Here is a 130,903-nt window from a genome sequence, read left to right on the forward strand (position 1 = left end):
TCCTAAAACATGATCATGCAGTGATCAAAACTACAGAGGGTAATTAAAAATGCTAAAATTGTCCTGGCCAGTTGGCTCAGTTGGTTGGAGCGTGTCCCATGCACCAAAAGGTTGAAGGTTCAATTTCTAGTCAGGACACATACCTAGGTTGCCAGTTTGATCCCAGGTAAGGACGTGTACAGAAGGCAACCAATTGATGTTTCTCTCTCTCCCTCTTCCCCTCTCTCTCTAAAATCAATAAGACATATCCTCCAGTGAGGATGGGAGAAAAAAAAAGATGCTAAAATTATCGTTGACATTTGGGAGACACCTTACATATTGCTCTGGTTTGAAAGTTTTAAGGTCAATCATAGACTCTTTCATTTTCTATGGAAAACATAAGATTAGGACACATGGATGGACCAAGGTGTAAATGTTGAAGGATCATCTCTGGGAATCTGAAAAAAGATCAAAAGAAGAAAAATAGCTATTAATACAATGTTATATTGAACAAACAAAACAGAAACAGACTAATAGATACAGAGAACAAACTGATGACTGTCAGATAGGAAGAGGCTTGAGCGCTGGGTGAAAAAGGTAAAGGGATTAAGAAGTCCAAATTGGCAGTTACAAAGTAGTCATGAGGATGTAAAGTACAGCATAGGGAATAGAGTCAATAATATTGTAATAATGATGTATGGTGTCAGGTGGGAACTAGACTTATGGGGATCACTTTGCAAGATATATAAATGTCTAACTACTATACTATGCACCTGAAACTAATATTATTGAATGTCAACAGCAATTAAATAAAACAAAAAACATCAAATAGGTCAAAGAAGAAAATCTGTTTAATTACTGCAATAAAATGAAAGCTGAGATTCAGAGCCACTAAAATAAAAAGAAGTCTGAATTCTGCTGGTGTGTCCATCTAGCTTTTTGTCTCTGTCCCTCTGTCTTGTCTGAAACAGTCATGACATCCGAGGTGCAGCCACATCCTGCAACCACGAGACTGAAAGCCACACACCCAGGAAATGGGAGCTGGAACACGGAAGCAGCCTGGGTCCTGATGGCATCATTGGACTGCCCTGGGCTCCATAACTTCTTTTTTGTTTCAGAAAACTAAGTTTCTTTTTTGTTTAAAAAAATGTTGTTATATGAAAACGTTGTAATTTAGAAGAAAAATTGTTTTGTTTTGTTTTTATCCTCACCTGAGTACATTTGTTTTTGTTTTTTTTTGCAATTATCTTCAGATAGAGCAGGAGGGAGAGAGAGGGAGGAAGAGAGAGAGAGAAACATGGATGTGAGAAAGACACATTGAGTGGTTGCCACCCACATGACCCCAACCGGGGCCAGGGACAAACTGCAACCGAGGTATGTGCCCTTAGTGGGAACTGAACCTGGGCCTCTCTGGCCCATGGGCTGATGCTCTAACCGCTGAGCCAAACCAGCCAGGGCAAAATTGTTTTCTTTTTTAAAGAACAAGTCAATGTCCATTTTATTCTTACCAAAATTTTATAATTTTCACATTTCTTTCAAACCTTGAGTCATAAATTTCCTCATTCTTGTAAGTTTATGTCTGGGATAAAATCCACCTTATTTGGAAGTCCTATAATTTCAAAGGCATAAAGTGCAATCTAATTTTATACCTGATTCATTTAGGCCTGCAACAAGCAGTGGAATATAGTAGTGGTCTCTGATTCTCTGATGACAGGGAGAAATGTTTTGGAAGTTAATGACAATTTCTGTGAGGAATCCTTTGGTAGTCCTTTTTTTTGTGTTTTTTTTTTGTTAATCCTCACCTGAGGATATTTTCCCCTTGATATTTATTTTTTTATTTTTATTTATTTTTATCCTCACCCGAGGATATTTTTCCATTTTTTGTACAGATAGAGTGGGAGGGAGAGAGAGGAAGGGGGAGAGAGAGAGAAACATCGTCTTGAAGGGACACATCGAGTGGTTGCCACCCGCACGACCAACCAGAGCCGGGGACAAACTGCAACCGAAGTACGTGCCCTTAGCGGGAACCGAACCCGGGTCTCTCTGGACCGCAGGCTGACGCTCTAACCGCTGAGCCAAACTGGCCAGGGCTTCCCCTTGATTTTTAGATAGAGTGGAACAGAAGGAGGAAGGAAGAGAGAGAGAAACATCGATGTGAGAGAGACACATCAATTGGTTGCTTTCCACACTATCCTGACTGGGGCCAGGGTTTGAACCTGCAATTCAGGTACATGTTCCCTTGACTAGGAATCAAACCCAAGACCCTTTGGCCCAAGGGCTGACGCTTTAACCTTTGAGTCAAACCAGCCAGGGCTAAAACTATATTCTTTTAATGTGTGCCCAGTGACATAATATTTTCATTTAAATTATTTGTATTAGTTTGCTTAACAGATATTTTCTGAATAATTGACCAGATCAGGCATCTATTTAATCTCATCAGTATAAAAGAATTACAGTAGAAGCCTCTCCACACCACCCTTACCATGTCAGAGAACTGGTCCATACAATTCATCCTGATCACCTCCGCAGTTGCTGGGCTGTTTAGGGTGAAGGTCTTGGTCAATCCCCTCTCAATTCGGGCTGCAGTCACTGCATCACGTATGGCAGAAAACACGGAGGATCCCAAGACCATTCCAACCTCACCCAACCCCTGAGAAGAAGGACAAAAGTTCATTAGAAATGCATGGTTCATTTAGGGCTACTAATTTGTGTTCACACACAAACATGCACTCACACACTCTCATGCACACACTCACTTCTTCTGGGTTTATGACCCTCAGAGTGGAGTGCATCTGAACTGCCAGAACCTACTCTCCCCATGCTGATCTGTGTGTGGGCTTCTCCTCACAGAAGCCAGTGAAAATGCCTAGGACACCAGGATAGCAGGCAGCTAAAAACTCCTGTTCCCCTGCCCAGATCAAGAAGACCAAAGCCCTTGGTGCCCTCGAGGGTACTCCAACTTGACCTGTAGATTAGCGATTTTCATCTGGTATGCCACATGGAAAATCGCTGCTCTGGACCATTTGTGTTTAACTCAAACCCACAACAAAAGAATCACAATCATTGTAGCTGAGCTTGAAAGAAGAGTGGACAGCTGAAGTTTTCATATGTGCGGACTTCCCTGGCATGTGATGGAAGCTTTTGAATGAACAGTGTGAGGGCATTCGATTTTGAATAATTCACCAATGCTCTTGGACTGATTTTTCTTCTTTTTTCCTTCAGAGTAGTCTGGTCCTTGGTCTGTGTCCAGGACTTTAGAAGAGAGATGAAACAAAGGGCCCAAAGCAGATAAAGACTGTGCCAGGCTGTGGTTTTTAATCTGAAGCAAATGTGGAGGAAAAGGTGCAGCTGGCAAAAGAAGGGGTTTCCTCTGATGTTGGGGGGATAAAGCAGAGGGGTCTTGTGCCCTATTTGGAGCAGAACTGGGAGGGGGCTAGATCCCAAGAGGCAGGGTTGTGTCAAGACAGCCTTTAGAAATATCTCTGGCAAAGCTGGGTGCAGAAGTGGAGACAGAGGCTATTCATACAAAAAGTCTCACCTTCCTCTCAACTTTGACCTACTCCTAAGAAACATAGGTAATTTCCTGAAAATCCAAGGTTAAAGTTGCCATGTGTCTGCCCAGATGTGGGCTCAGAATAGCACTTATGTTGGAGAAGTGATTTTGTACACTTGTGCTTGAGAATCTTTATCATAAGTCTATATGGGCCATTAGACCCCATGGCCAGGGAGCGTGGGTCAATATTTCTTACATCAGTGGCTATTAACACCTCAGAGCAAATCGTCCTCAGGGAGAGACTTGTTTGAAAGTTCATTCTGACTTGGGAAGGTGTGGGGAGAGGCAGTGTCAGCAAGAAAGAATTGAGTTTGGAGGAAATGTGAGAAAGGTACAGAAAAGAAGGCTCTGGGCTGGTGAAATTTGCCTACAACTTCAGTTTTATCTCACGGTGGCACGTAGCCTCATGAACCAAGATGTTTGACTTCGTGTTTTATTTACATATGTTTCATGATGTCTCTCAAGAGTAAAGATTGCTTGAGAGCACTACTCTGCCATGAGTTTGCCTCCACAACCCCATTTCCCTTTGGGATGTGCAATTCCAAGGAGTAAGCAAATTCAGGAGACTTCTTATTCTCTTTCTTTCTGTGCATGGGATAACCTGTTTCATTATTTCTTTTTTTTTTTCAATCCTCACCTGAGGACATTTTTCCATTTTTTTTGTTCAGGTAGAGCGGGAGGGAGAGGAACAGAGAGAGAGAGAGAAACATCGACGTGAAAGGGACACATCGAGTGGCTGCCACCCGCACGACCAACCAGGGCCGGGGACAAACTGCAACGGAGGCACGCGCCCTTAGCGGGAACCGAACCCGGGTCTCTCAGGACCGCAGGCCGACGCTCTAACCGCTGAGCCAAACCAGCCAGGGCTGTTTCATTATTTCTTAAAGGGGTAGGTTGTTGTGGGTTGAACTGTGCTCCTCTCCAATTCATTTGTTGAAGTCCTAACCCTAGTACCTCAGTATGTGACTGTATTTGAAGGCAAGGTCTTTAGAGAGGTAATATAGTTCAAATGAGGTCTTTAGGGTGTGCTTATAAGAAAAGGAAATTAGGACAGAGAGGGGGAGAGAGAGAGACACCTGACAGGTACATGCACAGGATGATTATGTGAGGATACAGCGAGAATGGCCATCTGCAATCCAGAGAGCAGCCTCTGAAGAAATCAGACCTTGATCTCACACTTCCAGCCTCCAGAACTGTGAGCAAATATATCTCTGTTGTTTAAGCCACCCCATCTGGTATTTTGTCATGGTCGCTCTAACAGACGAATAGAGAAGTGTTGAGTTCTTACCTTGGATGAGTAGATGGCTATGGGATTTCGGGAACGCACCAAAGTGATATAGAACTCTTCTGGTATTTCAGTGACAGTGGGGATTTTGTAGTCTTCTGGACTCCGAGAATAAAGTACGCCTTCTGGGGAGTATTTCAATTCTTCCCTGGTATATAATCCTACGCCTTGGGCAAATGCTCCTTCAACCTATAGGCAAAAATTTCACAGTTTATAAGCTTATGATGGTTGAAAAAAAATTTCAATGTGATTGAAAGTGGTGCTCTGAACTATAGTAAGCCATTCTTGAAAACACTGTGGTGAACAAAGGTTATTTCAGGATTTGGTGCTTGCCATCCTGCCTGACCCCATCCTTAGCTCTTCTTGCCCAGGTACGCCACATTTCCAAGGATTCAACACTTGTCAAGTTCTGGGTAATGCTCCAAGCCCACCAGATTCATTCAGAACTGCTTCTTTGTAAAGGCAGATTCTCCTGACTCTTCACTGCTCCTCACCTCAGCTTGTCCACTTGGCAAACTCCCATTCATCCTCCAAGTTCCAGCTGAAGAATAACTAAATCTCCATCATCCCCCTGGGTGGATTTAGGAACTATTTCCTCCAGACTCACTGCATTTGAATCCCCATCAGGGTGGCACTCAGAAGGTATTTTCCTTGTTCACCTCTCTGTCTCTGTGTCTCTCTCACTTCACTTGGTCTCTCACTGGTTTATAAGCATGCTGGGGTCTGGCCTTCTTGTATTCTGTTCTTAGCATGGTGCCTGGTACATAAATTCTCAATAAATGTCTGTTGAGTTATATGAAAAAGAAGCTAATGTTAGAAGAATGTGAACTAGAGTAAGTGGAACTGGGACACTATGTTTATTATAGTATCTGGATTTTTTTTTTAACTTCCTTTTATAAATTATTCTGGAGAGTAGATCAATCTTAAACAAGGTGGGTTGGAAGATATTTTTTATTAAAAGCCATGTTGAGTTCTATGTTCAAACCATTATGCTTTTAGTACAAAAGGTTTAAAGTTCTATTTAAAGGGAGTATCTGTCTCAAGGTTAAAAAATTGAAGGTGAGTTACATGTCGCATTTTATTGCATTGTAAAATTATAGAATAAAGTAAACAAATTTAAATGCTAAATTTGGATATTTCTAAATGTCCCTAAAGGGAAAGATTAAAGCCCAAGAGTTCCAGTCTGACACACTTCTGATTTTTTCTTTCCTTTCCTAATGGGACAAGTATAGGGTTTTCCTGATTATAACATTTCCCTTTTTGTTTTTGCTTAAGCAGTTAAGAGGCAAGACCCAGATGGTAGGAGCAGGTAGGAAGGGGAAGGGGAGATGGGGCCTAAGGAGAGCTGTGGTGGTCAAACTTTACAGACTTAAGATGATTTTCAGGTGCAGGTTAAATGTGCAGATTACATGTCCCAGCCGAGCCTAGAAATCTGGGCCTGAGTGGGCACAGGAACCCACATTTCCAATAAACACTGTAGGTGCTTTTGTTGCAGATTCTGAGGACCACACTTTGAGAAACACCGAGGGACCAATTAAATCGTTCCTTAGAAAGCCCATTGGTCAATCTAGGTAAACCAGTTCCTTAGGATTTAGGAAGGCAGGAAGCTGTTGGCAGATGAAACCAAATGTCTGTAGGGTTTCATGCCAAGCTGCTCAATCTGTCCAGCTACTCAGGTCTAGACTGTGGACCAGCTGCCTCACCTCACTGGGGAACCGGTTGGCAGGACCGGGTGAGCTGATGTGGTTGGCCCATTGGCCTCACTTTGAGTAATAAGGCTATGAAAAAAAGGCAAAGCTACACCAACAGCTGGAAAGGTTTAACTTAAAGTTTAAAAAGATTTTGGGTGCTTTAATTTATTTACTTGTGAGATAAAAATCAGAAATTCAGCAAGAGGAAAACAATTGTTTTTAAGCATTTTTTCCCCTTATATTTCTTTAAATTGTTCAGTCTATTTAAATTCAACATTAATATGAATACTAATGGAGCTTTATTGTTATGCATTTATATAATATTCCTAATTATAAACATTAATTAATTGTCATTGAAGAAAAATGAGAAGGCACGGAGAATTGTAAAACAGGATAAATCACATGTATTTCTGCCACATAAAGACAACAATTGATAACTTTTTCTTGAATTTTATTTCAATTTTTAATCTATTTTGTGTGTGTAATATATGATATATATTGCAGACTACTTGCACCAGCCATAAACATCTGGAGAACTCTGGGAAATAATATTCTGAATGGAATTGATCAAAAGTCCCCGTGGGGTGGTCTGGTACCACGTACCTGCCCAACGTCCAGGGCTGGATTTATGCTGAAAGCAATATCCAGGAAGATGTCAGTCCTAAGGAGCTGTGCCAAGATAAAACATAATGGAAAATATTATTTTAAAAATAGATCTTTACTACAATTATATACCTGACCCTGGTTCTCCCGCTGAGAGGGTCAGGTTGATCATTATTTACAGCATAGAAAATTCATCCATGTTCCTGTTCATTGTATGAAGATGGGGAACACCAGTGTCCCTCTTTACCTTGTAAGCCCCAGTCAGACAGTCGATTTCAACCTCAGAACAGGATGCTCCAAAAACACAGTATGCTTGAGGTTCACCTTCCTCCTTCTCCCAGTCCATGTACGTGTGGTAGCCTCTGAGAAGAGAAATCAGGAGTGAAAGAAAAGACACCTTCCCCCCTAGTGGTCCGATCACCTGTGGTGGTCTGGGTCCTGGAGATGTCCAGAGCGCTCACCCCAAGGCTGGAGGCCCCTCTTACCTTCTCCTACAAGGGGGGTCTTGGCGATCAGATTTGCAGGAATAGCAGTGCAGACACGGGGCGGGGGGTGTCTGTTACTGTCTGAGCCCTACCCTCTAGCACGCAGTTATTGGGATGGATGAGAGTGTGTCCCTCCTACGGCCCCAAGGAGTCCCTGGCCCTCCCCCAGATCTCCTTCCGCACCCCCTGCCCATGACTGAAAGGTTAACACTGGGCAAAGCAGAGCTCCCGTGCTCCGCAGATATCTGTTCAGATTGATGACCATATGCCAATCCCCAGCAAGTATAATCTAAACCAATGTAAAAACGTCCTTTACCTGAAATATCCCGTAGTTGACAGGCTGATGGATTCTCTGTAGGCTTTTGCAACCTGAAAGAAATGATCAGTACAGAGAAACGTGAGTGTAGGGAAAGTGGTGAAAAATTCCATGCGCGGCTTGCCTCCTTTTGTTCGCACCAGCCTCTGCAATTTCACCTCCAGTGAGATGGACGCTTTGTACAAGCCCCAGGTGATGCTTTTCAAGGGAGGTGCTTAAAGGCAGCTGCTAGCTGTGCTTTGGGACCCTCTAGTTATTGGAGTTGCATAGTGTAAAGTTGATTATGTTTTCACCCTTTTTGGCTTTTTAAATTAGGACGAGGCTAGGTCATATTCATGTACTTATGTACCTGGGCACGTACACAGGTATGTGTGTGTGTGTGTGTGTGTGTACACAGATATACATGTATATATGTGTATGTGTGTGTGTACATATGTATTTTTACCCTGCTTTTTTTTTTTTTCAAAGTATTTGATTGGCTGCCTCAGCATATTATGTCAGCTTCTCTGCTGGAGTAAACTTGGTAGAGCTGGGAATAATAATATTAATGATCATTGTAATCATTATCATTTAAAACAGAGCAATCTTTTGCTGTTAGGACTATTACCTCCATTGCTCTGGTGAGAAAACCAAGGCCCTGAGGCCAGAGGGACCTGTCTTGCAGGTGCAGTGACCAAGCAGGGGCTGTGCGCCAAGTGTTTCACTTGGAGCCTATGCTGTTACCATGCTGTGAGAAATTAGGCTCTTAAATAAGGCCAGGTAATGAACCCAGACCTCTCTTTCACTCTTTTGGAAAAGCAGAAGTAAATGCTAATAAATGCTTTGTTTCTTGAATGGGCACTACCAACCAGCCTGCGCACTCAGGACTTGTAGCTACCTGGATGTATCGCCTTCTGGCAGGGTAATAAGGAGAACACTCACCCAGTCCTCCCATCTTCCCTTTGGGTTCTTCCTGATGATTGGCTGAAGACGGGCCATAAGAATTTGGCAAGCGTTCTAAAAATAAATATTTGAAATGACATCAGAAATAAAAGGCACAGGGAATAGCAAAATGTTCAATATTGAAATCAATTCAAATGTAGACCGTCAGTTTGTGAACCTGCTTCCTAGTCCTCTAGGCAGAGCTTCTTAAACTTGAGCAATGTATGGAACCCCTTTGAATGAAACAAATATTCCTGTGGATCCTGCCTACAGCGTTAAAATTATTTTTATTATAATGTTGTTTAAATACATTCTAACATAAAGTTAGGTAGAGCCTTCTTAGAGTTATAGCTCTTTGATGACTATGAAGCAAATACCAAAATGACATAGTGTGGCAGACCAATCTATATACCAATAAAACTTAAAATAACAGCATTAATTTAGTTGATTGATAATGATGTTTTCCTGAAGCTAAATTGCTGCTTGGAACGTGGAAAAAGTCACAGCTGTTATGGCACACATGGTTCGGAGTTCAGAACGCCTACTGCGTGCCAGTTAAAGGATCCGTTTCTCTTCACTCTTGTTGCCATTAGGTTTTCATATGCACCTTATACCTTGTCATCATCTGCTCTTCAAGAAAACATCATTTACATATGAAATTCTGCTCTTATTGCCTCAACACGAAGTATACTTCTTGGTTGCAAAGGCAGGCACAGAGATTTCATGGCAGTACTTCACTTATAGTCAGTCTGAGGATGCAAATGTGCTTGTTTTTATTGAAATAAAATGAAAATCAAAACTATCAAGTAAAATCTTGACCCCTTGAGATGATATCTGCAGACCTCTGTGTGTTAGTGGGCCCCAGTGTGGCTTCCTCTCTTAATTCAAATACAGATCTGTTTACATGTGTGCCGTTAACCTCAGCCTCAGAATACTTCTCATGCCCTTTCTTGGTTTCTGTTCCTTCTGTTCTGTCTTCCCCTCCTTGGGAAATGGTCTCTGGCTTCTCATGCATTAGGGAGAACCCTGCATTCATAAATCTATTTTTACTAGTTCCTTCAGTGTTCAGTCACTGACCTTATTACAAATGGATGCCCTTCCAAAAGAGTAACACATTCAAGACAAACCCAAGTTGCACAGTTCCTGCCTGCCCAAATATCAGATGTTCTTCCTCTTATTATGACCTGACATATACTCTTGTGCATAACTTTATGCTCAACGGTCTAATGTTCTCCTAAGATAAGTTTTCCCTTTAAGAGTGTGAGGTATAGCAGAGAACATTTGTCATTCTTTCGTGACATCTGAACTCCTTTTTATATGTGGAGAATTTTTTCACCTTATATTTCTTAAAGTTGCCTCCCACTTTTGGAGTTCCAAGTTCCAGTTACCAATTTTTCTGGCTTCCTTTGCATTAGAGAAAATTTCAAAATGCACAAAAATAGAGAAAATAGTATAATATTCCCCCATATACCCTTTACCTAGCTTCAACAATGAGCATACATAGCCCAACCTCACTTCCAGCTACCTGTCTAACCTCTTCTTCCTCCTCACTCCCCTGTGTTCTCTCTGCTCCAGCCACTCTGACCCCTTGCAGCTCTCTAATCTCTAGTTTTATAAAGGATCCTATCTACAAGGGCTGCTTGCAAGGGATGAGGTGACTCAGCAGAAAGAGGCTGGAGGTGGCCTGGGGCTTAGGGTGGGGTTGGGGCAAGTCACACGTGATTAAAGCCACAGGGAAGCATTGCCCACATTAAAGTCATCAGAAGGGACCCTGTAAGGAGCTCACAATGGCATCCACAAGGGAAGGAGTCAGATATAACAAGGCCAGGTCACACCAATGGTAGCCAAGAAAGTTCTGCCTCTTTCTTCTGTGCTATCTCTTTCTTGGACTTTATCAGGGTCTGACATGTAGGCTAGGAAGCGTGCAGAGGTGGGGAATGCAGGGAGGGAAAAGGAGAGAAACCACCCCATCCTATTTCTACTGTTGGCCCAAGCTGTGAAGTAGTAGAGACACTGGACTTTGAAGTCCCTTTTGGAATTTTGGACTGGACATTTTAATTATTGAATGAGAAGGTTTATGTAAATAAAAGTGATCAATGGGCTTTTACTTATCTTAGGGTGATTAGAAAAATTACATACCTAAAACCAGCCACTTGACCTTTCTTGGCCTCAGTTTCAGTTCCCATAAAAGAAGGGCGGGACAAGGTTATTTCCAGCACTGTCATTGGGTAACTGAGAAATGAAAGAAAAGTCACCTGCACTGCCTTCCCATTGACGTCCGTTCCCAAGGACCCTGCCGTGAAGTAACTATTGGGCACCGTGACTGTGCTTGTTTCAGACAGGTGTATATACGATGGGGGGATGTTCAGCTCTCGACTAGCCACCTGCCAGAAACAGAAGAAAAACACTATTGATTCCATTGACTCTAAACCTCCCTCCCCACAAACTAAAAACGTTTAAATTCTATTTTGAGTTGAGTATAAAACCTAGCTGTCCTTTAGGGACAAACATTTAAGATAGCATCTTGGGTCTTATATGTACATTATGAGTTTGAAGGTTTTAAGTGTTGCTGTGAAAGATACATCACTTTTCTGAGACATATGGCCAACCACGTACTTTCTTTTATGCCAGTTCCATAGAAGACATGCGGCGGTATGGTCACTCTGAGACATTAGTTTAGTTCCACTCTTCAGTCTTATTGTTTTATCTTCATCTTCTTCTCATGGTTTATAGACATGTAGCAGATTATGCTTTTTTCATGGGACATTTTGTAGGCATATGGGTTTTCTTTAAAGAAGAAAGATCTATTGTCTTGGCTGGTTTGGCTCAGCAGTAGAGCATTGGCCCTTGGACCAGTGAGTCCCGGGTTTGATTCTGGCCCAGGGCATGGACCTTGGTTACAGTTGGTCCCCAGCCCTGGTTGGTGTCATGCGAGAGGCAACCAGTTGATGTGTCCCTCTCACGTCGATGTTTCTCTTTCTCCCTTTCTCTCCCTCCTACTCTATCTGAAGATAAATAGAAAAATATCCTCAGGTGAGGATTAAAAAAAAAAAAAGAAGCAGCAAGATTTATACAAAGAAGTTTCTGTGGATTTTTGTGACACTATTACGTAATATTATTTCCTTAAAGAAAATATCTTCTATTTCTCATTGAGAGAAAAGCATTGCCCCCACATACATTGTTTATTCAAATTTCATCTTCAAATTTCATCATCAACAAATTCTTATTTTGTGTTTAAAAAAGGGAAATTTTTCTACTGCAAATAATCTCTCGCTTTTTCAACAGTACTAAAAAGACTTGTTTGAATTAGCATACATAATAGCCCATCATGTGATGTTCCTAAGTATACTGTGAATTCTAAGAACATAATTTCTCATCCTATTAAATACATTCATTTCTAATGAAACTTTGCATTAACACAGTATAGATCTGAGCAGTTGCCATTAAGCCAAAAAATACTTTATCTTTGAAAACTGGAATCACATTTTTTAGACCTATGGACTTGGTTCTTTAGTATGCAGGAAGAATAATATAACATATTTTCTGAATTCTAATACCCACTTCCATCAGGCCCCTGCATTCTCGTGTTTCTGATATCAAAGTGAGACTTATAATTGACCTGTGCATTTAGTGTGATGGTATTTCTCCTGCTTAACAAGAAAAAAGTTGTTAAACTGACTGAACAGTGTTACAGTCTTCCATAGTGGAGAAAAGGGATACTTATCTCACCTGGATCATTTTGGTGTAGAGGCCTTGTCCAAATTCACAGCCACCATGAGTCACCAAGACAGAGCCATCCAAATAGATATGGACTAGAGCGGCGGCCTGTTAGGGAATAATTATAATACCAGTTTGGAAAACCTTTTGGCCAAATGTTGCCAGTGAGTTTAGCTGAGGTTGCCATGAACGGTTTGCTTCATTGAGTCAATCTCTCATTGTTGATACTGGTGAAGAAAGCTGCTATTGGTGGCTATAGACAACCCTGTTCAACAACCCCTAGACTTGAAAACCACCACGTAGATCAATGAATGGTGGCTCATCTCCGCTCCCACTATCTACTGCCTACTGGAGGCCTTGTGTGGTTGCCTTGGAAGCTACCTCTCCAAAGCACCACCTGTATAATATTTTATTATTCTTTCCCCTTGAACATAAAAATTAATTTTAAAGAAAATAAAACCTGTATAAGTAAATTTCCAGGCAAAGCTTCCACTGGATACTAGGGGAGCTGGAATAACCTTGAAATGTTTTAATAGTTTCCAAATGCAGCTGACCTTAAAAATCATGGTGGGGGAAGGTTAAGGTCCATTTCAATTTCAATTCAGTTGAAGGTTGGAGGTAAAACTCAAATACTTACTATTTTTTTTTTAAAGCTTCCAGGTGATTTTGATGATTGGTAAGGTTTGGGATCCATAGGTTTAGTCCAAATTTTTTACTTTTTATGTGAAGGAACAGAAGCCTAAGAAGAAGAGGTTCGGCCAAATCTGGTGCCTAGTCTGTGGTCAAGTCAGGAATGGAACCCACAACTCCTAAATTGGGCCCATCGTCCTCCACACCCATGTTGTGCTGCCTTCTTCAAACTAAACGCTGTTGTGCTTCTCTGGGCTTCAGCACGTGGCTCCAGGAACCGGACAGAGAATGGAGGGAAGGAGGAGGCTGGACTATGTTGGGTGGACTTTTTCTTTAGCAATCCCCATCATGTGCTCATGCGCATGGCCTAGAGCCCTGCCCCCCCCCCCCCCGGAACCTTGATCCTCATGTTGATCCTTATGCCCCTATCACTACCAATTCAAAATATCAACTAATTCAATTAATTTCGACCTGGCCAGGTGGCTCAGTTTGTTGTAGTGTTATCCTGTACACTAAAACAAGTTGCAGGTTCAATTCCTGGTCAGGGCAAATACTTAGGTTGTGGGTTCAATCCCTGGCTGGGCCTCGTATGGGAGGGAACTGATCAATGTTTCTCTCTCTTTCTCAAATCAGTAAAAAGAAAAAAGAAAAACATATAAACTAATTTAGTTATGCCAGTCTCCTGGATTGGAGACTGTAGTCTCAGGACCATCAACGTCTCTATAGAAACTTTTAAACTTAGTATTTTCATCTAATGACCATCTAACAAGAGTAATGGATGACCATGTTCAGTGGGTATTGCCACATGCTTTCAGAGCCTATCTTAGATTTTATGTTGATGATTGCATAAGCACCAAGAAGGATTCCTTTAATTGATGGGCATATTAGAGACAAGAGGTGAGACAATGACTCATTACACCCTACATAGACATTTAGGATTAAGACTTCAAAATGACTCGAAACACAGCAGCAGCCAACACCACTATTCTTTTGTGAGTGAGGATTTAGTTTTGGAAAAGCAACATCACCCACCACATTAAGTTCATGTTACTATTTTGAATATTACTGGTATTTATAGTACTATTTTTATTTAATTTCCAAATTCATTTGTGTTTTATAAAGGCATAAGAGCTATAAGAAGCTTCTTCTTTGTTTGTGGTCATACACAGTTAAATAACATTAAAATAACAATTCAAGCAACTGTTGAGAGTCCATAGACTTTTTCCCTTCAAAAAGGGTCTGCATGTTACTCTGGCTTCAGAAATATTTCGTAGGGGGAAGGACTGATCATCAGCTCCAAGTGTGCAGTGCTCCTGGCCTTCCCCTCCCTTCTTATTTTGCTTTCTATCCTGTTAGTGGACTGTGTGGAAGGGAGTGAACAGAAAGTAATTTTGGTAAGAGACAGATCGGACATCCATCATCCATACCATGAGGAGATCTGTTTTCTCTTTGCAAGGGTTTGATTATGGGATATTTCAGAGATTGATGGGGGATAGAAACAAATAAATAAGTAAATAAATAAATGTCAGAATCAGAAACAGAACTTCACAAAAAATTGTTTAAAGTGAAACTAAAAATAAGGCACAGTAGTCATTGAGGTTTCTGTGTGAATGGAGAAGCTCTGTCTGTTCTCATGTGTTTTCGAAAACTCTGTCTTCAAGTGACTCTACTGCTGTCACTAAGAAATCAGGAAAGAGAGAAAGGGATTCTCTTGTTCCCTCCAATTATTCATGGACTTGAAATTTGACCCCATACCTGAATACTCATTTGTGGGGCCCTGCGCAAAGCCAGACCCTTGTGCGCTGGACTTTAACGGTTGACTGCTTTCTGAGGTCCCGGTACTGTGTCGCACCAAGTCTTCCCTGATACTGTGGTCTCCAATGCTTGCCTAAACCCATTTTGCTTCCTCTATAGAAAACTGTCCCAGTTTCTTCCATGTCTGGTAGTGGCTCATTACTGTCTTTTTCAGACAGCTAGTCATGTGGAAAAGGACTTTTGTTGAAAAGACATCTCTCCCAACCTCACCTGATTTAGGTAGGTCTCGGGGGACCCAATGGTAAATTTCATGGGGACCACAGCAAGCCCCCTCTTCTTCCAGTAATTATTTTTGTTAAATTCCTCAGCATTCATTTTCCTAGCATAGAATGAAGATTTCTCCAAACACTCCTTCCAGCATTTTCGCAAGGGCTCTGGATTAAATGTCTGCTTATAGGCTGTTTTGATAATTCTCTTATACATGTTTATTTCTTTTACCTGAAAGAAAAGAAAAAAAGCATTTTAAGGATACATGCTATTCCATATGTGAAACGTGTTTTTGCTATATACCTGACGAGAAGAAAGTCTTTCTAAAAAAAGAAACAACTATTTAAATGGCTATAAATATGCACATGTAAATGTAAATATATAAACATAATAACAATAATGATACTAACAGTGATACTAACAATAGGAACTACTAAATGAACACTTTATATGTTCCAGGCTGCAGGCTAAGTGTATGATCTCGATTAACTTTACAATAACTTAGAAATAGTAGGCATATTATGAGTCCTGTGACAAGTTTTGTTGGTGGTGAGACAAATTTCTCTTGACTCAAAATACTTTTACTTCTGCACAATATTTATTCTTAACTGTTCTCAGATTAGCTCCTCAAAATCTGGACTATTGTAGAATGTTTGCACAAATGGCTGTAATAATGCCAATCTCTTCATTCATGCCCTTGGGTGATTTCACACAGATTCTGGGATTGGCCATGTGACTAACTTTGGACAATGGAAAAACACATAAGTAATGCAGGCAGAAACTTGAAAAGTGCTTGTGCATTAGGGCTTACCATGTTCTTACTACTCCTGAAAAATCTATGGAGCACTATGAGAACTAATCTGGGCTAGCCTACTGGAGGATGAGAGACCCCGTGGAGCAGAGATGAGCCTTCCCAGCTGAGACATCGCTTAGACTAATCAATCAATGACCATTAGATTTGGAAGTGAATCTGTCTTAGACCATAAAACTCCAGTAAAGCTGACCCAGACCAGAAGAGCTATCTAGCAGTTGACCCACAGAATCAGAAGAAATGCTATTTGTTGTTTTAATCCACTGTTTTAATAGACTTGCTACACAGTAAAAGCTTACTGATACGTAGACAATGTACTTTCTTTGAATCTTAAAAGCTAACATAATGCTATATGTAGGTGCTCAAGATATATTTGAACCAATGATGTTAGAGTTTTGTTAGGAGATTCCGACTGATTACCTACCTCTTCAGCGAGTAAGTTACATTGAGATGCCACAGCAGTTATGTAATTTTCAACTACCACTGCAATCTGGACAAAGCTAAATCCTCGAAAGGCAGTGTTGGATGGCAGATATGTTTTGCAAGCCCTACTCCGGCACCGAAAGTTAGGAATATCATATGTACTTTCAGAGTTCAGCACAATCATCTCTACCACCTGAATTAAAACAAAACAAAACTTTACATTTATCAAATATTCAAAACCACTTATCCAAATTTTATCTCTAACACAAACACTTTACAGAACTTATCTAATTTGTAAGACAAATATTCATGCAAATAAAGTGTGGCACATGCAGCTCAACTGGTAACCTAAGGTAATGGCATGTTTGTTACTTACCGTAGCAGACAGATCAAGAGTGCACCCGCCATTCAAGTAATATTCAACATCAGCAGCTTTGATCACACCATTGTTCATGAATCCAATCTGCAAAGTGATATAAGAGAACCATTGTCTCAGTAGTTCTTTACAACCAGACCATGCCGGACATAAACACATATGATCACAGTTGTCAATCCAGATCCAGCTTGTGATCATGATTTGATATGACCGTCATCAGAGGAAAACTGAGGATGGTGCCCAGGTTGACCAAATAATCCCAACAGAAAGTTCTGATTAGTTTTGGGGATCATCCAAATACCCCTTTCAATTGGTATGGAATTTAGTAGTTATCTTTACTATTGATTGTTTGTCACTGGACAATGTTTTAGGTAGTTTCCTAAAATATTTGCTCTCACTCACTTTGTATTTTCCGAGGATTGGATGACGACCAGCAGTTATCAGCATGTCATCACCACGCTCTAGAATAAACCGAATTGGGCGGCCAGTCCTGTAGAAAGAGACGCTGTTAGTATGCTGGATGCTTCATAGAGTTGTAGAAACATGGAGATGGCAAAAGGGACTGGAAATAATCTGGTTTAGTGGCTTTCAATAAGGGTAGTAACATACCTTAAACAACATTTTGGAAGTTTGTGGGGACATTAAGATGTAAAACAAAACCAAAACCTATTACTATTATCATTCTGATTTAGTCATGCTTAAGAATTTTGATGTTGAAATGATATATTATTTAGTTATGTTACTTTTATTTCTTTTTTATATTATATTAAGGGATTGTATGAATGTTTTGCAGTTATGTGTATAGTAGGTTCTAGTATTATGATTTTCACTTTGGGTATTAAAGGGGGCATTGAAATGATTGCCATAAGGGGAATGTTGATGCTGAAAGGATTGAGAACCAATATCCTGTTGAGCTCTATCCCCCTTTCATGCAGACTCCCCTTTCATAAAGTGCTCACAAACTCTTCTGGCCTCGGGGAGGGTGCTCACAGTGCCTGCACACCTGTGCTTATTGGACCATCTTTGCTATTGTTGCCAATGAATGAAGACGTTCGCAGTTTTTCTTTTTGTAGCTATAGCCTGGTATAAGTTAAGTTTTTCCTAAACATATTTAATGAACTTTGGTAGGTAAAAGGTTCACAAAAGTCATGGTTATTCCTATGTCTGGTTATTCTATCCTGATGATGTAGAGGCTAAGTGAACATTCCCAAGCAATAGTAGACCCTGCTGTATTTCATGATAAAATGTGCCCTTTGTAAGGTTGGGGCTTTGACCCTCCCTCCATTCAGCCACCTCAGCTTGATTTATTTTAACAATTTAAAACAAACATTTTAAAGAGTGAAAGTCAATGCCGTTCATGAAGAAGTAATACATAGTTATGTCTGTGCAACCTGTCAAAATGTATGGCGATTACATTTACTCCACACTATCTTGTGAGACAGGTTGGTATTACATTCTCCACTGAGGAAACTGAGACTATTTACCTAAGGTGACCTTGTTGGTGAGTGGGCAGAGTAGGGCTTGAACACAGGTCCTCTGGCTCCAGGTCTAGAGTTCTTTCACCCACATGCTAATCTCACCTTTTGGAAATGAAAGGCTGTGACCAGTGGAATAAGACTGGGGGTGGAGGGCGGGAAGGATGTGGGTGGCATTTGTCCTGCCAGAACTTTTGACATTAATAGCTGTCACTGCAACTCTTACTTGTTGGCGGCCACAGCACTGACAGCTCCTAGCAGACTGGGCTTGGTCAATTTCCCCCCAAATGCTCCTCCAGCTCTTTTCATGTGACAGCCAATTCTATTCCTTGGGACATTTAATGCTGCAGCCACAAATTCCTGCAAGAGATAAGTCCCCAAAGCCACATAAGAGCAATTTAATAGTTTATTTCCTCATCCACGTACTTCCTTTCTGCCCAGTAAAAGAAATTTAGTAATTTCACACATGCAGCATTTATAGAACTATGCAACCATCATTACAATCTAATTTTTCAACATTTTATTGTCTGTCTTTTTGAGTAAAGCTGCTCTAGGGGGTGTGAAGTGGTATTATTGTAGTTTTGATTTAAATTTCCTACTAATGATGCTGAATATCTTTTCATACACTTATTAGTCGTTCATAGACATTCTTTGGAGAAATGCCCATTCAAATCTTATGCTGAGCCTACTTTTGATACTGTCCCAAGTTCTGGGCTGTGAGCTATGAGCTGTGAATACTGGTGCCCCTGGGAAATGCCTGCTGTTATGGAGCTGACTGACTGTGCCGTAGGGGATGTTGATGGTAGATACTACTGGTGATCTTAAGACATACACTTTATCCATTCAGAGCCCAGAGACACACACTGTCTATGAAGAGAGAACTCAGAGGTGATCTTTGTCACCTTCCTCAATTTACAGAAAAAGATATGGATGCCCAGTGACTTGTAGCTGCTCAGAGGTAAAGCACATATCTCCACACTCTTCTGTCCAGTTGAAAACTTGCAACTACGGAAGCTGCAGCATATCGCAACTCAGCATCAGTCCCTTGCCATTTCACTTTGCCTTGAATGGCGGTTGGTAGCTTCCTCCTCACATGGAGACCACCCACCCCTTTAAGACCTCAAGATACCAACTCACTGTGTTCTACCAGAAAGCCCCCTCCTTTTCCCTTTAGTGATGCTTGTCATTGCTCCTCCTCCTGGGATCATTATGTAAGTGTTCTCCTGTGGCCGGCACTGTTCTAGGACCTACCACTCCACATTTCAGAAGAAGGGAATGTCAGAGATTTCCTTTACTTGTCTGGGCGTGGCAATGCTTTATATATCTCAACCACTAGAACAGGACTGAAATTCACATGCTACTGTGCTGGGCTGAAATGTCTTGGAAATGCAATCAATTTACATGTGCACAACAAATACATGAACACATTCATATAGAGAAGCAACTCAAATTAACCACAAAAAAATATTTAAGTACACATGCACTACCAATTCATATAGAAAAGCAATGCAGATGCAATGCAAAGGAAAATGTAAAATGTCATACTAAGATTACGTTTTACACTATCAATTGTCATATGGGAAAGATGAACTTTGCCCAGTATTTTGGAAGGGAGCAAAAATTTCAGATGTCTTTAAAAAGTCTGACCATTTAGGGAAATATTTGCATACTTTCTCCTTTCTGGACTTTAGCTAGTGTCGAGTATGCAGGGAGCTTGAGATGGGGGAGTGGGAGCAAGTGAAAGGCCCCTGGAGAAGAATGCCTGGTTGTAAGGGCCTCATGCTCTAGAGTCATCTGGAGTCTCATTTACCACAAATACCGTTACCTGCACTTGGGTTGGATACTGTGTTCCAAGGTATAATACCATTTCTTTATCTTCGTGTTTTGGGATAGCCAGGATAGTTTGTGTTTCCATGTAAAAATGTTCCTGTCCTTCCATGTGGACCTCACCTGTAAATAAAAAATACAGGCCAATGTTTACTTGAAAGTCCCACCACTATCGGAGGCTTTCAGTGGTGTTTGGTGTTTTATAAAAAGCAAGTTGCTCCAGCTTATGAAGAACTGGACTTTATATTATTTGGTTAAACTACTTTTTCTAATTAATCCTCACTGTGCCCAACCATCTGTGTGACCATGCATAATTCACTCCCTTTCTCTTGGGCTCAGTTTCCTCACCTGTCTAGTAGGTGGTGCGATCCATGATGTGCTAGATTTGAGTACACAGACTCACCTGGTCACATAGCCAGGCTTTGTCACCCCCTTGATCAGTGAGTTTGGCCAAGTTATTAAAGCCTTGTTTCCTTGTCTATAAAGTGTGGGCAATAATAATATATAACTCAGTTAGGTAACATTAGAATTATTGAGTCATACCCTGGAGAAATAGCTTGCTAAAGGACACAAAGGTTTAAAATGTTTCCTACCTCTTTTACTACCTGTTCTTATTGGTTTATCTGAGATTTTTTGGCTTGATTAAAATATCCTTATTATTTTGCAGGCTGCACCAAGAGAGGCATCTGGCTCTAGTTTAAATATTTGGAGGGTGGTATTTTTACTTTAAAACTAGCCCAAAGATGCCTGTATAGTTAAAATAAGTAAATTGTTTTGCCATGAGTCAAAGGATTTCTTGAAATTATTTCTTGGGTCAAGAGAACATGAGTCCTCCCCCAAATAACTTTGTGTTTAGCATGTATATACTGACTTTCATCTAAACTCAAATTTATTTAACACTTACATAGTTTTTACAATAGGTTAAGTATTGCTCTGAGGCATAGCACTTTACAAATCATTCATTTAGTCCTCACACCAATCCTATGAAGCAGGTATTATTAGGAGACTGAGATATGGAGAAGTTAAGTAAGCTACCCAAGGCCACACAGCTAGTAAATAACAGAGCTGGGATTCAAGCCCAGGCGATCTGACTCCAGGATCCATGCTCTTAACTACACTGTTTCTCTGTGTCGGCATACTCTAATTCTTTGTCATTTCTGCCCAAATTCCAAATTCCCTCCACATTTCAAATTTTCCACTTGTGCTAAAATTTTAAACTCCCCAAGTCCTAAATGACAAAGAGCTAGCATCTTGTGACTCTAATGCTCTTAGGGTGAGCATAAAAATCAAAAGAAAAAATATTATTGTGGTTAAGAATAAGAGACTTTGGGTCATCTATTCTTGGGCTTCAGTTCTGGCTCTACTGTAAACTGAATATGAGACCTCAGTCAATTATCTAACTTTTCTAAGCCTCAGTTTCTTCCTCTGTTAAAATGGAGCTACTGATACGCATTTCTTCTCAGAGTTGTTCTGCTTGCATATTAAGCAGTAGGCAGTAAACACTTAGGAGCTTAAAATAGATTTAATAATACTCATTTCTTAGAGTTGTTGTCATGATTAAATAATGTAATACATGTAAAATGCTTAGCATGGTGTCTGGCATAGTAAGCACTTGATAAACATTACCTGATAGTATTATTATTACTAAGTAACCTTTAGCCCAATTTATAGGTTTTATAAAATCTCACTTACTTTCTTTTATGAAGTAATGAATGTTTGGCATAAGTTATGGATACTGTCAAACCTCTGAGCATCTCTCTGACTTTCCTGGTTGTATCTAACTATTATTCTGAGGTAGTGAATTATTTTTATAATTGAGAGGCAGTCTACATTGTCTGCTTAAACAGAATGCTGTTGTGGAAACAGGTGTTCTAAAGATCTTTCCCAGGTTACACCAAAAGACAAAAACTTATGGCACTTGCCATTTTAATTATTTAGAATTAGGTAATAGATCCTGTGAGAATCATTATTTTCTCTTACCTAAGACCAACCAGTGGTGATACTCATAATAAAGGCAGTTATGGCTCTCAACCCTGTCCACAACGTAAAATCACCCACGTGGGGGACTTAAAAAACATACTGATTTTCTGACCCTATACTCCAATGTCCTGATTTCATTGGTCTGGTGTGAGATTTGGATATTGGTATTTTTTAAAAATCATATTAACTAGGTTTTAGCCAGTGCAGTAAGTCAAAACAAACAAACAAACAAACAAAGTATCAGGGTTAAAAAGATAAATAAAACTGTTATGATATGATTTATAGATAGAAAATGCAAGAGAATCCATAATAGTATTTAAAATAGTAAGTGTAGGACTTCGGTCAAGATGGCGGGTAGGTAAATGCGGTTTCGCGTCCTCCCACAACCACATCAAAGTTACAACTAAACTACAGAACAACCATCATTCAAAACCACCTGAAATCAAGCTGAATGGAAGTCCTACAACTACGGAATTAAAGCAGCAGCCACATCCAGACTGGTAGGAGGGGCGGAGGTGGACGGGCTGGTCCCACACCCACATGTGGCGGATAAAAATCAGGAGGACACCTCCGCTGGGAAGGTCCTCCCTGAGGACTGAGGGGTCCCTGTCCCACACCAGGTGCTCCGCTCAGGGTTCCAGTGCCAGGAAGAGAATCCCGATAACTTCTGGCTGGAAACACCAGCGGGAACTGAGGCTCAGGGAGGCTGAAGTGGCTGGAGCCCCAGGCAGCTCCTCTTAAAGGGCCTGCGCACAGATTTACTTGGACTTGCTCCCTCTAGGCTTGAAGGGGAGGCAGCTCGAAGGGCGCTGGAGACATACAGGGAAGAACTGAGCTGTTTGGCATTGGAGCAAGGGCTGGAGAAGCGGCTTTCTCCAGGACAGATTTACTGTTGGAGGCCTTTGTTCCTTTGGTGAGCCCTTCCCTGGGGCTGCAGACAGCCTCCATATCTGGGACTCCAACAACCTGGCTCACACTGGTAGCCCGCAATTGTGATTCCCTGAGGCCCTACCCCACCAACTTTGAGGCCCACCCAAGCTGTTGCCAGTTGTTTAACCATAGGATTGGCCTGTCTTGGATCCTGCTTCAGGTTTTCCTAAATTCTTTCAAACAAGCAGCATCTGGTCTCAGCTAGCCACATACCTCTCTCAAACACAGAGAGGCAGCCAAAATGAAGAGACAAAGAAACAGGTCCCAAATGAAAGAACAAAACTCCAGGAAAAGAACTAAGTGAAATGGAGATAAGCAACCTAACAGATGCTGAGTTCAAAATACTGCTTATAAGGATGCTCAATGAACTTAGTGAGGGCCTCAAGAGCATTAAAAAAGACCAGTCAGAAATGAAGGAGGCACAGTCAGAAATGAAGGAGGCACCGGCTGAAATAAAGAATTATTTACACAGATTCAATAGTAGAGTAGGTAAAGCCAAGAAGCAAACCATTGATTTGGAACACAAGGAAGCAAGAAACACCCAATCAGAACAGCAAAAGGAAAACAGAATCCAAAACAATGAGGAGAGTGTAAGGAGCCTCTGGGACAACTTCAAGCATGCCAACAATCGCATCTTCTTCTTCTCGCAGAAGAAGAAGAGAAAGAACAAGAAATTGAAAACCTATTTGAAACAATAATGGCAGAAAACTTCTCTAACTTGGTAAAGGAAACAGACATACAAGTCCAGGAAGCACAGAGAGTCCCAAACAAGATGAACCCCAAGAGGCCCACACCAAGACACATCATCATCAAAATGCAAAAAGTTCAAGACAGAGAGAATCTTAAAAGCAGCAAGAGAAAAGCAGTTAGTCACTTACAAGGAAGTTCCCATAAGACTGTCAGCTGATTTCTCAAAAGAAACTTTGCAGGCCAGAAGAGAGTGGCAAGAAATATTTAGAGTAATGAAAAGTAAGAATTTACAACCAAGATTACTCTACCCTGCAAAGCTGTCATTTAGAATTGATGGCCATATAAAGAGTTTCCCAGACAAGAAAAAGTTAAAGGACTTCATCACCACCAAACCGTTATTATATGAAATGTTGAAGGGTCTTTTTGAAGAAAAAGATAAAATATATGAACAAACAAAAATGGCAATGAATACATATCTATCGGCAATGGAGTCTACAAAATGAACAGGCAGAACAGAAACATTCTCATAGATACAGAGAACATTTTGTTGGTTGCCAGATGGGAAGGGGATTGGGGGAATGGGTGAAAAAGGTGAAGGGATTAAGAAATACAAATTGGTTGCTAGACTGACAAACCTCAAAGAGAAGGGGGTTTGGGGGTGGGAAGAAATAAACCAAAGAACTTATATGCATGACCAATGGACACAGACAGCAGTGTGGGAAAAAGCAGGAGGGAGGTGGGAGTGGGGAGGAGGGGGGTCAATGAGGGAAAAATGAGGAATATCTGTAATACATTCAACAATAAAGATAAAAAAAATTAATTAATTAAAAAATAAAATAAAATAGTAAGTGTAAATTTAGCACAATTCCTGGATACATAGTAAATATACAAAAACCAATTGTGCTTTTATATACTAGACACAAATAAGTAGAAAATTAAATAAAAAGCCCTGGCCGATTTGGCTCAGCAGTTAGAGTGTTGGCCCATGGACCAGAGAGACCGGGTTTGGTTCCTGCTAAAGGCATGTACCTTGGTTGCAGTCTGTCCCCGGCCCTGACTGGGGTTGTGTGGGTGGCAACTAGTCGATGTCTCTCTCTCACATCAATGTTTCCCTCTTTCTCTTCCTCCCTCTCTCCCTCCCGCTCTATCTGAAGATAAATGCAAAAAAAAAAAAAAAAGGCCTTGGGTGAGGATTAAAAAAAAAAGAAGAAAATTAAATATAAATATAATTTACAGAAAACTCATAAAACATCAAATACTAGGAATGAATATTAGGATGTGCAAGATTGCTTTTTAGTGAAAACTACAAAATTACCAAGAGAAATGAAAGTAAAAGGCAGTGTCCACCATGTTCATAGATTCTCAAATTGATATTGTTTCAATGCAATTCCAGAAAAAAGAGTCCAGTTAATTATCATTCTTGGAAATTCATGAACTGATGATAAATGCATATAAAAATGCCAATAACCTGTGATAGCTGAGGTCATATTGAAGAAGACACAGCAAAGGGACCTTAAACTATTAAACTTCAAGACTTAATATAGAGTTATAGGAAGTAAGATAGTGTGGTATTAGCACAAAGATAGATAAAGAGATGAGTGGAATGTAATAGAGAGTTCAGAAATAGAACAACACATATGTAAATACCTGGAAAACAATAAAAACTGCATTACAATTCAATAAGGGAAAAAATGGTCTTTAAAACATGGTGATAGGCCCTGGCCGGTTTGGCACAGTGGTTAGAGCGTCAGCCTGCGGTACAGAGAGACCTCGGTTCAGTTCCCGCTAAGGGCACGTACCTCGGTTGCAGTTTGTCCCCAGCCCTGGTTGGTCGTGTGGGTGGCAGCCACTCGATGTGTCCCTTCACATCGATGTTTCTCTCTCTCCCTCCCGCTCTATCTGAACAAAAAATGGAAAAATGTCCTCAGGTGAGGATAAAAAAAACAAAACAAAAAACAAACATGGTGATAGGTTAATTAGATATCCATTTGAAAAAAATTGAACCTTGACCTCTGTCAACACAATACAGAAAAATTAATTTGCGATGGATCATAGATCTACGTGTGAAAGCTAAACATTTTATCAACCTTCCAGAAGCCATTGGATGGGCAAATTTTTTTTCAAGGCACAAAAGTACTAACTGTAAAGAAGACTGATAAAATGGACTTTATTAAAATCAAAAGCTTTTGTTAATGAAAAAGAATAATGAAGACAGTGATAACATGATCTGCAGGGTAGGAGAAGTTATTTGCAATACCCATAGCTAACAAAGAACTCATATCAAAAACATAAAAACCTCCTATAAATCAGTAAGTAAATACATTATTGTATTAATTATATAAAAATCAATAATATATAATTATACCCTGGCTGGTTTAGCTCAGTGGTTAGAGCATTGGCCTGTGGACTGCGGGGTTGTAGGTTCAATTCCTGTTCAAAGGCATGTACCTGGGTTGCAGTTGCAGGTTCAATGCCTGGCCCTGGTCATGGTTGTGCAGGAGGCAACCAATTGATGTGACTCTCTCACATCAATGTTTTTTTTTCTCTTTCACTCTCTCTCTCTCCCTCCCTTCCACTCTATCTAAAAATCAATGGGGAAATATCCTCAGGTGGGAATTAACAACAACAACAAATAATAATATATAATTATAATTAATGATCTCTTTTAATTTGGTTAATTAAAAAACTGGCAATAGTTTTGAACAAAAATCTCACCAAAGAGCATTAAAAAAATGGCCAACATACGTATGAAAAGGGTTCAGCATCATTAGTCACTAAAGAAATCAACCGAAGCCACAATAAGACACTACTGTGCACCCATCAATTACAGAAAATTAAAAAGAATGACAATAACAACAGAACAATGGAAGTTTCATAACTGTTAGCAGGATTAAAATCGAAACAATTTTTTTAATGCTTGACATTAACTACTAAAGGTAAATGTATAAAAATACTAATGTTTTGCAATTCTATTCCTGGGTATATTCCATTGGAAAATAGTTATTTTCACCAAAAGACATGCATAACAGTGTTGGCTTAAAGATGTCCAAACCTGTAGAGAATGTTTATGAGTTTATTTGAGCGAAACTGATGATATTGCCAGGAAGCAAGATCTCAAATACTCCAGAAATGACAGTTTTGCAGTTTTTTAAAAAATATATTTGGAATTAAGGAGGGAACGTAAAGAATACTACATAAAGGTGGGAGAAAGCAAGGAGGGGATGGATTACAGGACAGTTAACAAGATTATGTGCTCTCTTGGGGGCGGTTAAATTTTGGAAGGATCTGTAAAAGAGGCATTTGGAAGGCATGTTAATCTAGATGCACAAAAACAAAGGATAGGGCTTGCTTAAGGTAAAACTTTTACGAAGGAAATTATATATCTGGTCTAATACTACTCACTTTGTTAGGAAGTTATGATCAGATCACCCTGTGACATTACTTTTTTTTTTTTTTTTATCCTCACTCGAGGATATTTTTCCATTTTTTGTTCAGATAGAGAGGGAGGGAGAGAGAGGAAGAGAGAGAGAGAGAGAAACATTGATGTGAAGGGACACATCGAGTGGCTGCCACCCGCACGACCAACCAGGGCCGGGGACAAACTGCAACCGAGGTACATGCCCTTAGCGGGAACCGAACCCGGGTCTCTCTGTACCGCAGGCCGACGCTCCAACCGCTGAGCCAAACCGGCCAGGGCTGACATTACTTTTTGTTATGTTTATTATGAGACCCTCCGCTCGCCCCCCCCCCTTTTTTTTTTTTACCACAATAGTGTTTTTAGAAACTTTATTCATAATAATCCCAAGTTGAAATCAACTAAAATGTTAATCAACAATAAAATAGATAAATAAATTCTGGAATATTTATACAAAGGAATACTCCTGAACAATGAAAAGAACTATTGATCTCTGCAACAACATGGATGAATCTTTCATACATAATGTTGAATAAAAGAAGTAGTCACAAAAGAGGTTATACTCTTGTTTCCATTTATATGAAGTTCAAAACAGGTAAAACTAATCTACATTGACAACAGCAAGAATAAGAACCTCTCCCAAACAAGATGCCCTGGCCGGTTTGGCTCAGCGGTTAGAGCATCGGCCTGCGGTCCTGAGAGACCCGGGTTCGGTTCCCGCTAAGGGCACGTACCTCAGTTGCAGTTTGTCCCTGGCCCTGGTCGGTTGTGCGGGTGGCAGCCACTCGATGTGTTCCTTTCACATCGATGTTTCTCTCTCTCTCTGTTCCTCTCTCTCCCTCCCACTCTACCTGAACAAAAAATGGAAAAATGTCCTCGGGTGAGGATAAAAAAAAAAAAAAACCTCTCCCAAACAAGATGAACCCCAAGAGGCCCACACCAAGACACATCATCATCAAAATGCAAAAGGTTCAAGACAAAGAGAGAATCTTAAAAGCAGCAAGAGAAAAGCAGTTAGTTACCTACAAGGGCGTTCCCATAAGACTGTCAGCTGATTTCTCAAAAGAAATTTTGCAGGCCAGAAGGGAGTGGAAAGAAATGTTCAGAGTGATGAAAAGCAAGAACCTACAACCAAGATTACTCTATCCTGCAAAGCTGTCATTTAGAATTGATGGCCATATAAAGAGTTTCCCAGACAAGAAAAAGTTAAAGGACTTCATCACCACCAAACCGTTATTATATGAAATGTTGAAGGGTCTTTTTGAAGAAAAAGATAAAATATATGAACAAACAAAAATGGCAATGAATACATATCTATCGGCAATGGAGTCTACAAAATGAACAGGCAGAACAGAAACATTCTCATAGATACAGAGAACATTTTGTTGGTTGCCAGATGGGAGGGGGATTGGGGGAATGGGTGAAAATGGTGAAGGGATTAAGAAGTACAAATTGGTTGCTAGACTGACAAACCTCAAAGAGAAGGGGGTTTGGGGGTGGGAAGAAATAAACCAAAGAACTTATATGCATAACCAATGGACACAGACAACAGTGTGGAAAAAGGCAGAAGGGGGGCGGGAGTGGGGAGGACGGGGGGCAATGGAAGAAAAATGAGGAACATCTGTAATACATTCAACAATGAAGATTAAAAAAAAAGAATAAGAACCTCAGAGGGTGGGGGTGGGGTGAGGAGGAGATAAACCGAAGAACTTCTGTGCATATATTCCTAATCAATGGACACAGACAACAGTGTGGTGAAGGGTAGGGGAGTCAGGAGGAGTATGTCAGAACGGCAAAAAGGAGCAACATTTATAATACTTTCAACAATAAAGATAAATTTAAAAAAAGAATAGAACTTTCGGAAGGTAACTGACCTAGAGGAGGCACAAGAAAGCTTTCTGGGGTACAGGAAATGTTCTATATCTCGATGTGGGTAATATTTACATAGATCTCTAAATATGCAAAATTTCATCAAACTGTAAACTTATTATTTGTGCATTTTAAATTGCTGTTTAAAAATCACACTAGAGTTGAGAGGCTCTGCTTTAGAGTTTCAGTATTTCTGAAACTAATTGATTGATTTAGTCTTCAGCTTCAGAAGTTTCACTTTTCTGGCCCACTTACCTTCAATGGTTTGATCAACATATTTAAAGGCTTGCTCTACATTTCCTCGATGGATTTTTTTCTCTTCAGTAAGAAATGAATTGTGCTGTAGGGCTTGCTGCAGGGGAAAAAGAAACCAAAACAAACAAACAAAATAGTGATGTATATATATTCTAATAAACCATTCAAACCGATGCTCCTGCTCTATCAGATCTTCATACACCAAGACAATCTGAGCAATTTGGAGAGTCACAGATTAGTTTACAAAGGATTACAGGTATTGGTGACTACTTAGTTTTGTTCTGGGCTTGGAGCAAGAACTGGGTGGAGGAACAAAGATATATAAAACACAATCCTATCCTCTGGCTTGCTGAGTGATGATTTTAGGCAGTTTGGTATGACAACTTTGTGGTGAGGGAGCAGATGATAGATCAAAGAGAGGCCAAGGAGGAGGAGACTGGTGGGCTGGAGGTGCTCAGGGATACCTGTGTAGGTGACCTAAATTAGGTACTGAATTGTATAGGATTAGGGCAGTTAGAGAAGAGACAGGAAATCGTTTGAAGTCAAGGGCATAAAGCAATAGTTAGAAGTTAAAACCCAGGTGAGGGGCCAAAATGAGAACATGGCTAGGCTGGCTGGGGAGAGGTTTTCTATCAAGAAGCAGTTGAGGCCCAGGCCGGTTTGGCTCAGCGGTTAGAGCGTCAGCCTGCGGTCCAGAGAGACCCGGGTTCGGTTCCTGCTAAGGGCGCGTACCTCGGTTGCAGTTTGTCCCTGGCCCTGGTTGGTCATGTGGGTGGCAGCCACTGGATGTGTCCTTTTCGCGTCGATGTTTCTCTCTCTCTCTCCCTTCCTCCCTCCCTCCCTCCCTCTCACTCTCTGAACAAAAAATGCAAAAATGTCCTCAGGTAAGGATAAAAAAAATAAATATTTAAAAAAAAAAAAAGCAGTTGAGTCCAGCCCATGTGGCTCAGTGGTTAAGCATCGACCCATGAACCAGGAGGTCGTTAGTTTGATTCCTGGTCTGAGCACATGCCCCGGTTGGGCTTGATTACCAGTAGGGGCTGTGTAGGAGACAGCCAACCGATCTCTCAACAATTTTTCTATCTCTCTTTCCCTCTCCCCTCTCCCTTCCTCTCTCTCTAAAATGTCAATATAACATATTTAAAAGGAGGAGGAGGAGGAGGAGGAGGAGGAGGAGGAGGAGGAGGAGGAGGAGGAGGAGGAGGAGGAGAAGAAGAAGAAGTTGTTGAGCACTGGCTGGATAGCTCAGTTGGTTATGAAATTGGACAAAAACTGGGTCTGGGCTGCCTGTCACTACTTGAGCCAATTAAGCAGAGACAAGCTTGAATCATATATGAGTGTTTATTCCAATAATGTTGGCAGTATGGGAGAGCAACCAAGTCATCCTGCAAAAATCTGCTTTCCACCCCCTCCATAGGCAGTCGCTCATATTGGGTATTACATGGGGAAGTAGGCAAAGGGAATGCCAGTGGGTAAAACAGTTATAGATTCCAGGCATGGAGAAATAATGGGAGCTGGAGAATGTGGGCCGTCTCCAGTGCAGCAAGACTCCAAGGTTTTAGTCTTTCCATGATAAGGGGGGGGCGATTTCGGGTAAGGACAATGGACAGCATTCTCGGAGTAAACGCCCAGGGTGTACAGCTCCTAGCCAGGTCAGAAGGGGTTTTCTTTAATCAGAACAAAGCAATCATGATTAACAGAGCCACGGTGTTCAACATTTCTTATAACCTGTGGCTAGCACTTCACTATGATCAGTTCTTCATTATTCTCTCCTGTTCCTTTCAATTAGAGCATCAGCCTCATATGCCAAGGTTCAATCCCTATTAAGGGCACATACAAAAACCAACCAATGAATGCATAAATAAGTGTAACAACAAATCAATGTTTCTCTAAAAAAAAAAAAAAAGCAGTTGGAGTGAGCTTAGACTATGAAAAACCTTAAGTTCCATACTAAGAACCTTATCTAAGGGGACTTTTTTTTTTCCCAAGGAAAAGTGATCTGATGAACTTTGTGACTTCGAAAGTTAATATGGTAGGTAGATATTTTGAGATACAGCCCAAGAGCCTTTTTAAGTGATTATTGTAGTAAATCTGACAATAAGGTGGTGAGGACTGGGCTGGTGGGTGGGAAGAGGTAAAAGTGAGAATAGAAAGAAAGGGGCGCATTTAAAAAATAACTGAAAAAGACTTGAACTTGGCAACTGTTGGGAAAAACTGGGGAGAATCAAAGAGGATGAATAAGACGGTATCCTGCTTGGCCAGGTTTCACAGTGCTTATGCATATACCTGCCCTTCCATCACACACACTTACCTACTATGGGTTTAGTGCCTGGCTAGGCACCAGGGATAATAAGCATCATGAAGAGTTCTTGACATCACTGATAACAACAACTAAAACAACAGCAGCTAACATTTACTCAAAGCATACCATGTCCCCAGGTGCCGTTTTAAGCATTTTATCTGGATTCTCTCATCCAAACCTCACAATGACCTTTTGATGTAGGGACTTTCTTAGTTCCCATTTTACAGATAAGGAGGTTGAGATATGAAGAACTAAGTAACTTGTCAAAGCTTTCATTTAATAGTCTAGTCAATGGCAGAGTCAGAACATGAATCTGAGTATTCTACCTTCAGAATGTGTGCCTAGGTAGGAAGTGGGCACGGAGACAGAGGGGACCCAAGCTGTCATTCAGTCAATGTTAACCTGTTCTGAATTTCCTAGGGCTCTGGATTTTCTCACTGACTAGTTTTGTATGTGAGGCCACAAGGACCTTCCTCTGGTGTTCATCTGTATTCTCAGGCCGTGCCTGGCAGGAGGCCCTTCCAGGACGAGTGGGTACAGGAAAGAAAGGAGCTCCAGGCAGGAATTCTCAGTATTGTGTCTCGGTGCAGATTGCTGGCGCCTTCTCTCTAAAACTATAGATGACACTGAACAAAGCATAGACGAAGCCCAGTTTATACTATTGTGTGACTCCATGGATTGAATTCTGCCAAAAGTACATCACCCTGGTTATTCTTGAAGACACAAAGTGGTCTGAATACCTCTATAGTGATAATCCTAGGTTCTATGTCTTCATAAGCAATCTTCACTTTTTTAGCGGCATCTTTCGCATGAGCATTGGTGTCAGCAGCCACAGTACAGATGATCTGACCCACGCAAATTACCTGCAGAAGCGTCACATGTATGTAATTAGCTAAAAAACATGGAATCACTAAAAGGGATTTACTGTTTACAAATCCTTACATTTATCCACTGAGTTCTTGTGACCAAAAAAAGATTATTTTCTACCTATGAGAATACATTTAAAACAGTGGCTTGAGTAGGTTTTAGGGGGTACAGAAGCTGGATGCAGAACTTGATTATATCTGGCCTATGGCTGTCTTCAGCAGCATTCCCCACCATTCCCAAATCACTCATGGTGATCCCGTCATCCTGAAATTCCTGAAGTTCTGTTGGTTCTTTTAATGTCCTATACTCTATATTGCTTCTAGGACTTACGACTTTTTTCGAAGTCTTCCTTGAGAGGGCTTATGGTTTCTATTAGACTCTCAAAAGGGTACACAATTCAAATAACTTTGAGCATCACTGAGGTGGAGTCACTGGTTCTCTGGAAGTCTTTGTGATGTGGCATTTTCAGTAAAGTATTTGAATAACAAGCCACGTACAAATCACACACCTCATTCTGAGCATAGATAACCTCTCCTTCATGATTGTTATCTCCTGGAACATCCTCAGCTGTTATCACATCAATGACACCTGGATGTGCCAGAGCTTCTGAAACATCAATTGATCTAGAGAGAAAATGTAAAAGTACACATTAAAGTTGCCAGGGTAAGTTCAGGGTACAATATAAATTATTCTTCAAACAGAGGGAACAACTATAATGATCCTCATAACTATATCATGGGCCAATATTCTACGTTAGTGTTCTGACTCTTGGCCATAAAATTTTTTTCATAACTATGCTTTAAAAATGATTGATTCCCACCCTGGCCGGTTTGGCTCAGCGGTTAGAGCATTGGCCTGCGGTCCGGAGAGACCCAGGTTCGGTTCCCGCTAAGGGCATGTACCTCGGTTGCAGTTTGTCCCCGGCCCTGGTTGGGTCGTGCGGGTGGCAGCCACTCGATGTGTCCCTTTCACGTCCATGCTTCTCTCTCTCTCTCTTCCTCTCACTCTATCTCAACAAAATATTGAAAATTGTCCTCCTCCTCCTCAAAAAAAAAATGATTGATTTCCATCCAGAAGAGGAAATAAATACTCTCAATTGACTTAACTATACAATAAGCTCTCAATTTAAATATAAAATTGTTAATGCATTTTAGTAACTTATAGAGGCATCTTTTATTTCCTTACATGATCTTTGCATGAGCTCTAGTGCTGGTAACTGGAGCCAGAAAGAGTTCTTGGCTGATGTGAGGTAAGTCATCAATGTACACAGCTTCCCCGGTGGCATGTTTAATGGCTGACTGGTGCATGACTGGGCGACCGACTGGATCTTGAGGAGATTGGCGGGGATCCACACACTGTTAATTAAAAGAGTGTGTCATTTCACTGCAAGACATTTTTATACACTGAAAATTGGATCTGTTATATCTTAACTCATAAGCAAGAAAAACTATAGGTAACTGGGTATCTGTATCTAAGAGTCAGACTTAATAAATATCCCTTGAGTGTTATGGTAAGGAATGTATTTTTGGTTATAGGTTCTAACCCCTCCCCCACCCCCCCATATACACACACAAGAAGGCATTGTTCCTGCCTTCAAGAATTCTACAACCTTGTTGAGGAATCAGAAGATATACATTAAAATAATGTGGTCAATTTCACAGAGTATTAAAGAATAATTTACACAACTAGAGTGGTGCAAGGAAAATACACAGTTTCTTGGGAGATTTAGGGAGGACTTTCTAGAAGCAGTAAATGTTGAAACAGGTTTTAAAGAAAGGACCAACATTGGCCAAGAAAAGGAGGACATTTTAAGCAACAAAACAAAACTGCCCTGGCTGGTGTGGCCCAGTGGTTGACCCTTGACCCATGCACCAAGAGGTCGCCAGTTTGATTCCTGGTCAGGGCCCATGCCCAGGTTGTGGGCCTGATTCCCAGTAGGGGGCGTGCAGGAGGTGGCCAGTCGATGTTCTCTCTCATCGATGTTTCTATCTCTCTCTCCCTCTCTCTAAAATCAATAAAGAAAAAAAAAAAACAAAAAAACCCCCCCAAAACCAACCAAACAAAAAAAAGCTGAAAACAGTGAAGAAAAAAGATTCAAAATCAAATTCTTTGTGTAGTCTTGAGTAAAAACAGAAAAACTAAACCAAGCAAGTTGTGTGTGGGTGACAATGGGTAACATCAGCTGGTTTTAGTAGACTTTACCTTTACATGTAATACAAAATATAGCAGTTGAAAAGAGAAAAATACTTGCATAATATATACACCTAAGATTGAAAAACAAAAATCCTACACACCAACCTGGAAAAACTGAATTCCTTGGGGCATTACGAGCGGGAAATTGTCTAGAGCACTCATGAACTTTTCTGGGATATCAGGAAACTCCTGGGGATCCTAAAAAGAAGATTATTTCATATTTAATTTTACAATCTGAATAAGTAGCTTGGAAAAACATGTAGAAATAGTTATTCTAGATATTAGACACCAGTTCTGCAGGGAAAGCCCTGAACTTCAAGTTCTCTGGGCTCGTAGTAGTTGCTTGAAGAATAACTGCATCTACTTATGTACACAGAGAAGTGAATGTTATTTCCAGAAAGTAAAGATTTGCCTTCATGACCAGGTCTCCTTTTTGAACGAGTGGAAGTATGTATATACTTCTAAATACTCTGTGCTTTCTTCTTGGCATATATCTCAAAGAAACAACTGAAGGAGTGAGCAATGATGACTTGTAAGTTATCTACAAGGATGTCCAAATTACAGATTATTTGTGATAGTGAAGAAAGTAGAATTAAACTGAACATCCAACAACAAGGAAATAGCTAAACAAATTATGGTATACCCATAAGATACAATATTCTGTAGCCATTAAAAATAATTTTGTAGAAGTGTATTTATGGACATTGAAAAATGTTCATGAAATACAGTTAAATGAAAAAAACTGGTTACAAAACTGTGTACAGCATGATCCCATTTCTTATTTAAAACATATAAGCCCTAGCTGGTTTGGCTCAGCGGTTAGAGCGTTGGCCTGTGGTCCAGAGAGAACAGGGTTTGGTTCCCACTAAGGGCGCGTACCTTGGTTGCAGTTTGTTCCCATCCCTGACTGGTCATGTGGGTGGCGACCACTCGATGTGTCCCTTTCACGTCAATGTTTCTCTCTCTCTCTTCCTCTCTTTCCCTCCTGCTATATCTGAACAAAGAATGGAAAAATGTCCTCCGGTGAGGATAAAAAAAAAAAATTAAATTAAATTAAAAATAAATAAATAAATAAATAAATAAATAAATAAATAAATAAAAAACATATAAAAGTATGTACTCAAATGTTAATCATAAGACTACTGGATTAGAGTTGATTAAAAAAATTTGCTTCTCTGTATTTTGAATTCTTCTATAATGATGGAATATATAACATAATAGAATATGTAATATGTTAGAGAATATATGATCATATATAGTAAATATAAAATAAAAACATATTTAATAGATTATATTCAACACTATATTAGATATATAATGATTACATATTAATATACAAGATATTATGTAACACATAATAGAGTATGTAATAAAATAGAATATGATAATACTAATAATAAATATTGTTAGTAAAATAATAAAGGATTGGCTGAACTAAGAGGTAAAATTCTCAGGCATAAAGGAAATGTGGGTATAGTCATTTGTCTGCAATTTTTGAGTTAGTTCATGAGTTATCAAGGGGACACTCAGTCATTGGCCAGATTTTGAGAACTGCTGTGGAAGTCATTTTAAACTAGGCTAGAAAAGAAAAATAGTTACCAAAAAACTAGAAGCAATCTAAATGTCTAAAAACAAGGAATGGACCAAGTAATTGTACACGTTTCCATAAATATGCCATGCAACGATATGTCATAATGTCACTGAAAAAGACTGAATATTGAAAGATATTTATGTTATGAAGGGAAAAAAGCAAGCTATACTAAACAGTTCTATTGGTGTACATGTGTGACATATAGACATACACATCTTTAAAGGGGTTAGAAGGATACACACCAAAATATTAATAGTGGCTAACTCTCTATGGTGATAGGATTAAAAATGTTCTCTTTTTTTACTTATTCACATTTTACATTTTCTAAATATTAAAGTTGGTATTATTACAATGATTTTTCTTTAAGATAGAAAATAATGTTATAACTTGCTTACTGAAGGATTTTTGGTATTGTAGGTCAACTTGCATGCATGTTAGTATTTGTCCTATAAACTATAGGGCAAATGGGATAACAAGGTTGTCCCCTTGTCAGCCCAGGACTGAAGGAGAAGGGAAGGAGAGGAACAAAGAAGGGCAAGGAAGATGCTGATCACTACACTGAAGGCCCCATCTCCGGTACCCTTGATGCACTATCAAAACCAGGCAGGGAAGTCCTTCATGTGCAGACTCATGCTCAGAATGTCAAGGCACCCAAAGACTCAGACAAGTCATTTACCATTTTATTCAGTCCTCGCTTCACTTTGAGGTAGAATTTGAAGAGTAGGCTGATGATGAGGGTTCGCCTATATTCCACCATGCCACCCTCAGCTTCTGGTGGAATGTGAATCTCATCCAGGACCAACCGGCACGCATCACTCAGCATTTGGTCATCCCATTGCCTAGTAGGAAAGAATGTCAACATTTCACAGAAGAGGCAAAGACAGACTAAACTGATAGAACAAGGGAAGATGGAGAGCAATCTGTATCCATATTTGAAGTCAACACAAAATATCCTCAAACATTTCACTGGCTTTCTTTAGAATCTGATGCAGTGATTTCCAAATTTTCCTTACCAAGTCCTCCTTTATTATTACTTTAAATCTTTTTATTAGTTTTACTTTTTAATTGGGCTATAATTGACATATGACATTATATTAACTTCAGGTATACAATATAATGATTCGATATTTGGATTCTATACCTTGAAATGATCACTTTAGTAAGTCTAGTTAACATCCATCATTACACATAGTACAAAATGAGAACTTTTTTTTTTTATCCTCACCCAAGGATATGTTTATTGATTTTAGAGAGAGAGAAACATTGATTGGTTGCCTTCTGTACATGCCAACTGGGAATTGAACCCATAACCTAGGTATGTGCCCTGACTGGGAATTGAGCCTGCAGCCTTTTGGTGTACCGGATGATGCTTCAACCAACCGAGCCACTGGCCAGGGCATGATGAGGACTTTTAAGATCTACTCTCTTAACAACTTTTAAATACATAATACAGTACTATTAACTACAGTCACCATACATTAAATTCCCATGAATTATTTATTTTATAGCTCGAAGTTTGTATTTTTTAATCCCCTTTACCCATTTTCCCCCCACCCACAGCTGCAACCACCAGTCTGTTCTCTGTATCCATGAGCTTGGTTTTTGTTTTGTTTTGTATTCCACATGTGAGTGAGGTCATACCGATGCGATTACAATAAGCTGGTTATCATTTAACAGGAAAGGAGTGAAGGAAACACCAAATAATATAGGCATGCCATTTATACAGCTTTGCCAAAAAAATAGTTTAACACATTCCAGGTCCATTCTCTGCTGATCTGTGGGGGAAGGGACTGGACAAAGGCAGTTTAGATGCATGCCCAGTGAGTTCTGAGTGACATGAAAAGGTGTCTACCTTTCTGTCACACCTGGGAGCGAGTCAGTGGCCAGAATAAGCATGGCCACTGCAGGCCCATGAAAACTGAATATTTAATCTCCTAGATGAAGGAAAGTGCTCGCTCTCTCTCTCTCTCTCTCTCTCTCTCTCTCTCTCTCTGCCTATGCCAGATCCCCAGCTTGCAGGGCTCTCATACCCTGTATTTGCCCACATGGCCCACAGCCATGTGGACCCCATTCAGTGGATTGATGGACAAAATTCAGCCTAATTTTGATCTGGACCCAGCTACATCATGGAACAGACAGTCTGAACTCTGGCCCTGTTACTAGCCTTACTAAACCCACAGCTGCCTCTCTTCCAGGACTGGATCAAGGGAACTGGGATGCTACAACCACAGAAATGTAACTCAACGCCAATAAAGAACATTCATTCTCCTGTGGGGACTTCTGAAAATTCTTATTTCAGTGGTACCCCAAGAACCTCATGCCCACTCATTCCTCCAGCAGCAATGTGATACTTGTCCTTCTCTGTATGACTTATTTCACTTAGTATAATTCCCTCAAGGTCAATCCATGTTGTTGCAAATGGCAAGATTTCCTTCTTTTTTTGTGGCTGAATAATATTCCATTGTATCTATGTACCATGTTTTCTTTATCCAGTAATCCATCAATGGACACTTAGATTGCTTTCATATCTTGGTTATTCTAAACAATGATGTAATGAACATTGGAGTCCATATATCTTTTTTATTAAAAAAATTGTTTTTCTTTATTAATTTTAGAGAGAGAGAGGGAAAGAGAGATAGAAACATCAGTGAGAGAGAACATTGATTGATTGCCCCCTGCATGCCCCCGACAGGGGATTTGGCCCACAACCTGGGCATGTGCCCTGACCAGGAGTGAAACTGGCAACCTCTTGGTGCATGGGTTGATGCTCAACCACTGAGCCACACCAGCTGGGTCATATGTCTTTTTTTTTTTATCTTCACCTGAGGATACTTTTCTATTTATCTTCAGACAGAGTGGGAGGGAGAAAGAGAGAAAGGGAGAGAGAGAGAGAAACATCGATGTGAGAGGGATACATCAACTAGTTGCCTCCCGCATGACCCTGACTAGGGCTGGTGTCGAACTGCAACCAAGGTACATGCCCTTGGCCGGAATCAAACCCAGGACTCATTGGTCCATGGGCTGACACTCCACTTTTGAGCCAAACTATATATAGAGCCGGGGCTATATATCTTTTTGAGTAGTGCTTTAATTTTTATTCTTGGATAAATAGCCAGAAATGAAATCACTGGATCATATGGTAGTAATATTTTTAATTATTTTAGGAACTGCTATACTGTTTTCCATAGTGGCTGCATCAATTTACATTCCAACCAACAGTTCATAAAGTTTCCCTTTTCCACACATCCTCACCAGCACCTGTTAGTTCTTGTCTTTTTTATGATAGCCATTCTAAAAGTTGTGAGGTTATATCTCATTGTGTGTTTAGAAAAATAATAATTAATTTATTTTTGATACGAATGTTTCTCCTTTTTACCCCAATGACACCCTCCTCCTGATCCCCACCACCAGCATTGATGTCTATGTCCATTGGTTATGCATATATGCATATAAGTTCTTTGGTTTATCTTTTCCCTCCAGCCCACCCACCTCCTCTGAGGCTTGTCAGTATAAACCATACTCCTTTCTATGTCACTGGGTCTATTTTGTTCATCAGATTATTTTTTTCATTATATTCCACAAATAAGTGGGATCATGTGATATTTGTCTTCCTCTGATTGGTTTATTTCACTTAGCATAATACTGTTCAGGTCCCTCCATGTCATCTCAAAGGATAAGAGATCTTTCTTTCTTACAGCTGCATAGTACTCCATTGTGTACATGTACCACATCTTTTTTATCTACTCATTTATTGATGGACACTTGGGCTGTTTCCAGATCTTAGCAATTATTAATAGTGCTGCTATGAACATAGGGGTACATATATTCTTTCTGATTGGTGTTTCAGGCTTCTTAGGATATATTCCTAGAAGTGGAAACACTGGGTCAAATGGCAATTCCTTTTTTAACTTTTTGAGGTAACACCATGGTGTTTTCCATAGTGACTGCACCAGTCTGCATTCCCCCCAGCAGGGTACTAGAGTCCCATTTTCTCCACACCCTCACCAGCACTTGTTTGAGGATTTGTTGATGGCAGCCATTCTGGCAGGTGTGAGGTGATACCTCATAGTCATTTGAATTTGCATCTCTCTGATGATTAGTGATGTTGAGCATTTTTCATATGTCTTTTGGCCATTTGTATGTTCTGTTTGGAGAGGTGTATATTTAGGTCATCTGCCCATTTTTAAATTGGATTCTTTACCTTCCTTTTGTTGAGTTGTATGAGCATACTATATATTTTGGAAATTAACCCCTTATCTGATGTGATGTATTACTGGCAATTATACTCCCATATGGTAGGTTCCCTTTCCATTTTGATGCTTGTTTCTTTTGATGTGCAGAAGCTATTTAGTTTGATGTAGTCCCATGTATTCCTTCTTTTCCTTTGTTTCTCTTGCCTTAGGCATTGTATCAGTGAAAATTCTGCTGCGTGTGATGTCTGAAATTTTGTTGCCTACATTTTCTTCTAGGATTTTATGAATTCACATGTCACATTTAAGTCTTTTATCCATTTTGAGTTTATTCTTGTGTATGGTATAAAGTTAGTGGTCTAGTTTCATTATTTTGCATGTAGCTGTCCAACTTTCCCAACACTATTTATTGAAGAGGCTGTCTTTACTCCATTGTGGTTTTGATTTGTACTTCCCTGATGATTAGTGATGTTAAGCACTTTTTCATGTGCCTGTTAGTCATCTGTATGTTTTCTTTGGAAAATGTCTATTTGGATCCTCTGCTGATTTATTTATTTATTTATATTTTATTTATTTTTATTTTTTAAAAATCTTTGTTGAATGTATTGCAGATGTTCCTCATTTTCCCCCCATTGATCCCCTCCTCTCCACTCCTACCCCCTTCCTGCCTTTTCCCACACTGTTGTCTGTGTCCATTGGTTATGCATATAAGTTCTTTGGTTTATTTCTTCCTACTCCCAAACCCCCCTTCCTTTTGAGGTTTATCAGTCTAGCAACCAATTTGTACTTCTTAATCCCTTCACCCTTTTCACCCATTCCCCCAACCCACCTCCCATATGGCAACCAACAAAATGTTCTCTGTATCTATGAAAATGTTTCTGTTCTGCCTGTTTATTTTGTTTGTAGATTCCATTGCCAATAGATATGTATTCATTATCATTTTGTTTGTTCATATATTTTATCTTTTTCTTCAAAAAGACCCTTTAACATTTCATATAATGACGGTTTAGTGGTGATAAACTCCTTTAGCTTTTTCTTGTCTGGGAAACTCTTTATATGGCCATCAATTCTAAATGACAGCTTTGCAGGATGGAGTAATCTTGGTTGTAGGTTCTTTCTTTTCATCACTCTGAGTATTTCTTGCCACTCCCTTCTGGCCTGCAAAGTTTCTTTTGAGAAATCAGCTGACAGTCTAATGGGAACGCCCTTGTAGGTAACTAACTGCTTTTCTCTTGCTGCTTTTAAGACTCTCTCTTTGTCTTGAACGTTTTGCATTTTGATGATGATGTGTCTTGGTGTGGGCCTCTTGGGGTTCATCTTGTTTGGGACTCTCTGTGCTTCCTGGACTTGTATGTCTGTTTCCTTCACCAAGTTAGGGAAGTTTTCTGCCATTATTGTTTAAATAGGTTTTCCATTTCTTGTTCTCTCTCTTCTCCTTCTGGCACCCCAAGATGGTGAATGTTGGCATGCTTGAAGTTGTCCCAGAGGCTCCTTACACTCTCCTCATTGTTTTGGATTCTTTTTTCTTTTTGCTGTTCTGATTGGGTGTTTTTTGCTTCCTTATATTCCAAATCAATGGTTTGCTTCTTGGCTTTACCTACTCTACTATTGAATCTGTGTAAATTATTCTTGATTTCAGTTAGTGCCTCCTTCATTTCTGACTGTGCATCCTTCATTTCTGACTGGTCCTTTTTTATGTTCTTCAGGCCCTTAGTAAGTTTGCTGAGGTTCTTCTCATTAAGTTCATTGAGTATCCTTATAAGCAGTATTTTGAACTCAGCATCTGTTAGGTTGCTTATCTTCATTTCACTTAGTTCTTTTCCTGGAGTTTTGTTCTGTTCTTTCATTTTGGACCTGTTTTTTTGTCTCCTTGTTTTGGCTGCCTCCCTGTGTTTGTTTCTATGTATTAATTAATGAGAGCTATGGGGCTAGCTGAGACCAGAAACTGCTTGTTTGAAAGAATTTAGGAAAACCTGAAGCAGGATCCAAGACAGGCCAATCCTATGGTTAAGCAACTGGCAACAGCTTGGATGGGCCTGAAAGTTGGGTGTGGCAGGGCCTCAGGGAATCTCCAGGGCGGGGCAACCAGTCAGGTGCTAGAGTCCCAGATATGGCAGCTGTCTGCTGCCCCAGGGAAGGGCTCACCAAAGGAACAAAGGTGTTGGACAGCATGTTAGTTTTTTTTTGTTCCAGAGAGAGCCCCCTCTCCAGCTTTCGCTCCAATGCCAAACAGCTCAGTTTTTTCCTATCTCTGGCGTCTTCTCAAGCTGCCTCCCTTTCAAGCTTAGAGGGAGTGAGTCCAATAAGTCTATGCACGGACCGTTTAAGAGGAGCTTCCTGGGGCTCCAGCTGCCTCAGCCTCCCTGAGCCTCAGTTCCCGGTGGTTTTTCCAGCAAGAAGTGATGGGGACTGCTCTCCTGGCACTGGAACCCTGAGCTGGGCTCCTGGTGTGGGAGGCGGACCCCCACAGTCCTCAGGGAGGACCTTTCCAGCTGAGGTGTCCTCCTGATTTTTATCCACCACACGTGGGTGTGGGACCAGTCCATCCACCTCCGCCCCTCCTACCAGTCTCCATGTGGCTGCTTCTTTAATTCCGTAGTTGTAGGACTTCCACTCAGCTTGATTGCAGGCAGTTTTGAATGATGGTTGTTCAATAGTTTAGTTGTAACTTTGATGTGGTTGTGGGAGGACGCGATATCACATTTACCTATGCTGCCATCTTGACCAGAAGTCCCTCCTCTGCTGATTTTTAATTGGATTGCCTGTTTTTATTATTATTTTTTAACTTCTTTTTTTTTTTTTTTTATCCTCACCCGAGGACCTTTTCCCATTTTTTTGCTCAGGTAGAGTGGGAGGGAGAGAGAGAGAGAGAGAGAAACATCGACGTGAAAGGAACACATCGAGTGGCTGCCACCCGCACGACCGACCAGGGCCGGGGACAAACTGCAACCGAGGTACGTGCCCTTAGCGGGAACCGAACCCGGGTCTCTCAGGACCACAGGTCGACGCTCTAACCGCTGAGCCAAACCGGCCAGGGCATTTTTTAACTTCTTGGATATTGAATATTGGTTTACCTCAAATAACTTGGGTAATAAAAAGTACTAAAATAAAAATTCCCAGAATATGAGACTTTGTCTTGTTCATTGTTGTATCTCCAGCAACTAGACCATGCCTGGCAAGCATACTATACAGGTAATGACTGGTAAATTACCAAATTATTGATTATAGTTCTAAAATTTTTCACAAATGAAAGTGTCTGTATAAATGCTTTGAAAGCATCAAGTTATTTTAGTAACAGAAAAAACTTGTATTAAGTTCTTATTATTGACAATAAATATGGTGGGTAGACAAAAATTATTGTAAAAACACTAGTTGGAAGAATTTAAAAAATTACTTTCCACATGCTAGAAGTAATGAGAATGACAAGAAGAAGACCATTTAACCTTTTGGAATATTTAATCTTCTTTATATGGTTTAAGAAAATTTTCAGATGTCTTAGGACACAGCATTGGAAATATTGACTTACTTTGCAGGTTAATTAAAAGTGAAAATGTGAAGGTTATATTTACTTATATTTGTGCACTAATCTTATTACAGAAACTGCAATAACAGAATTATTGTACCTTGAAATATGTTGGTTTTTGTGTGACTTCTATTTTCTTTATACTTTTTTCCAGTGCTTAAAAATTTTAAATGAATATATATATTTTATAATCAGAAAAATTCTTGAAGTACTATTTTCATTGAAATATTAAAATAGAAAGGCCTGAGTTTTATGTTCCAGATGAGCTATGACCTACCTCCCAATGAGCTGCTTGCAAGTTTGGTTTGCAGAGACCACAGTGGGGCCAACACTTCCATAGAATATTTTAAGGTCCTTGATTGTATCTGTGTTTTCTTCAAACTTCACACTCATCCCGGCATTGACGATGGCAAAGGCATTCTCCTGACGTTGGGCCACCCGCAGTCCTGACACAAAGTGCCACTGGCAATAGAAAAACACTCAAAAAGTTTAGTGCTTATCTCTACTGTGGAAGAAACAGAAACAACTTAGATGATTATTAATAATGAAAAGGATCCTGTGAATAGATTTAAATTCTCACTGTTATTAACTGTAGTGCTGATGGTACATGAGTACAGGCTTATGTGTTTTATATATATTAATATTTAATCCTCACTCCAACTCTACTCATTTCCAATTTACTGATGAGGAAACTGAGAGGTTAAATAACTTACACAAAGTCACACAGTAAGTGGCAGAGCTGGGTTCAAATCCAAGCAATCTGGCTTCAGAGTTGATGCTTATCTACTCTCAACTCCAAATCACCACACTTGGCCTCAGGCAAATGACTTAAATTGTTTGGGTCTTAACTGTCTTTAAAAGAAGGTTGGGTTTGATCAGATGGTGCCTCAGGGAATGAGGGGAAGATAAGGAGGCGGAGTGTGTCTCAGAGCAAACTACCAAGCTTTCACTTTTAACTAGTTTGGTGTTCTATGTGAATTTCATTTGAATAAAGAGTTCTACTGTTAAAAAGAAAAAGCTTGAAACTAATGCACCAAATGGTTTCCAAAGTGTTGTCCAGGTTTAAATTTGTTCTTTTAGGTGAAATCTTATTATTGGTGTTAAATACTGGAGGGACAAAATGGGGGAAAACCTCTTTGTGTGGCCAGTATCTTGGTGGGGGTGGGGGAGAGGTTAACCCTACTACCATGGACCCTGTCAAGGATGAAACATTTTTGGTACAGAAAGCAAAGGTGATCAAGAAGTGTTTGAGACACACATCACATTTCCTCTACTGTACTGGTTGGTGGGACTTTCCTCTCCATTCCTGCTGCCACCACCCTCATGACCTCCTGCCTGAATGATTGCATTAGACTCCTAACCTTTCAACCTACTCCAACCAATTTTTCCTCCATCTTTCCAGTGGATCAATATTCTTAAAATACCACTTTCATTAAGATTTTACCTTGCTTTAAAGTCTTTAGAGGTGGTTGTCTGCCAGAACATGTAGAGACTCCTTGATGAAGCAATAGATATGGAGCCCCAGCCTACCACCCAGCCTTGTTTCCTGGGGCTCCTCCAGCCACCTTGCCCTGCTGCCTGGCCTCCAAGCTGCCATTCACCCAACCCTAATCCTCATGCTCTTCTGCCTCCTGGAATGACCACCCGCTTCTCTCCACTGATCTATGCTTGATCCCAACTGTTTTCCTTCCCTTTTGAACAACACCAGGGGAGGGCTCTCCCCATCGCAGGACCCACTGTAGCTATTTGTCCACTCATTTCTCTCTAAGATGATTGGGTGTTTCCTATTTCAAGCCCTTCCTCTTAGGTTTAGAGACCTGGGAAGTTAGGACACTGTTTTATAAATTTGTGTATTGTCTTCTGGGATTAGCCCTGTGCCTGACTTGCAGAGTGGTAGGTAGTTAATAAACAAATACTTTTACTTAAAGTATTTGGTTAATAAATGTTGGTTCACTTGGAAGTATTTTAATGATAATAAACTTTCAGTTTAGCAGGAACTTATTGTAGATGATATTGACAATAGTTTGTCTCAATCTTGGTTAAGATGCATATTTATCTGAAACCCAAAATTCAGCTTCTCACATAAAAGGCTCTTCTTTTGCAGAGATAAGGCCCATAGAAAATCTTTAATTTATTTTAAAAACAAAAGAAAAAATACAGTAAAAATGACTATATAAAACCAGGTTATGTTCATTGTCCGATAGCCTGGTGACTGGCACCAGGCAACTTGCTCGACCATTACCACGCTTACCCAACCTTAACCCCTGTCCTGTTCCAGGAACTGTTTGCCCCGGGCTTATAGACCCACACCCTATAAATGTTGGTTCACTTGGAAGTATTTTAATGATAATAAACTTTCAGTTTAGCAGGAACTTATTGTAGATGATATTGCATCAGGCAGATATAAAAATCGCAGACCCCAGCATCGGCACGGCTTCTAGGACTCGACCCCCGGAGTCTGTGAACCCGCCCGGAGTGTACCCAATAAAGCCTGATCTGGTTATTCGGCTGTTTGGCTCTCTAGTCTCTTCTCATCTTTTTGGCGGCGCCCCGATTCCTTACATTCATCTTTATATTAATATGGCCATTGATTTTATTTTAATTTTATGGAGAAAGGGACCCATGAAGGCAAAAGTGCCTAAGGTCCACAAAAGTCTAATGTGGACCTGATATGAAAGCAAATGAAATGGCCATCTGAGAATCTGCCCCTTCCTAAGAGCAGCCCAATAGTCTCCCCGCAGCTGTTGGTTGGAAATGGAGATGGCACCATCCTTGGAAGCCTGTCTGTGGTTGCACAGGGTGAGCAGGGCTCCCTTGGGGCGGGCAGCTGGTCAGGGGGCCCTTACCTGAGTAGAGTGGGGAATATAAACAGATAACACAATCTCTTCTGATTTAAGGTTGGCTTCAGGTGATCTCTCAAGGAACTGGCCATCTAAGGGAATCTGCCGTTCTCCTTCTATTAGAGAAATGACCTTGATTAGAATGAACTTATCAAATTGGAGAATATCCAGCAAGGGGTAGATGTGATGTATCTGGTGAAGAGAGAGAGAGTGAAGGCTGGGAACCAGAAGATGTGGGTTCTAGTTCTAGGTTCCAAGCTGTGTCACCTTAGACAGGTCACAGAACCTTTGGGGCTTCCGGTTCCTCATCTGCAGAATGAAAGGGTTGGACCAGATAAGCTAAAAAGTCTTTTCTGGTTCGTAGAGCTCATTATACATCACTCACAAATGTTGGCCTTAAAGAACTTTAAAGATATATGGAAACAACCCAGTTTCACAAATAGGAAATGGGTAGAATGTATTTCACAAATGGGAAAACTGAGGTTCAGAGGCCGAGAGAGGTTAAATGATATGTCCAAAGTGGTAGAGGTGAGATACCTGATATATAGCTTTTTTTCTTTAAGCAATTTACTCTGCTCTCTTATTTGATCCACCATATTTTTAAATGTGATTTTAATCAAAGAAAGGGTGTCTTACAACAATAGCTCTATGAATAATATGCATTGTTTTTATTTCCTTGAGTTTAAAATATTTTCCCTTGGCAAGGATCAAGCTGTTAGGAATAGAGAAGCAATGGATAATATGCCCCACAAACTTGATTTTGTTTAAAGTGAAAAGTCCTATAAAAAAAATTCCACTTTTATGAAACTCTGCAATCAAATATGCCACAAAACTTTAAAACCACAGAGATACAGCTCATATATTTTTTGATAACTGCTTCTATACTGTGCGTGAATGTGGCCAAATAGTTAAGAAAAATTGTCTTGTGCAGTAATTTATCTGATCTATAAGATATAGAGCATTTGGAGAACAGAATAATTTATCTCAGTTTCATCCTGGTGTTTGAGGGAATGTAGATAGAGCCTATATATTTTTGGTAAGTCTAAGTTAGATATTCTTGGGTTCCTAGTTTATGGTTTATGGAAGGAGCTACCTGACAGTGGTAACTATAAAACGATATGCCAAAAAATTGGTCTCTTACCTTTAGATATCACATTGATGATGGCATTTCCTGCTGCTAAAATCGGATTTAGGTCAGAAAAATTCGGCCTGCTCACCACATGTCCTCCTAAAGTCTAAATAAAGATGACACTTTAAAAAAGCTACACTTAGTTATTTAACAAATAAGCATCATGTACACAGGGATCTTATGTAAGCTTTTAATTCTCTTCTCTGCTTCACAGAAAGATCTGGCAGAACTTTGGGGCAGCTAGATTCAGACAACACATGGGGCAAGATTCCTACCCCTGACTCCAGTTCAAACTCTTTGCTTGAGAAAATATTCCTTTCCCATGTGTAAAGAGGAGAAACATCTCTTTAAGAACTGACCCTAGAACGAGTGTTCAATAACACAGGGGAAGGTAGAGGCTGAGTAAACTCTAAAGAACCAGGATATGTGACATTCATTTTTAAAATGTTTGCTGAGCTGCTATGCAATAGAACTCTTCTCTCTTGCCCAAACTGTCAATAATGAGGACTTTTGAAAGGAGCTAAGAAGGTGAGATAATGAGAGGAAAACATGGTCCAGAAAAAGGGATAGTAGATGCCAAAGGTGAAAACATATGGTGGATTTTGAGAATCAACAGAAGTAGGATCAGAAACTATTAGGGAAAATGCGCTCTCCTCTGAATGGACAGTAGTTCGAACCAATTTCTCTTAAATCTTAAATAATAAGAAAACCTCAATAAGCTAGATAACTGGGGGACGTCCAAGAATTGACATCCGGGATACACATGTTTAGAAACTGACCTCACTGCTAAGTTCTAAGAAGAGAACCATCCATAAAAGAATATTTAGGAAATGTATGCTCTTATTTATTAAACCTTGGATAAGATGTATTTCATGGACTATTAGAACTGGGCAGGATCTTAGAGACACTTGGTTGAACTTTAATTTTTAATAATAGTGTTTTTTTAAAATGTATTTTATTTTACTTTTTTATTGATGTATTTTTTAGAGAGAGAGGAAGGGAGAGGAAGAGATAGAAGAAACATTGATGGGCTGCCTCCTGCATGCCCCCTAGTGGGGGTCAAGCCTGCAACCTAGGCATGTGCCCTGACCAGGAATCAAACCAGAGACCTTGTGGTACACCGGTTAATGCTCAACCACTGAGCCATATTGGCTGGGTGAAACTATATTTTTAAAATTAAGAAATAGTGACTTAAAGAGGTCAAGTGGCTTCTCCAGGATCACACCACCCATAGGTGACAGGCTGAGATTGGAATTTGGGTATCTTCAGATTCCAGAACCATAATCTTGTTATATGCTGTTTCTCTCTCTTAGTACACACTTACACACAATGTGACACCTCTCACTTTGGGCACACACACACACTCTCACACTCACACTGATGTTGTAGCTATTTATTCAACACTGACTTGTTGGGTTTCCTCTTCAGAGTAATGTTTGCTAAACTGAACAGAACTGTGTGATTGTGTATAACTATGGCTTAATTTATATAACACTAGAGACCGTACGGCCATATTTCTGATCTGGGTTCCGGCAAGTGTCCTCAGATGCTTCAGGAGGGCATAGTAGGTCTTAGTCTTCTCCTTTGGTTGCTTCGAAACAATGAAGTGTAAGGCATCATTCAACTGGGTGAGGCTGTAGCCTGCACCTATTGTCACCCCTGAAAATAAGATATTAGAATAAAACCTTAAAGTGAACTGTAAAAAACTGTAAAAAAAATGGGCTGCATGGAAGCAACCTTTCAAATATATCTTCTCTTTTTATATTAACTTAGAATGACAAAAACCAAAGATAAAGATTATTTCTAGCAATTTGCGTTATTCCCAGATATTAGGTACCAAATTCTTTTTCTGTCATGTATAGTCATATACTTTAGTATATATAAATCATGGATATCTGAAATTTATTAGTTAATTTTAGATTTAGTGTTTTCCTGAAAATATTGATCAAATATTAATATTTCAGCCAAGATTTTGTAAGACTTTTAGAAGATCAGTAAGCTTACGTGGCATCAACCTACAAATTCACACTGCCTGTTTGCCTCTTCCAGAGCCATCTCTTCCTGTTGTTTCTTTATCAGAACGAGAACAGACACCATCTGTGCCTGGGTCAGTTTCACTGCAGGTGCACGGACCGATTGCTTTGAGTAGTGATGTCATCTGGTTTATGAATTCTTAAGGAGGGCAATACTGCCCTCAAGGGGATAAAAAAAATCTTTTCCAGTTCATGTATAAAGCTCTGATTTACATACTGTACATAAATATATTGTCTATCTGTGGTTTTAAAATTTCATAGAGGGATGATTAGAGAACAAACTTCTGTTGCCCCTTAGAGAGGCAACAATAAAAGGATTGAGAAACATTGGTTTCAATTCTACAGGCTCTATGTCCCCAACCCCTGACCCCCTACCTAACCAAGTACCTCCACATCTTTTTTCCAACCCTATCCTGTACCAGCCTGGCTTCCTTCCTCCTGCTTCATCTCCTCCTGTGACTTCTACAGGTGAAAAAAAATTAATGGGCAGACTGACTTAAGATTAGAAGGTCGGAGAGGAAGCAGACCATTTTTTATTTGATTGCTGGAGAGAACCCTGTATTATGTAGCATTTTTAGCTCCTATAACCTATTATTCACTCAAATGTTGGGTTATGGTAGTGGGTGTTGGGATCTATTTCTCCGATAGCCTTCCTCAGTGCATTATGTAGAAGGAGTACTTGACGAAGAGGAAGAAGACACAGGATCTAGTCCTGACTTAACTGTGTAGCTGTCTGAAGGTGGGAAGTCACTTAAGCCCTTGGAGTTTATATCTTCATTAGGAGAATGGAGATGCCAAGGCTACCTGCTATGTGTACCTCCCAGGGTTGTGGTGAGGATCAAAAGAAACAAGAGATATGAAAGCACTTGGCAAATTGTGAAAAGAGTGTAAAATAAATAAGGTTGTTGTTCATGGTTAAACTTTCAAATTTTGTAGCTCAGATTGTGTGTGTGTGTGTGTGTGTGTGTGTGTGAATGTGTGTGGGTGTAGATGAGCCTTCAATAAATGTGTGAATTAGAAAGTAATGTCTGTCGAGACCCTTTCCTACCAGCCATTCTATGTTTTAAGTTTTCTTGTTCAGCCAATCTTTCCACACTTGGCTGAACTATGTGGCATCTTCCCACCAGATGGCTCCTACGACAATGTAGTACTCAGTGACACAGTTGATGGGTTAGTTTGAAAAAGCTCATAGAAAACACATAGTAGATACTCTATAAATATTTTTGAATGAATAAATGAGGTTAGGTATTCTCTGAAGTGCTCAAATCAGCCCCGTGTATATAATTAACAGCCCACCAACAGCCAATCATTACATCTTATTTGAAAAAGAAGGTGCATACCATCATCTGTGCTGTCCATAGAACACAGTTCTGGAAGCCCAAGTGGAGATATGAAAACTGGATAGAATTCATCTTTGAATTTAATGCTGGGTCCTTAAGGAGAAAAGCATTTAAAGCAATTAGAAACGGAAGTCAATGGATGCTAATAGAGGTTGCTTCCTGATAATCCAAAGTGAAAATTGTGACACAAATGACAGTTGCAAAAGAAAACAGCAAAGCATTTTTAGGCCAGGGGTATCCATGAATAAGAATGAATTGCAGCCCAGCTGGTGTGGCTCAGTGGATTGAGCATTGTCCCATGGACTGAAAGGTCCTGGTTTGATTCCCAATCAGGGCACATGCCCAGGTTGTGGGCTTGATCCCCAGTAGGGTGCGTACAGGAGGCAGCTGATTGATATTTCTCTCTCTCTCTCTTGCTTTGCCTCTCTCTAAAAAAATCAATAAAAACATATATATTTTTTTCTTTATTGATTTTGAGAGAGAGGAAGGGAGAGGGAGAGAGAGATAGAAACATCAATGAGAGAGAACATCGATTGGCCACATCCTGCATGCCCCCCGCCCCACCACTGGGGATTAGGCCCACAACTTGGGCATGTGTCCTGACCAGGAATCGAACTGGCGACCTCTTGGTGCATGGGTCAACGCTCAACCACTGAGCCACACCGGCTGTACTAAAAATATATTTTAAAAAAATGAATTGCATTCATGAAGTTTAAAATGAGACACAGGTGTTTGGGTTACCTAAAGAATATACTTTAAAATCACTCACCCACTGCAGTGTTCCCCATGACAAGGGGGGCTTTGGGGTAATTGGTTTTCAGCTCCAGAAGGTCGTTGAGAGTCACAGGAGTAATCCAGGTAGTCTTCTCCCCTTGGAACAGCAGCCTTTTCTTGTTTGGATCTTCTGCCATTCTCTGCAGAGAAGCAAAGCCAATAGACTTTCAAGTAAGGCTGTTGGACTACATACCATGAGTATATGCACTGCTCTGGGTGTCCAAAAGAACTGCTGGTCATTTTAGTTTTCTGAGGTGACCTAACTTCTAGGGAATAGGAAAGTGTGGCCTTGTTTGAAACTAGATTTTTAAGTTTTGTTTGGACACCATTGAATACACATCATAATAGGTGTCTGCTCATCAATTCCTGTGTACAGAGTAGAGCAAACTCTATATTTGTGAAGCAAGTGATGAAGAAGAGGTAGCATGATATAGTGAAAGTGTCTAAAGGGCCAGGCTTCTTGTTCTAATTCTGTCCCAAGAGTGAGTTAGAGGGTCCTCATCTTTGGGACGAGGATTTTGGGTAGGACAAAAATTGCTCATAGCAAAATTACCCTTGCAAAAGACCTCTAAAATCATCCATCAGGTATACTGTATGTGGATTTTATTACAACTCTGAAAATACACACACACGCACACACACACACACACACACACACACACACATATATGCATACATATAATCTTTAAATACTAGGTGTGTCCAAGTTCTCACACTCTGAGGGGTGTGCAGGACTGAGACCTTCTGAATAGCCCATAAAATCATATCCCTCATTTCATGCTCTCTCCAGCGCATAGTCATGGAATGGAATAATGAGATTATCACACTATTTATATTATTCTCTCTCTCCCAGTTGAGTTGAAATCACAGAGGTTAATTATAATAACATAATTCTATTATAATAAGTATCATTTGATTTTTACTTCACCAGTTTTTCAAAGTGCCTTAAACATTTCTCACAGTGTAGCTTTGTGACGCTGGTTAAGTCACCTACATGCTCTGAGCTTAGAATCTTCAACTGAGGGGATGAACCAAAGCATCTCTGAGGTCCTGGCAGCCCCGCCCTTCTAAGCTGTCCACTTCAGATTATTTGCAATGGTACTGAACAAGTTCCTAAGAATGGGTTATTGTATTGGGCAGTTTCAACTTTTAATGTCTAAAACCCAGTAATTCCACAGTGGAATACAAAAAAGCTTATACTATGTTATATTATGAAATAACAAAAGAAAAGAGTCTTACTATCAGTTCAGGAGGAAATATAGGTTCCTGGGATGGATCCAAGGGCTGGAATTCGTCTTCATTATACAGTTTGGTACATATCTTGACAAAACAAAATAAAATAGAACTGGAACTTCAGAGTTACTGAGAGATGACAGGAATCTCTAACTGCAGATGTCAGAGTTAGGGCCCATACCTCTGACACCTCAGACATAAAAGGTAGGTATTGGAGCCACGAGGTGTCCCTGAGTGGAACCCCTCCCACCTTCGGAGGACCATGATGGTTTCCCTGGCAGATGTACTAAACTCTGGACTGGCTCTTTTGGTGCCAGGAATTGGGTTTTAAACTTCTGTGTTGAGTTTCAGGTATTAACTGCAGATATTTATTTGCCATGAGCATAAAGATGTATCACTGCTTACGTTGCTTGATTGGGGGTTAAGGGGGTAGGTAAGCCCAGATAAGTCACTGAAAGTTGTAAGGGTTCTGAAGGAAAACAACCTTTTGTGGTGACTGGCCTCATGAAAGGCATGGGCTTGCTCATTTTGAGGACTTTTCAAGGTGGTTTATGCCCTGAATTTACTGAAAAGAATAGAAAACTTGAATAAATTAGGTTTCTGTGGCTACTTTTTCAGTCAATTCCAACTGTAGTGAAACACCAGATACTTACCCTCTCCTGTCTATTCACAAAAGACACTTTTTCTTGATCCATGCAACATTTTCCTGATCCTTTCATTTGACAAACAGTGGATTCCTTAGGAAGCAATGTAGTTTTAAACAAATTTATTGGTTGATTCTTTAAATACTAACCCAAGTACCTGGCAGTGCCCAGGCCCCACAGGAGGAGGTAGAGAACGTCCTTGCCCTCGAGGACTCTGTAAGGGGCTGGGCGGAGAGCAAGGTATTATATCACTGAACAGCTGGAGAAAATGGCAGAGAATGTGCACCAAGCTCACAATAGGGCCTTGTTAATGGTCTCACTCAAATCTCAGGGGAGAATGAAGAGAGAGGAATGTGTGGCCAGCAGCTAAGGCTTTCTACTAAAAATGAGGTCAATGGAGTGTAGTCAAAAGGTGGTAATTTAAAAACCAAAAAAAGATGGCTCTCCTTCATTGTAAGGATCATACAGTGTGTACCTTTAATAAAGCTTTGGGAAGACAAACTGCCTTTACGACTTTCTACACACATGTATAAAGAAACTGAAAACTTGAGTTTATTTGGATGTTATTGTAGCTATCCTGAATTATTGGGATAATTTAAGTCCCGAACGATTTTAATTTTCAGAATATTTCACGCAGCCTCAAAATGGTGTTTTGGGTCTCAACTCACTGGTCAGTTTCTGTAACTCTCAGATGAATCATTTCATTCTTGTCTGCCCATCTCAGGTACAGACACAGCTTAAGAGTCTGTGGTGCTCACAGACCAATAGTTTGACTTCATACATGGAAACAAGGAGACCTGGGTTCTAGTTCCTACTTTAACACATACTGGCTGGGTTGAGTTTGTTAAATTAGGAAAGTAAAATACTTCTTAACATGCTTGTTAGATTAAATATGGGATAGATACACACGGTATTTGACACTAGGAAGCGCTAAAGTGGTCGCTTATATTTTTACATGTAAGGTAATTTAGTTAAGAAGAGATTTGGATTTTGTTACAATGTTAAGCATAATAAAGAAACTAACTGTAAATGTCTGAATGTGGCAACCCAAGAGTGAGTGAGTCAAAAATACTTATCTGTACAGATTTTGTCTCCAGGAAAATAATTACATAGTATTAGGCTGAATCATATGAAGTTATTGTTTTCATGGGTCAGAAATGGTAGAGCCCGGCAGGTGTGGCTCAGTGGTTGAGCATTGACCCATTCACCAAGAGGTTGCTGGTTCAGTTCCAGGTCAGGGCACATGCCCAGGTTGTGGGCCCAATCCCCAGTGTGGGGCATGCAGGAGGAGGCCAATAGATGTTCTCTGTCATCGATGTTTCTACCTCTCTCTCCCTTTCCCTTCCTTTCTCTCTAAAAAATCAATAAAGAAAAAAGAAAGATGAGAATGCAGCTCTTAAAAAAAGAAGGTAGAATACTGGCAATTCATATGGTTCGACTTAAATAATATCTTACTCAGGATTTAAAATAAACTAGCCTATAGTTTGTGAAAGCATTTGAATTCTTCATTACTGGCCTAAAATAGTTTCTTTTTAAAAAACATTTAGAATTTGTGGATTTCTTTTTCACTGCATCTTTCGTCATCTGGAGGTTATGATCCTGCAATCTTATTCCTGAAAGTTATCTTTCCACGCAGGTGTAGGTCCTCATTTACTCATGCGTAGGCTGCTGCACTAGTCCATGCACTCATTTCCATCGTGTCTTTTCAGGCTTGTTCTTCCTAAGTCTCCTCTGTGTTTTCCCTTCCGGCTCATTAATTCTCTTTAATACACATTCTTTCAAAACTTCTATACATGGTATAGAGGATATATTGAGCTTTTAATAATCTTGCTTTTCAATTATGGTTTAATTGTTTCTCTGTCTGTATTTCATTTTCAGTAGAGTTTACATCTATTGAAGTTATGGACCATATATTTCTGAGGAAAGTGCCTAATTTAGGACTATTAAGTAGATGTAAAAGGTTTATTAAAAAAAAAAAAAATACCAACAGTGGCATTTAACAACTTTCAGGGTTACAAAGCTCAACAAGGGGTTATTTTAGAGATAACTGAATATAATAGATGATTATACCAAGGTTTATTATGTATTAAATCAACTGAAAATTTTATATACATATTTTTTATTCTAACTTACCACACAGAAAGTTTTTCCACTTTCTGCAATTGGTCGGTATCCAGTACAGCGACACAAATTACCTGATTAAGAAGAGATTAATTTTTAATGAATGATATAGAAATATATTGCATATTTGTGCTTCTTACTTTCAGGGGAAAGCTATATTAGTAATTAAATTCCTTTTTTGTTTCCCAAACCAGCAAAATGGGTCATTGGAACAGAGATGTTCTTCAAAAACAGATCTTGTGATCACATTTTCTTCCTGAAATATCACAAAGGTCTCTATAGTTTTCCCCAGTGAAGTTTTCCTGTTTTATTTCCTACCCCTGAACTAACTCATGTAATCTGCTGCCTCCCCTAACATCTCAGATGTGGTCCTTTGCTAAGCTTTTCTCACGCAGTCTCTTCTTCAAATGTCCTCATATGGAAATTGTATCCATTTGTCAGGGCCCAGCCCCCTCTCTCCAAGCTCTAACACCCCAGCAGAGCTGTACCAACTCACTGTCTGGATTCTTCTGCAGGCTTATCATCTACTGTGCTGGAGCACATGCCTTATCTTCCTCACTGGCTCTTAAGCTCCTGGAGAAAGCAAGCGTTTTCTTCGATGTTCTTGAATGATACATGAATGATATAGCACAGTAGGTGTTCAATAAGGACCTGATATTTTTAAATCAATCAACATTTCCAAAGCATAGTGTAAAAGGTGAGGAAATCATTATCTTCTTAGAAACTACATTCAAATTTTGCAGCCAGTATAAATAATCTTTATGAAGATGTTTTATTAGCATGAAAAAAATTTTATGTTATACTGTTAAAATTATATATACAGTGTAAAACTGTACATATAGTAGTCACAAATATTTAAAATAAGCAAACAAAAACTATATGTAGAAAAGGCTGAAAGAAAACAGAAGTATCTGATTATGGTTGTCTCTTGGTGGCAGAAATAGAATGAGGTTTTTTTTCTTGCCTTTTAATTTTTCAAAATAGGAATGCATTATTAAAATTATGTTTAAATACAATTTTAAAATTTCAGAAGCAATGTACCTGTGAATTGGGCAGGTTTAAACACCTAGAAGTAAAGTGTTGTGTGGGAATTTGATGCCAGTGAGTCGGGTGGAAATTTGATTGATGGGTGTACTCCTTTTAGAATGAGGATAGTTTAGGGAGAAACTACATGTACAAGAATGGATTCAGATTTCATAATCTATCTTTCCTTTTGCTAAGAAGAAAGAATATAGAAGATGTGTGACTTAGGAATCTCTCTTGGGAATAGAGAAAAGGAACGGCAATGTCTAGAACATAGCTATATAGCATGGAATAGAGTGTTTAGGTGGCAATGGACACTTTCTCTCTGATAAACTCTAAGAAAACATTAAAGACTGGAGAAAACTAGCATCAGAGTTGTTGTTTGTTTTTTGTTCTTGGCCACATAAACAATGCTAAGTCTAGAAATCCTACTAAAGCCCCCCAAGGGAAACTAATAGCACCCATTGCAGAAATTCTTCTGATTCTGAGGGAGGAAAAAAAAGATAAAAATTCAAAAGTTGTATTTCCTTAGTCTTGAAGGTAAAGACAAGATTAAATAAAACAGTGATTTGTATCAGTTGACCATTTCAGAAGGTAGGTGCCATACCTAATTGCATTTCTTTGAATTTTATATTATTGTTTTTCTTAAAATATGAACCTGAAGGTTATCAGTGAGGTTATATTAAGATTATAATTATATAAAGAGCTCAAGTAAATAGATTGTGAACCAAATAGACTCTCCAAGTTATCCACACTTAGACTAAGGTTATCTACTTTATTAATTTAGCCAGACTTTAAAACACTGTCTCATAGTCATTGTTATGTGAATTATAGGCATAGAATCTGGGAAGAAATAACCCATCTCTTTAAGACTGTGTATATTCAAAGAAATAAACAAAAAGTAAGGCAAATCACAAGATACCTGATTTTTCAAAGCCCTATACACCTCTTTAGTGTGGATTATTTTATTGAACAAAGATTGCCTATTGTTAAACTCTATTCAAGTTTGGTTAAAATTATAATTGAAACCATAGGCCAAAGTTTTAGTAGTACTTAATGAGAAACTGAAAAATTTTGAATAAAAGAGTTGTTGAGAGATAAGGGAAATTAATAGAGAATATTTATATATCAGTTACCATAAAATTTATGTTGAGTTTTTACTTTGTTTTAGTCTATGTATTTTCATCATATAATTGAATTTTTGTTACAGCTTTCTCCAAGAACTAGTGACCAATTACCTTGAAACTAGGTACGTTTATTACAGAAGACCACAATTGTTAACATGACATGCTTTGGGGAATGGGGGGTAGAAAATTGTGTTTCTTTATTTAAACTTGATAACTATTTGTTATAGAAAATTGCCTTGTCCACCAACCTTATTTGTGATAACTAATTGCTATCTATGATCTCTTAAATCTTATAATGAACCCAACCAGAAACAAAACTATAAAGTATCTGAAAGTCTATTCTTTTTGTAAAATTAACTTAAGTAGAGTTAATGAATGATTCTAACAGATCTATTTAAAAATAAACAACAAAAATCTTGTTCTTTAATACTACTCAAATTTCCACTTTTTGAAAAGATCCTATTAAAAGTGTTATAAAGAATGCATGTATGCATGACCAATGAACATGAACAACAAAGCTGGGAATAGGGTGGGGGGGGGGGAGAGGAGGAGGGTATTAATGGGGGAAAAATGAAAAACATCTGTAACAAAAACAAATTAATAAAAGTGTTATAAAGAGCCCATGTGGATGCCTTTGCAGTGACAATAGGCTTTATTAAGGGAGAAGGTTTTGTGATGAAACCAATATGGCCCCAATTCTTGGCATCTCTATTGACAAAATGAAGGCATCACTTTCTGGAAAGGACCTGGGTAAAGAGAGGTACTAAAGAAGAACCCCAAAATTGTGCCACAAATTCTCTCCATGGGCTGGGACCTTCTTCTCTAGTCACTTGGGCAATTTCTACCTTAGGTCTTTCCTACAGAAGGCCAAGAACGCTCACCTCCAAGGGCTTCCATTATTTGATCAGGAGTTGGCTCTGGGTGGTTCCTCAGCAACGTGTAGATGGACATCGCCATCCCTGGGCTGCAGAAGCCACATTGCGTGCCGTGACACTTGGCAAGTCTTTCCTGGGAGGAAATGATACATTATTTATGCTTTAAGCCTTTGTTTCCTTATCCTGGACACCAGACAGGAGATAGAGTGAGAAATAGCAATTTACTTTGTCCAGTCTATACAAAGAACCTATGCAATGAAGATGTAGATGGGTGACATGACTCTGGGTTCCTGTGTGTGTATCTGTCCCGAATTTCTCTTGCAGGGTGCCTCAACATTTTTCAAATAGCCTTTCCCCTGAGATGAAAGCCAAGTACATCATCTATGGCTCAAGTGAAGCAACAGATATTTGATAATATTGTAATAACTCTTTATGGTATCAGACTTATTGGAGGGATCACTTTGGAAGTTAAATAAATGTCTAACCACTATGCTGTACAACGAAAACTAATATAATATTGAACATCAACTATAACTGGAAAAAAAGAATTAATTATGCTAATGCAACAATGGCATATATGTAACCATTAAAAATAATGTAGATTATATTTAAAAAGAAAAGAAAGGACAGACATTGTTCTAATGTTAAAGGGAAATGTGGCTGTGTTGGATTTATTGCTAGATGGCAAGTTGTTTCAGATGTGGCATATAAACTGGTTGTAAATGTGGTGGTAAATATTTAACAAATGGATATCTGGGGGAACAAACCCTGATTTGTGGTTCCTACCAATTATAGTTGTGCAAATATTTCCAATAGGGCTGATGTCAGCCTTCCAATGTGATGTCATTGAACGTGGATCTGGGAAGAGATGTACAGTGGCATACCGTTCTATGTCATTTCCACCAAGCAGATATAATAGACAAATGATCTCAAGAGCATAAATAATAGTAAAATGTAGTAAAATAATTAGGAGATAATGAATGGTGATATTTATTAACTTTGTTTTTAACATTACTTATTTAATTTAAAGTTTGTATAGTTTAAATGTTAATAATAGCTGTATTTAGTCAATAGCTCACAAGATCCTTGAAAATTTAACAATCAACTCTCACAAGCCAGTATGAGCTGGTTCCAGGGCACTACTGAACAAATCTAGCATGTGTTCTATCAAGATTTGAGAGAGACTTCCAGTCAAGATGGTGGAGTAGGTAAATACTGTGCTTGACTTCTCCCATGACCATATCAAAATTACAACTAAATTGTAAAACAACCATCACTGAGAACCACCTGAAGACTAGTTGAACAGAAGTTCTATAACTAAGGATATAAAGAAGAAGCCACATAATGACTGGTAGGAAGGGCAAAGACTCAGAATGGGCTGGTCCCATACCCACATGTTCTGGTTAAAAATAAGGTGGGATATCTTGGCTGGGGAGGTCCCCCCTAAGGAGCAAGGGATTCCAGCCTCATACTCAGAGTACCAGTTGCCAGGAAGAGGAGTCCCTACAATATCTGACTGTGAAAATCAGCAGGCTTTCTGTCCAAGTGAGATGGAGAAGTGCTGGAGACTCAGGCATCCTCTTAAAGTGACTGAGTACAGATTTACTCACTCACAAACATTTTCCCTAAGTTCCAGCAAAGGGACAGCAGCTTGAAAAGTGCCAGAGACGTACAGGAGTAATTGAAATGTTTGGCTTCAGGTGAGGGCTGGGGGGCAGCTCACTCCTGGGCAGAAGTTCTGGAGTGCACACCATTGTTCCTTTGTTGAGCTTTTCCACATAGCCAGCTGGTGGGCATGACTGTTCCTAGGTGGAGCCCTTTTCCCACCCAGCCTGCTGGCACAGGTGGTGCCAAGCCTGAGTCCCACAACAAGGCACACTGTAATTAAAATGCCAAAGGTTTAAGACAAAGAATCTTGAAAGCAACCGAAGTAAAAGCAATTATTTATGTACAAGGGAGGTCTTATAATGCTATCATCTGATTCCACAACAAAAACTGTACAGGTCAAAAGGGATTGGCAAAGAATATTCAAAGTGATAAAAAGCAGGGAACTACAACCCAAATTACTCTCTCCAGCAAGGCTATCATTTAGAATCAAAGGAAAGATAAAGAGCTTCCAAGACAAGAAAAAGCTAAAGGAGTTCATCACCCCCCAACCAGTATTACAAGAACTGTTAAAGAGACCTCTGTAAGAAAAAGAAAAAGAAAAGAAAAAAGAAAAATATAAAAAATAAAATGGCAATAACTACAACCAGCAATAATTGCTTTAAATGTAAATGGATTAAATGCTCCAATCAAAAGACATAGGATGGCTAACTGGATAAGAAAACAAAATCCATGCATATGCTGCCCACAAGAGGCCTACTTCAGATTGAAACACACACAGACTGAAAGTAAAGGGATTAAAAAAGATATTTCATGTAAATGAAAATAAGCAAACAAAAAAGCTGGGGTAGCATTACTTATATCAGACAAAATAGACTTTAATGCAAAGGCTATAACAAGAGACAAAGAAGGGCATTTCATAATAATAAAGGGACCAATCTAACAAGAGGATATAACACTTGTAAACATTCATGCACCCATCATAGGAGCTCCTAAATATATAAAGCAAATATTGACAGACATAAAAGGAGAGATCCACAGTAGTACAGTAATTAGAGGGGAGTTTATCTCCCCCCATTGACATTAATGGATAGATCAAACAGGCAGAAAATCAACAAGGAAACAGTGGCCTTAAATGACACAATAGACTATAAAAAGAAATATAAGGCATCCAAATTGAAAAGAAAAGAATAAACAATCATTATTTGCAAATGATATGATATAGATAGAGAACTCTTATGATTTCACCAAAATACTATTAGAACTGATAAATGAATTCAGTAAAGTATCAGGATACAAAATAAATATTTAGAAATTGGTTGCATTTTTAGTACATCAATGACAAACTATCAGAAAGAGAAATTAATTTAACAGTCTCATTTATAATTGCATCAAAAATATAGAGAAATAAATTTAACCAAAGAAGTAAAAAGGCCCATACTCAGAAAATGATAAGAAATTAAAGAAATTGAAGAAGATAGAAATAAATGTAAGTATTTATCATGCTTATGGATAGGAAGTATCAACCTCATTAAAATGTCCACACTACCCAAAGCAATCTATAGATTCAATCCCTATTAAAATCTAGAGGGTATTATGCTAAATGAAATAAGTCAGACAAAGAAAGACAGATACCATATGATTTCACTTGTATGTGGAATTTAAAAAACAAAATAAGCAAATAAACAAAATAGAAACAAACTCATAGATAAAGAGAACAAACACATGGTTACCAGATGGAAGGGGTGTTGTGGGACTGGGTGAAAAAGTGAAGGGATTAAAAAGTACAAATTGGAAGACGGTGGCATAGGTAAACGTGGTATCGCATCCTCCCACAACCACATCAAAGTTACAACTAAACTACAGAACAACCATCATTCAAAACCACCTGAAATCAAGCTGAATGGAAGTTCTACAACTACGAACGAAATTAAAGAAGAAGCCGCATTGAGGCTTGGTAGGAGGGGCGGAGGTGCAACGGGCTGGTCCCCATCCCACACCAGGTGCCCCGTTCAGGGTTCCAGTGCCAGGAAGAGGAGTCCCCATTACTTCTGGCTGAAAAACCAGCAGGAACTGAGGCTCAGGGAGGCTGAGGCGGCTGGAGCCCCAGGCAGCTCCCCTTAAAGGGCCCGCGCACAGACTTACTCGGATTTGATCCCTCTAAGCTCAGAGGGGAGGCAACCTGAGAGGCACCAGAGGCCTACAGGGAAGAAGTGAGCTGTTTGGCATTGGAGCAAGGACTGGAGAGGCGGCTTTGTCCGGGACAGATGTGCAATCAGAGGCCTTTGTTCCTTTGGTGAGCCCTTCCCTGGGGTGGCAGACAGCCACCATATCTGGGACTCCAGCAACCTGGCTCACACTGTTTGCCCCGCCTTGGTGACTCCCTGAGGCCTCGCCCCACCCAACTTTCAGACGCACCCAAGCTGTTGCCAGTTGCTTTACCATAGGATTGACCTGTCTTGGATCCTGCTTCAGGTTTTCCTAAATTCTTTCAAACAAGCAGCACCTGGTCTCAGCTAGGCCCATACCTCTTGTTAAGGAATACATAGAAACAAACACAGGGAGGCAGCCAAAATGAGGAGACAAAGAAACAGGTCCCAAATAAAAGAACAGAACAAAACTCCAGGAAAAGAACTAAGTGAAATGGAGGTAAGCAACCTAACAGATGCTGAGTTCAAAACACTGCTTATAAGGATGCTCAATGAACTTAGTGAGAACCTCAGCAAACTTAGTGAGGGCCTCAAGAGCATAAAAAAGGACCAGTCAGAAATGAAGGAGGCACTGACTGAAATAAAGAATAATTTACACAGATTCAATAGTAGAGTAGGTAAAGCCAAGGAGCAAACCATTGATTTGGAATATAAGGAAGCAAAAAACATCCAATCAGAACAGCAAAAAGAAAAAAGAATCCAAAACAATGAGGAGAGTGTAAGGAGCCTCTGGGACAACTTCAAGCATGGCAACATTCGCCATCTTGGGGGTACCAAAAGGAGAAGAGAGAGAGAACAAGAAATTGAAAACCTATTTGAAACAATAATGGCAGAAAACTTCCCTAACTTGGTAAAGGAAACAGACATACAAGTCCAGGAAGCACAGAGAGTCCCAAACAAGATGAACCCCAAGAGGCCCACACCAAGACACATCATCATCAAAATGCAAAAGGTTCAAGACAAAGAGAGAATCTTAAAAGCAGCAAGAGAAAAGCAGTTAGTTAATTATAAGGGAGCCCCCATAAGACTGTCAGCTGATTTCTCAAAAGAAACTTTGCAGGCCAGAAGGGAATGGCAAGAAGTATTCAGAGTGATGAAAAGCAAGAACCTACAACCAAGATTACTCTACTCTGCAAAGCTGTCATTTAGAATCAATGGCCATATAAAGAGTTTCCCAGACAAGGAAAAGCTAAAGGAGTTCATCACCACCAAATCTTTATTATATAAAATGTTGAAGGGTATTCTTGAAGAAAAAGATAAAAAATACGAACACACAAAATGGCAATGAATACATATCTATCCACAATTGAATCTACAAACAAAACCAACAAGCAGAACAGAAACATTCTCATAGATACAGAGAACATTTTGTTGGTTGCCAGATGAGAGGTGGGCTGGCGGAATGAGTGAAAATGGTGAAGGAATTAAGAAGTACAAATTGGTTGCTAGACTGACAAACATCAAAGGGAAGGGGGGTTGGGAGGGTGGAAAGAAATAAACCAAGGAACTTATATGCATATATGCATAACCAATGGACAGAGACAACAGTGTGGGGAAAGGCAGGAGGGGGGCGGGAGTGTGGAGGAAGGGGTCAATGGGGGAAAAATGAGGAACATCTGTAATACATTCAACAATAAAAAGTTAAAAAGAAAAAGTACAAATTGGCAGATAGAAAATAGTCATGGGGATGTAAAGTACATCATAGAGAATATAGTCAATAGTATTTTAACTTTATATTGTGTCATCTGTGTTCTAGAACTTCTCGGGGGGATCACTTCATAAGTTATATTAATGTCTAACCATTATGTTTTACACCTGAAACTAATATAATATTGAATGTCAAGTGTAATTTAACAAATGATTGGAGAGAAAGAAATCTGATGAGCTGCAGCATTAGGTGCTTTTATAACTTAAGGTGATGAGACAGGTATGGGGTAAGATCTTAGTAAAATCAAAGTCATTGAGTCTATGGCTGGAAGACATGCACTATAAACAAGTACCCATCAATGGGAACACATTGTCAGAGAAAGCTTTTAGCTCCCATTGTTCCAAACACAATTTTCTAAGGGAAGGAATGTCAAGAAAAAATATAGCTATTTATAATTTTCTTTCTATACACTGTTTTTAAAACTTAACGTTGGCAGCAGTCCCTATTCTAGCATATAAAAATAACATTTCCATTTCTTCAAAAAGTCCTGTCAACTTTAGTAAACACTTTGTTATTTTAGCTGTGTTTTATTGCACACAGTTCTCAGTTCCTCATAAGACATTTGGGGAGCAGCGGGGAGTGTTTGTACACATAATTAGCCTCTTGTTCAGAGTTCGGTATTTTGAATGTGGTAGACAGCCAGTATTTTCTATAAACTTCTGGTTTCCTATCTCATTTTTTTTTTTTCTCATAAGACTGAACCGTCCTTATTTTAGTTTAGGGCAAAGATGGGCTGAGAAGTTAAGATATATTAAAATTAATGAAGAAATCTTGTTTTATATACCAATCTTTGAAAAAAAAATCCCTAGCTATGAAGCATGGACTCTCACAACAATTAAAAGCACAGAGGATTTCACAATTGGTGACCTATTTGGAAATTATGTGGGATACCTATACCAACACCTGGTCCCAATCAGAGTACACTTACCTGCACAGGGTGAATCCTGGTTTTGATGCTTCCTATACCTTCTATCGTGGTGACAGCAGCCCCATACAGAGAACAGATGGGCACCAGGCATGCTGTAACTGAATAATGACTGTGATAGAATTAAGTAAAGAGAATACATTGGAATCACAGGGAATGGGTAACATAATTTAGGGAGTAATTTCAGTCCAGGAGAAACATGAGACTGTATTTTCTTGAGAATACAGAGAACACTAGATATAAAACCATAAATTTCTGCAGGTGTTCAAGAAAGGACTTATATGTGGCTAGTGTAGGATATTAGAGAGAAATGGAAAAATAGAATAATCAAGTTTTGTGCAGAGCCTCCAAGAGATCCTTATGCTCTACTTTTTTTCCTCATTCTAGGGAAAGGACACTTTTTACTGATCCTAAGATGATATATTGATTTTAACGTAAACCTCTATGGATTAGTTAAGCCCAGTGATTCCCAACCGTGTAAAGCTTTTAAAAATACCGATACTCTGGTTGCACGCTATTCCAGTTAAATATATTCGGATGGGAAGAAAGTCCATGGGAAAGATCTGGAGCTTAGGAATCTGCAGGGAGGGCAGGCCTGGAGGCTGTGGGAGTGCCGTAGACACCAGGAGAGAGGGGAGGAGTGCATGTGGACAGAAAGTGGGGGGCTCCACATCCTTCCTAGGGGCGCCCAGGCAGCTCCCTAGGCAAGCGAAGGATACTGGATCTTCTTGGCCTTGGGGTCATATCTCGACACCATGACGGTGCAGGCACCACAGCCTCCTGTCCCACAGCTATACTTCGTGCCTGTGAGGTGGACTGGAAAGAAGGGAGTCAAGGAAAAGAGGGGCCCAGGCTCCTTTACTTTTTACACTTTTCTTTCTTCAATACTGACAACATGTAACATGTTCTCCTGAGTGGCAAATACCAAGGTTTCTTGCTCAAGTTCCACTTTTGCGTGTAAAAGAGCTCATTGATAAAGGTGAGAAGAAATTCTTACAGATCCGCACAGCCTCATCTGAAACCCTCGGGGCCAGATGCACTTCTGAATGCAAAATTTCCCGCGTTTTGGAAAGGTAATAAGATGGTACTCCCAAAGGGACTAGGGCAGCACCTTGTAACTCAACACATGACCATTTCTACAGGGCACCATCTGGATACTCCCACTATGAGGGATCTGTGAGGACTACAGAGAACCTCGTGCCAGTTAGATCAGGGTTTGCATCCAAGTGAGGAAGGAAAAAGCCTGTTGAATTCAGAGTTGTGGACAATGGACTCTGGACTCGTGTTGTATTGCTGTGGAGGTGGCACGTGTGCAAAACTCAGAAGAACCCCCTGGGCAACTTACCTTTCTCTGGCTCAGTGATGCAATGCTTTTACCTTCTTATGGGATTAGATAGTATTAATTTAATAACCATGGTCCCTGAGCCAGTAATGTCAACACTGTGTACTTTTTCCCTGTAAGACATTTGCATATTTTCACAGAGGGAGAACAAATAATCTATGTCAATCCCTGCTTTAGGTTCTGTAAGAATCTGCTGAGATTTGCTTGAGACCTTTTCTGGTTGAGGTTTAAAAAGGATTTCATGGGTGCAGGTCATTACTGGCTCGGGTGGAGGTTAAGACTAACTTCATCTCAGAAACTGCTGCACAAAGAGATGGAACTTTGGGTCAGGACACCCCTGGAGTAAAACACCTCTGAGGCACGTGTAACGTAGCCTTGAATTAAAAGTAAGAAATTGATGCGTCCAGCTGTTTTGTCCTCTGGTCACCGAACAGCTAGTTTGATGCCTCCTTCCAGCCCCGCCAGATGTACCTGCTTCAAACAGTTACTTTGGTAGTTTGTCGGCTCTTCCTGAAGTTCACCATTAAGTAGGTTGCCAGATAAAATACAGTAGGTTTACAGTTGTGAGTATGTGAAACACAGAGTTTATTCTTGTATTATTATTTACTAATTATTGTATTATTTTCCATATGAACAACGGTAAACCTACATTTGTCTATCCTTGTATAGGATGCCCAATTAAATCTGAATTCCAGATAAACAATAAGTAATATTTTAGAATAAGTATATCCTATGCATTAAAATTTAAATATAACTGGATATACTCTATTTTTATATGTTAAAGCTGACAACACTACTTAGGTAAAACACAAACAGTAATATATCAGTTTATTTTGGGGTCCTTTAAGTAGAAAAGTTTTCTCAGTTTCCCCAAGATACACAGCCTTACAGCATACCCAGAAGTTGCCCTGAGACTAATGCTGGTGGCCAATGTGTGCAGTTGACCCTGGAATTTCCGTTGGGATCTGGACATTTATCAAATGGTCATCAGGCCCTGACCTGATCCTTTGCCTCAAGGATCTTACGCCTCCTTCATCTCTTGCCCCATCCTCCCAGTGACCACTCTTTACATCCACCAGAATAAAATTTTCAGTTCCTCAAAAACACTCTATTATCGTGCCTCTGTCCCCACTCCAACCCCTGTGGGAGTGACTGGACTATCCTCTCGCCCCCACGCCATCCACTTTCCCAGAAAACTCCTACTCAACCCATGCCCTTCTCTCCGAAGCCCGAGGCGAGTGCCCTATGACTCTTGCTGTCGCCCTTCACTGACTGTCTCCCTCACGAGACCGAGGGCAGAGGCTGTTTTCTAGCTCACATCTGAACACCTGGTGCTGCAAGAACGGCAGGGTTAGGGTTTCAGCGGTGGGCACGTGATGGGTGTGGGCAAACCAGAACATGTTCAGGAGCCTCTGAGACATCTCATTTCCTGTTCTGTCCTGGAGCCAGGATCTCACGGACATCAAGCAGCTTTAAAAGGACGCACTGTCCTTGCTCCGAGTAGCTGTGAGCCATTCACTCTTAGTAGTGCGTTTCCTGGTTCTGCAGATTGGATTGCTTCATACCAGGCCGGGAGGGATGGAGGAAGAAGACGGGGAAGAGATCCAGGGGTTCACCCTGGCAGATCTGGGCAGGGCAGCTGGCATGGGTCGGGTGACTCCGTGGGAGGCTGCGACCTTGGGAAGGAGTGAAATGGTGAAAAAAAGGTGGGAATATCCCATCAAAATTTGGTTTCCTGTGTGACTGTGTCTCTTTCTGGGAATGGCACCTAAGCCAGACCCCAAGTCAGTGGCAAGTTGGGGTTTTGTGGGAGCCTGAAGTTTTTATCATATTGGGGACCTGTCTTCAGGGAAAAAATATAAAACCAATAATATACAATAGCTAAGATCTGGAAACAACCCAAGTGTCATCAGTAGATGAATGGATAAAAAAGCTGTGATACATACACAATGGAGTACTATGCAGCTGTAAGAAAGAAAGATCTCTTATCCTTTGAGATGACATGGAGAGACCTGGAGAGTATTATGCTAAGCGAAACAAGCCAAGCAGAGAAAGACAAATATCACATGATCTCTTATTTGTGGAATATAATGAACTAAACAAACTGATGAACAAAATTGACCCAGAGACATAGAGGTAGGGTACAGACTGACAAACCTCACAAGATGGGGAGATGGGGAGGAAGAGATAAACTACAGAACTTATATGCATGTATGCATACCAATGGCATAGACAACAAAGCTGGGGATGGGGTGGGAGGGATGGGAGGGATGGTGTCAATGGGGGAAAAAGGAGAAACATCTGTAACAAAAACAAATTAATAATAATAATAATAATTAAAAAACAATATAAATTAGGTACAGGGCCTTGGAAGGGGCCGTGGTGTTCGAGAAAAGTGAAGCAGGCCGACGGTGGTGTGTGCACATGGGGCTGACTCTGGCAGACACCTCTGTGTGGTTATCCACAAATATTCATGTGAATCATTCACCCGAGGAACAAGTTAAAAATAAAGCCTCTGGCTCTATTACAGGACTGTTGGCTCTGTAATTAGAGGTTGGGGCCTAGAAGTCTCAGGTGAGTCATATTTACTTAGAATGACTTCTTGATAGCATGGGGCGCCACAAAGAATGAACAGAGGAGGACACCAGGGAGATAGGGAAGTGGGAGTGGGGGTAATTCTGCCTAGAGCTGCTTCTGGCCATGCTCACTTGGGAGCCCATGCATTTTCAGCATATTCCTAATATAGATGAATTTCTTCATTTTAGGAAGTCTAGAGAAAGCATGGTGAAGTATGTAGTGGATTTAGAAGTGATATAAAGGGAAGTGATAGGGTGTGCAGACCTACAGTGAGATATATCTATATGTATATATTTTAATCCTCACCTGCGGATACTTTTTCAAATATCTTCAGATAGAATTGGGAAGGCGGGCTGCCTCCCACAGGTCCCAGACCAGGGCTGAGGAGGAACTGCAACCAAGGTATGTGCCCTTGGCTGGAAATGAATCCATGACTCTTTAGTCCTTGGGCTGATGCTCAACCGCTGAGCAAAACCGGTCAGGGCAACAGTGACATTTTTGAAATTGGGTAAATGGGAGATGGCAGAGCCAGTGAGAGAGGATTTGGCCTGTTGTTGGTTTGTTTTCCAGATACAAGCCCAGCTCCTGGAATAGTGAGTGGAATAGGGGCAGATATATTAGCTAGAGCAGTAAAATGATGGGGTAGGAAACCACACAGCAAGGGGTTCAGTAGAAAAGCAGGCATCAAGTACACATAATTTATTAGATACATTTGGCAAGAGAAGAACAGGGAGAAATAGTGTGTTGGGGTGTATACTGGGAGGCAAGAAGAGAGATGGAGGGAAGAAGGTAAATATCCTGGAGAAAGAGGAGATGATATTATCTCGTACACCACTGAATATCCGGAGCCTAACACAGAGCCTGGTTCTTAGTAGAGAATATCAATAAATATTTTTAACTTACTATTTTGAAGTAATTTTTATCTCATAGGAAGTTGCAAAAATAGCTGTCCCCCAGCTTCCCCCAGTGATGACATCCCACATAGCTACAGTACAACATCAGAGCCAGGAAATGGCCTCGGCAGTACACTGACAACCAGAACAGAGCTTACGCCTATTTCCCCACATACACATGCACTCACATCACGTGTGCAGTTTTATCCCAGGTAGAGCTGTGGGACCATGGCCACAACCACTCCCTCGTGCCAGCCCTTTGTAGCTGCATCCAAAGCCAAAACATGCTTTTTGAGTATTTATTGAAGGTCTGCTGGAGGTCTTGGGGGGTAAGAGGGAAAAGAAGGTCTAGACCCAGGTGGAGATCTGGGAGTGTATTAGTTGTACTTTGGAATTTTGAAATGTTTATAAAACCTTGTTTTCTTCAGTAAGAGTTAGGAAAGGTATACATGACATGTCAATGAAACACCCTTGTGGGAAACTAGTGTCAGTGACAGGCATGCCGGAGCAATTGACCAGATATTTTAATATTTATGCTCCTGAATATGAAACCACCATCAGGATGACTGTGGGCCTCCAAAGTCAATGACCCTCATGGTTCATTGGAGGGTTCTTTCGGTTGTGAAAAATACAACAAGTAAAATACAAATCTATCACTTCAAGATACATTCTCTGAACTCCAACTAAACTCTGCAAATTGAACACCAGGTCATCTACCCAGAACAAACATGGGGTGACTTTTTTTAGAAGTCTTAGCATAGTCACTTTCTACCACCCAATCCTGGTTGATTACAGTAAAACATAGGATATGGACTTCCCTCAGGTAGAAGAGCAGGTTCACTTCGGGATCAGCACTCTTCTCTATGACCTGCATTGCGAAATGAGAGAAGGACGTTAGACAGATAACATCAAAATGTTATGGCGATTCTACCCATTGTTTATTTTATTTTATTAAAAAAATTTTTTTAATCCTCACCTGAGGACACTTTTGTATTCATCTTCAGATAGAGCAAGAAGGAGAGAGGAAGGAAGAGAGAGAGAAAGAAACATCGACATGAGAGAGACACATCGACTGGCTGCCACCCACATGTCCCCAACCAGGGCTGGGGACAAACTGCCACGGAGTTATATGCCCTTAGTGGGAACCAAACCCAGGTCTCTCTGGACTGTGGGCTGATGCTCAAACCACTGAGCAAAACCAGCCAGGGTGATTCTACACATTGGTTCTCAACCCTCCTAATGCCGCGACTTTTTTTTAAAAAAAAATTTATCTTTATTGTTGAATGTATTTCAGATGTTCCTCATTTTCCCCCTATTGACCCCCTCCTTCCCACTCCCGCCCCGCTCCTGCTTTCCCCACATTGTTGTCTGAGTCCATTGGTTATGCATATATACATATAAGTTCTTTGGTTTATCTCTTCTCACTCCCCACCCTCCTTCCCTTTGAGGTTTGTCAGTCTAGCAACCAATTTGTATTTCTTAATCCCTTCACCTTTTTCACCCATTCCCCCAACCCCTTCTCCCCCAATCTGGCAACCAACAAAATGTTCTCTGTATCTATGAGAATGCTTTTGTTCTGCCTGTTCATTTTATTTGTAGATTCAATTGTTGATAGATATGTATTCATTGCCATTTTGTGTGTTCATATTTTTTATCTTTTTCTTCAAGAATACCCTTCAACATTTTATATAATAATGGTTCGGTGGTTATGCACTCCTTTAGCTTTTCCTTGTCTGGGAAACTCTTTATATGGCCATCAATTCTAAATGACAGCTTTGCAGGGTAGAGTAATCTTGGTTGTGGGTTCTTGCTTTTCATCACTCTGAATATTTCTTTTTTTTTTTTTTTTATCCTCACCCATTTTTTGTTCAGGTAGAGTGGGGGGGGGAGAGAGAGAGAGAGAAACATCGATGTGAAAGGGACACATCGAGTGGCTGCCACCCGCACAATCGACCAGGGCCGGGGACAAACTGCAACAGAGGTACGCGCCCTTAGCGGGAACCGAACCCGGGTCTCTCAGGACCGCAGGCCGACGCTCTAACCGCTGAGCCAAACCAGCCAGGGCTGAATATTTCTTTCTACTCCCTTCTGGCCTGCAAAGTTTCTTTTGAGAAATCAGCTGACAGTCTTATGGGAACTCCTTGTAGGTAACTAACTGCTTTTCTCTTGCTGCTTTTAAGATTCTCTCTTTGTCTTGAACCTTTTGCATTTTGATGATGATGTGTCTTGGTGTGGGCCTCTTGGGGTTCATCTTGTTTGGGACTCTCTGTGCTTCCTGGACTTATATGTCTGTTTCTTTCACCAGGTTATGGAAGTTTTCTGTCATTATTCTTTTGAATAGGTTTTCGATTTCTTGTTCTCTGTCTTCTCCTTTTGGCACCCCCAAGATGGCGAATGTTGGCACGCTTGAAGTTGTCCCAGAGGCTCCTTACACTCTCCTCATTGTTTTGGATTCTTTTCTCTTTTTGCTGTTCTGATTGGGTGTTTTTTGGTTTGTTTCTTGGCTATACCTTCTCTGTGTAAAGAGTAGGTACCTAGGCTATACCTACTCACTGAATCTGTGTAAATTATTCTTTATTTCAGTCAATGCCTCCTTCATTTCTGACTGGTCCTTTTTCATGCTCTAGAGGCCCTCACTAAGTTCACTGAGGTTCTCACTAAGTCCATTGAGCATCCTTATCAGGAGTGTTTTGAACTCTGCATCTGTTAGGTTGCTTATCTCCATTTCGCTTAGTTTTTTTCCTGGAGTTTTGTTATGTTCTCTCATTTGAGACCTGTTTCTTTGTCTCCTCATTTTGGCTGCCTCCCTGTGTTTGTTTCTATGTATTACTTAACGAGAGGTATGGGCCTAGCTGAGACCAGGTGCTGCTTGTTTGAAAGAATTTAGGAAAACCTGAAGCAGGATCCAAGACAGGCCAATCCTATGGTAAAGCAACTGGCAACAGCTTGAGTGCTTCTGAAAGTTGGGTGGGGCGGGGCCTCAGGGAGTCACCAGGGCCGGGCAACCAGTGTGAGCCAGGTTGCTGGAGTCCCAGATATGGCTTCTGTCTGGCGCCCTAGGGAAGGGGTCACCAAAGGAACAAAGGCCTCTGATAGCACGTCTGTCCTGGAGAAAGCCCTGTCTCCAGCCCTAACTCCAATGCCAAACAACTCAGTTCTTCCCCATATGTCTCTGGTGCCTTTCAAGCTGCCTGCCCCATGCTGAAGCCTGGAGAGTGTGAGTCCAAGTAAGTCCTTGTGCGGGCCCTTTAAGAGGAGCTGCCTGGGGCTCTAGCCGCCTCAGCCTCCCTGAGTCTCAGTTCCCGCTGGTTTTTCCAGCCAGAAGTTATGGGGATTTCTCTTCCTGGCACTGGAACCCTGAGCTGGGAGCCTCGTGTGGGACGGGGACCCCTCAGTCCTCAGGGAGGACCTTTCCTGTTGAGGTGTCCTCCTGATTTCTATCTGCCGCACGTGGGTGTGGGACCAGCCCGTCTGCCTCTGCCCCTCCTACCAGTCTCCATGCAGCTGCTTCTTTAATTCCATAGTTGTAGGACTTCCATTCAGCTTGATGTCAGGTTTTTCTGAATGATGGTTGTTTTGTAGTTTAGTTGTAAATTTGATGTCCTTGTGGGAGGACTGCATTTACCTACGCTGCCATCTTGACTGGAAGTACGCTGCGACCCTTTAACACAGTCCCTTATGTTGTGGTGACCCCCAACCATAAAATTATTTTTGTTGCTACTTTATTACTGTGATTTTTCTACTGTTATGTCTTAGGTGACCCCTGTCAAAGGGTTGTTCAACCCCCAAAGGGGTCGCGATCCACAGGTTGAGAACTTTAGAGGCACGTTCTTGATAGGTGATGACTTCACAGGAAAAAAAAATAACAAAGGAAACCTAATACTTGGAACCAGAATTTTGAAAAAATTATGGAGCATTATTTCAATGCCTCTGAATTTTCTAATATATATGACAATTATACATCCTGGAATGTTTTTCCTTAGAATTATCTGGGAAAACAGATGCACAGGTTCCAAAATTGACTCAAGATCAATGTGGCTATAGAAGTCACAAAACAGGTTAGCCAGGGAAGGTTTCTACGGGAGTTATGAGATCACCCCTGTCTTCTCCGTCCTTCCCCCAGTGAAATGGAGGTGCCAGGAGGGAAGGAAGAGCAGAGGGAGCACAAATCACGGCTCTGCCTCTCACATTGCATCCAGGCTGTTACTGCTGGGTCAAAGCAGGCTCATGAGGTAGAAACGACCTGCCCTCCCTGGCCAAGCAGTATCTTGCTGGGTATAGTCGCAAGATTAGAGATAACTGAAGAGAAAGCTACCTGAGATGGTAGCACTGAGCAACAGCAAAAGAGAGGACATCATACCCTAGTCCATTTGTCTCAGCGTTTAAAGCGTTGGCCTGAGGACCAAAGAGTTGCAGGTTCGATTCTGGTCAAGGGCACGTGCTTCGGTTGTGGTTTGGCTTCGGCCCTGGTTTGGGTCATGCAGGAGCCAACCTGTCGATGTGTCTCTCTCACATTGATGTTTGTCTCTCTCTGTCCCTCCCACTCTGTCTGAAGATAAATGGAAAGATATCCTTGGGTGAGGATTTAAAAAAAAAGAGGACATCATTCCATTAAAAGTGTTTTCTATTTTTCATCAACCCAGAAGAAAGTAGCAAGCCACATTATTTTTAATAAATGCCTCCTATTGCCAAGCCTCCTGCTGAGTCCTCAGAGGATCTGACTAGTCGGAGATAAGCTCGGCACCCCTTATGGCACTGAAGAGTCAAGGTTCCACACAAAGAAGGAGAAAACAAGATTGGACTTTGGAAATTAATTAAAGGCTGCTAACTGCAATTCTGACATATGAAATATATAGTACTCCCAGCCATTTAAAATAAATATTTCAATAATCATGAGAAATACTGGTCATACTGTAAGTTGCATTCACAAAATTGTACTGATACTTTGTTTCCTCTAAAAATTAGACACTTTTAATTGATTTATAGACACTTAGGAAATAATTCCTTTTTAGTAAGTATATGAAAAGAGAAGCAACCTTATCAATACCAAGAGAGATACTAGGGGAAACCACAATGAGACAACATTTTACATCCATCAGATTAGCAAACATAAGAAAGTCTGATTGTATCAAGTATTGGTGCATCACAGATTTGCAATTTGTGTATTGGCAAGAAGCAGCACTTGTCACAGAATGAACTGTGGGAAATGTAACTTATGCAGGATCCTGGAAAGCGACCTGGTAGGACCTATGAAATTAACGTGCTGTGATATCGCTTAGAGATTCTCTTGCCGGGATTTGTAAGTAGACACACGGTAGGGTGTTCACGGTAGCATTTCTTAGGGCAGTGGGGAATTGGCAGCATCCCTTGTGTCTATCACTAGTAGACTGGCTAAGAGAATAAAGGATGTACACAGCCTGGAAAACTATGCAGGTAGAGGTAATGAGCCAGGTATTCAAAGAGCAACAAGGTATTCTGGATAGACCTCAGAAACAGCAGTGAGTCACACACACACAAAATGGAAGGAGATATATAAATCAAAATTTCACTTGTGTAAGTTAAAAATATAAATATACTCATGCAAAGCCAAACACTGTACAGTTGAATCTTGAACAATGCCAGGGTTAGGGGTGCTAATCCCCTGCATAGTTGAAAATTCGTGTATAACTTCTGACTCTCCCAAAACTTAATTATTAATAGACTGCTGTTAACTGGACGCCTTATCGAAAACATAAGCAGTCGATAATGCATAGTTTGTATGTTATATATATTTATATTGTATTCTTACAATAAAGTAAGTTAGAGAAAAAAGAAAATCATATGAAAAATACATTTAAAGTGTTTGTTGGAAAAAAAACACATATAAGTGAATCAGTTCAGTTCAAACCTGTGTTGTTCAAGGGTCAACTGCATATATTTCAAGGATACATCTATATTTCTTTCTTTCTTTTTTTTTTCATCCTCACCCGAGGACATTTTTTTCATTTTTTGTTAGATAGAGTGGGAGGGAGAGAGAGGAAGAGAGAGAAACATCAACATGAAAGGTACACGTCGAGTGGCTGCCACCCACACGACCCAACCAGGGCGGGGAGCAAACTGCCTGTGCGTTCCATTGCTCAGGAAGAGGAGCCTCAGTCTCCAGGTTAATTGATCAGCCCGAGTGGATTTATTAAGGCAAAACAAAACCATTCTTTGCTGTTATCACCCTTAATGTCATATGCCTTCTATTAAAATGCACTGGTGAACTTGAGTAGCGCTAATATCCAACTAAAGGGGGAAATGACATCATTTTTCATACCTGTGTCTGATTCGCTCCCATTATAATCTAACAAATAAAAATGAGAGTTCCTTACTGCCCAAAAGAAAAGTTAAGCCCTGGCCGGGTTGGCTCAGTGGTTAAAGTGTTGGCCTTCAGACTGCAGGATCGAGGGTTTGATTCCTGATCAAGGGCATGTACCTGGACTGCAGGTTCAATCCCTGGCCCTGGTTGGGGTCTTTCGGGAGGCTACCAACTGGTGTGTCTCTCTCACATTGATGTTTCTTTACCTCCCTTCCTCCCTTCCACTCTATCTAAAAAAAGTAAATAAAAAAATATCAAGTGAGGATTTACAAAAAAAAAAAAAGATAAAAAGAAAGTTAAGAGCAAGCACAGGCCTCCATGTTTTCATAATTTTGCACTAAACCTTGAAGAAAACCAATTTCTTCAGAGTTGTATATATCCCCCTCATACTTTTATTCACTATCTACAACTTGTCTTAGAAATTTGTTCAAGTTCATATAAATATATATGACTTGAAAAAGAGAGAAGGCAGAGGTTAATTAAGAAATGGCATTGTAATTAAGAAAAAAAATTAGCTTGACTTTTTCCCCTGGTATGCAAAACTTCATATTAATTATCTCATTAACTTACCTTTCTTCCATTCACAAAGAATATCAGCTCATCAGAATTGGGAAGAGAAAGCATCATGCCAGAAAACAAGGCCTCCACCACAGTAGAAGGGTTTCCTTCCTAAAGAGCCAATACGTGAGAGCAAGTCTTGCCAAAGTGGTGATTTATAGCCACACTGATAGACAGGAACACCAATCAGGACTGTCTGCTCACCCAGCCCATAGGCACTTCCAAGAAACTTGCCCAATAGATGGTGGAGTTGTTTTAGGAACCTTCCTTCTGTACTTCAGGTGAAAGCATGAGAGAAAACGAAGCCAGAGGAGTAGCCAGTGGCCAGAGTATGTGGGAGGCATGGTAAGGGTTTTGCTGAGCCTTGTAAATATGAAGTCACTGGAGAGTTTTGAGTAGGAAGTAACTGATTTAAGTTTTTTAAAGATTGCTTTGGCTGCTTTGTTAAAGGGTGAAGGCTGAAGGGTGGGGGCAAGTGTGAGAGAAGAGAGTAAATTAGAAGTTACAACAGTGGCACAGTCAAGAGATGATGGGGCTTGTACTAGGGTGACTGGGAGGAGTGGTAAGAAGGGGCCAGATCTGCTGTGAGGTTTGTGTGTATGTGTGTCGGGGCGGGAGGTTGAGGGGAAGGAGTCAAGGATATCTCCATAGCTTTTAAGCTGAGTAGGTGAATAGGGCTGTCTTTTACATCTTAAGTTCTATTTGGACATGTTAAATTTGCTAAGTCTACGAGAAAACATGAGTGAGTGGGTGTTGGGTATTCAAAGCTGCTTTCTTTGCTTTCTATCTGGAGAACAGTGGGGGCCCCAGGTTTGGGGCAGAATTTCACGTTAGGGACTCCAATCCAGTCTTCCTTCAAGCCCCAGTTTCTGACCTGCCAACTGGGCAGTGGGGCTGTACACTCCCCTGCCTTGCTTCCCCTACAGGTCCCTTCTGAGTGCTCCTTGCCCAAATAGGGCTTTGAAGGATGAAAAGGAGTTCACCAAAAGAACAAAGAGAGGGCATTTTTAGCAGAGGGAAACATTTGTGCAAAGTCACGGAAGTATAAAATTGCATATATGTTTCAGGGATTTACAAGTTTATTCTATTTTTGCATATGAATTGCAAACAGTGACAGGAATATAAGTATCAAATAAGATCATCCATCCATTCAAAATATTGGACAAAAATCTTTGTTCTCAGGGAACTTAGGGTGTGTGTGGTGTGTGTGTGTGTGTGTGTGTGTGTGTGTGTGTGTGTGTTTGAGTTTAGTGGGAATTGTAAAGTACTAGATAAAATGGCATTTATTTCTAATGTGGTAGGATAATGAATAACTACAGAAGAAAGGTAACTTCAGGACATAGCAAGCAATGTCATGCACAGGGTAAGGTGATACAAGGTGACTTGTGAGACTAGTTTTTTGGGGCAATTAGTGCTTGAGTACATTTGGACTAAGTCCTAAAGGGCAAGCCTGTTAAGACAGGGCAAAGGACTTAAGATCTGTATTAGTAATAGTATTACTAAATACTATTCTTGCTAAATGTTGAAAGGTAGCACAGTATTTTGCAGACACAACTGTCAACAGGATGAGCTTGACAGGAACCCAACTGAATAAGTATAGCCAACTGCAAAGAACAAATCAGTGTGTAAGTTAACAAATAGTATACATGAGCAATGGCTAAGCCTCCTTTTGGGGAAGACAGAGCTTTGGATGTGAATCCCGTCTTCTGTGCTTGCCGCAAGTAAATTGAACTACCTAATGACAACCAATCTCATTCTTTAATATAATACCCCAACCAGCGAACCTCTTGAGGTTGGTAACAAGTCCAAGAATAGGCACAGGAAAGAGCAGTAAGTATAGTGGCCCCAAAGAAGAAATGAACTTGGCATGTTGAAAAGCAGAAAGAAGATCAGCGTGGCTCAGTATGGAGCACGGGAGGAAGATGATATAACAGAAGATCAGAGAGATGGCAGGTGCCAGGGCAAGGGGTTAGCAGATTTCTAGATGGGAAGGGCAGCCACTGGAGAGTTCTGAGCTAGAATGTAACATGATGTAATTTATATGAGATCACTGCACTGTATAAAGAATGAGTTATTGCTAGTAATAGAGAAGTATGGAGTCCAAATCTGAAGCCATTTCTTTGTACCCCACTAGAGGTTGATGGGGCTTGAACGTGAGTGTAAGGTGGTGGCATCTAAGATAGAGGGAGAAAAATTGGTATGCATGTTTGGGGTAGAACCCGCTGGATCAATTGATAGATTAGATGAGTGTGGGGATAAAAGAAAGAGAGGACTCAAGGAAGAGTCCTGGGTTTCTGGCTCGAGCAGTTGGGTGAACAGTAGTGCCACTTGTAGAGCTAAAAAGAGTGGGGATGTAACACTGGGGCCCAGGGCAAGGGAACCAAGATCCTCTCTTGCGTTGTTCAGTTTGAGTTGCTTGTTTGATTTCAAGCTCAGAGTTGGATCTAGGAATGTGGAGGCGAGAGGAGGAATTCAGACCGGAGATGCAAATTTAAGAGTCATCAGCTCAAAAGCAAAACTCCGTGGGAATTGTAACTTATGGGGAAAAAAGGTCACACTTCTCTTGGGCAGGATGATATTTTGAAATGTTAGCTGATGTGCTTCCAATTTTTTCTCCACTCTTCAGGTATCTGTGAGGGCATTCCAGCCATCAGCATGAGGTTCTTACATCAGGAATCTAGTAGAAGCTCAGACTGGGTTTTACAACAGGTTTTAATAGGACAGGGGTCTTTCCAGAGCTTTGGGGCTCTTTGTTCAAGTGTGTAATAATACAGTGATGTGGTCAATTCTAACATGTGAAATGGGCAATTACACATTGTAGTTAGATATTTCTTTCTTTTTTAAAATATCTTTTCTTTATTGATTTTACAGAGAGGAAGGGAGAGGGAGAGAGAGAGGTAGAAACATCGATGAGAGAGAACATCAATTGGCCGCCTCCTGCATGCCCCCCATTGGGGATCAGGTCCACAACCTGGGCATGTGCCCTGACCAGGAATTGAACTGGTGACCTTTCGGTGCATGGGTTGATGCTCAACCACTGAGCCACACTGGCCAGGCTAAAACTATAAGAAAGCTTTATAAGGAAGTTCTAAGTATTAAACTAACTCCTTTCAATTCACTCATAACTTCACATTTGTGCGGGTCTTCCCTGAGCGCTCAGCAACGCTCTGTGACAGCTTTACCGTCACTCCTGGGGGACGCCACCAGGCCCAGTTTTGTTTTAACTGGCTCCCAGAGGGCAGAGAGCAAGGCGAGAGGAAATGCAGTTTTGTGAGTATTTTTATTTTTTTTGTTTTAAAGGTTTTTTTTTTTTAATTATCTTTTTAAAGAAGACAGATGCCTCTTGGAAAATATAAACAGAGGGCCTTAGGCATTGTGAGTCCCTCATAACCTGGAAGGACAGGGGAGATCATGGAGCACATGAGGGTCATTCCCTTGAAGGTCACTTTTTATATGATGGAAATCGCCCAAACAAAACCCAAGGCATGGGCTTCAACATCAATGGTGGTGGGGAAGACTATCCCAAAGTGGATTTGCTACACCTGGTCTCTCTGCCAGGAAGGAGGCCAGGCCACACTGGCCTTCATCCCCTGGCTATGGGGAAAAGCACTCAGAGACACACAGTCTTCAGAGAGCAACGTGCTCACCGTCACACTACTGAACCTCCGGTGTACAGTTTTCAAACCACGGTACTGGACTAGGCAGACAAACCAGTACGATTGCATAATACTCTAGAAATTGGCCAAATATGAAAGTACTTAACAGTTTCAGCATAAGTTAATGTGAAAAGAACAACTTTTTTAGTAGTTTTGAGAGAACTGGATAATTATTTAGAGAAATTTCTAAAACTTTTGACTATTTTTAATTGAGTTATTTCTTTGTTTGCTATAGAGCTGTATGAATTCTAGACATATTTTGGATATTAACCCCTCATTAGAAGGAAAATATTTTCTGCACTTTGTAGGTTGTCTTTCATTTTGTTGATGGTTTCTTTTGCTATGCAGAAGCCTTTTAGTTTGACGTAGTTCCACTTGTTTGTATTTTTATGTTGTTGCTTGTGTTTTAGGTGTCATATGCAAAAAGTCCAAAATTTTATTTTATTATATAGCCCAAGTGTTGATCTATTTTTCTTCAGTTCTAGGATCACCTTCTCTTTAATAGGTTAGGTCTCTATTGTTCAAATTGGCCAATAAACTGGAAACCAGTATCTTCCCTAGTATTTCTGATGATGCTTTGGGACCTGGAGACTTGGCTTATCTTGGTTTGCTCCAGAAACATGGAAGTAGGGTACAGACTGACAACCCTCAGAAGAGGAGGTAGTGGGGGGAGGGAAGAGATAAACCACAGAACTTATATGCATGTACGCATAACCAATGGACATGGACAACAAAGCCGGAGACCGGGCGGGGGGATGGGGAGGAGGGTGTCAATGGGGTAAAAAAGGAGAAACATCTGTAACAAAAATAAAATTAAAAAAAAAAGGACTCACATCAGTGCACATCGTTGGTTTTTAAAATATCCTCAGGATAAAAGGAGTTTCCAAAAGTTTCCTGGGAAAGGGGGAAACATCACACACACAAGGACTGGGAGTCAGAATGGCTTTGAACTGCTGATTAGCAGCACCTGGAGCTGTACCGTGAGAAAGGCCTGCGATAATTTCCAGCCCAGAATTCTGTGCCCAGCCACGCCGGCAGTCAGGTGTGCAGTGGGCGGAGTAAGGATACTTTTGATCGTACAGGCTCTCAGAAAGTTTACCTCTACGCAGCTTTCTCACTAGAACACGTGTCCTCCACCCAAAATGAGGAAACAAAACTAGAAAGAGGAAAAAAGACACAGAATGAAAGATGCAAAGGCCCGGTGCAGGAGAGGACAAGGGGAAGTCCCAGGGCGACAGGAGAAGCTGTGAGCTCACACCTGTGCGGCGGCCGAGAGGACAGCACCTCCTAGGAAATAGACAGAAAGGGGGTTCTAGGAGGGTTGTCACAAAAAGCCCAAACAAACAAACCTGAAGAAATACTGATTTATTTGAATATACTGAGACAAGGTTAGCATTTTCGGTCACTCATTTTTTAAATAAGCCAGTTATTAATTCCAGGAAAAACAGAATGTTACAAGCATCCTAATATACCAAGTGACTTGATTCTGAACAATATATAATGACATAACAATGTACACACCATTTAGGTTTAGCCCAAATGATAAAACTTATTTGGAGGAGGGAAGAGGATGTGTGCATGTGGGGTGGGGAGAAGGAGGTGCTACGTCAGTAACAGCTAATACGGGAAAGAACTCACAGAGTTGAAATAGATTGTCTCTGAAGAATTGGAGATGGTGCAATGGATAGGGCAGAAAAGAAGTTTTTTGTTGTCTTAAAGAAATTTATGACTTTTTAAATTATCTACAGCCTTGTTAGAAATAAAAACAAAAGAATTTTAAAGCCTAAAATTGAGCCCTGGCCAGTTTGGCTCAGTGGCTAGACCGTTGGCCCATAGACTGAAGAGTCTTGGGTTCGATTTCGGTCAAAGGCATGTGCCTGCCTTGATTGCAGTTCAGTCCCTGCCTTGGTTGGGGTCGTGCGGGAGGCAACCAGTGAATGTGTCTCTCTCACATCAATGTATCTCTCTCTCTCTTCTCCTCCCACTCTATCTGAAGATAAGTGAAAAAATTTCCTTGGATGAGAATTGGGAAAAAAAAAAAGCCTGAAATTGAGACTGTGTATTATGATCTGGGCAAACTCAATGAAGATGTCCAGGTGGCGCGAAGGTGGAGAATTAGGTTAGTGTTGGACTTATTACAGGTGACTTTAAATGCTTGACCACAATGCAACCTTGTTTTATTGGCATTTTCATTACCAGTGACATTTAACTTTTTCAAATGTTAATTGGTCCTGTGTATTTCTGTGTAATAGTTGAGTTTGTAATTTAAAAAATTTTTAGAGGGGAAAAAAGAAGTTGCTTTTTAAAAGCACCAACTGCAGCTTCTTCTGCCCTCTAATGGCATAATTCATCACAGAGGAGTTGTATCTTGGTTCAGAAACATACCTTACCGATTAATTTCAGTGTAAAAGATGAAGAACCTATGAGAGAGGACAGAAAAGAAAGGATAATGTTGTGCACAGAGAATGAGAGGATTATGTGATGTGTTCTGGGAGAAATGTCATAAAACTAATAAAGATTGAGACTCTAGCATAGCGAGAAGAGAAGAGAAAAAGCTGTACCAGGACTAAATACCAGGAAACCAAAATGGAGCAAGCCAAGTCTCCAGGTCGTGAGTATTTTTATTAAACAATTTTTTCCTTAAAGTGGCCCTATCAAACTCATTGATCTCTAGTGGTGGGTAGAAAAAGTTACAGCACCTAGGACTTGTTCTGCTCTATACCAAGCAGAGGATGGAGATTCCTTGGATGTTACTTTTAAACTGCTGTTAGCTTTTCCAGAAGTTTAATGTGTTTCTTTTCCATGCTGTTTAACCTAGTCCTTTTTATAAGTCACATATAAGTATAAGCCACTAATGGCAAAACACACACAACAAACCAGCACATGTATTTTAATGCCCTAAGGAAAAATGGAGCCCTCCCAATACAGCTCCTGTCTCAGCCCAGGCAGCAGGGGTGGGTGGTGAGGGACTTCTCCATAGTTCGTTGCTACTTTCTCGACAAATCTCATCTAAGTCAATCGACAAGGCAATGTTACTGTCTGCTTTTTACTCTTTGCTCATTTTGCTATCCTCATCACAAGTAATGTAATAGTGGCAACTGTAATTGAATCTTTGATACTGTAATTGAGTCTTTGATCTTTGATTAAAGACTCTGGACATGTTTTAAGAGTTAGAAAATCAGTCACTAAAAAATAAATAAATACAACTTTTAATGTTTCAAAGAGAAAAAAAAAAACTTCAAAAGTTTGCATTATTGGCACAATGAAACCTGAATCTTTAATTATATTTAAGAATAGAAATGATCTGATCCAGGCTAGTTTTCCTCTTATATCTCCAAATTTCCCCCAGCCAAACCAAATTATCTGTGTTCTGATACATACCTGGTTCTTTTCTTTTTTAAACAGGTATACTTTAAAAAATCCCCCCCCCCCTTTATTGATATATTAGAGAGACAGAGGAAGGGAGAAGGAGAGAGAGATGGAAACGTTGATTGGCCCCTCCCGCGTGCGCCACACTGGGGATCAGGCCCACTACCTGGGCACGTGCTCTGACCGGGAATGGAACTAGCAGGCTCTTAGTGCATGGGTCCACGCTCAGCCACTGAGCCACACCGGCTGGGCCATACCTGGTACTTATCTGACCTCCAGCCTTTGCTTTTGTAATTTTTCCACCTGGGATTTCTTTTCCTTTGTGCCCACTAAGCTAGATCTTACCCGGTAGCTGAATGTCACCGTTCTCTTGGTCAGCATGCAGCAACTATATAATTTAGTTATTTGTACCTCTCAGTGCCCTGCTATGGGAGAAGGCCAACACCTAAGATAGGTAATGAAGCTCAGTCTAACTGCACATACAAATGCAGAGTCCCAAGAGATCCAGAACTCTCAGAGAAAAGATACAAATTCCCTCAGGACAAAAGGAAGGGAGTACAAGATAAGTTGATAATCCTGCATCTCCAATGAGGTTCCTCCCACTCTACTCTGTCATATGGCCAAACTGAGTGTGGTGTTGGGTGAGGAGGAGGAAGAAACTTCGAGACAATAGTGTATGTTGTGCTGGGTAAAGAGGTTTCTTGTCACCTAGATATCTTGGTTGAAAAATGCATACCTTAGAAAAGCAAACCACTGAAAGAGAATTGCAATGTATCATTATGGCCTTGTCCCTGTGTGGCTCTGAAACTGTACAAGGTGACACATTCCCAAATTTCTGCCAAACAGATTATCCCAGAATCTCAAAAGGTCAGAATCATTGGAAGGGAAATTCTTCTACCACGTATACTCTTATTTCTAGGATCCGAAATGGATACCTGGCTATCCCTCTTGTAAACCCTCTGGAGGAAGCAGAGTGAGTCATAGGTTACCTTCACAGGCCTGCAGAGTATCTGGCAGTCCGACTTGTCTCATGTGGATAGAATCCCATAGGATTTTATGTAGTATGGAACCCCTGTGATCTATTTCATATAGAATGATGCAGGTTCTAATATTTTTCCGTATCAGCATGCGTAGATATACCTCATTCATTTTAGTGTCTGCCTAGTAGTTCGTTGTATAGATGCCTCATACTTTATTAAAAGACCCAAATAAGGAACACTTTGTGTAAGTTTTTTTCATTCTTATATGAATATCTTCTCACAATGAACATCTTTGTGTATATATCATGGCAATTTTTTGCGTGTGAATATGTCCATCGGTTAAATTCCCAACAGTGATAGTGGAATCAGGGTTTTTTTGGGAGGCATTGAAAATGTCCTAAGAGTAGATTGTAGTGATGGTTGCACAAGTTTATAAATATACTACAAACCATTGGCTTGTACACTTTAAGTGGGTGAATTTATGGTATGTGAATTCTATCTCAGTAAAGTTGTTAAAAAAATTCCTAGCAGTGACAGTAATAGACCTGAGTGTATGTGTAGTGACATGTTGACAGTTGCTAAGGGCCTCCCCTCAGGGTCTTTCATGGATCAGGACATGGAAGGGTGTTACTCTACCAGCAGGACGAAGCTGGTCTAGTCTGTATGGGGACACATCTCTTATTTGGAGAAAGTACTGACCTTGGTCATGAGAGTACATGGCCCTGCCATTTAGCCACGTACTGCCCAAGGACCGAAACAACCACCTCTGTGTGACTCTCACCAGTGTGGGTAAGATTAGTCCCTTACCTAAGAATTACCCTGTACTTTTATATTTCCCACACTGTCTAACACTTTATAACTTAAAAAATGCTCACATGTATTATCTACATGACAAGTCTGTGAGATTTATTACAGTATTCCCATTCTGCAGACAAGACGACTGAGATGAGAATTGGACACTTGTCAGGGTCACGTGACATTAACTGTACAGAACCAGTGTGCAAACTCAGACCTTCCAACAGCAAATCCCTGCTGAGGTCCCAGTACTTGACTACGTCACCAGAGCCACAGTAGGGGCTGGTGAAGGTGTGTGGGGGCTGACTAGCCTCTGGGCTTGACCTTTCTCGATTCAGAGCAGACAGCTGAGGTGACTAGAGAGGGAATGTGCTAAGTGGAGTCGAAGGGAGACAGACAGGCTTTGCACGCCACCCCACCCCCCTCAGTACAGCTCCCCTGAAGCTACTACTTTTTCACCCAGCTTAATACTAAGTTGGTTTCTTTTTCTTTTCCTTCAATTTTTATTAATTTATTTTTGTTACAGATGTCCCACCGCCCCAGACCACCTCCTCCTCAACTAAGTTGGTTTCAATTTGCTTATTTTCGAGGTAAAGAAGAAGGATAGTAAGTGGTAGATGAGAGGAACATTCTTACGCAAAGACATTAAGATACTGCCCACCAAAACTCCATGTGTATGTATGAATGTTTACTTTTGAACATATGAACATGGAGAAAGAAATGGAAGGATGGCATACCACACAGACCAGCAACATTGGTTACCTGTGGGGGCACGGGTGGGGAAGGCAATATTCCCTTCCCTCACCAAAACAAAGGAAACCAAAAAAAAGGAAAAACCTTTAAAAATGTGTCTACCACTAAATGCAGCGTGTGCAAAATGATCCCAAGGGTGTAAAGTTATATAGACATGTGCATATACATAGAGAAATATAGAAAATGATATTATTTTATCTTTTTTATTAATTCATTTTTGTTACAGATGTTTCTCCTTTTCCCCCATTGACACCCTCCTCCCGATCCCGGCTGCCCCCCACAGCACTGTTGTCTGTGTCCATTGGTTATGCATACATGCTTATAAGTTCTTTGGCAGAAAATGATATTAATATATCATTAAGTTTTTTTTACAATAACAGTTATCATACATTATTTATATAATCACAGAAAAGCAATAAAGCATTTACATTGAGAAAAATATTGGCCACGTTGGTGGGAATGCAGACTGATGCAGCCACTGTGGAAAACACTCTGGTGTTACCTCAAAAAGTTAAAAATTGAACTGCCATTTAACTCAGTGATCCCACTTCTAGGAATATACCCTAAGAAACCTGAAACACCAATCAGAGAGAATATATGTATCCTTATGTTCATAGCAGCACTATTTACAATAGGTAAGATCTGGAAACAACCCAAGTGTCCATCAGTAGATGAGTGGATAAAAAAGCTGTGATACATACACCAATGGAGTACTATGCAGCGGTAAGAAAGAAAGATCTCTTATCCTTTGAGACGACATGGAGGGACCTGGAGAGTATTATGCTAAGCGAAACAAGCCAAGCAGAGAAAGACAAATATCACATGATCTCACTTATTTGTGGAATATAATGAACTGAACAAATGCCGAACAAAATTAACCCAGAGACATGGAGGTGGGGTACAGGCTGACAAGCCTCGGGGGGGGGGGGTTGTGGGGGAAGAGATAGACCACAGAACTTACAAGCATGTATGCATGACCAATAAACATAGACAGCAAAGCTGGGGATGGGGTGGGGGTGGGGGGTAAGGGGAGAGGGGAGGAGGATGTCAATGGGGGAAAAAATGAGAAACATCTGTAACAAAAACAAATTAATAAATAAAAAATTAAAAAAAAAGAAAAAAATATTGGCCACTAGAAAGATATACTTTAACTTTTCTTTAAAAGAAGGTATACTAACTAGCCATCTGTGTAAGTGTCAGGGTTAAAGGATGTTTGGGGTCTCATCTAAGCATGTGTCCAATGGGGTTCTGAGTGGTTTACAGGTTCCTTAACTGGGAAACATGGAAATTTAGAAATCCCCCATTAAAATATTTATTTTGCCAGGTAGGTGCAATTTATTAATGTGTAATCTCGGGTTATCTTCTCTAAAGAGCAGAAGGGAGAATATTTTGAAGCACATAGAATCCTAGTCAGGTAAGTTCCGTGAGGGGTAGAGAGGAACAATTTGGAAGATGGTACGTGACTGAAGGGAAGATCAGAGTTAGGCAACTTTGGGCATGTTAATAAACAAAGATATACAGGGTGGGCAAAGAGGTTTAAGTTTTTCATGTAGAAAATAATGCAATAATGAATAAATAATCCAAGAATAAACTGTTTTGCATACTCACCAATGTAAAAAAAAGTTGAAGTAGTTATTGTCTTCCCTGAGCTTAATGGTTACTTTCAATCACAATTTTTGGTGTAATTAATTAAACTTCTGAAGGAATTCTCTGTTTATAAAGTTAGGATTATGCTTCCAAAGTGGAGTTGCTGAAGGAGACACATGGTAACTCCTTTTCCCAAGGTCAAGGCTACCATGGGAATGGTCCCGAAGTCACAGGGTTTGCTGTTGGGGGGCTCCATTAAAATAAGAGATGTTGTCATTAAGCAGTTTTCTTTACTTGCAGCGAGTAGAGACAGGGCATTCACATCCACAACTTTTCTGAAGAGAGTCTCAGTCATTGATCTTACATACTGTTTGGTTAACTACACATAGATTTCATCTTGGAAGGCAGCTATGCTCACCACTATGCCACCAACGCCTAGATTTCTTCTTGGCAGTGGGCTAAACTTACTTGATTGGGTTCTAGTCAAGCTCATCAGATTATAACTGCATCTGTGCTATATTTTAATATTAAGCAAGAACAGCATTCAGTAAGAACTGCCCAGACCTGAGATCCTTGTCTTATGTAACAGGAAGGTGGTTGCCAGAAGCATGAGAAGTATATTGTAGAGTCTCATCTCTTAGGCAAGGGGCCCATGGACATTCCATGTAGAAATGTTTAGATATTTTCATCTTTTTCCCCCAATAATCTAGTGCAATCCTACAAAACTCAGTTATTAAAAATTGTTCTAAAACCCCACTGTTTAACATTGCCCTGTCTTTGCTTGATTTCAGTGGCACTGATTTAAAAAGGTTATTAGCCTCTGGTTATTTCTACACTGGCAAGGTAAAATGTATTATTTGGCAAATCTACAAACAATAGCAAGAAATCACTGGCAGAAATGTTGGTATCTTCTCTGTAGTTTTCCAATGATTTCACTGTGATTTTGTGGGAAGGACCATATAATTGATCTTATTTTTCTAGACTTAGTAGAGCCATTTCAAAGAAATTACAAAAGAAGACCCAGTACCCATGAAAATTGTTTCACCTCATGTATGTAACAGTGCATTCAACCATCCATCCATCCACCACCCACCCATCCATCCACCACCCACCCATCCATTCATCATTCCATGAAGACATTTATGCTTTGTGCTAAGCAGAAGGATAAAGAGATAACTAAAATAAGAGCTTAGTTTATAGCTTGAAGTAAGAATCCCTAAAGGGAAATTTAACATGTACATTAGGTAGGAATTAAGACTGGGTGGTACAGGGCAGGTACATATTGCAAATCAGGGAATACTTCTAAAAGTAATGACAATAGCTGTTTAATGAGATGGTGACTTAAGATAGTCCTCAAAATGATGTATACATTAGAACTGTGGTGTTTTTTTTATGTTAGTTTTTCTTGCAGAACATTTTGGTTATTAGTTTTTTTTTTTTTTTTTTTTTTTATCAACTAATGGCACCATAAATACTAGAGTAAAAATAAACAAATCTGCCAAACCAGTATCTAAATCTCAGGAGCGGATAAATGATTTAAAAAAAATTAGTATCAATAGAACTTTTACTATAAGCCCTTGGAAGTTTTTTTCAGGCTCACAAGCATTTTTTTTTTTTCCCTTTCTCTGATCATTTATTTTTTCTTTTTAAACTTATCTTTATTGTTGAACATATTACAGCTGCACCCCTCCCCCCCATTGACCTCCTCCTCCCCACGCCCACTCCCCTGCTGCCTTCCCCACACTATTGTCTTTGTCCATTGGTTATGCATATATGAATATAACTTCTTTGGTTTATCTCTTCCTGCTCTCCCTCCCCCTTTCCTTTGAGGTTCATCAATCTAACAACCAATTTGTATTTTTAAATTCCTTCATCTTTTTCAACCATCCTCCTGACCCCCTCCCATCTAGCAACCAGCAAAAAATTCTCTGGCCCTAGCTGGTTTAGCTCAGCAGTTAGAGCGTGGCCTGCGGTCCAGAGAGACCCAGGTTTGGTTCCGGCTAAGGGCGCATACCTCGGTTGCAGTTTGTCCCTGGCCCTGGTTGGGTCGTGTGGGTGGCAACCACTCGATGTGTCCCTTTAACATCAGTGTTTTTTTCTCTCTCTCTCCCCCTCCCACTCTATCTGAACAAAAAATGGAGGCAATGAGGATACAAAAAAAAGTTCTTTGTATCTATGAGTCTGTTTCTGTTCTGCTTGCTCATTTTGTTTGTCGATTCAATTGTTGATATATATGTATTAATTGCTCTTTTATTGTTCATATTTTTGTTCTTCTCCTTCAAGAAGACCCTTCAACATTTCATATACAGTAATACTGGTTTGGTGGTGATGAACTCCTTTAGCTTTTTCTTGTCTGGGAAACTCTTGATATGTCCATCGATTCTAAATAATAACTCTGCAGGATAGGGTTATCTTGGTTGTAGGTCGTTGCTTTTTATCACTTTGAATATCTCTTGCCACTCCTTTCTGGCCTGCAAAGTTTCTTTTGAGAAATCAGCTGACAGTCTTATAGAAGCTACTTTTTAAGTAACTAACTGCTTTTCTCTTGCTGCTCTTAAGATTCTCTCTTTGTCTTTAACCTTTGGTATTTTGATGATGATGTGTCTTGGTGTGGACCGCTTTGGGTTCATCTTGTTTGGGACTCTCTGTGCTTCCTGGACTTGTATATCTGTTTTCTTCACCAAATTAGAGAAGTTCTCTGTCATTATTTTTTCGAATAGGTTTTCAATTTCTTACTCTCTTTCTTCTTTTGGCACCTCCATAATGCAGATGTTGGCACGCTTGAAGTTGTCCCAGAAGCTCCTTACACTATCCTCATTTTTTGGATTCTTTGTTCTGATTGGGTGTTTTTTGCTTCCTTATATTCCAAATAAATGGTTTGCTTCTTCGCTTCACCTACTCTACTATTAATTCTCTGTAAATTATTCTTTATTTCAGCTAGTGCATCTTTCATTTCTGACTCATCCTTTTTTTATGCTTTTGAAGTTCTCACTAAGTTCCTTGACATTCTTACTAATTTCCTTGAAATTCTCACTAAGTTCACTGAGCATTAGTATGATCAGTGTTTTGAACTCTGCATCTGTTAGATTGCTTACCTCTGTTTCATTTTGTTCTTTTCCTGGAGTTTTGTTCTGTTCTTTCATTTGGGATATGTTTCTTTGTCTCCTCATTTTGGCTGCCTCCCTGTGACTGTTTCTATGTATTAGGTAGAATTGCAACGTCTCCCAGGTTTCCTAGGGTGGTTTATTGTAGTTGATGTCCTGTAGGTTCACCCCAGCTGGCCCCTTGAGGTGCACCACTTGTGTGGACTGTCCACCCTTTTGTTGTAATCGAGTCTTGATTGCTGTTAGCACATCAATAAAAGGGATTTACTCAGGCTGATCAGCTGCAAGGACTGGCTGTGCCCAATGACCACTGACCTCTGACTCCCTTGGCAGGATCAGCTGTTCAAGAGCCCACCACACAGAGCAAGACTTACTTTATCAGGGCTCTGGTACCCATTGAGTCCACTCCTTGAGTGTGTTGCTGTGGAGGTGGTTGGGTGGTGGTGCTTTGACGTGGTATAAAGCTGTCCACTGGGTGAGCTGGCTCTGGGGCCAGGTCAGCCACTGCCTGTGTTCTACCTGGGGCCACCAGGCATAAGCTACAAAGTGATCTGCAGATGGCTGTTTATTGTGCTGGACTTGGAGGTGCCCGGGCAAAGCCAAGTTGTGAACCAAGGCTGGCTGCTTCTAGTGCCAGCCTGGGGCCACTTCACGAGAGGTATGGGGCATGCTGAGACCAGATGCTCCTTGTTGAGAGATTTTAGGAAACTCTGAAGCAGGATCCAAATCAGGCCAATCCGCCCTGGCCGGTTTGGCTCAGCGGTTAGAGCATCAGCCTGCGGTCCTGAGAGACCCGGGTTCGGTTCCCGCTAAGGGCATGTACCTTGGTTGCAGTTTGTCCCCGGCCCTGGTCGGTCGTGCGGGTGACAGCCACTCGATGTGTCCCTTTCACATTGATCTCTCTCTCTCTCTCTCTCTCTCTCTTCCTCTCTCTTCCTCCCACTCTACCGGAACAAAAAATGTCCTCGGGTGAGGATAAAAAAAAACACAAAAAACAAATCAGGCCAATCCTATGGTAAAGCCACTGGAAACAGCTTGAGTGGGCCTGAAAGTTGGGTGGGGCGGGGCCTCAGGGAATCACCAGGCAAGGAATGTGAGTCAGGTGGCTAGAGTCCCAGATATGGCTTCTATCTGCTGGCCTCGTGGGGGAAGGGCTCACCAAAGGAACAACGGCCCCCACCAGCACGTCTGTCTGGGAGAAAGTGGCCTCTCCAGCTCTTGCCCTGATGCCAAACAACTCAGTTCTTCCCCATATGTCTCTGGTGCCTTTCAAATTGCTTCCCCCACGCTGGAGCCTGGCAGGAGCAAGTTCAAGTAAGTCCGTGCAAGGACCCTTTAAGAGGAGCTGCCTGGGACTCCAGAAGCTCAGCCTCCCTCAGCCTCAATTCCTACTGGTTTTTACAGCCAGAGGTTATGGGGACTTCTCTTCCTGGTAGTGTAACCCTGAGCTGGATGCCTGGTGTGGGACAGGGACCCCTCACTCCTCAGGGAGGACCTTCCCAGTCAAGGTGTCCCTCCTCATTTTTATCCGCCACATGTGGGTATGGGACCAGCCCATCCATGCCTCCACCCCTCCTACCAGTCTCCATGTGACTGCTTCTTTAAACTTGTAGTTGTAGGACTTCCATTCAGCTTGATGTCAGGCAGTTCTGAATGATGGTTGTGCTGTGGTTTAGTTATAATTTTGATGTGGTAGTGGGGGGAGGTGATACTGCATTGACCTAACTGCCATCTTGACCGCATGTCAGGCTTACAAGCATTTCTGAAAATTACTTGATAAAAAATCTTTGGATATCCAACAGAGTATTTCACAGGGGGAGGAGCCCTCACTCTCTGACACTGTGCATGCAATGGGGGTAAGGGGTGGAGATGGGGGTTGGGGCCATTCATAACTGATGGCCTCAATTATTATTATTATTACTCTTATTATTTATAAAATAGGATGTAGTCATCATCTGAGAAGAAGAGGAGAGTAGGACATTTGGAGAATACTGGTAAAAATTGGGAGTGGACTGTGCTTCTATCTTGATGTTCAACATTCAACTAAACAGTCTCTTATACCTGGGTTCCACAGCTATAAACAAACAACAAAAAAAGACATTTCACTTAGAGCATCAACATGTCCCCAAAATCATGACTGAAAAAGAATCCACCTGTGTGAATTCTGCATCTTGGCTTGACATATATATCTCCTTCTTTGTATCCTTGGCCTTGAGTTTCCACACAACGTTTCTGTCCTCCAAAGTGCACTTCCCCTGTCGACACAGCAAGCAGGTGAGAATCTTATTTTTACAGATATTTAATTTAAATATTTCCAAAACAGAATGGACTTCATTTTCCTGTGTTAATGTTATATTCTTCCAGATCAAGGTGATAGTATTTGCTTTCCTGTCTTGATTTCAAAGAAGCATTATAATTTGACATAGTTTTCACAGGTGGCTATTATTCCACACAAGCTAATGAAGTAATTATGGGCAATTAAAAATTTCCCTACTTATCCACATTATCAGGAACTAGAAGTAATTATTAGATAAGAGTAAAGAATGAGAGTTCTTTTCTAAGGGTGAAACTGTTTCTATAATGAAACTGCGTGGGGCCAGGGAAGACTGTACACAGATGTAGAAACTTGTACTTTAACTGTGGACCCCGGCATCCTGCAATGATCTTCAACCTTATTTCCAGTGGACCTTCTCTTCCCCCCTCAATCCAAACTGCACTGCCAGGTTTACTAAAGGGAAATTTTGCTCTTATCACCTTCCTATTCAGACTCTCAAATGTCTTCTGTAGTCTATGGTGGTGATCTTTAACCGACGTGCCCCAGTTGAAAATCACCAGTCTATGACACTAGTACTAACTTTTTGGCCCAGGAATCAAGAACCTTCATAAAACCTTCCCCTCCTCTCTGAGTCTGATGTTCTAGACAGTCCATCTCTTCACTACTTTCCATGAGAAAACTTAAGATGAGTAGATTGCACCCAAATTCTACAGAAGCATCACCATCATTTAAAATTGCATTAGTATGTTAAAAAAAATCTCATGATTTCACCTTGACTTAAGAATTCACCTTCAGCCTGGCTGGTGTGGCTCAGTGGATTGAGCGTCATCCCATGGACTGATTCCTGGTCAGGGTACGTGCCCAGGTTGTGAGCTCAATCCCTAGTGGGGGCGTGCAGGAGGCAGCCAATCAATGTTTCTTTCTCAACGTTTCTCTCTCTCTCTACCTTCCTCTCACTCTAAAAAATCAACAAAAACGTTAAAAAAAAAAAAAGAAGAAGAAGAATTCACTGTCAGCCCTCGTGTGTCTCAGTTGGTTGGAGTGTCGTCCTGTACACCAAAAGGTTGCAGGTTCAATCCCAGGTCAGGGCACATACCCAGATTGCAGCTTCAGCTGTATTTAGCTCTGGACTCGGGAAAGTGGAACAATGAATAAATCCTTGTGAAGTCAGAACATATCCTTGTAAAGTTGTACAGAACAACATGGCTGACATCAGGACCAGATGCAATGTTCAATTATTTTCTACCCTAGCACCAACTGATCAGTAAAGACCACAACCCCAACATCTTTAGTCACCATGATTACTGAATTTTTCCACCTCCTGGAAGCCATTGGAAAGCCAGCTTTGAGCATTAGCTTACATGTAACTCCGGGCATGGCACCATGTCCTTAAGAAATCCTTACTTTCTTTGCTAAAAACTCCTGTTTGTGACTCACTGGGCTTTGGTGACCATAGGCAAACAGACCCCTTCAGTTTGGTAGCAACCTCAGGCAGTTTACTAGAATTCTCTAAGCCTCAGTATCCTCATCTTAAGATGAAGACATCTGTACCAACTTAACAGGGTTCTTAACTGCCTTAAACTTGTTCTGAAAAAAGGCTTAGTACAAATAATCTAAGGTTGTTGGGAGGGCTACATGTGGTCATGTATATAATGGCTCGTAGAGCCCAGGCCAGTTTGGCTCAGCAGTTAGAGTGTCGGCCCGCAGACCAGAGTCCTGGGTTCAGTTCCTGCTAAGAGCACATACCTCAGTTGCAGTTTGTCTCCAGCCCCTGTTCGGGTCCTGTGGGGGGCAGCCAGTTGATGTGTCTCTCTCACATTGATATTTCTCTCTCTTCCTCCCTCTCTCCCTCCCGCTCTATCTGAAGATGAATGCAAAAATATCCTCAAGTGAGGATAAAAAATAAATAAATAAATAAAGCCTCCTAGAAAATAATACCAGGGGGTAGCTGCTGCCACTGTTAATAAACTGTGAGACTCTTAGACACTATTGTCAGTGTCACCTCATCTGGGACTCTGGATTTGGAGGAATGAGGATCAAGTCCCATTCAGGAAATGTAACAATATGTGAAAGAAGACCTTTAAGGGTGTCAGTTCTTACATTCTGTGATTTCATGTAAACAGAGTTACACAGTGAATACTCCCAACCCTTGCAGATGTCTTCTGGTGATCCTGAGAATGACCACTGGGCAGTTCTCCAAATAACAGGTTCTCTTCTGCCATCAGGTAAACCTACCTTAATCAACGACCAACCCAACTACAGCAGACCAGTCAATACCAGTGAGAGAACTGGGCTCTCTGATCTGGGAAACAAATTTGACCACTGCTCTGTCCTCTCTTCCACAGTAGTCTGAGTGTGCCTGGGATCCTGAGGGTCATGTCCACTTGATGGCATAAGTCCTTCTGCTTCTAGCCACAGGGGTCAGCTGTAAAATCCTTTCCCCCTACATTTCTCTCAGGCTTCCCGCTGTCCTTTTGTTATATTTCTGTCCTTCAGGTCTGTCATTGGTGTTCACTTTTATGAGATTTCATTGGCATAAAAGCATGACAGAACTATAAATGGCCAGTAACTATCTGAAAAAAGTATAAGTTCATTAACAAAGTAATTTTAATTAAAAATAACAAGATATTATTTCTCGGTAAATTGTCAAAGACTAGAAATATATAATACCCAACGTTGGTAAGGGGGTGATGAAATGAGTGCAAACATATCAGTTTCTGAAAGAGTAGATTTAAACAATTTTTCTAAAGGCCACAGATTTTAAGAACCTAAAAAGTGGGCAGGAACTTCACCTCTAGGAATCAACTGGAACTGGACACAGCTGAAAACGTGCACAAAGATTTATGTACTAGAATAGTCACCGAAATATGATTTGTTCCTAACAATTGGGATTGATTAAGTAAATTATAGCACATCTATTTGAATTTTGAAAAGCCATTTAAAAATCCTACTTTTGAAAACTAATGACATAAAAAATGTTCATGGTTAAGTTAAAAAAAGTATGATTATATATATCACATAATCCTCACTTTGTAAATATGTGTTTTACTTCTTCACATGTTTATATATACCCTAATAACTCAAGACTAGAAAGAAACCTATGAAAATTATTATGGTAACTTCCAGTCAAGATGGCAGTGTAGGTTAACGCGGTGTCACCTCCTCCCATACCACATCAAAATTACAACTAAACTACAACATGACCATCATTCAGAACCATGTGAAATGAAGCTGAATGGAAATCCTACAACTACAAAATTAAATAAGCAGCCACACTGAGACTGGTAGGAGGGGCAGAGGTGTATATGGGCTAGTCCTACACCCACGTGTGGCAGATAAAAATCAGGATACCTTGGCTGGGAAGGTCCTCCCTGAGGAGTGAGGGGGTCCTCGTCCTACACCAGGTGCCCGTTTCAGTTCACTTTGTAGCTTAAGCCTGGTGGCCCTGGATAGAACACAGGCAATAGTTGACCTTGCCCCAGAGCCAGCACACCCAGTGGACAGCTCCAGACCACATCAAAGCACCACCACCCTACCGCCTTCACAAGTGACACACTCAATGAGTGGACTCAGTGGGTACCAGAGCCCTGCTGAAGTAAATCTTGCTCTGTGTGGTGGGCCCCTGCATAGCTGATCCTGCAAAGTAGTCAGAGGCCAGAGGTCAGTGGGCACAGCCGGTCCTTGTAGCTGATCAGCCTGAGTAAATCCCTCCCATTGATGTGCCAACAGCAATCAAGACTCAATTACAACAGAAAGGTGGACAGTCCACACTAAAGATTACACCTTGAGAGCCCAGCTGGGGCGATCAGGGAGGCTGTGCCACTGGACCCTACAGGACACCTACAACAATAGGCCACCCTATGAAGCCTAGGAGACATGGCAACTCTACCTAATACATAGAAACAATCACAGGGAAGCAGCCAAAATGAGGGGCAAAGAAACATGTCCCAAATGAAAGAAAAGAACAAAACTCCAGGAGAAGAATTAAGTAAAATTAGGATAAGCAATTAAACAAAATGGAGATATGCAATAAGTCAGATGCAGAGTTCAGAAAACAGGTTATAAGGTTGCTCAAGGAACTTGGTGAGACATTCAAGGAACTTAGTGAGACCTTCAAGGAACTTAAAGAGACCTCCATGGGACTTAGTGAGAACATCAACAACATAAAAAAGGACTAGTCAGAAATGAAGGATGCACTAACTGAAATAAAGAATAATTTACAAGGAATCAATAGTAGAGTAGATAAAGCCAAGAAGCAAACCATCGATTTGGAATATAAGGAAGCAAAAAACACCCAATCAGAACAGCAAAAAGAAAAAAGAATCCAAAAAAAAGGTAGTGTAAGGAGCCTCTGGGACCACTTCAAGCATGCCAACATTTGCATCATAGGGGTGCCAGAAGAAGAAGAGAGAGAACAAGAAATTGAAAAACTATTTGAAACAATAATGACAGAAAACTTCCCTAACTTGGTGCAGGAAACAGACATACAAGTCCAGGAAGCACAGAGAGTCCCAAACAAGATGAACCCAAAGAGGACCACACCAAGACACATCATCATCAAAATACCAAAGGTTAAAGACAAAGAGAATCTTAAAAGCAACAAGAGAAAAAAGCAGTTCATTACCTACAAAGGAGCTCCCATAAGACAGTCAGATGATTTCTCAAAAGAAACTTTGCAGGCCAGAAAAGAGTGGCAAGAGATATTCAAGGTGATGAAAAGCAACGACCTACAACCAAGACTACTCTATCCAGCAAAGCTATCATTTAGAATCAATGGAGATATCAAGAGTTTCCCAGACAAGAAAAAGCTAAAGGAGTTCATCACCACCAAACCAGTATTACTGTATATGAAATGTTGAAGGGTCTTCTTGAAGGAGAAGAACAAAAATATGAACAATAAAAGAGCAATTGATACATATCTATCAACAATTGAATCGACAAACAAAATGAGCAAGCAGAACAGAAACAGACTCATAGACACAGAGAACTTCTTGTTGCTTGCCAGATGGGTGGGGGCTGGGCGGATGGTTGAAAGAGATGAAGGAATTAAAAAGTACAAATTGATTGTTAGACTGATGAACCTCAAAGGGAAGAGGGAAAGGAGGGTGGGATGAGATAAGACAAAGAACTTCTATGCATATATGCGTAACCAATGGACACCGACAGTAGTGTGGGGAAGGCTGGAGGGGGTGAGATTGGAGAGGAGGGGGTTAATGGGGAAATAAGGGGGGCACATCTGTAATACATTCAACAATAAAGATGAGTTAAAAATAAATAAGTAAAATAAAATAAAATTATAGTGGTGTGTTAAGAAAAAATACCCAAAACTTGGAAAGAAGGCAAAATAATGACTGTATGTCCTTTGCATGTCAGATGGGAACAGTGCAGCAGACCCAGCCGGTGATAATCTGATTCTCAAGGGGACCATTTCTTTAAATTATTATATACTATTGATTAGAGCCTGGAGTCTGTGGAATTACACAATAACGTGGATTTTTTCTTCCTTTCGTGAATTAAGTTATTTCTGCTCTCAGTTCCCAGTTTTATTCTCTGTAAGAAATTAACCAGCTGAGTATCTAAACTAGAAATCTTCTTTTATTACCCTTTCAGGTCTTGTTGACTTGGTCTCTCAAGTTTACTTTTATTTAGTTTTATCATCTTGCTGGTTCCCTTGATATGAATTAAATAAATCTTTGACATGTGTTTACTGTAGGTTTGAAAGAGAAACAGGTTTTTAATATTTTCAAAATATTTTGACAGTAGCTGTATATGGGTGGTAGGTTTACAGGAGATTTCATTTTTCTTCTTTATATTTTTCTGTATTTGTCAAATGTCCATTAAAGGACATTTTACTTTTCTAATAAGGAAGCACAAATACGTATTCTATATGTGTACACATGTATCCTGTGTTGATTTCTCAGTCCACATGTTCCCTGGCCCTGTGCCCAGTGAAGAGCCGACTCCCCCAGGACTTCTAAAAGTGGCTTTGCAGCTGACAGGGCTGACTCTGACACCAAGGACATAGAGCAAAAGGTGTCGTGATGTCCCTGAAAACTAACCTGTGATACTGGCTGAGCACAGGTTCAAGTTGATGAAACCCATTTCCACCTTGAGCTGAGCGGCGTGGAGGGCTGACTTCTTTAGTGGGAGCTGAGGCAAGGGCTATGTGGGCTCCCCCTTCACTGATGAAAACGAGTCTGAGTCCCAGGTGAGTGAGTGGGAAGGGCAGGAATGTGAGACTCAGGAGGGTGGAGAGCCACAGGAAAAAAGGGCCAGCTGGCGTGGGAGTATGTGAGAGACCCAGTTTCCCTGCAGGCAGGGAAGGGAACTGATTCAACCTATACTTTGGTACTCACCCTCTAATTGTATCTTTCATTTTCCCCTCTAATCTTCTCATTTTTAATCCCAAAGCCCTGCAGGCAGTGACTATGATTGCTGATGTTTGCTTAGAAGTGCAATTGAGAATTTCTGGCAGTTACCTAGTTTTGTCACTCGCTTTGGCTGAATTTATTGACTATTAAAAGAGAAGCTAAGTGAAAAGTCCAGATTGGAGCACCAGTGCGTGTGTTCCTTTCCTTCCTTCCTCCCTCCCTCCCTCCCTTCCTCCCTTCCTCCCTTTCTCCCTTCCTTCTCTCGCTCTCTCTCTTGACTCAAGGATATTTTTGCATTTATCTTCAGATGGAAGGGAGGAAGGGGGAAGAGAGAGAGAAACATTGATGTGAGAGAGACACATTGACTGGTTGCCACCCACACGACCCCAACCGGGGCTGGGGACAAACTGCAACCAAGTACCTGCCCTTAGCGGGAATCAATAGTCAATAAACTCAGCCAAAGAGAGTGAAAAAACTAGGTAACTGCCATCTCTGGTCTTCAGGCTGACGCCCCAACCGCTGGCCAAACCAGCCAGGGCTGAGCATCAGTGCTTTAAATGCCAGCTTCCTGCGGAGACGGCTGCCCAAATCAGTAATAACCTAGGAACAGGTGCTGCCGTCCACTGGCTCTGATGGTGGCAAAGCAATACCCCCACCATGTGGGATGCGGGTGTTCTGGCTTGGAGAGAAGGCCCCAGAGATACCACCTAGCCAGCTACCCCTGATTACTCATTGCCACCAAGGAGATGACAAGAACTGATGACACGCCTGTCTTCTTGCTGCACCCTGAGACCTCAGGAACTGTCAGGAAAAAGCCACTTTCATAAAACGGGAGCATAAAATACATGGAGGCAGGAAAGAAGGCCTCTGCTGCCCCCTGTTGGTGGGTTCCTACTAACCCTAAACATTTTATTAAAGAAATTTAAGAATGTTACTCGATTTCAGAATTTTTATCCAGTTTCCATCAGTGAAGGGGGTACTCCATCAGACCTTGCCCTCAGCTCCCACGGAAGAAGTCAGTCCTACACCCAGCTCAGCTGAAGGCGGAAATGGATTTTATCAAACTTAATCTGCTCTTATCCAGCATCATAGATTAGTTTTCAGGGAGCAGCACACCTTTTCCTATATGTCCTGTGGAGTTTTGGTCCTGGCTCTGCCACCCATTCACTGTGATACCATATTAAAATAATTACATTTCGTTGGGCCTCGATCTCCTTATCTGTACATTAACCACATTAGTTTTTTTCAGTGATGTGATTTGTGATTCCAAGGGTCCTAGGTTATTAGAGCTTTGAAAGGATAAGAAAATAATGCACTATCCTGAAATTCTCTAATAAAGCAGGTATACATTTAATCTGTTATTGTTTCACCCAGGCATGTATAAACTGCAAATTCTATTTTTATGATTTGAACGTAATTCAAGATAAACATAAAGCAATTAAAATCAAACAGATAGAAGTGGACATCATACATTTCATAATCTTGTACCTTTCTGGAGATACGGACGAGAACAGAAACTAGGACTTGTTCTGGTTTGCATTTGCTGCTCCAGCAAGAAAACGATAATGATCATTTAAAGAAATTTTCTGTGTTTTTTCTGTGAAAACAAAAACAAAAACAAAAAACACTCTTCTCATTGGAAGGTACCATGTACTGCTGAAAGTACTTTATATTTTATTAAATCCAGTAGTATTCTTATTATAAAATGCATTCTGAAGTTAAAATCAAATTGTAGCCACACATACTGTAATAGAATATAATAGTCAGTCTTTCTGACTCCATTCTACTCAGGGCCGCCCCGTTTCCATAACACATTTGTTAGTTCTCTTTGGAACCTAAACTTCTGCTTAGACCTGCACATAAACATGCTGATCATTAAAGGAATCTTACCTGTAGCCTGGAAATTACTGAAATAACTCCCCTGCTCAAAAATTCCTCCCCAAGATGATAAGGATTGTATGTACAAAAATGATGATTGTTTATAAAAGGTTTATAGGAACCTCGTGGCCTAGACCATGACAACCTTGAAGTTTCACCATCAGCCTTGGACTCTCACTGAGGTCCAGATGTCTGTGGTCATCAATCACCTCCTGCCCACAAACCCCTCCCATTCTTCCAGTCCTCTGACATAAAAGAAGTCTGAATTCTGTACTTTCTCAAGATGGTTCTTTAGGATGCTTGGCTGCCATCTTCTCAGCTTGCTGGCTTTCTAAATAAAATCACTTTCCTTGCCCCAACTTCTTGTCACTCAATTATTGTCTGTGTTCTGTGAGCAGTTCAGGCTTTCACTCGATTACAGTACTATTATGACTCTCCCATGGTCGGTTTATATCCAGAAGTATCTTGGGACCCTGCCTTAGGAAAATTAGTCTGCCTGTGCTCACAGAGCAGAACTCTTCCAGCTAACGAGAGGCGCTCTGCCAAGGTTACAATGTGTGGTTCCTAGGGCAGAATGATCTGAATCAGTGGACAGATGTGGTAACAATGACAGATAGATGGGTATGTAGTGAGAGAGAGCATGTGGGTGATTTTGAAGAGTTGAAATGTCTCTAGAGGATTGATGGTAAACACAGGTGCATTGCTAATGAGAACAGTGAGGTTGACAAATGAAATACAAACAACAGCAGTAACATCAATACCTAAAAGATAGCCATCATGTCATGTGATTATTTTAAACCCAAATCCTGAAACATAGACTTATGAACAAGTGTTACGTTTCTTGAAGTCATCAGCTTGGAAGAGATCACACATTTATCTTACTAGTGCTGTCCTCCTTGGGACGCTTTGGGAACTCTTCAGGGGGGAGTTCCTTGAAAGCCTGTGGTCTCTGTGGCAACACATCTTTACCCTTTGAAGGTGGGTTTGATTCATAGTAAGAGGTAAAAGACATTCAGAAGCCAGCTTGATGGATAAAGTAGTGGGTCAAATGGATGGATACACTCTTTGGTCAAAATCAAGTGAAAAAGAGACTGATTTTGTGTGTGTCATTTATAAGCCAAGAAGTGTTCTGTTTTGTCTTCTGTTCCACCACATAGGGGCACTTCTCCAGTCTGGTCCTGTTGGAGCGTCCTTTCCAACTAATTTACCTGACAAAAAGATAAAGTTAGGTCTTTTACATTTAATAGACTCTCGACACCATGAAAGATATCTTATGATTCTCATGAATCCTTTCCTGAGGACTTCACTCCAGTTGTACATTCGCCCATCAAATGTATCAGAGTATACCCTGGCTGGTCTGGCTCAGCGGTGAGAGCATCGGCTCGCGGACCAGAGAGGCCCGGGTTTGGTTCCTGCTAAGGGCACGTACCTCGGTTGTGGTTTGTCCCCAACCCTGGTTGGGGTCGTGTGAGTGGTGGCCACTTGATGTGTCTCTCTCACATTGATGTTTCTCTCTCTCTCTTCCACCCTCTCTCCCTTTCGCTCTGTCTCAAGATGAATGCAAAAGTGTCCTTGGGTGAGGATTAAAAAAAAAAAATCTATCAGAGTATAAACTTTAGAAGAAGTAAGTGATCTCTTTAGAACCTAAAGATATAAGTCTAGGACAGATAGTAAGCCATAAAGCTATTAAAATAAATCTGCCACTAAAATAAAACTCTATTCTCCATTACATCATAGTCTTATAGCACTAATCATAAACTTGTTTTGATTAGCAATGCTTTATGTCTTGAGAATGAATAGATAAGTTGAAAGACAAGTTGAGATATTTTTACTGGTGTTCCCTGATGACCCGAAGGGTCTCATTTCCACCTCCGAGCCTCACAATCTGTGTGCATTTAGTTCTCTCCACAGCAAAGTGAAAAGCTGGTTCTGTATCCAGTGACATAAACAAGGGGTTCACATTATCCCACAATTCTGTGTTCAACATGTTTATAAAACTGACATCAGTACTTATAAGGCGGTTCAGCAGCCCACCTTCTGAAACCACACGAGGATACAATTACCTACACTGCAAGTGAGGTTGGGTCGGAATTTGAACGTCTGATCAGAATATGCCCTCCTAAGGACCAAAAGAAAGATTATCAGCAGCATTAGAGCTTGTATTGTGAATGCTGAATTGAACAGACGATGGCATTCCTTTTCAGCAAAGTAATTAGAATAAAAAATGCCAGGTATCATGAATCACTTTAAAAAAAACCACACACACACAAAAAAACAAACTGTGAAGACAGTGAAAATCACTTCACTACCACCCACTTCTAATTTCTGACTTGAAGGGACCCAAATTATGACTTCTATGTGAAGAATTCATTCTGAAACTAGGCATGTGTAGCTTGCATGGTAGACAAGACATGGTTAAGCGGTAACCTTGGGTGCTTGCAGCTGGGTGGGGATAGCAAGGTGGGTAGAGTGTGTGTGTGTGGGGGGTATGATCTGAATGTATCCTTCCCAAATTCAAATGTTGACATCTTAACCCCCGAAGATGACAGTATTAGCAGATGGGGACTTCGGGAAGTGCGTAGTCCGTGAGGATGACCTAATCACTTACAATGGGATCCGTACCTTATAGAAAAGGCTCCAGAGAGATCCTTAGTGCCATCCACGTGTGCAGACATGGTGAGAAGGCAACAGCCGTGGACCAGGAAGAAGGGTTTCACCAGAGTGTGATCGTGCTGGTACCGTGATCTTGGACGTCCAGGCTACAGAACTGTGAGAAATAAATTTCTGTTTTGTTGTAACAACCTAGACGACTAAGATAACAGGAGGGTGGAGAGGGGGCGGTGAGCAATGAGAGGGTGAGGTGTGGAGGAGCTGAGGCAGAGTGTTGGAACAGAGGGGACCAGGCCATACCCCTGAGACCTGGCATCTGCAGGGTAGGCAAAGTGTTTATCCTCCCAGCTGGGTGCTATTAAACCCTTCCCATGTGCCCTGGCCAGGCGGCTCAGTTGGTTGGAGCTAAAGAGTTGAGGTTGTGGGTTCTGCTGATTGTTTGGGGCCGGGGTAAGGAGCAGATGATCATTGTATAAGGTCCTGGTGTCAGCCATGGCATTGTTCTGTCTGGTCTTATGAGGATGTGGTCGCCAGGGTCTGTCCGCGCTCCTGGGCCTCGGGCTGAAACAACCGGAAAGACTGCTGAGAACCACATGAGTAAATGAACCTCATTTTCCTAAGAACCTTTACCTTATACATTACTTTTGTCTACCTTTCCATTCCAACCCATATTATAGTCATGAGTTGTTAGACAGAGTATTTTTTTTGGAGTTCACAATTGTTTACATGTCTAAGAACATAATGGCGAAATAAGCCATGCACAGATGTTTTAGATTCTGCTTTATCGACATTTTAATTCACTCAGCAGAGGGAGCTCATGCTTTAATTTTGGGAAGTTGGATGGAAAAGTAAGGCTCTTGTAAAAAGAATCTGAAATCAACTATCAACTCTCATTTTATACATTTCTTTTTAGTACTTCTTGGAACTAAGGCCATTTGATTAGGTTCATTTTAATCTGCTTAAATAGTGACTGATGAATTCATTTTGGGGCAAACTTTTCTCCAATAAGGTTCTGTTTTGCTTACCAGATAGGCTAATTTAGAACAAGGATCCCAGCTCAGGAGTCTATGGATTCACCTTTAGAAAGAGGATAACTGTCCACACATCCACCTTTCTGTGGCTTTTTACATTGCACTGTGAACACTTTGACTTGTTTTAATATTATTATGGTTTAATATTGAACACTTGAATAGAGAGGTCTCTGCCCTTTGAGATTATAAAACAGATGTTTATGTAAAACTTGAAACAATGTTTACTATGACACTGTAAGTTCAAAGGCAAAGTAAATAAAGATTAAGAGAATGAATTAATCTCTCAGATAAAGAGCCAGAACCATGAAGTTGAGTCAGCAGCACTGAAATCATAGGTAAAATCGGCAACACTAACAGATGGGGTTTTGTGTGCATAAACCACAATTTTCCCATGGTCTGAAGGACCACTGTAACGACAGAAAAGGGTGGACATTGTTCATATTGTTATCATACGTTTCTAATTAGTACATTTCTACAAGGTAGAAAGCAACATTTTAAAAAACAATTGTATTCTTATTATCAAAGTCAAACAGATTTCTAAATAGAAAATACAGGGAAATAGTGTTAAAAAGAGCATAAATAACATAAAATATTTATTTTACTTAGTGCTTGCAACTTTATATTTAGCTTCCAAATTAATATGTGCAGCATCTTAAATGGATATTTTTGTCTTTTCCTTCCTTAAAAATCCCCAAATTCTCCTTAAATAGAATTGAAAAATCACTATAACTGGGCTAATCCGTACAATTTTAAAAACATCCCTTAGATTGTGGAGGAAGATTCCACCGATAAAGGAAAATATGAATGTCAAATAGCACACATAACATCTCTCTGTAATTGTCTTTCTATATGTCTACATTTCCCACAATACTGTCAGTTGCTAGGTATTTTTTGGCAGGCTTGACTTACCAGCATTTAACCTAGTGCCTGACACAAGGTAAATTCTTTATTTTATTTTTTTCCCCTTTATTGATTTTAGAGAGAGAGGAAGTGAGAGGGAGAGAGATAAACATCGATGAGAGAGAACATCAACTGGCCGCCTCCTGCATGTCCCTCACTGGGGATTGGGCCCACAACCGGGGCATGTGTCCTGACTGGGAATAACCTGTGACCTCTTGGTGCATGGGTTGACACTCAACTACTGAGTCACACCAGCCGGACACAAGGTAAATTCTTACTATCAAATTAATAAATAAATGAGTGTTTTAAATGATTTTATTCCACCTGTGCTTTTCAGAGTCGTGTTGATAAAAAGATTTAAGTCCTAAATCGTGAAGAAAAAAAATTTCATACCTCTCCTTGTTGGATGCCTTTGGGACAGCCTCTGAAACTGGTTCTGCAGAGTTGGAGGAAAAAAAAACGAGAAATATGAGACCTACGTGGCGACTGCTCTAGCCGGTGAAAATGCCGCAAGCTATTTAACTGAGAGTGTGTAGCTGTTCTCCAATGCTGCTGGAGGCAAGAAACAGACTAAATCCACCTTGAATGAAGGAGGTAGTTAGAGGCAGCTGAATGAATTTCTGGGTGAATCAACAAACATTTGTTGAGCCCCAGCTATGTGCAAGAAATTGAGTCTCAAGAGAGGATGTGCAATCTTTACCAGGATTTTCTGCATTTAGGACCTATTCTTTTCAAAAGTTCAAATGAGGTTCACATTACATTGCAAAATATGATTTTGTCCATCCTCACAGTCTGGGGATTTGGTTCGTGTCAAATAGCCTTAGTTTTCTTTAGCAGAACGTAAGGATATTGTTGTAATAAAGGAGAATACACCTTCTTTTGTGTTAGACACTATAAATAATTCCAAAATCCTTGCAGGAGATACAGTAATTGGATGGAAAACTTTCTTAAACTTTGTATCAGGACCAAAACGGTAAAAAATATATATGCATCATCAATAGGAAAAAAGCCAGCTAGATTTTGTGTTGCAAATAACATGATGGCCTGGGAGTGAATATTCAAGCCTAATAAGCCAAGTGGAATAAAACTATGACAAATGAGGCTTGTTATCAATTTCATTCTAGAGTTGAAACAAGAGGCCAAATTGGTCTTTAGAAGCCAGAGGTATTAATTATATAAAAAGCTGAATGTTAGTTGGGCAAAGGGTGAGTTTGAATCACTAGGGATGTGTTTTGATTTGTGAGAAGATGCTCTGACATCTTCTTTCACTTATTTTGCATTTTCAATCTAGGAAGTAGAAACTGTGACCTCTTTGCTGTTACCAACAGAAGTGCTCCCCACCACAAGAGGAACTTTTGGGTCCTTCATTTTCCATTTAGGGTTCTTAGGGTGATCCAGGTAGTTCTCTCTCTGTGGAAAATCTAAAATTTTTTTTTTCGGGGGGGGGGGATCTTCCACCATTATCTAGATAAATGCAAACTTGAAGCTGATGTCAGTGACAAAACATGTGGACTTCATTAAAGCTCACAAACTGAGTGGGATTGAACGGAACCCACCATGAGTAACAAAACAAAAGAAGATACTTACAGAATAGTGGCCTCATCAATTCACAGTTAAAGTCACTGCTCTGCATATTTATTTTTCCATTTCTTCTAACTAAAAACAAAACAAACACACACACACAACAAAGTGGATTTTAATTAAAACTTAACTTATAAACAAACAAGGATCTTACGTGCCAGGGATGAGACTTCTCAAGTGAAGAAATAATTGTTGGCTAAATTACAAATGATGATAGAATACTGACAGACAATTAACTATATGTGCACTGGGGTGTGTGTGTGCTATTTATTGTCAGGCAAGATTATAGAGCAGAAAAACACTGAGTGAGTGTACCAGGAAACCAGAAACTCAGTTTCTAAGCTCAGTTTAGCCACTAAGAAGCCAGGAATTCAGGAAACCCTTAGAACCTTTCTAGGCCTGACTTTATCTGCAAATTAGGGATTTGATGGGAAGGTCTTTTGGCCCCGAGGCCATATTTCTGTGAGGTAAGGCTGGCCACTTTACTGAATCACAGAACTATGGTAAAAGCAGGATGAGAGACTGTCCAAAGCCAGCGGGAACCTTCCTCTCACAGACCATTGTTGTTTCTCAAGCAACTTTGAAGGGTTTCACAGCAACAATTGAAAATTGTGCTTTTCTCAATTATCAGAAGTAGTTAATGGGCAGAATTGCTTTAAAGATTTCCTCCCGTCCATTTGTCTAAAACTAGTGGTACAACAAGTGATGTCTGACAATAAGATGGAATGAACAAGTAGTGAATAAATATTTATGAAGATGATTTGCAAAAAGTTGACTATGCTTAACTGGGTGACCTCTTTCTTTTCCTTTCTCTCTCTTTTTTTTTTTTTATCCTCACCTGAGGACATTTTTCCATTTTTTGTTCAGATAGAGCGGGAGGGAGAGAGAGGAAGAGAGAGAGAGAGAAACATCGATGTGAAGGGACACATCAAGTGGCTGCCACCCACACGACCAACCAGGGCCGGGGACAAACTGCAACTGAGGTACATGCCCTTAGCGGGAACCGAACCCGGGTCTCTCTGTACCGCAGGCCGACGCTCCAACCGCTGAGCCAAACCGGCCAGGGTGTCCTTTCTCTTCTTTTTAATGGACTTCTGTGCTCCCAGTTTTAATCCCGAGCAGGGATCTAACTAAAGTTGTCACTATTCTATGGTGTTCCACAAAGAACATGGTATTTCTGACTATTGACTTCTGATTGCTCCTTCACACGAGTAAATCTGAGAACCACTGGTCTAGTTTTATAAAAGAAAATAACAATGAGGCCCAAAGAAAAGAAATGACCTGGTCAAGGTGACACAGATATGTAAACAAGACCATGTACCCAAGGGCACCAGGCTCCCTGCCCAGAGTCCTCTGAACCTGAAATGGTTCCACACATCTGGAAAATGCATGGTTGAAACAACTTCTGTTGGTTAATAATAAATAAAGGAACCGTTTCTCAAGGGAATTGAATTGTTTAATTTGCTTGAAATTAAATTTTATGATACCCTTATAAAATATTTTATGCAACACTGTTTTGTTCTTTGTGGGAGCCATCAAAAGGGCAGAACTTTTGGTGGAATTTCCAATAAATTTTTTCACATGTGTAACTACAGAACCAGCTCAGAACGGACCTATCCTGTTTAACAATATCCTGAGCTACTCGTCAGGCACAACAGGCCAAAATGCTATGACATGCAGCCGAAGCCTATACAGAGAAGAGCACTTTGACCTCCAGTCGCTCCCAGAACCAAAGCTACGCCCCCCCCCCACCCCCATGGAACAAAAGGACTGGAACATGACCAGGCCTTGAACACTGGAACTCTTTCAGAAGCGAAGGTTCCATTGCTCAGGAAGATCCAGTGCTGAAACTCCTTCCCATAAATAGCCAAGTTCCAAGTTCCTCCAGTGAAAATTCACTCCACCAGCACTTCCACATATGTGTACCCCCAACCCCTAGAAATCCTTAACCTAATACAATGAGCAAAATTGATTTGAGGCACCATTAGGTCTCCCATCTCCATTGGTTCCTTCTTGATCAATAAACCTTCCCTTACTCAAACTCTGATCATTTGAGTGTTCGCCTTTCAAACACTGGGCACATGAACTTGGGCTCTGTAGCAACAAAATAATTTCAACATTGAACAAAAGTCATGGTGGAAGCTGCTTAGCCAACTAAAGCCATGGAAACTAAACAATTAAGGCAGATTGGCTAAGTGAGAATTTCTTTATCATAAGGATTCTGTAAATGTTGCCTTAAGTTATGTGTTTTGTTGGTAAGAATGACAGACAATGGCGACAAGCAGGACCGGAGGGAGGGTGAGTGTGTGAGAGAGTGAGCTAGTATGTGAGAGAGTGTGAGTGGATGCAAAGGTGGACGACCAAACCCGAGCAGTGCAGAGATGCAGAGCAGAAGGTTCCTGTGCTGTGGACGGGAGCAGCCGGCTACCTCGGTAATGGGCCCTTCAGGGAGCTTCTCCCTGCGCAGCGGGGAGGTCCCACCATTGTGGAAGATCCCAGGTCTTCCCTGGGAGAAGGCAGTGGGAGCGGCTAGGGCCCAGCAACCTGAGCCACCAGCACACCTGGCACCATTGGACCAGTGGACACTCTGTGTCAACACAGACCGGTGCACAGTAGTGGAGCTCCCAAGGTGCTGGTTGCAGAAGCCGCAGACAGCCTAGAGCCCAGCACCATCCCCCTTGGTAGCAGCCCGATCAGAGTAGAGATACACACCCAGCAACAGAGGCGGGGGAGCAGACATCCATCTCCAGGCAACAGAAGCATAGACCAGCAGCCGAGACCCATCCCCAAAAACTACAGCAAAAACTGAGCAGGATTTGAGTCTCACAGGGCAGCAGCACTCCCCAGCTGCCAGTGGCAGGACCTGGGGCTCCACAGAGGCCTGTTCGGTCCAGTAGCTCACAAGAGCAGTGGGAAGCCGGAGCCTGAGAGAGACAGGTGCGATCCAGCTACCTGCCCTCAGGAACTGCAGGGTGTGGGGGCACCAGAGAGGCCTGTGTGACCCAGCAGGGACTGTGCAATCTAGTTACCCGTGGGACCTGCGGGGTGCTAAGCACCAGAGAGGCCTGTGTGACCCAGCAGCCCATAACATAGGCATAGAGCCGGGTCCCCAAAGGGACTGTGCAATCCAGTTACCCATGGGACCTGCAGGGTACGGGGGCACCAGAAAGGCCTGTGTAACCAAGCTGCACACAAGATAAGCATAGAGGATGTGAAAATGGAGGCGGAGTGAATGGAAGCTACACAGACAATCTCCCAGGACCAAATTGGAATTACAACTAAAATAAACACAAATCCTCAGAAAAAAGCAACAGAAAAGCAGCAGGACAGGACCATATAACCAGGGACACTGGTAGAATCTATGGAGGCACAAGAGGGCAGCAGGCTGGGAGCCCACAGACAGCAGCAGTCTTGGCTGTGAGCAGCACCCTTGGGGAATAAAGACCAAACCCGTCTCACAGCGCAGAGAGCCAGGACAGAGCACTAAAATAGCCACAGCCACTCACCTGGGGGCTATGGCAGAGGGAGGGCAGACTGGGCTGGAACTCTGTGGGGACACCTGGGATTTGGAGGGCACTCAGAGTTTTTGCTGAGTTGTGGCCACAAAGGACGGTGGCCAGTGTGCTCCTTCCCAGAGCTGTGGGGAAAAGCAGAAGCCCCCAACCCCTTGGAGATTCAGCCTTTCCCAGGAGAGGCAAAGAAATGCAAATTGGGGCTCATTAATAACCAGCAACTATCCCACCCTCTGGAAATCCTCTTATGCAGAACACCAGGGCTACATTCCAAGGCACTGAGTAACTGAGACTACTAGCCACCAGGAAAAAGCTAGAGGATAACTGAACCTTTCCTGGGCTTGCAAATCTACCCAGGAAAGTAAGACTTGACAGTGGTGTTTAATGTGGGCCCACCCAGGGCCACCAAACCCAGTAGAGGGAGCCACAAACAGCAGAACACCAACACCCACAGGGAAAATTTGGCAGGCTTCAAAACCCACTGAGATCGCCAAAAGGGTGAAACAAAGAAGAAAATCCCAAATGAAAGAACAAGAGAACTCTATCAAAGATGAGATCAATGAAATGCAGCTAAGCAAATTATCAGAGGTAGAGTTCAGAGCCATGATCTTGAGGAAGCTCAACAGCATGAGTAAGGACATCAGCACCATGAGTAAAGATATAGAAACATTGAAAACCAACCAAATGGAAATGAAGAATGACATAGCAGAAATTAAAAACACATTGGAAGGACTAACCAGCAGAGTAGAGGAAGCTGAGGACCAGATCATTGAATTAGAAAACAGGGTAGAAAAAAATCAACCAATCAGAAAACCAAAAGAAAAAAAACAATTAAAAAACAAGAAGACAGCTTAAGAGAACTGTGGGACAACTGGAAGTGTAATAATATTTACATCATAGGAGTCTCCGAAGAAGAAGAAAATGGGCAAGGGTTAGAGAATATATTTGAAGAAATAGTGACAGAAAACTTTCCTAACTGGGTGAAGAAAGAAGGCATTCAAGTTCAAGAAGCACAGAGAGCCCCAAGTAAAAAGAACCCAATCAGGCCCACACGAAGACACATAGTAATGAAAATGCCAAAACTTAAAGACAAAGAGAGAATACTAAAGGCAGCAAGAGATAAGCAACAGGTTACTTACAAAGAAAATCCCATAAGGCTCTCAACTGACTTCTCAACAGAAACACTACAGGCCAGAAAGGAGTGGCATGAAGTAATCAAGGTCATGAAAAACAAGGATCTGAATCCAAGACTACTCTATCCAGCAAGGCTATCATTCAAAATAGAAGGTCAAATAAAGAACTTTCCAGACAAAAAAAGGCTAAGAGAATATATTAACACCAAACCAGCACTGCAAGATATGCTAAAAGGACTGCTGTAATTAGTAGAAGAAATAGGAATAAAAATAGAACCACACTACACAAAAATGTCAATAAATAAGTACATATCAATTATCACCTTAAATGTGAATGGTGTGAATGCTTTGATAAAAAAGACACAGAGTAGCTGATTGGATAAGAAAGCATGAGTCACATATATGTTGTTTATAAGAAACCCACCTCACAACAAAAGACTCACATAGGTTGAAAGTAAAGGGATGGAAAAAAAATTTTCAAGCAAATGGAAAGCGAAAAAAAGCTGGGGTAGCAATACTCATGTTTGATAAAGTAGATTTCAAAATGAAGGCCATAACTAGAGACAAAGAAGGCCACTACATAATATCAAAAGGATCTATCCCACAGGAAGATATAACCTTGATAAACATATATGCAGCCAATATAGGAGCACCAAAATATATTAAAAATCTTTTGGAGGACTTCAAAGGGGAAGTCAACAGCAATACAATCATAGCAGGGGACTTCAATAGCCTGCTGACATCACTGGATATATCTTCTAGACAAAAAATTAAGGAAACACAAACTCTGAATGAAACGCTAGATCAAATGGATTTAATAGTTATTTACAGAGAATTACACCCCAAAACTACAGAATTCACATTCTTCTCAAGTGCACATGGGACATTGTCAAAGATAGACCACATGTTAGGGCACAAACTAAGTCTCTACAAGTTCAAGAAGATTGAAATTATATCAAGCATCTTCTCAGATCACAATGATATGCAACTAGAAATCAATTGCAACAAGAACATGCAAAGACATTTGAAAACATGGAGGCTAAATAGCATGTTATTGAACAATGAATATGTTACCATTGAGATCAAGGAATAAATTAATAACTTCCTGGAAACCAATGAAAATGAACACACAACAACACAAAATCTATGGGATGCAGTGAAAGCACTTCTGAGAGGGAAGTTCATAGCACTACAGGCCTACCTCAAGAAGCAAGGAAAATTTCTAATAGACTATCTAACCTAACAACCTAAAAAACTAGAGAGCACAAAAAAGTAGAAACATCTGTAACAAAAATTAAATAAATAAATAGAAAAAAGAACTGGAAACCAAACAAAAAGCAAGAGCAAGTAAAAGGAAGGAAATAGTAAAAATCAGAGCAGAAACAAATGACATGGAGACCAAAAAAACAATTCAAAGGATCAATGAAACAAAAGCTGGTTCTTTGAAAAGATAAACAAGATTGATGGACCCTTAGCTAGACTCACCAAGAAACAAAGAGAGAGAACCCAAATACACAAAATCAGAAATGAAAGAGGAGAAATAGAAACTGACACCACAGAAATACAAAGGATTGTTAACAAATATTATGAACAATTATACAGCAACAAATTCAACAATCTAAGCGAAATGGGCAAATTTCTAGAAACACATTGTCTCCCAAAACTGGACCGGGAAGAGACAGAAAACTTAAACAGACCAATAAAAAAAAAAAAAAAAAAAATTGAAGATGTAATCAAGACTCTTCCAGCAAACGAAAACCCAGGCCCGGGCGGCTTTCTTGGGGAATTTTACCAAACATTCAAAGAAGAACTAATACCCATTCTCCTCAAACTATTTCAAAAAATTCAAGAAGAAGGAAGACTTTCAAACTCGTTTTATGAGGCCAGCATAATTCTGATTCCAAAACCAGAAAAAGACACTACAAAGAAAGAAAACTACAGACCAATATCCCTGCAGACTGGTGGGGCCACTATGGAAAACAATATGTTGTTACCTCAAAAAATTAAAAATTGAACTTCCATTAGACCCAGTGATCCCACTTCTAGGAATATACCCTAAGAAGCCCGAAACACCAATCAGAAAGAATATACGTACCCCCATGTTCGTAGCAGCACTATTTACAATAGCTAAGATCTGGAAACAGCCCAAATGTCCATCAGTAGATGAATGGATAAAAAAGCAGTGGTACATATACACAATGGAGTACTATGCAGCTGTAAGAAAGAAAGATCTCTTATCCTTTGAGACGACATGGAGGGACCTGGAAAGTATTATCCTTAGCAAAACAAGCCAACCAGAGAAAGACAAGTATCATATGATCTCACTTATTTGTGGAATATAATAAACATAACAGTCTGAGGAATGGGGTAGTCCCAGAGATGTGGAAGTGGGGAACAGACTGACAATCCCCAGAAGGGGGGTGGTGGGGGAGAGATAAACCACAGAACTTATATGCACGTATGCATGAACAATGGACATGGACAACAAAGCTGGGGATGGGGGGGAGAGGGAGGGGAATGGGGGAATCAGTGGGGGAAAAGGAGAAACATTTGTAACAAAAATTAATTAATTAATAAAAAAAAGAGTAAAAAAAAAAAAATGACAGAGACTTGAGAGTCCCTGAGAATCAATTAAAAGCTTCTGTTACAGAAATAATTCATATGCTTTTCTCATCAGGTTAGGCCAATAATTCGGAGTATAGTTCAGGGACTCCTGGGGGTTCCTGAAACCCTTCCAGGACTCACAAGGTCAAAACTGTTTTATAATGAAAGGTGTTATTTGTCTTCTTCCTTCTCATCCTCTCATGCATGTACAGCAGACCTTTCCGAAGTTTGCATCATGTATGGTGTTGTGACTGGTTGAACACAGAAGTGGTGAAAGCTGTTTTCTTTTAAGCAAGCATTAAAATCCAGCTGCTTTCTTTTAAGCCAAGTATATTTAAAAGATTTGCATAGTAAAAGAAACCATCAACATAATGGAAGGCAACCTACTGAACAGGAGAACATATTTGTCAATGACACATCTGATAAGCGGTTAATATCTAAACTTCATAAAGAACTCATACAACTCAAAAAAACAAACAACCCAATTAAAAAGTGGGCAAAGGATCTGAGTAGACACTTCTCTAAAGAGGACATACAGATGGCCAATAGACATATGAAAAGATGATCAACACCACTAATCATCAGAGAAATGCAAATCAAAACCACAATGAGATAACACCTCTGCTTGTCAGAATGGCTATCATCAATAAGTTAACAAACAACTGCTGGTGAGGATGTGGAGAAAAGGGAACCCTCATGCACTGTTGGTGGGAATGCATCTATTGGCTGCCACTGTTGAAAACAGTATGAAATTACCTCAAAATTTTAAAAATGGGACTGCTTTTTAACCCAGCAATTGTACTTCTGAGAATATATGTGAAGAAAACTGAAACACTGATTCAAAAGAATATATGCACCCCTATGTTTACCGTGGCAGTATTTACAATAGCCAAGTCTGGAAACAGCCCAAGTGCCCATCAGTAGATGAGATAAGACACTGTGGTACATTGACACAATGAACACTATACTACTCGCCATAAGAAAGAAGGAAATCTTACTTTTTGTGGCAGCATGGATGGACCTGGAGAGGATAATGCTAAGTGAAATAAGCCAGTCAGAGAAAGACAAATACCATATGATCTCACTTGTATGTGGAATCTAATGAACAAAATAAACTGATGAACAAAATAGTAACAGAGGCATGAATACATGGAATAGAATGACAACTGTCAGAGGGGAGGGGTATGAGGTGCTGGATGAAAAAATGGTGAAGGGATTATAAAACACATAGACAAACACAACTGTATGGTGATGGCCAGAGGGAAAGATGTCTGGGGGAAGGTGGAAGAGGGCAAAAGGGGGTAAATCATAACAGAAAGAGACTTTACTTTGGGCAACAGGTGCATGATGCAGTGTGCAGATGATATTTATTATTTTAATTTGTTTTTCTTCATTGATTTTAGAAAAGAAAAGAGAGGGAGAGAGAGATAGAAACATTGATGAGAGAGAACATCTTTTGGCTGCTTCAATGCATGCCCTCCACCGGGGTTCGGGCCCACAACCTGGACATGTGCTCTGACCAGGAATCAAACCTGTGACTTCTTGGTGCACTGGTTGACACTCAGCCACTGAGCCACACCGGCCGGGCACAGATGATGTTTTATTAAGTTGTACACTTGAAACCTATGTGGTTTTGTTAATTAATGTCAACCCAATAAACAGTAAAAATAATAACAAAAATAAAAGATTTGCAGAAATTATAAAAACAAAGCCACTCTTCTGATTTTTCTTTGGAAATTTTAGTTTTTCTTCATAAATCATATGTTCTTTAAGCTCATGTGCAGTAGGTTCACTCATGTTATTTTAAAATAAATAAATGTTAAAAATATTTCTCTGGTTTAATTTCAAATACTACAGATGTCAATAGTGTTAAAAAAATTCACCCTAGTAAATTTGAAGATCTAATTGGCTTTTATTAAGCGATTCATGAATCAGACTGCATCTCACCTAGCAACTTGAGTGCTCTGTGTACAAAATGGAAAGTTTTATAGAAAGAAGGGCAGAGCTATTGACAAAATAAATAAAGGATTACTTTTGGGACATTTACAGAGGAGAGAAGGGGAAGGGTTTTTATCACACAGATTGCTTCTTCTTTCTACGGGGGGGGTGGGGTAGAGAGGGCCCATGGGACAGATTACCTTACTGGTGCTTGATCAGAAAAATTCCAGACTGGTTGATTAAGATTCTGTTACTGGGAGAGGTTGAAGCTGCAGTTTAGATCAAATATTAAATCTAGGTTTATGAGCTTTTAGCACACGTGACACCATTTTGGGCCTGTGGTTTTCTCTTTAACAATAAATAAAACCCACATAAAGAAAAAAATCTTTAGGATTCTTAATACTTTTTAAGGGTATAAGCGGTCCTGAGACAAAAAAAAAATTGAGACTCGCCAATACTAGGCAACGGTGAGACAATGGTGACCACCACGTCCTCATCACTCTGCGGGAAACACCCTACGGGAAAAGCACAGGGTCCCGGGGACCCAGGGGGATTCCTCTCCAGGCTCGGAGGGAGTGGGGTTACCTATCCACCAACAGTGAACCCTCCAATATGCCACACCCTAGTTCTGTAGAATTGCTTGTGTCCTGAAATTTCCACATTATGCAAAGCCCTGGGCCATGTGCATGACTTTGCTCTCCCTCGAATTCCCTCTCTTGTCATCCCCCTCCCACTTCCTGATCACTTCTATTTATAATTCAAGTTGTAGTAAAACTTGGCTCTTTGGAAAGTCTCTCTGCATGTCCACCTCATCCCACCTCCTGTTCTCTGCCCTACTCGCATATTCTGGTTCACAGGTCATATTTATAGCCCTCTGCGCATTTTGTCAATTGTCGCTGACCCGTCTGTCTGACCCCCCCTCATTTGACTACAAGCTCCTGAGGGGCAGGCGGTGTGTCATCTCTGTATCATAAGTGCCTAGTTCAGTGCCGACATTTGGGAAACTCCCAATAGAAGTTTGTGAAACAATTACGACTGAGTCCAAGGGATACCTGAAGGAACAATTAAAAAAATAAAAGGAAAAAGGCCATTAGATGCTTTTAACCTGTGACAAGCTGTCAGGTAAGTAAAATAAGGAGCTGGTTTGTAACTGTTCTCACCTGCTTATGGATTCAACCTGGGTTTTCCTTGGATTGAATAAAGATGCTGTGTGCTAGAATAGACCCTGTGACTGTCTTGCACTGGACACAGAGAGGGAGGAGTTCCACTAGATGAAAGGTTAAGGACAAGGTGGACTCAGGGGACAGGTCCTGGAAGAAACAATGCCTTTCATATGTTTCTAAGGGTGACAATAGGGACAAATTAATATAAGCCAATTAATATTTTGAATAAGTAAAATTTTCTGTGATAGATATTAAATCCTTTTTCACTTTGGCTTTATTTTTATTTATTTTTTAACTTATCTTTATTGTTGAATGTATTACAGATGTCCCCAATTTTTTCCCCATTGACCCCCCTCCTCCCCAATCCTGCCCCTCTCTTACCCTCCCCCTACTATTGTTGGTGTCCATTGGTTATGCATGTATGCATAGAAGTTCTTCAGTTTATCTCATCCCACCCTTCCTCCCCACTTCCCTTTGAGGTTCATCAGTCTAACAACCAATTTGTACTTCTTAATTCCTTCATGTTTTTCACCCATTCCCCCAGCCCCCACCCATCTGGCAAGCAACAAAAGTTCCCTGTATCTATGAGTCTGTTTCTGTTCTGCTTGCTCACTTTGTTTGTAGATTCAATTGTTGATAGATACGTATAAATTGCCATTTTATTGTTCATATTTTTGTTCTTCTCCTTCAAGAAGACCCTTCAACATTTCATATAATACTGGTTTGGTGGTGATGAACTCCTTTAACTTTTCTTGTCTGGGAAACTTTTGATATGTCCATTGATTCTAAATGATGGTTTTGCAAGATAAAGTAATCTTGGTTGTAGGTTGTTGCTTTTCATCACCTTGAATATCTCTTGCCACTCCTTTATGGGCTGCAAAATTTCTTTTGGCATTTTGATGATGATATATCTTGGTGTGGACCTCTTCGGGTTCATCTTGTTTGTGCTTCCTGGATTTGTATGTCTGTTTCGTTCACCAAGTTAGGGAAGTTTTCTGTCATTATTTTTTCAAATAGGTTTTCAATGTCTTGCTTTCTCTCTTCTCCTTCTGGCACCCCTATGATGTGAATGTTGGCACACTTGAGATTGTCCCAGAGGCTCCTTACACACACTATCCTCATATTTTGGATTCTTTTTTTTTTTTTTTTTTGCTGTTCTGATTGGGTACTTTTGCTTCTTTATCTTTCAAATCAATAGTTTGCTTCTTGGCTTTACCTACTCTACTATTGATTCCTTGTAAATGATTTTTTATTTCAGTTAGTGCAGTCTTCATTTCTGACTGCTTCTTTTTTATGTTGTTGATGTTCTCACTAAGTTCCTCGGAGTTCCCTTAAGTTCCTTGAATGTCTCACTAAGTTCCTTGAGCGTCCTTATAACCAGTGTTTTGAACTCTGCATCTGATTGATTGCTTATCTCCATTTTGTTTAGTTCTTTTCCTAGAGTTTTGTTATTTTCTTTTATTTGGAACATGTTTCTTTGTCTCCTCATTTTGGCTGCTTCCCTGTGATTGTTTCTATTTTTAGGTAGAGTTGCTATGTCTCCTAGGCTTCATAGTGTGGCCTATTGTTGTAGGTGTCCTATAGGATCCAGTGGCACCCCAGCTAGGCCCTCTAGGTGCACCCTTAGTGTGGACTGTAAAACCTTCTGTTGTAATTGAGTCTTGATTGTTGTTGGAATGTCAATGGGAGGGATTTACTCAGGCTGATTGGCTATGAAGACTGGTTGTGCCCACTGACCATTTGCCTCTGACTCTTGGAGGATCAGCTGTGTAAGTGCCCACCACACAGAGCAAGACTTACTTCAGCAGGGCTCTGGTACCCACTGAGTCCACTCATTGAGTGCGTCACTTGTGGAAGTATTTGGGTGGTGGTGCTTCGATGTGGTCTGAAGCTGTCTACTGGGCATGCTTGGTCTGGGGCAAGATCCACCACGCCGGTGTTCTACCCCAGCCACTCGGCATAAGCTACAAAGTGATCTGCCGATGGCTGCTTCTTGTGCTGGGCTTGGAGGTGCCCAGGAAAGGCCAAGTTGTGATCCAAGGCTGTTTGCTTCTAGTGCCAGGCCTGGGGCCACTTAATGAGAGGACTGGGGCTCACTGAGCCCAGATGCTGTTTGTTTGAGAGATTTTAGGAAAATCTGAAGCAGGATCCAAGACAGGTCTTTGGCTTTATTTTTAATGGAAGGAAAACTAGAGAAACAAGTTATAAGGAAGAGTGTGTTCCGCCTTGAAGACGTTTCACATTTTCCTGACAGCCATGTTAAGATATCTGAATAACAGATGCTGGAAAGTATCAACTGGGGATTAGCTGATAGACTGTTTATTCCCTCACTGTCAGCATAAAAAGAGAAATAAATCAGAAGAAAAAGAACATACCATAGTTCAGGTGGAAATATATGTCCCTGGGTTGGGTCCACAGGCTGAAATTCTTTTTTCATACAAATTGGTACAAACTTTAAGAAAAAAAATAAATGTTTTAATTTTTTTGTGAGAACAATGTAAAAAGTTGATGTCAGAAGCATCAAATGTGGTTTGAAGGCATCCACTCCCAACTTTGTCCTTAGGCTTCGGGTTCCTGGGACTCTGCTCTGGGTCCCAACTCTGGCCTCCTTATGCCACACCTTCCTCAAAGGGCAAAGAGTCCTCAGGCTCAAAGAGTCCACTCACCGCCAGTACTCCAGACATGATTAACTCATGGCCAGTCTTCTAGCCACAAGCTGTTGGCACCCATGACCTCAGCATTCCCTGCCCCAAAAGCCCCAAACCCACTTCCAGGGCCCACGTGGGCCCCTGCTCTAGTCCCTCCTCCTAGAGAGAATAGATGTGCAACTCAGAGTTCACCCTTAGGCCTGTGAGGTGGCCAATGGGTGCTGTTTTGGGGATAGATGGAGCTTGGACAATTCAAATTCTTTCAGTATCATGCAGAAACTATTTTTCAAGGCAGCTTAAGTTCCAATTATATGGGTAGGCCATGACTTGTTTAAGCAATCCCCTATTGTTGAACGCTTATGTTGTTTCTAAGTTTTGTTATTATAAATAACATTGTGACAAGTATCCCTGTAGATAATAAATCTTTGACTTACTGCTGATTATTTCCCTGGGTTAGATTCCTGGCAGTGGAATAGTTGGGTCAAAAAGTAGCTATGCAGAAATTTTTAATTCCCTGGACACTATTTCTATTGCCTTTGCAGAGCATCGCTTGCCAAGATTTATTCTAAGGGCAATTCTGAGCATCAGTTATTGGGGGAAACGCATTTACTAAGTAACTGCTATGTCCCTGTGCTTGGGACTAAATAAATAAATGCACAGCATTTATGTGTATCATTCAGTCTTCGCAATAACTTCCTTGAAGTATTCTCCCTCTTAACCAAGCAGGGAGTTAAATTTGAGCTGGAAAGTTTCAGGGCTGAGACTTGAGCTGGGTCCTCTCTTGCCAAAGGTAGGGCCCCCATGCCGGTACCATCTTTGGCTAGCTTCTACTTCCTGTAGGCCCAGTGTGGGGATTCCTTTCTCCCAGGAAGATGGGTTTGCAGTGGCTTCCGGTCAATGGAGAGAAAGGGATAGAAAAATTGGGAGAAAAAGTGCTTTTAGAGCTTCCACAAGCCCCTCAACCAGCACCCCAAGCCCTGTTGGTGAGGTTCACTATGATACATCAACAGGATGCAGAGAGACCAGGTATGAAAAGCTGCCGATGAAAGTGGAGACACAGGGCAGACCCACACTAGTTTTGATGTAAGCTCCTTTTTCTCTTGATCCAAGCAACAGTTCCCTTTCCTGCTCATCTGCAACAAGACAAGCTCTAAGGCAGAAAATAAGGATGGCAAACTGAGGGAATTCTGGAGTTATAAAATGCCACAAGAGGTAATAATAATGATAATATTAATAATAATGGCGGCGGCAGCAGTACCAGTGGTAGCAGCTGTATTAACTGCAGTAGAGGTTTATTGAGCACTCGGTATATGGTTGGCCTGATGTTTTGTACTTTATCACATGACATCATTGAATCCTCATGATCATAATCTTCTTGCACAGATAAGGAAACAGAAGCTTAGAAAGGTGAAGTAATCTATCAACTTATGTAGCTAAAGAAGAGCAGAATCAGAATTTGAAGCTGCGCATTCTGATAATGAAGTTCGTGTTTGTAAAACACAACTTTGCTTCCCGTTCATTAAGGAATTTAGTCCAGAGAGAGGAGTGGAGAGCAGACCACCCCAGAGAGGACCGAAAGGCCTGGAGGCCCTGAAGCCTCCTGAGTTAGAACAATACCTACCCAGCCACCACTGAGACCCAGGGATTGGCTCCACGGAGGGATTCTTCCCTGAACCGAATCTGTGATCCCTCCGTTCATTTAGTCTGGGAATCTAGCACAGGCCTTTGCTCTGTGCTTATCTGACCCAGTGTTCTAGCTAATTATATAATCTTTAAATTCATGAGGAAACAATAAAATATAGGCGACAAGGGAAGGTAGAGTCTATAAAACACATATTTTCAAATAAATAATGAATGACTTTAAAAATGAATGAACAAATAAATAAGTAGATCTTATTGCAATTTGTCTTGCTTCTCCAGCTCAGGTAAATAGCAATACTAATATTTATAACTGCTAGGCACCAAAACAAATGTTTTACATAGATTATTCATGCCAATTTTTTTTTTTTACAAAGCTTGCTAGTCTCCATTCTTTAATCTTTCTCTTAGACACATTTCCTTGCACGTCTCCTTTTAAAATCATCTCAACTCTTTCTCACTTTTCCACATTCTTTTCAACAATTTAGGAATCCAAACATCTCTGGATATGTAACTTCAGCAGTTTATAAGTTATATCTTTGCAGGAAAAAGATTGTGGTTTTTGATTTAATGATTCCATGTAGTGTTTCTTACCTACTTCCTGTAGGTTTTATTTGGGGAGAGAAGGTTGGGGAGAGTTAGAAGAGGGGGGTCTCAAATGAACGCTCTACGGGAGTTACAGGTTGCTCAGTGGCTGTTGGTGCCACGCAATGTGAGAGATGGAAATGATTTCTCCTCTCTTCCCCGAAGACCATTAGCACTAATCAAAGATGGAGTCACATACAGAGAGGACGTGGGCATTTATTTCATAAAATGTCTCACTTTGGCTATGACTCCACAAATGTGCTGCTGAAATGACAGTGTGAGAAATAGTCTCTTCTCTGATTTTCCCTATCACAAAGCTGGATGTTAGGAAAATGGCCTAATCCATTTTCACTTAGAATATGCCGTTCTGTAACCTTCAGCTTCAAAAAAGCCATTAAGGTGCTCCCTGTCTGTATTTCTGAGAAAAATAGCTGGTTACTCTCATTGAGCTGGGCAAAGTGGTAAACCTCTGAGTCTGTAATGCACAATATCATGCTTTCCTTGAAAACCAATTCCACGGAACGGGTGTGATGTTCTGCCGTTTAATCCAGAAGTGCTGGCTCAGCAGCTGTCGGTGGTCTCGTAGCCACAGGACTGAAACTTTCCCCCTCTCCACACGAGTCTGTGCTCAGCTCAGCGCATGCATGACCTGGGTGGACATAAATACACGATGCTTCCACCCGCAGGACACTTCTGCCCTTGGCGTGTCCCCCTCCCCTCCCTCCAAAAAAGAATTACAGACAAAATCCAAGTAGTTTTTCTAGATCGAACTGGTGTCTTCAGAAGACATGCCTGGGGTACACTCTGGGGAAGGGTACGGAGCAAGAAATTGTAAACAGAAAGGACAAAGGATGGAGGAAACCCTGTAAGGGGAACAAGTCACAAGCTGGAGATGTGCACAGCTTACAAGCGGAGACACTGACCACTTTACTTCCAGACCATCTTTTCAAGGGTGTTGTTATAGTGAACAGCCTTGGAAGGTGGAGACCGTGTCACCCTGTGGAAGAATTATATCAAAAATGTTTACTGTCAAATATAATAAAGATAACATCACCTTCTGGGAGGCTTGCCACCCATTATAAAAGATTTCAGCTCCCTGATCTTAGGAAGCCTCTCCGATAGCACAGGCCACTGCACATCCGGAAGTCACCTGGCCCTCTGCATGCTGCCATGTGGGAACCGGGGCTCGAGAAGCTGCGTACCTGCTACCACTCTAGCTATGCTATTGCTGTAACAATCAAGTCCTTTGTCTCTGACCCAGGAGTCTTCTGTCCTGTGTTAGCATCCATCAAATGGTGTCAGGCTAACTTATCAGCTTGTAAGTAGGGTAAAATCCCAGACCTTTTATAGTTCTTGACAATCACTAGATGGTATTAAAAAATCTTATAACATTGGATGGACTGACCCTGACACAGAGGGATTATCTCTTACAAAGAATGAGAAAAGATGTTTGTGGGCATGGCTCCTGGATCCAGTCAGAATGTCGCTCTGTTGTAATTATTTCTGTGTCTCTTCAGACCAGTGACTCTCACGTTTATAAAAGGGAGTCATAGACTCTGAGAATGAACAGTTCTGTGAATATACACACACTGTGCATAAAATTTTAAACATTTGTGGGCCCCTAAATTAGAACCCCTGGTTTGGACCGAGTCTCCCAAAGGATGAGAACCATAGTTATACTGCTTGTAATACACCTGCACCCAACTACTGCTTACAGCAAGGCACAGGAATAAATCTGAGAAATAAATAAGTAAATAGAAGACTGAAAACTCAGATTGATGATACTCCAAAATACGAAATGCAAGAGGGCACTAATATTGGGGGGGGAGGACTAATAATAATAAAGGAGATCCTGATAATTCTCTAAGAAAAATAACAGTGTAAATGATCTTGGGAAAATAAACAGTCTCAGACAAGGTGGCTAAGAATGTGGTTTCTACAACCAGATAATCTGGGTTCAGATGCTAGTGATGTGATCTGGGCAGTAACTTAACCACTCAACTTCAGTTTTGTCCTCTGCACAACTGGCACGTGGTATCTGCCATAGTATGTGCCTAGTACATAGAAAGCACTCAGCAAAAGTTAGCTGTTAGGGTAGTGATTAGATATGAAAGCACAGATTGTGGGTGATGAAGAGGACTTGCAACTGTGGTGCAGTGATGCTCACTGTTGTCTATAGTGTCCGCCAAAACCAAAAAGGATGAGACCCACTAATGGGTCACACAAACACGGGCTGTTTTTTATTTAGGACTTTAGGCTTATGAAAAGCCAATTTCAGAACATACAGAGCAATAACGGACCCTGCCCCGTTTACCAGAAAGTGTAAAGGGGGTATATAGCATAAAAAGTATAGAAAGCTCTCTGAAATGAGATTTGGAGAATGTAATATAAATAAAGCAGCAGGAAGGTGTGTGGGTGGGGGGCACTGTAACCAGCTTGCTTCCGATCAGAAGAGACGAAGGGTGTGAACCAATGATGGGAGCAACAGACAGTGTTGGTGAGGCAGAAGAGGGGTGCGGAGCGGGCCACGTTGGCTAAGCACCCGAGGGAGAGGTATACTGTGGAAAAGACTATAACCATAGAATATGTCAAAACGAGAACACATATACTGCTGTGTATAGAGTGGATATAGAGTGATATTAACAAATGCCAGCGAGAAGGCAGAACCACCTTATTTTGGTTGTTGCTTCCATATTTCTCACCAAAGGTCTGGTTGGCAAACTAAAAGCACCAGAAAGACTTGAAGTCAAGATACTGGGAGGTTTTTTAAGATAGCATCTAGACTTTTTGGATTTGTTCAAGTGGTCAGAATGATCAAGGTGAATTATGTCCTATGACCTTGAAATAATTTGTGGATGAGACCATAAAACCACAGTCACTGATTTTTCTGAGACATTGCAGAGAACCAGAGCAGAGCTAGAGTCCTGCAGACAGACAGTCACTGGTCCTGATTTTCAAGAAGGTGGATTCAGATGAGGCCAGCTTTGCTCTCAGGCAACTTTCAGGACCTATTCTGGAATGAACTGTTGATGAGAGGGCCTGGAGCACTGGTCCCTAAGAGGACACTGGGTACTCAAGAAAACCAACCTCATTTTCTTTTGAGAAGAGATTTCTGGACTGAGAAGCTAATTGGTGTCGTAGATGCGGTAGCGGGTGTTTCGCAAGGCACATGTGCTCCCGCGGTGGAGGATGGAGAGACGTAATACGCGGTGCCACAGAGGCTGCACTCGTCCGGACCACGGTTCTGTTCACAGTGTTATTAATTTTCTCATAGTTCTCCACTTGGCTTATTCGCTCCATATTTCATTTATTTACTTAAATTTTTTTTTTCTTTATTGACTTTTGAGAGAGAGGAAGGGAGAGGGAGAGATAGAAACACTGATGAGAGAGAACATCGATTGGCCGCCTCCTGCATGCTCCTCACTGGGGCTTTGGCCCACAACCAGGGCATGTGTCCTGACCAGGAATGGAACCAGCGAGCTCTTGGTGCATGGGTTGACACTCAACCACTGAGCCACACCGGCCAGGCATATTTGCTCCATATTTTAATCAATAATAACTAACTTATAGAGAGAAGGCAATGTTTATTAGATTTGCAAATAATAGAAAAGTTAAAAAATATCTTGAAAGGATAGAATGCATTGTAAAATTTAGTAAGAATTTACAAGTTTCCGAAAGGACAGAAAAGGGAAATGCCACTTTAAAAGTCTTAAGGCATTTCAAGTGATTGCAAACTTATGAGTCATAAGTGACTTTTTCCTAATGCCTAAGAGCCTATGATTTCATAAGCATTAATAGTATTTAACAACTGTAGCAGCAACAGCCACAACAAAAAATATAAACAAACCAAAAGGTCATTGCTTCTTTTGGCTAGTTCTAAGTACATAATTAAAGATCTTTAAAGTTCTAATATTTCCAAACACCATTCCAATAACATTGCGGTTGCATCAAGACACCCACGCAAAGACCGTGTCCATAAGCCCAGGCTACCCAAACATACATGACACTAAAATGGAACAGTCATATGGAAAATTCACTTTACTTTCTGGCTGGCTGCCTCAGTTTCCCCTACTGCCACATAAGGGTGAATAATACTTGCCAACACTGCTGGAGAGGCATAGATCATAAAGATCAATGAATCAATCTTTATCAAGACCTTTGGCTAAATGCCTCGTAGGGAAATGCTTCAGCATTTATCTTCGGCAATTCTTATTCAACAGTGTAAGAGGGTCATGGCTCACCGCCCAAACCTCCCATGAACTGCTCTCTGGTTCCTCCGGAGGATGTAGATGCCCGTCACCATGCTCAGGGTGCAGGCCCTGCGCTGGGCACTGGCCTTCAGCAATTCTTTCCTAAAAGCAAAGAACACAGAGGGTCCAGCCTGAAAGCTGAGGTGTAGGAAGCTCTCAGGAGTGAAACGGAGGCTTCTGATTGGTGCAGCTATAGGTCGCACAGACTTGTCAGGTCCCAGCTGGAAGTGCTGTGGTTTGTTCACATGGAAGATGCCAAGGGGAGCTTTCTGGGAAGAGATTCCATTGAGGTGGCTGGGAGAGGAAGTCCTCACAGTCCACCCAGGGCCTGGATTCAACCAAGACCACAGACAATGGGATTCTCTGCTTTTATTTTATTTTCTCCCTCATTCTGCTACACTGGAGGGGAGGGGGATGGATGGCGGGGGACAATTTGAATCACAGGGATTTATTGTAAAGTCTTCCGTCCTTAAAGAGAGCTCCAGCTTTTCTACTTCTTATTTCCTCTTCTAATGTGGAGTGTTACTTGTTGTTTCATTCACTTTGGGACTTTCTTTTTTTTTTTTTAGAGATTAGAAGGGAGTGAGTGAAGAGAGAGAAACATGAATTGGTTGCCTTCTGCACGCACCCCAACTGGGCCGGGGATCAAACCTGCAACCCAGGTACATGCCCTTGACTGTGAATTGAACCTGAGACCCTCCAGTGCACAGGCCAGTGCTCTAACTGCCGAGCCAAACTGGCCAGGGAGGTTTGGGACATTTTAAACTAATCCATCTTCAGTACAAGAGTTAAAAAATCCTATACAAACTCAGCCCTGAGACTAATGTGCCCAGCCGTGTCCTCTGATGATGTGAAGGGCTTCATGGAAGCAAAAGAACAAATAGGTCATGATGTTCCTCCCCCTGCCTGGGCTCTGGCTTGGTGGTCTGCCAGCAACCTCTACGGCACACCAATTCCTTCTGGTGTGGGAAGTATTTTTAGAATACTCCTTATCCTCAAAGTGTTTATGACTTAATATGGGGGATAATCAATGTAGATAGTCTTGATTAAAAAATGTTACATAGCCCTGGCCGGTTTGGCTCAGCGGTTAGAACGTCGGCCTGCGGTCCAGAGAGACCTGGGTTCGGTTCCCGCTAAGGGTACGTACTTCGGTTGCAGTTTGTCCCCGGCCCTGGTTGGTCATGCGGGTGGCAGCCACTCGATGTGTCTCTTTCATGTCGATGTTTCTCTCTCTCTCTCTCTTCCTCGCTCTCCCTCCCACTCTAGCTGAACAAAAAAATGGAAAAATGTCCTCGGGTGAGGATAAAAAAAAAAATGTTACATAGCATGCCAAATTCAAATATCCAAGTCACAACATTATTTTTTTTCTGGCTAAAATTAGCAGCATGCCCATTTACACAGATCAAACATAGACTATGCAGCCTTGTTTCTGTCATTTTATTATAGGAACCAAGATAAATGTGAATCGTCCCCTTTCCGTGTCTGTGCTCAAGAAGCCAAATCAAAGTCTTTGCAATAAAATATGATAGAAGGAAAAAGTCACACAAATGTAAGAAAGATTGCAAAATTTCCAGAGTTTCTTATTTGCTTTGCTTTCCCAAAACAAACAAAAGGATATAGTTTTTCTTTATGTAGAACAATAAATATATTTCAGCGTCTGAATTCTTCTCAATGACTTGTATAGAGGAAATGATTCTATAGACCGAGGTAGCTCTTCTGTAGCCCATTCTTTCTGAAGAGTTGAGTTATTTAGGATATGTGTGCTGATCTTGTTTCCCTGGGGTGTTCACACATCCCTCTTTGCAGTTACAGAATTATGTAACCCTGTATTGTCTTTTGTTTTATTTCAGCAGGACAAATGTTGGGCTTTATTTCAGAAGATAAACCGGCAAGAATTTGCTTTCTAACACAACATCGGTTTTGGGTAAATCATAAAAGGTTATGAAACATTGAATCGTTTTAAACTTAAAAATCTTGAAGTCACACAGTTGAATAAAAGAGTGTTAATTCTCATTGCTACCTGCGAAACACGTTCTTCATTCTTGTATTTGCAAAGTTAAGAAAACAAGACGTTGGCAGCAGTAGATAAACAGCATTGTTTCAGCACCCACAGGAAAACGCAGGCAAAGCCCACTGTTAGTGAAAGGATTCTAGAAGACTTGCTACCTCCTTAAGAGAAGAGACATGTCACAGAGGGAAAAACACAGAAGGCAACTTTGGGAGCCGACAGGTGGAAAGCAAGGTCCCTCTGCCGCCTGTGAGCTCAGTGATCTCGGGCACATTCTGTAAGGGTGCGGAGCCTGTGGCGGCACCAGCTCAGCGCCCACTTTGCCGAGCTTCCTCTTTGCCTGTGGTGCTGAAAACACCGACAGGCTTGCCCTTCAGGCCTAGCGCCAAGGACAGGTGAAAAGCAAAGAGCACGTTCCAGTCGTGGATTATGTCTTGGAGAAGTCTCAAGGGCTGAAAACAAAAGTGGGACCAGAAAATTATTTTGTCCATTCTGTTAAATAATGTAAGAATTTCTGCTTAAAGGAGCGACATAAAAATGTAAACCAACTGTGAAATTTATCCCTAGCTTTCCGGTATGATTTCTCTTCTATTCATGCTGGTCAAAATTTATAATTATTTGCAAATGGCCTGAAGATTTTACACTCACATGTGTTCGTGTGTGTTGTTGGTGGAGGTTCCAGGAGACAGAGGGGAGGAAGAGAGAGATGAAGAACATTGTAATCGAAAGAAGGTGATGCCCAACACTTGGATGAATACAAATGCAATTACAAACTGTAGCTGGAAGGCTCAATATAATCAAGTGCTTTCCATCTAGGAGTCTTAATGCTTCCACAAGGAGATTCTCTTTCCTGTACGCGCTCTCCTCCCCCCGGAGAACTACACATACAAATTGATAGGGATTTGTCACAGTCATAGCACAAATCACCAGCTTACACCCTGGGTCCTTGAACACCTACTTTCTACCATAGTTTCTTTCTCTACATAAATTTAGAAATAACAATGTGGAAAACTTACCTCTCTTCCGTTCACAAAGAAAACAAGTGCATTAAACTCAGAGTAGACATTGTGCTACAATAATTGGCTGCAAGTTGTGAAGTCCCAGACACAGTGCCCATTGCTGTGCCCACCTGAGAGACTTGCCGAGATGCTCGGTGGGAGGGTGGACGGCTGGATGGAGGGCAGCCCGGGTGGGTTGTGATTTTGGCTTCTCTCTGAGTGTGTCCCTCCAAACAAATCCTGCTCTCAACCCTCTTATGTCCCTACCTTTCCCTGCTAACTCCAGTTTCCTCCTCCCTTAAACCAATTTGAAATTTCAG

General features: G+C 40.9%; 1 protein-coding gene across 1 annotated transcript; it reads right to left on the reverse strand.

Annotated features, from left to right (window-relative positions):
• Positions 1-383: 383 nt before the first annotated feature.
• LOC118624998 (aldehyde oxidase 4-like) lies at positions 384-71,192 on the reverse strand. The gene is made up of 34 exons (XM_036253335.1): positions 71,120-71,192; positions 66,226-66,322; positions 65,510-65,618; positions 59,065-59,191; positions 56,046-56,107; positions 53,922-54,005; positions 53,275-53,355; positions 52,031-52,175; positions 51,262-51,354; positions 49,396-49,547; positions 47,901-47,994; positions 46,766-46,875; positions 44,197-44,381; positions 36,883-37,045; positions 34,721-34,813; positions 33,608-33,777; positions 32,931-33,045; positions 32,296-32,418; positions 29,254-29,350; positions 20,113-20,237; positions 18,514-18,647; positions 17,215-17,302; positions 16,813-16,899; positions 16,438-16,629; positions 15,206-15,433; positions 12,563-12,658; positions 11,089-11,217; positions 8,834-8,908; positions 7,913-7,965; positions 7,359-7,473; positions 7,112-7,177; positions 4,821-5,006; positions 2,462-2,629; positions 384-437 (listed from the first exon to the last, which is right to left on the reverse strand). The coding sequence occupies exons 1-34, from the start codon at positions 71,190-71,192 to the stop codon at positions 384-386; spliced, it is 3,969 nt and encodes a 1,322-aa protein (XP_036109228.1).
• Between the last annotated feature and the right edge of the window lie 59,711 nt (positions 71,193-130,903).

Source organism: Molossus molossus, unplaced genomic scaffold, assembly GCF_014108415.1.
Source record: "Molossus molossus isolate mMolMol1 unplaced genomic scaffold, mMolMol1.p scaffold_m16_p_11, whole genome shotgun sequence".
NCBI lineage: Eukaryota > Metazoa > Chordata > Mammalia > Chiroptera > Molossidae > Molossus > Molossus molossus.

What these genes read in the sequence shown, in the direction of transcription:
- LOC118624998 (XM_036253335.1), bottom strand. Translation starts at nt 71,192, where the DNA reads ATGCAGGTCATAGAGAAGAGTGCTGATCCCGAAGTGAACCTGCTCTTC. An exon ending in AAGGAATTCAGTTTTTCCAG is followed by an intron (nt 33,778 to 34,720) that starts GTTGGTGTGTAG and finishes TTTAATTAACAG; the next exon opens with TGTGTGGATCCCCGCCAATC. An exon ending in AGTGCTGTGGCCGCCAACAA is followed by an intron (nt 17,303 to 18,513) that starts GTAAGAGTTGCA and finishes CTCTTTCTACAG; the next exon opens with GACTGGCCGCCCAATTCGGT.